Below are 144,179 nucleotides of genomic sequence, written 5' to 3'. Positions count from 1 at the left end.
ATTGAATGTCGCTGAGCGGCCCTTCGAGGCTTATGCTGTGAGTAGTGTACCATAGCGGTACGTGCCGCCCGAGCCAGCAAGCGCCAGTAGCCCGCGGTGCTGGCTCGGGCGCCGCGCGCTGGCTTCCGGCAGCGAGAGCGAGAGTGACGTGGCGTCGTGGTGATGCCCTCTCCATTCTCGCGACACCTCGCGCGCTATCGTTGCCCTTTCGCCCACTCTGCTCCGTTGAGGCGTGCTCGTGACGTGGCGTCTCACCCGGTGGCTTTTTAGGCGCCGTTTCGCTGTTACAGACTACAGACGGCGGATTTTTCGCTCAATGGGTCACTTGACGCTTTCTAATTGAAAAGAAATTCGGGCCAAGAAAGTACATATCAAAATAATATTAGAAGATTCGCGTTCCGTGTTCATAACTAAATGACTCCGATGTTTAACTAAACATTTTTTTTCAATTCTCTTACATTCACGCTCATAATATAAATATTCTCTTTCATGTAATTGTTCAGCAAAGTGGGAATGTGGCACTGAAGTCACTGTGTCGCATAGTTGGTGCGGTAAGCGTGTAGTTTCCCATATTCTAGTTACCGTGTGCTGTAATCAGTATGAGGTTTTCAAAAAACTTGACCAAGTTTAATTTTTTGATGAATTAGGGGGTTTTACGTGTCAAAACCACCTTCTGATTATGAGGCACGCTGTAGTGGAGGACTACGGAAATTTAGACCACCTGGGGTTCTTTAACGTGCACCTAAACCTAAGTACACGGGTGTTTTCGCATTTCGCCCCCACCGAAATGCGGCCGCCGTGGCAGCGATTCTATCCCGCGACATCGTGCTCAGCAGCCGAACACCATAGCCACTGAGCAACCACGGCGGGTATTGACCAAGTTTAGCGAGATAATTTATATTGTCTTTCAACACGTTTGTTAGCGCATTGCACAAATTATAGCTATGCATGTCTTCAATCCGTGACAAGCTTAATTTATTGAGTAATGGCTGCACCGAAGGGGGAGGAGGAATTATATAAATTAAGAAGGGGTTAGCAACTCGAATAACGTTTCTCCGTAGTTTTTTTTTTCGTTTTATATTCGGTGGTCCCATAGTTATGAAACTGTCAGTGGGAGTACCTAATACTATACATATCAAGTATAGTATTAATAGTACAGCTTCTCAATATTAAACATAGTTATTGTACCTTAAATCAACATACAATAATTTATGTGTGATGGAAACAACGTATTGTAAAGAAGAAATAAGATACTTTTGCTGACAATCTTTGTGTCTGTAAAGCTGTCCAGTTATTTGCACAAGCTTTTTTAGGCATCTATTCTATATGTCTGACTCAGGACATGTTCGCGTAATTATCACACCAAAGTTTAAACTGGTGTCCGAGTGCCATCACATTACCAGACTGCATCAGCTTTAGACATGGGGCAATGACCTTTCACTCTGCTTGAACAGTATGGCTTTTGCTTCGCGTGTGTTAATGACCAACCAATTTTGAATTACCCAAGTACTAATCTTTCTTAACGCGGTGTTTGCCCGGTCGAAAATTTTTGTGGTAATTTCTGAAGCTAAAAATACTCGTATCGTCAGCATAGATGACTAATTTGATCTGTTCGTCCAAAATGGTATTTAAGTACAGAATAAATAAAAATGAACTCAAGATGCTGCCCTGGAATACTACTGTGCAAATCGGGAGCAAGCCCGAATAGTTGCCGTTCTACGTACCGAAAACTATATGAGAGATAATATTGGATTGGTTGCAACAGTTCAACTCGTATTTCGTAAATTTCCAAATTGCTAATTAGTTGTTTTCGGTCTAGGTGATCAAATCCTTTTGTAAAAACACCAAATATAGCTAATACATATTTCCTATTGTCTATATTCTTTATAGTATACTCCGTCTGGTCAAGTAACGCAGATTATGTTCACCAATGTAGGCGGAAACTGTACTACGCATCGAACAGAATGTTTGCTTTAATTAAAGAATCTGAAGGTCGCATTAAAATTAATTTTTCTAAGCCCTTTGAAAAATCTGCCAGCACAGGAACCGGGCGACAATGCCCAAAATTATTGTAATTCCTCTTATAAGTATGGTCATTTTTAGACAATGTTCCCAGCTGAAGTACACATTAAATATATGCGTTATGACTGGTGCTACCACATCAATGACAAATTTCCCAGGTCTTATTTGTATCCCTTGAGTGCCTAAACTAGTAGTGTTATCCAATGCGAAAATAGTAGACTATCTCAACTGCCGTAACGGGTTTGGGAAACATGCTACTAGAACAATAGGTATTAGATTCTACATGTATCACATCGCTTATTGATGGTAGTGACAAATTGGTATATTTTGCATTCAAGGCATTCGATTAACTATGCCCACTTATAAATTCACCATTTATTGTCAGATCACTTCCACAGTTTGATAACTTAAATGGTTTAGAACGTCATTTAATTTCGTCCAGATACCTTTCATATCACGGCTGAGGGAAACAAAGCCGTTCTCGAGGTACTGGGTCTTGGCTTTCTTTAATTCTTTATTCACGTCATTGCGGTACTTCCTAAATTCTTGAAAATCTGAGGGGCCTCGAGTTTGAAGAACTTCTCATATAAACCGTTTCTTTTAGGATGGTTGTCACTAATAGGGTCTTTAAAAAATTTAAATTATTGGGTTTAACGTGCCAAAAGCACTAACAGGGTCTTGTTTATCGATGGCTTTCTGGTTTTTCTCGGAGCTCGGAAAGCCATGAAAGGGAACTACTTTGAGTACAGATGCATAACTCTTTTAAAAAACAGGTTGAACCCAATGTTAACATTGCGAATGGGTGACCATTCAGTAGGTATTATATCATGTCGGAAATAAACCAGCTGTGATGGCAGAATTTTTCGGTTCGCAGCGTTAAAGAAAGGAAACACATCAAGGCAGATGACGATTATCGTTGTGTGGCAGAAGGGGTACGCCAATTGAAGGCTGTAAACTGTTCTTAGAGTGCACTCTTAGGAACTGTGTTAAGCATACATGGCGACTACTTCTCAGCTTCAATTTCGCAGTTACAATTGTGCCCTAAAGTAAGTTATTAAAAATATTACAATTCTTACAAAATGTTACAATTTCGGTAATTAACGAATTTATCGTCAAAATTTGGCATGTTGCTAATGCCCTCCTAGCCACGTAACCAATCTACAAAGACGGCAGGAGCCTAGATGCATGTTACAGTTTCCTTAAACGTAAAGTGTTCCGCATCAGAATAAGCCCCTAGTATGCGTGCTGTCCTGTGTTGAACGTGTCGGATGATGACGTCGTTTCCGTGAAACGAAAGTCTGCGGGATACCTCGAGAAAAACCGCTTCTGCGATAAAAATTGGTCGCACCACGTGTCAACGAAGGCCGAAGGCAGCGCGCCACCTCTCTTGAAGTAGAGGAAGCTTGGAGAGGCGCGCCATCTGAATGGTGTAAGGCGGGGCCCGCGAGTTGCAATCGAAGCGTGTACGGCGCTCCTGAGGTACAGACGAGCGAATGTCCTCATTATCGTAGCTATAGGAGCAAGCCGGGAGTGGCACGCGTTTCATGAAGTACATAATTTTTGTTGTACCGAGCTGCACTCGTTACATTAGCGTTTCCGTGCCCATTTGAAAGCTCTAGATACGAAGCGTAATTAAGACGAGGATACACTTTGCAACGGATCGAGCTCTTGTTATCTTCAGTGAAAGAAGTCGAAATGCAGTGCTTCTTACTTCAGCATTTTTAAGGCACAACGCGTATCTACTAATGCGAATTGAATAAGCCGAAATTACGTTTTGTTATGGGCCGCTTTTACCAGTGCGCCCGCATGTTCATTGTGTACTATCGGATAGCCTGTCTCGGGACACCCTGTTGTACCACTTCTTGTTAGTGAAGAGCCTGTGAGAGACCCTCGACTACGAGGCCTTTACTCTAGGGCCTCTCTTCTGCATCGCCTTGGACGTAGTCCTTCGCTTCTAAGCAATTGTGGCACCACCTTCAGTTCATGCTGTCCGCAGAAGTGTGTCGAAAGGCTTCTCCGAAGAACGAGACCCTGGAATAGCTAGTTCGGATCGCGAGCAGTTGTAGAAGTATTGGAACGGTGTCCACTACCCAATCGGAGCATGCCATTAGTGTGAATGCGGCAGTCCTTGCGTGAAAGACGATGTCATCAGCGTGCGATTTTTGCTCGTCACCTGCAATAATAGGGAGAAAAGGTTATAGGCACAGCACAGCTAGTTGTACCAGTTGGTTCAGCATTACCAGAAAATGCGGGAAATGATGCCTCTAGCACTCATTGGCACATCGCTAAGCATCTTTCTTCTGTGGGAAACGATGACCACAGGCGATCTATGGTGCTCACTGAAATCATGCAAGCAGTGGATGCAGTACATTGAGCACTTGTAAGTCGCTTCGAGCTGACAGTGCGCGCAGCTTAGTAAATATAATGTGAAGAGCATTGACTAGTGACTGCAGTATGACGGCGACCTGCTGGTCTTCCTCTTGCAGTTTTTGGGGATCAGCTAAGGATTTCGACGCTGGCGTTGCGCCTTGCAAATCCGAGGTTGAACGATGCTTTGGAAGTGCAGGTCAACAATCAGCAGTTTCGCTCTCCGCAGCTTTCTTAGGCTTGTATTATTTGTCCATCGAGTAAGGTCTGCTCAATGTGGGTGGTAAAGGAGGCAGTGATGAAGGAAGTGGCACTCACATCATAGGTGCCGTAAGGGTCCTTGAGAATCGTCAGCGTCGTTTTTAAATTGTGTCGGCAACTTCTCGCTACGACGATTGTGCCCTAGCCATCTGCTTCAATATGGGCATTTTTTTTTCATGAATAAGGGGGCATTCCTTTCACGAGGCATCATGGGGCCCGCAACAGTAAAGCCACTTGAGAGTGGTGGCTTTGCAGCAGTCAGTGCTATGAGGCTTGGAGCCAAGGGTGCACGCCGTCCCATTCGCGCACGCACTACTCACGTGTCCAAGCTTCATGCATTTCGTGCACTACAGTGATCTTGGTATCAATAAACAGATCATATGCCGAAATTGGCCTAACGAGACATGTGACGGAAGCTATTCACAGTTGAAAATTATCTTCACACAACGTGTCTTGCCGATGCGAGAAATGTGAGGACCAATTTGTAGCTCAATCTGTAGCTGGCTTAATAACTATTGGCAAATTTGCGTTTGAAATGGCCTCGTCGATGTCGTAGATGACGCCAGTGTTGACCTCCTTGCCGGGTGGAACATGGGATCAGATTTGCATACCACCGAGTTTAGTGACCTGGCATAAGGTCTCTAACGCGGCCGCGTTTTAAACATCTATTTCGAGATAGAGAGAGAGAGCGCGACACAGAGGAAAAGGTAACGATGTTAACCAAAAACGTTCCAGGTTGGCTACACAACGCTTGGGGAGGGGGGGGGGGGAGAATGTATAAGCAGGGAAAGACAAGAGGAACAAAAGAATAAATAGTCAGTCACTCTGAACACACTCGCAGAGGAATGTTCGCTGACAATCACAGGCGTTCGTACAGGCCAGTCGCCTTCAAGAAGTGCAATACGCGTTTTGTGGCCTAGTGCATTCAAGAATGCTTAGGCGAAGGACCCAGGACATTTTCGTCCAATAGTGATCTGTCATCCAAGCGACTGAGTCTAGGGGCGCTGTAACACAAAGCTATTCCAATCTGTTTCTATTCCATTTTGTCACTAGCACTCCACGATAGGTCAAAAATATTTCAGGCCATCCCACGCCTGTTTGTCATGCGACATCACGAAAACTGAGAAGACACCCCCTTTAATATTACGTGTGCACACTAATTATGTATGATTACTGAACAAAAGAAAAATAATTTATTCCGATTCTATGCCCTTTCCGCCATTTTTGGTCAACATTTTTCGGGCTGTGCCCGCTCCTCCTGTCTGTCACGCCATGTCATAAAACCGTGAAAACTTATCACAGAAAATTGACCTGCACGCACTGAAGAATCATTATTACGCCGACCAAAACAGCTTCTTTTTCTGGAATAGCCAGATACTGCCCCGTTCCAAAAGGAATAAAAGATGGCTGCCAGCCGATCGCTTTGGCACTGCGTACTCTGAGCTGCCGGATAGAATGAATTTCTCTGCGTGAAATAAATAGTTCTTAGTGGCAGTATAACGTTGTCGAGCCCTTTCGGCATGTGTATCACATCACTCTGCCGAGTCTTCTTCGGTGAGGAGCCTTTTTAGCGGCATTTTAAACCTTCGGTTGCACGCCACCGCGATTTTCGACCAGCCTCCGCAAGCTAAGTAAGGGAAAGCGGGTCGATCGCAGCCGCCGGCACCACCCTCTTCAAGCGGTTAAATATTTTCAGCGCGCTGGCTCGGCCCCATCGAAATATTCTTCACTATAGCGTGCTTCTCGCCTCGTATCAACCAATTAGATAAGAAAAATTGCTCAATGTAGGCAATACTATTCGCTTTGAAAGCAAAAAAAAAAATTTGACTCCCTTTAAACGACGAGTGCGTTTGATTGGGCTTTTCATACAACGCTGCGGGTTACCTTCCGATGCTTGCATCGCTGGTTACGTAAATATGACGTCAGGAGATTGGAATAAAAATAGATTGGAATATTTTGACGTTATAGGGCACCTGTATAATGTCAAATCATTCCATTCTGATTTTATTTCAATCTCCTAACGTCAAATTTACGTAGCCGCCGACGAAAGCACCAGGGCGCGGCCCGCAGAGATGTTTCAACAGCCCAATCAAACGGCTTCCTCGTTTATAGGAGGTCACTTTTGTTTACATTGAAATCAAATGGTACTTCCTAAATTAGAAGATTTTTCTTATCTAATTGGCTGACAAGAGGTGAAGAGCGCGCAGAAATAGAGACTGTTTCAGTGGGTCCGTGCCAGCACAGTGAAAGTAGACAACCGTATGAGGAGGGCGGGGACGGCGTCAGCGATTGGTACGCCTTCTCTGGCTTAGCTTGCGGAGGCTGGTCGAAAATCGCGGTGGCGTGCAACCAAAGGTTAAAAATGCCGCTAAAAAGGCTCCTCACCGATAATAATAATAATATTTGGGGTTTTACGTGCCAAAACCACTTTCTGATTATGAGGCACGCCGTAGTGGAGGACTCCGGAAATTTCGACCACCCGGGGTTCTTTAACGTGCACCTAAATCTAAGCACACGGGTGTTTTCGCATTTCGCCCCCATCGAAATGCGGCCGCCGTGGCCGGGATTCGATCCCGCGATCTCGTGCTCAGCAGCCCAACACCATAGCCACTGAGCAACCACGGCGGGTGCTCCTCACCGAAGACGACTTGGCAGAGTAATGTGATACACATGCCGAAAGGGCCCGACAACGTTATACTGCCACGCAAAAAGTTCTATTATACGCAAATAAACCCATGCCCCAGGCAGGTTCGAGTAGCCAGTGACTGAGCATTTCGGCGGCAGCCATGTTTTATTCCTTTCGGAACGGGGCAGCCTGCGGCTATTCGGAAAAAATAGTTTTGTTCGGCATATTATTTCATTTTTAAGGAGCACACGTCACTTTGACGCAGTGAGTTATTGCGGTTTTGTGACATTGCGTGAAAGGCAGGTCAAGTGGGTGCAGCCCGAAAACTTTTGCCCAATATAGCAGGGGCTTATTCGCAAAAAGGCGTCGAATCAGAAATAACTATTTTGTTTTTGTTTGGTCCGATCATGCATAATCAGTGTGTACACGTCATATCAAATGGCGAGCTATCGCGCTTTTTGTTACGTCTTTTGACTGAGAGACGAAGTGGGGGTGGCCCGAAAATTTTTTGACCGATTGTGTAGGCCTGATTGCAGAATCGGAATAGAAAAGTTTTTAATAGCTTTAGGTTATAGCGCCCCTGCAGCCCTAGCTTGCAGAGCGCATCGTTTATCCTCGAAGGATGGGCAGCGGCGCAGGTTCCCATTGTCTCGTTGCACCTGTAAAAATTCCACCTCAAACTGTTGGCCATTCCTATTAGGAATGAATAGGTATTCGTAAATGTGACGCTCAAGAACATGCGACACAATAAAGTAGTTTTACGACGGGAGAGTCCGGGTGGCAGGCGAAGTCGCAAGTTAAGGTGGAGAGAATACAAGCGCGAGTTGGTCAAACTCGGCGAATTTCATTCTAGAAGTGGGATTTTTTTTTTCAATTCTCTTACATTCACGCTCATAATATAAATATTGTCTTTCATGTAATTGTTCAGCAAAGTGGGAATGTGGCACTGAAGTCACTGTGTCGCATAGTTGGTGCGGTAAGCGTGTAGTTTCCCATATTCTAGTTACCGTGTGCTGTAATCAGTATGAGGTTGAAGTATGAAGTATGAGGTTGAATCAGTATGAAGTGGGAAGTGGGAAGAGTGATTGAAGTTGAAGTACAGCATACGTTCTCGAGAGTGGTATAGGTACCCGCTATTTCTGATGAGCCGACCACGTAGCTTCATCTGCACTGTCATTGCCGACAATTCCACAGTGGCTCGGCAACCATTGAAATAGAATGTCGTGTCCTTTCTCGGCTGCTTGGTAATGACTATGCCTTACTTAGTATACTAGCTGGTCGTGTAACCGATAACGTAAGGCAAACTGCAAAGTTTGTAGTGCTGTTTTCAATCACAGAAAATGGCCCAGCGATTTGGTAGTTGCTGGAGCACATAACTAGCACATAAAAGAGCCGCAAGTTTTGCTGCTGGCCACGTCGTAATGTGACAAAATTTAAATTGCAAAGAGACGACGTCTGATGGAACAACCACTGCTTAAGTAGAGCTGTTGGCATTGGTGGAACCGTCTGTGTACATGTGCAGGGGGTTCTTATAGGACTTGTTCAGAAGGAGCAGAGACTGTTTCAAAGCTATCATTGACAAGTCCGCGTACTTAACAATCCCAGGAACTGAGGCACATGTAAGGTTACCGGAGATATCACAATGCAGATGTTGAGCGTTTCGCAAACTTGAAGCCATATTGTAATGAGTTATGGGTATTTAGTCACAATATTAGAGTGAAGCCTGTGTTCTCCGCACTTGGAAACAGGATAAATGGTGGGATGGTAGCCGTGAGAGGTGTTAGATGTTCACTCTTAACAGTTCAACGGTGACATGAGTGGTGACAGGGTGCTCTTGTGCAATGACAGTTGTTGCCATTGTCGAACAACGTCTTGGGAGGTTCAGACATGTCCTAAGTGATTCGGATCGTACGCTCTGTAGTGCACGAATATTGGTCTTGGATGTGTTGGGCAAGACAAGAAGACTGTTGCACGAATCCAAGAAAACGTTCTGCCTATGGCTGTAACATGGAGTGCATGGATGGTCTCCACAAGTTTCCAATTACAATTTTAAACATATTAGGATTAGAAGTTAATTTTCATGTAGGAGATACGGGGACTCCAGGTGAGATCACGATCGACAATAACCCTAAGAACCCGTGAGTATTCTCATACGTGAGTCAGTGGCCCTCAATGCACACCGGGTACAGACCGTTTTTTCGTAGGCGCCGCCATATTGTGAGCGCAGTGGCGCCGCCTATGAGCAGCGCCATACTGGCTTGGGTGAAAGCGGTCTTTCGCATGGCAGGTATACGCTCGGCGGCAGGTTCTGGCGTTTGTTTTCGCCGTCGTGCGGCCTGTTTAGTATGACGTGCGTCTTCTACGTGGTAAACGGTTCTGTGAGACGTGCTGAAGTGGTTTAAGGCGTCATGGCCGGAATTTCTGCTGGCGTTGAGGTGGACGGAACACGCAGCGTGATGTGTGCGCGCATATTCGAGTCTACAATCAGCCTCGGAGATGAATTGTGTATTTCTGAACGTTCCAGTCACTAATGTGACCTTATTGCAGCGTTATCTTCTATTTCTAAGCTGCGGTTTAGGAGCCATGAAACATACGCGACGATCGTAACAGCGTGAGTGTGGGTACCGTTCTGCTACGATAGGAGCTCTGATGTTGTACTTTGACAAGCGTTCAAACTGTTCGCTGCAGGTTACATTGCGTGACTACTTGGTTCGATGGATGAGGTTTCCGCCCCTGAATAAAATAGTTTTGGCAAGTGATAGCAGCATACCTTACAGTCTGAATTACGCTTGTCCAGCAAAGGGACTGTTTACGAACTGCGCGAGCGTCCTAAGCAGTGGTAGGTGCTGGATTACATATATCTTTTTTCTGTATACCACATGGTCCAAGCATACCGCATCAGCGGTTATATATTTATAAACATTGTGCGGCGTGACTATGCGAGGCCCTGTTGCGGCGTTAGCCCGTTTTCTCTTGCTTTTTCTAGAAAGAGGATGATAACCGAATTTCTTTTTCGGTTGTGTTCGTTCCGTTCTCTATACGACGCACTCACATGCATTACGGAAATTTTGTCCTCAAAAATAGGCATCGCATTCTTTTTATGCGATCCTTCATATATTATGGCTGTATGCAGGCCAAAAAGGCAATGCCGAAGCGCACAGCTTACATATGTACCGTGCTGGACACCAACCGCAGTGATCGCTGTGTTGAGCAGCGCCATCGGCCTCATGCAGGAGGGATAGCGTAGACATGTGGTAATTTCAAGCCTACTAGACTTGAAATGCGCGAGAACGATGCCGGTGCATCACAAATATTTGATTGCGCCTGCCGCTTAGACGTTTCGTGGTTGCCTTAGGTTGGCCGTGCACAAGCATGCGCTCTTATGCTTTATGTTTTACTCCCTACGCCAAGCGATCAGACAGTGAGCAGATTTACCATTTCATGCTGCTAATACAGACACCGGTTTTCTTTGTTGAATTAAAACCGATATAAGCAAAATAGTTCACAACACATACACACACCGCGGCTGACAATGTGCGTACACCGCGGCTGATAAAACGCGTCACATTTTCGCGCCCCTAAAAGATATTTCCGCCTATTGTAGTTACCGATGCACCGAAAGGCTTCCCTGACGACCTTGTATGAACGGACACGGCGTAAATTTCACAGAGTACGATCTAAAACATCAAGAAATTGTTCCGCAGCACGCGACAGCAATACTTTCAAGCAGCGTCGCGCCGGATCGCCCAAGCCAGAGAGGAGGAAAGGCTCTCCGCGTGCCCTATCCTCCTCGCCCGATGAAACGGTCTATAACAATCGGTTTGCGCGTAAGTGCCAATGATGTACATTTTTCAGTAGATATCGTCAGACCTTGCCGGCGAAGGTATGTCAAAGTCAGGGTCGGCACTAGATGTATTCTTGTGCGTACCTGTGGCGGTGTCACGCAGGACGACCAGATGCAGATATCATCAGCGTAGAGCGAGACATTAGCGCTTGATGGTAGCGTTTCGGCAAGCCCCACTAGCACGAGGCTGAAAAGACTCTGGCTGAACATTTCGCCTTGTGAGACAGCATGACTTTTGTCACGCCATCTTCTGTAAGAACGAACATACATCTCTTTGAGAGATAGGTCCTAACTTATCCAAAGATATTACATCCTAGTTCTACAGGCTCAAGAGCTTAGAGAACGGCTTCGTGGGTAGCATTGTCGTAGGCAACTTTTACGTCTAGAAACAGTGCAACAGAGAGACGCTTCACAGATATTTATTGTTGCACGGTTGTGCCAAGATCAATACCTCTGTCAAAACCAGCCGAAACACGACACGTCAAAAACCAGCCATAGCATCATAGTAGGTGACATAATATTCTAGGCACCATTCTATACGTGTCAGCAGCATCAACCATGTCCATGACCTTGCTGATACAACTCACAAGTGCAATCCGCCGGTAAGGTGTAAGCTCCAGCGGAGATTTTCCAGGCTTCAGTAGAGGCTCCAGGCAGCTACACTTCCCATCGCCTGTGGCTATGATGTAATACCAAGAATAATTGAAGGTATCCGGAAGACAGAATTGTGATCTTTGACCTAGGTGGCTTAAGGCTGCGTAGGTCACCACGTCGGGACCTAGTTATGACCACCGCCTACACGTAGCCAAAGCCACTTGAAGTTCTTCCACAGAGAAAAGCACTCCCATACTTTGATTTCACGCGACGGGAACATCATGTAGCGATTGGTCGACTAGCAAAACTACATCGCCAGCATCCTTAGGACAATAATTACACAGGAGGGCGTATTTCAGCAGCTCTTGAATTTAGATGCAAAAAAAGCGTATGGACCAGATGACATAGCGGCCCAGTTTCTTCAAAGATATGCTGAATGGGCGTCGCGTTACTTGACCCTCATATTTCAAAAATCATTGCAAACTCATTCTGTACCCCAAGATTGGCGCAGTGCAATAGTTGTTCCGGTGTTTAAAGGCGGCAATCGAACAATAGTGAATAATTACCGGCCTATATCTCTTACATCCATTTCTTGTAAACTTTTGGAACACATAATAGATAAGCATATCATTCGCCATTTAGAAAATAATTGTTTACTTTACCCATACCAGTATGGCTTCAGAACAGGCCTTTCCACTACCACACAACTCGTAGAGACAATTCATGATATCGCAGTGGCGATTGATGCCAGAGAGCAGATTGACGTAATCGCCATAGATTTTGCCAAGGCTTCTGACAAGGTGCCACACAAGAAGCTGATTTACAAACTGGAAATAACCGGCCTTAATGCCACTATAATAAAATGGATTAAAACATACTTAACGAATCGCAACCAGGTGGTCAGAATGGATGGTCCTGTCTCCGGCTCACTGGCAGTACTCTCGGGAGTCCCGCAGGGATCTGTCCTGGGACCGCATTTATTTTTTGTGTATATTAATGACATTTCTGCTTTGATGGAACCAGATGTACATCTTAGACTGTTCGCGGATGACTGTTCATTTTATTCTACAGTAGGAAACACGGCAGACCAACTTAAGCTTAATAACTGTCTAAAGGCGTTAAGCGGATGGTGCAACAAATGGAGTATGAAAATAAATTATTCTAAATCAACATATACAGATATTACCACACAAAAACGGGGCCGTCTTTTGTTGCCATATACTATTGGTGACAAGTGTCTGATGAATACAAGTCAGTTTAAATACCTGGGAATAACGATAACAGAATACTTATCGTGGAGTATACATATAAATAATCTTTGTTCAAAAGCATACGGGAGGTTATTTTTCTTGCGAAAGACATTGGAGGGTGCTACATGCGATGTACGACTCGCCGCATACAAAACTGTTGTAAGGCCACTTCTTGAGTACGTGTCAGAGGTATGGAGCCCTCATCAAGGTTATTTGAAGAAACAACAAGAGAAAATTCAGAGGTACGCGGTGCGCTTCATATGCTCCCGATATCGGAGGACTGATTCATTCACAGAAATGCTCCGTTTTTCTAAACTGGACCTGCTAGAAACGCGTAGACAAAAACGTCGATTGAAATTATTATTCCAAATACTCCAAGGTCAAATAAATATTAGTAAGGAAACATACATACTGGCACCTGACAAACGGAGCTCCAGAATTAACCATAACCGATCTATGCAAGCTTATACCACTCACACTAATACATTCAGGCACTCCTTCTTCCCCGACGTGATTGAAATGTGGAACAAGTTACTTATGTGTGTAGTGGAACATACTGATCTGTCCCAATTTGCACATGTTCTTTTCTTTTATATTTTTTTTCATAACTCTCTATGTAAGGACCCTCGCAAGGGGGTTGACAGTATTGTTAAATAATAATAAATAAATAATAATCAGCAACATCAAGCTCTGGATGGCTTTGCTGTAAGGCCAGTGCAGTGAAGGGACGACGCTGTCGTGAAAACGAGCGAAAAACCTAAAGGGTTCTTCATACAGGGGATAATGACTTGGGAGGGTCCAGTGATTCGCAGAATGGCTTCCATCATTGGTCCTGAAGTTTATTCAGCTGACGCTGAACTTTCTTCTGAATACCTTGGGCTTCCCCGAGATCATATATCGACTTGATGTGCCTACACCGCCTCTCGACGCGCCAACGGATCGCCCGAAGGCTCTCCAATTCTTCGTCGCAATCTGTGTGTCTTATAGATGCTGTAAAGGTACGCGTAGAAGCCTGCAGCGTTTGTGCGACTTTGTCTACAAAGGACTTGGGAGGTTCATGTCTACGCTTGGCCTTGACCTAAATACGATATGCTTGCCGGTATGCGAGCCCAAGTGAGAGAGAACTATCAAGGCCTATAATAGTCATGTACGTAGGGATATGCTCGCTGCCGTGAGTTTCAATATCTGAGAACCAGTCAACTTTGCCATTTAAACTCTGCGAGACTAATGTCAAGTCCGAGCAGCTGATGTAAGTGAATCTTCGGAGATAAATCGAGCTGCCATGGTTCCAAACTCTCAGTCAATGTACGGAAGCCAGGTGAACTAGACTCGAGCCTCTGATTTGCTCTGATTCTTCCCCAGTGTGGATGATGAGCGTTAAAGTCGCCCATGATTACCCAAGAACCAGAAGTTGTTGTGAGTATATCTTTCAGTCTGTCTATCACACTGACGTAAAGGAGACATACAGGCACATATCAGTGTAAATGACACATTTGTTTTGCAATACGGATAGACAAGTACTGATTGTCGCCGTGAGGCTGCACTATTTGGTGAACATACGTGATCTCCTTGGGAATATACAAAATAACTTGACTGCGTTGAATGCATGATGAAAAAACAAATGATTCATAACCCGCCAGTCGCACTTTCTTTGAAAAATTAGCTTCACAAAAATTGATAATGGCGAAATTGTTTGAAAAAAAGTCGCAGTTTCGCCAGAAAGGCGAAGCATTGATTGCAATAGCAAATTAGTAGACAGCTTTACGAAATAAAGATAGTAGTTTTATCTGCCGTATAAACGTGTAAAAACATTCGATTCACTTACTAACTAAATAACAAGCATGGTGCCACGCACGCATAAGCTAACAGGAACACATCGCATTTGTTGACCGCGGAAACTCGCTGTCAAAACGCTGGAATAAGGAAGCGCAGCGGAAGCAGCGAGCGAATTGACCTTCGTGCTGCCTCTCGCTTCAATGCAAATGAAGCGGCGAAAACACAGCGCACGGCGGAGATCGATTCCAAGATAGGGCCCGCGAAGCCACGTGCAGCCGTGCGATACGCAGCAGCCGCCAGAGTAGAACGCCCTCCCCCCTCTCCCGCCCCTCCGTTCCCCGGGGATTTGCGTGCGTTCTCCTCGCATTCCTCCCTTGCGCGCGCGATATTCGGCTCAGCCTCGTCGGCTCGTCGGCTCATCCTCGGACGGTTTCACTCGCACATAGAGCACACGGCGCGCGGCAACGCTGTTATCACCCTTGTACTTTCTACGGAACATCACAACGACGGCGACAGCGAAGCCAATGGCAGAAATGCGCCGGGAGTGTCCATACAATTGATATCGCAATAAAACAAAGTGCCGAAATTCTGACATCCGTGAATGCAGATCTCTGGTGTTCTATTCAATAGGGAAGCGCATTTCACTTCCTCCCGGAAAGGCGGTTGTCGATGGCAGGCAATCATCAAATTCTTACATACGTGACAGCATACCTCTGGCGTTCTATTGAATTATAGATGGGCAATTGACCTGCTTCCAGAATGGCCGAAGTGGTTGTGGAAGGCTATCCTTCATGTTACTGTAGGCCTGAAATTCTGATATCCGTGACAGCAGACCCCTGGCATTCTTTTGAAGTATGGAAGCGCGCTTGACTTGCTTCCGTAAAGGCCGGAGTGGTTGCCGATGGCAAGTAATCATGTTACTTTAGGCCCGAAATCCTCAGATCCTTGACTTCAGATCTCTGACGTTCTATTGAAGTATGGAAGTGCACTTGACTAGCTTCCGGAAAGGCTTGAGTGATTGTGGATGGCAAGCCATCCTGTTACTGCAGGCCTGGAAGTACTGCTCTAGGGTGTCCAGGGCTTGCAGTGCGCCTGTGTTGGCACAGGTGTTGGCAGGTGTTGGCAGAATATTCAGGAGTGGGTGGATATAACACTCAACAGCGACATCAGTACGGCAACGGCCGCGACGTCACTACAGCAAGTAGCACTTGGCGGTAGTCGATACTGTCGCTCCACGGAGACGGAGAAGTGTACTTGTGGTAGTGCAGGCCAAGGAGCGTCAGCAGCTCTTTTCTGAGCCTCAGCGTTTTTCTGACAATCTAGATGTAGCCTATTTGGCGCTGGGGCTGGTGGCGCCCGCGTAAAGGGGCACACTGGAGGTTAAACAACACCTTGTTCTTTCTAGTGAGCGCGCCATCAACGGGAACGTCGTCTTTTAACAGTCGTTATCGCTTCCTTCTATGACGTTATCCTTCACCATTTGGCTCCGCTTCTTCTTTATTTGTGGTCAGTTGTTTCATGAGGCATCATGATTTCCATTTCAGTATCTACATTTCAGGATAGTCGCGTTGTAAGACATTACTGTATGGGGTTCGGTGCAGCGGGGGAAGCTGGCTTGTTGTTACATACGCCACTCACGTGACCCTTTCTCAAACGCTTGTGGCATTGAAAAGGCATCGGAACATTGGCTCCAATGGCGTGGCAAAATTACCAGCCTTCACAAGTGAAGGAAGACAGTCGCCCTTGAATATTACCTTGATGCAATGGGAGTTGTAAAGTCGGCAAACTTGTAATATGGCCGTAGCATCAGTGGCTGGCTTGACCAGGACATGAAGATGCTTGTGGTATTCAGACACTTGTGGCATTAAAGATTCCTCGGAATATAGGCTCGAACGAAGACGAAAAGGACCCACTTTCACATTTGAAGGAAGACAGTCACCCTTGAAGATCACCTTAACGCAATTGAAGTTCCAATGTAGGCAAACTTCCGATATCTCTGTAGGGTCAGTAGCTGGCTGGACCAAGAACAGGAAAGTCAGCAAGTGGAATGTAAATGTCGACATCATACATGAGGTTCCTTGCCGTGTGTCGGTCCTGCGGGATGTAAGCGCAGTCTTTGATGTCCCCAAGCTCCATAAAAGTTCGCAAAAGCATGCAGTGTGGCAGGGTGGTCGATGTCCATGGCCTGAACGTTCTTCCGGGGATTGAATCAAATATCCTCTATCTCATTCGGCACGAGTTTCGAGTCATGCCGAAATGATTTGCCGATTCACGCTCCTCAGGTTGTCCGATGAATTAATGGGAACAAACAGTATAATATGGCACGGAGGACCACAACTACTCTTCATGGTGGCCGTACTTGCTGGTGAAGACGCACTGGGGATCCTCCTCTTCGCTTTACGCTTTATCATAAGGACGAAACTGTCATAGCTGGCATCGCTACTCGCCGTGTACAGTTCAGTGCTGTCGGTGCCATCATCCCGGCTGCTCCGTTTCCTTGAGGTTGACGTCGAAGGCAATGCCGTTTAGGGCTACGTACAACGGGGTCAGGATATATCATCACATGCAGGAGACCCATGATACCCAAAATACACTAAAGAATGCAAGAACTCAGAAGGCCGAATGAGAGGCGTCCTACAGAACAAAGATGTGGTCTTCCCCACCGATGGCGAAGATATTCCTTCGAGTGTTTACACTGATGTATCTTACTTAGTTAGGCATCAGCGCCTCGAAATGCATAGATACGCTTTGCCTGTTGAGTTGTCTGATGTTGCTGGTGGCGAGTACAGGCACGAAAAGGATGGCGAATTGCTGATGGGTTCGTGTCGCCCTTGCATTGGACGCATTCGAACGGGACGAGACGCTTAGCATTCTTCTCTTCACCCTGCGATTCAGCATAATCTGTCGTCGGGTTGTTTCAAAGTTGTCGTCAGGTGGTTTCCTTACAGTCAACGCAGTAGATCATGGTGTCGTCGGTGTCAGCGCTGCTGTCTTAGCCGTTTCGCTTCCTGAAGGCGGACGCCGTGGACGCTTCTGTGTCAGAAAGGCGTGCGTTGGGCTGGCCTTCCACGGGAAACAGGCTGGTGACGGTCGCCTGCAGCGAAATCTGAAAAAAAGCAAAGTAATCGGGGGCTTGAACAAACGTTAATCATCTATGGGTAACTCCTAACAGGATTTACTAACCTGAATTGAGACATTATACACGTGCAGCTTCACATGCGTTAGCCAAGGCAGATTCTGTCATTAAACTCCTCAATACACTTATTTGACAGCTCAATTAACTAGAGGCCTGCACTACATCAATTACACCATGCCAGGGTAGACCCACCTATAAACCACGTCCATTCGCAAGTTTTGTAACAGGCGCTGGTGCACGTTAAGGAACACAGAAATAAAGAGCTCACACTGAGTACTCAATTCTTACCGTACATCGTTAGCATTGCTGAGATTGAGAAAGCTAACTGACTGGTGATAGAAGCGTTCTCGGGCACCCCGAAAATGAAAGCACCGTAAGATGGTAATGTTACTAAAATAGCCATTTGCGTCCATTCTTGATCGTTTTGTAACCAGTTGAGACCACTTTAGTTGTGTTAGCTTGAACCATTGTTTTGTGTAATAGACACTTAGGCGCAGTAAGTAGCAGCGACGGCTTTCAACCTAAACAGCTCTCACCAATAACAACCTTCGATTCGGTTTCCTTCTTCCTCCCTCTTACTATATCTCTGTTTGACGACTAAGGTCCGATCAAGAAATAAATTAAGAACCTTGAGGATAACACTTCGTAAAAGAACTTGGAATACAAGTAAGCGAAAACAAATTTGCGCAGTGTCGATTAACGAGCCTAATACCATGCGTTACACGTGTTAACAAGTGGCGCCAGCAGGGCTAGTATGAACACGTTCTTTTCTTTGTCTCTCCCGCAGCCGGAGTGAAACAAGTTGGTTCCTCCGTGGTGCCTCGCTCAGCCAAAAATCAATCTCACAATACCTGACATCACGAAAAAGGCTGATCTATCATCACCAGCCCTCAAACAGCTCACGCTACTATTTCTGTACGAGAACTACCGTGATTCTACACATATCTACACTGATGGATCTATCTTGCCAAACAGCTCCGCGGCGGCAATCGTGATACCAGCGACAGTCACAACAATCAAATTTAAGACGACTAACGCGACAACGTCGACGGCAGCAGAGCTCGCAGCGATCTATAGTGCCCTTATTACATAGGTAATGAACAGCCACACAAGTGGACGATATTCTGTGATTCTAAGGCGGCAGTGCAGTCTCTACTATCACCTTTACGACGCGGACCACACGAACAGCTAATATTTCACATTACAGAGACATTACATCATTTAAGTGATGCAGGCCATAAAATAACTTTCCAATGGCTTCCAAGTCACTGCGGGATTATCGGCAATGAACGGGCCGATAAAGCTGCCCGTTCAGCCCATACGGAGGAGCACCACGCACCAATTCCACTTCCAGAACTGACGCAGCACGGTAGCTCCACCTGCTTGCTCGGCAGTATACCATGTCATATTGGAATGACCCCCTTTTAAGAAATACGCGACTGTACTCACTTGATCCAACATTAAGACTTCGAGCGCCATCACAGCTTCGCCGTGGAGACCCCACGCTTTTGCATCGACTGTGGCTGGGCGTTGCCTTTACCAAAGCCTATGCATTCCGCATAGGGATGACCGACACCCCAACTGTGACCACTGCGGCTATGAAGGATCAATTGGACATATTTTGTGCGATTGCCCGCAGTATGGTCTACAAAGGGAATGCCTTCGCCACGAACTTGACCAACTGGACGACCAACCGCTATCCGAAAAAAGAATTCTACAACATCGACGGGAGCTCACGTCACAGAAGAAGTCCGTGCAAGCGCTATTGCGCTTTTTTGCGATCTACCGGCCTTTGCGAACGCCTTTAACTGGAACGCCTTTTGTGTGTGTCTCCATTAGTGTGCGTGTTTCTTTTTTTTTCTTTTTTTTGCGTTTTCCTCTCTGTCATTTTTTTAACCCCTATCCCCCATCCCCAGTGCAGAGCAGGAAACCGGAGAATCATATCTGGTTAACCTCCCTGCCTTTCCTCTTCATTCTCTCTCTCTCTCTCTCTGTCTCTCTCTCGCCTTCAGAGATCAATCGTTTCAAGTTTTCTCGCACTTTGTCCTACATTCAGATAATTCATAGTTTTCTCGGTTGCAGGGCCAAAAGGGCCAAAAATCTCCGAAGAGAAGTCGCGCAATGTCGTCGATGACTTGGGCACCACCGAAACGACGCCGCAACTGGCCCCTGATTCGTTACTTCAGCATTTCTTCCGAGGGTCACGCTACGCGCACTGCTGCGCACAATGCTCGAGCGCCTTTCCGGCACAACAGAATCAGCCTATTGTCATTCCCAGTCTTTATCGTGCGGGCAAGCAGTTGAGAGTCTGATCTAAACACAAAATAACATGCGAAAACAGTGCCGGAAAGCCCCGTACACTCCCCCAGTCTGCCGTATAACTTGGCGGGAATCCATGCAAGTGAACCTATCACCAGCGATATCGCGCGTCTTCATAGGCGATTAATGCTCTCAACAATACGTCATTACAGCAGTTCCGCAAAGTGCGTGAATACGGTGTTGCGACAGTTGTTTGCTGCGTTCCCTCATTACACTTCGAGTATTGACTAATTGTCGGTAATGTCTCGTACGGCTTATTAGCGCCGTCCTGCAGTTCTCGATCTTCCGAACGACATGTACCATCATTATGTTAGCTTCGTAGCAACTGGGGCGGGATATGATCTCCCGTCTATAGGTGGCATAGGACAGGACCGACTCATTTCGCTCCGAAACTTTCTCGAAGCAGATGAGCACTCGGGGTCGGCTACGCGCACCTTCATGCCCTACATCACCGGAGTGAGAATAAAGGAACATCTGCCGAACAGAGAGAGAAGGGCCGCCAATGATGTGGATCCATCAGGAAATATTGGAGATCGTAAGTACCACTGATTGTTCCTTCCACTCTTGCACACGCCTTCCATAAGTACAAATAGAATTCGCTGCGAACTTATCCAAGGCGACCAGTGACTATGTGCATTATCTTAACCAGGACAGCTGTCTGCTTGCATGACGTCTTTTGTGCACCAAGAACAGCGGTTGTCATCATCATCAAATGTCCTCCACAATCCCGCCTTGCAGAGTATTCGATTGGGAGGATAAGAGTACCTCTTACAGCCCGGAAAGTGCTCTCGCGGAGGCTGGCAAGAGCACTTTTCGGGGAAAAGTGAGGAGGGAGGAAGGGCGATGGTCGCAGTCTTTTTTTGTGTGTGGACTTGTGACACCGCGAGGAAACAAATTGCGCTTGTTGTAACGTTGACGAAGGACTAGAGACTGTCTTAGCAGCTGTTTTTCTATCTGGATACAGAGTTCATTGGTTTTTTTTTGTGTCTGTGTGCTGATTGCAGTGGCCAAACGTTAGGCTATGTAGGGCCTCTTGAACTCGGACGGTATATATAGTATGTCTTTAGCCAACACTCGAAACAAACTGTGTCCAACGTTATTGCTGTAGAATAATCAGCAGAAGTGACGTCTCCTTATTGCTCTTCCGCGCCAAAAGGAGCATTCTAGAAGAGCACTTCCTTTCATTTCGCACAGGTTATCTCGCATAACCTTACAGTGTGGAGAAACTAAAAGGGCGCTGGCCCAATCCACATATGTGTTAAACTGGTAGCTTAAAAAACAATAGAGGTGGTTTTATAGTAGAAGCGCCAAACGCCTTTGGTAAAGAAATAGTGTCGTCGCCAGTCACACTATTATACATATATGGATACACCGTATGCAAGAAACCACGGCATAAAGTCGATCCTCGTCTTATATACCGATCATTTTTTCCGGACTACACCGTTTCTTCTTTTCATTTTGGTTAGAAGTAACATAGGGAAGAGGGTAGACCTATATTCCAGTTCTTAGTATAAATATATTAAGAACTAGAATATAGGTCTACCCCCAAACTTTAATTATATATATACATTGATGTCATAAGAAGCCATCAAACAAAGACAGCAAGGACAACACAGGCGGAATAACTTGTACTTAATAACTGAAATAAAGAACGGATAAATTCATAGAAATAAAAGTGGATGAAAAATCAACTTGTCGCAGGTGGGGAACGATCCCACGTCTTCGCTATACGCGTGCGATGCTTTACCAATTGAGCTACCGCGGCCCCGTTTTGGCAGTAGTTCAGTTACTGTAAGACTGAAAGAAAAGCAGCTTTCATCTTTGGCGATCGCGTTTACGTGACGGACATAGCAAACACACCTGATGGCTGGCCTTTCTTTCAGAGGCTTGCATACACCTATTAAGGATACACTAATTCAGTGTTGTTTTTTTTCGTTAGGTTGCGTTAGATTTTCCAGACGTCATTGCTCGGATATCACTACATCATAAGTAGGCACCTCTTAGGTATCAAGACAAGCACGAAGCCCGTCTAACTCTGGATAGAAGCCATAACCATGAAAAGCAAGCATGCGCTGCAGTGATATTCCTTTTTAAGGTGACAACGACCGCTTTACAAATCTTTAACATGACCATTGCGTGTCTTCTGTGCAATGTGCGCACGTAAAGGGCCGCAAATACAGGTCGGTTGTCGCCTATGTATAAGTTTGAAGTTTGCGCTTCGCACCGGGTCTCTGAAGTATATGAAGTATATATTAGTGCACACTCTTTTATAATGGAGAGTTATGAAATGGGGAAACAATATTTGGGGGCCCCAAAAAGCTTTGCGAACGCTGGATACGCAGGATATGCGAGCTTGAGAAGGGTTTTGTCACTACCTATTTGCGTCTTGCGCTTGCGGCGCCACTACGGCTAGGAAGCGAAGCTACGATAAATAATAATGTAAAAGACGACATAGGCATTGCATTCGGTGTATGTTTTTCAGTTCTTAATAAAAACTGTGAGTGTTAGTACATTACCAGTGGACAATTTATTGTGTTTAATTATGTGTGGGTATCTTATTAACCGCCATCAGCCAAAGCAACTCATCTTCGGTTGTGCAGTCGTAAACATCCCCATTTAGGTCTGTACGAGCTCTCGAATCGGCAACTGATCTGAAAGACAGCTTCAATTTAATGCTGAATCTCTATCATATGCATGAGACAAGAGAAAGCGATCGCCTACATCAGCATTTGTTTCTTACGACCGTCACTAGTTGCACAGAAAACAGATCAGAGCCCATATTCACAAGGACTTCTTACGCTAGAATTGTTCTTAAGAAAAAATTCTAGCCAATCCTGATGCTGGACATATTATTAGCCAACGTAGGCGAGCGATGGAAAAAAGAGCTAACGAACGGAAAACTTTGTGATAACGGACCCAGATTGGGTCCTACGCGAAAGCCGTCGCTTTGGTAGGTGCTGTCCTGACAATTGCCTCAAAGCTTGTGGGCCAAGCATGGGGCGCCACACACAATATATATATATATATATATATATATATATATATATATATATATATATATATATATAACACACAACACATGTACGCGAAGCCATCAGCCATCTCGGCTCGCCCATATCCTGGCACCCGCAGCAGCCGCAGCCGAACTAGAAAAGAGGCGCGCACTCGATTACGTGACTTCCAGCACTGGGTGCGCGGGAAAACAGCGCGCCTCACGTCGCCATCCTTTTCCGCTCGCCCTCGCATGCTTTCTCTCGCACCTGCAGCATACGTCCAGTGGGCCGTTCATTATCCTCACATTTATTCGGGGCAACACGGCGGCTGCAAAATTTTCATAATATCATTATAATTGCTATCGCACTTAAACGTCAACAAAAGCACCAGGTAGTCCATCCATACCCGCTATATACAAAATGTTTCAGCCAACACTTTCAAATTTTTTGAAAATTGCCTGTGGCATAGAGCGCAATTCTAGGCCATGAGTTGGTCTACTCGAAGAGGCTGATATTACGTGCCCAAGAAATTGAAATGCTTAGTCAACTAATTCATAAAAAATCACTAGTTGAGTTTTTAACTAATATCGCAATTTACAAATTCTAGCTGTTGAGATTGCAAGGCAAACCCACTTGAAAGGATTTGTGTGGATGACACCGTTTACGAGTATGCACCGTCAACCTTGCGGTAAAAAATGCCCTGTCATCCCACTCACTTTCTCAACAAAACATCGTTGTATGCACTGAAGCGCAAAAGTAACTGGAACGCCAATGCATTTTTCTCCAAAGCTCGAGAATTAATATCTCGAAAGTGGTGTCATCCTGAGAACTCGCTCCAAGTGGATCCGCCTTGCGAACTCCCCTTGTGTATACCAGGCTCTAGCGCGGACGATGTCGACGAGGTCGACTTGAAACGGTCCATTTAAACCTCGACCTTATTCTGAAGAGTCGAAAGGTGAATTCTTTGTTACTTCACGAGAGCGTGCCCCCTGAACATGTGCCAGGGCATCGTGATGAGCTGTGCGTCCAGAAGAGAAATTGCTTTTATTAAGGCTGATATTATGCAAATAATGCACTTGAATGTGCAAGGGTTTAACAGTTCGTTGCCGTAAGCAGAACTGATTAGTATAGTCCAAGCTGTAATTTCCGATGTGACGTGCTTGCAAGAAACTAAAATGAATTTATTTTCTTTATAACGTCCTTGCATTCAAATGCCTGTTTAATCAGGATTGCGATTTTTTTTCTTTTCCACCATTTAGTTTCAGAGGAGTAGGTATGATTTTAATCGTACCCTTTCGAGAGATAATTACGTCTTTTACGTCTCGTCTAGCCCTATTCATCACTGGGTGCACATAATGTGCACAGAGCTAAATTCGTCTCGGCGTGGCAACGTGGTCCGCAGGCTCGACCACGCTTACGTCCCACGTTCTTTTGTGCCTTTGTCTCCCGTTTAAACGCTCTGCACTTTCCGCCGTCTTCCGTGTGGTCTTCCGTCTTCCGTGATAACCGGTCTGTTATCCTCAAGCTGTGCCTCTCATTTTCCGTCTTGTGAATGGTGTATGTCAGCGTCAGGGTATTGCGCTCTATACGCGCGTCACTTGTTAGATCTAGACCGGACGACCAAGGCGCACTTGAAACGCATACGCACTTATACTCTTTCATTAACGAGCGCGCACTGCATCGCCGTGCTTCTGGAGAACTAGCTGCAACAACAGCAAATCTCCGCATCGCGCCGATCTCCCATCTCGACACGAGCTTGGCGGCGCTTCAACGCTTTCAGCGCCTGTTCGCTGCCTCTTCTTTAGCAGCGGCCGCGGGTTGGTGTGGGCATAACCCCTATGCTTAATCAGATTCATTACGGTACGCAAAGTACTCGTTTTTAGGCCAGCAGGAGCCGTGGACTCCGCAACTGTGAGGCGGCACCTGCTGCTGCGCTTCGTGTGCGTGATAGGCTCATGTCGCATATTGAGGCAATGGCGTGTTTGGCCATGTAAGCCAACGTGGATATCACCTCACCTTTTATGCTTAGAGAGCTGCCTCAGGTCCCTTCTCAAGCTGCCGAATCTGCACGCTTCTCCGTCACCTGAAAAAGTGAAGGTGGCGTTGCGCTCCATGAAGCATGGCTCGGCCCTCGGGCCGAATGTGTTGCCTATTGAGCTTTCACCTAGCTGCCATTTTGGAATGAAATTGGGGTTTCCTTTACCTCGATTATCCGCAGGTGCTTTCTAGATAACGTTTTCCCAGTCAGCTTTTGAAATGACGGCATTGTGCTTATGCCGAAGTGGCGAATTGATTACAAGATTTTGTTGGTCAGTATCGTTCGGCGCTTGGGGGTCTTGATGAGCTTCTTTCTTCACCGTCATCAGGCTTGTGCTCTTTGACAACGCATGACACCATAGCTCATATGCTGTCAGAGTCTGCCCGTGGTCTCCTGGTCACGTTGAACCGTGAAAGGGCATACGACCGAGCAGAATACGCGTACATATTTTGTGTCCTGATAATGTTTGGCTTTCCTCAACCTTTTGCGAAACGACTGAGGAAGGTCTACACTAACATACACAGCACCTTGTTCACTGAGGCCGGCAAAGCGCCCTCTTTGCCATTACTCGATGGGTTCCCCTGGAACCTTCACCATTCGTCCGTAGTCCTGAGCCATATTTTAATGCTTTATTTCAAGGGTTATTACCCGCCGTGGTTGCTCAGTGGCTATGGTGTTGGGTTGCTGAGCACGAGGTCGTGGGATCGAATCGCGGCCACGGCAGCCCTATTTCGATGGGGGTGAAATGTGAAAACACTCGTGTACTTAGATTTAAGTGCACGTTAAGGAACCCCAGGTGGTCGAAATTTCCGCAGTCCTCCACTACGGCGTGCCTTATAATCAGAAAGTAGTTTTTGCACGTTAAACCCCATAATTTATTTCAAGGGTTATTCATGCGTGCGAGGCCTTCAGCTCCCTGGCAGCAATGCTGCGAAAGTGAAAACTCCCACAACCGACACTACATTGTACTTCGCACTTGAGGATAGCCTATCACGCTGCCTTCGCCTCTCCATTGAGTATGGTCTCATATTGGACAAACCTCCTACTATTCCAAAATGAAGCTATTTGTTCATTACCTTACGAAACTGTAGACTGAGGCATCCTTTATATATACAACTAGGCGCATCTCATCGTATATTAGCTTTTGTAATCATTATGGCATTTCTTACTCCGTGTGGTTAGATGCGCCCGAAGATATAAAGCCGAATATTTAATATTCGCGGGAATTTGACCTTCCACTTCTTGAGCGGAGAAATTCGCGCAGTCCATCTTTCGCGGCACTACTTAGTATCTCTATAACGAAGTTCAACCACCTACCTACCTATCTACCTACCGACCTGAAGATTAAAGGCCTAACCAAATCCGTCCCATCCAATTTTAAACAAAAACTGGAATGTCCTGTATTTAAATCACTTATGGTAGATGCATGCCACGAAGGCTTTTCGTCCACACTAGAAATTCAGATCACCAAGGCTATGCAGGATGCTATGCGTTCATTTCGGCCATTGGAGAAATACACAGATTTTTATGCGGAAATACAGAGCATCCGTGCGATCCGCCGGTGATCGGAGGGACGGTACAGAGGGACTAAATCGGTTTACAACCTTAGAGAGGCCAGACGTCTTCACAAGAAAATTCAACGTCGTCTTGCAGTGCTGCGAAATCAACGCTGGAAATCCTTTTGTGAGTCTCTCGATCCGCGTAAACCTCTGTCAGTTGTCTGGAGAACAGTCCGCGGACTTCGAACAGCTCCTCAACAGCGCCGGCCATTTAAATCTCTAGCCCTCCACCAAGGACTCCTAGAAGTCAACGTAGCCGAAGATTACTGCGCAAGGATCGCGTGTCCGGCGTTCACCCATTCACCTTGGGCACCTATTCCTATTATTGTACCCCCTTGCTCCTGAGAACCTCGTATGGACGCTTCTTTCTCCCTCGAAGGACTGGAGGCCGCATTGCTGGCTGCAGACGATCTTCGTCACCAGGACCCGATGACATCACATACTCTGCGCTTTAAACCTTGGTCAAGAGGCCAGAGATGCACTTCTTGGCCTATACAACGCATCATGGCGTGACAGTCTGATCCCTACCACGTGGAAATCCAGTAGCCTTATCCCACTCCTCAAGTCTGGCAAGTCTCCACTGGAATTGTCATCTTACCATCCGATATCACTGGCCAGCTGTGTGGGCAGCAAGGTAATGGAGAGCATAATCCTTACACGGTTAGAATGGTACTTGGAATTTTACAACGTCTATCTAGAGGTAATGGCTAGCTTTCGACGCGGACGCTCGTCAATAGATAGCGTTATTGACCTTGTAACATATGTACAGCACCAGAAACATCTAAAGCGAATCACTGCGGCCTTATTCCTTGATGTTAAAGGTGCATACGACAATGTCCATCATCATGCGATTCTGGACGCCTTAGAAGCTGGAGGGATTGGTGGACACGCCTTTCGCTGGATACGCAGCTATTTGAATGAAATATATTTCTTTATTTTGACTGAAGATTGACCAACGCCGTCTAGCTATACCAGTCGTGGTGTACCGCAAGGCGGAGTACACAGCCCAACCCTGTTCGACCAGGTGCTCATTGGTCTCGCCGACTCATTACAGTAAACCGTTCAGTCTCCGTATATGCAGATGACATTTGCATATGGGCTTCAGGAGTGACACGTCTACAAGTCCACGCACGACTTCAGAAGGCTTCAACGGCCGTGTCAACACACCTAAGTAGGCAAGGCCTAGAGCTTTCTCCTGAGAAATGTGCACTCGTTGCCGTTACTCGCAAAGCGATGGCCCCGTATGCTTTGCGGATTAATGACCAAACTGTACGATACAGACGAACGCACCGCTTTCTTGGCGTCATCATTGATAAGGACTTGTCTTGGAGTCCTCACGTCTCGTACACGACAAAGTGTTTGGCCGCCATCGTGTACCTTCTTGCATATCTCGGCGGGAAGTCGTGGGGCGCAACAGTATCATCAATGTTGCAACTATATAAAGCATTGTTTTTGGGCTTCCTGCGGTACAGCTTACCTGTTTTAGGAAATACTTGCGCTACAAATATCCGCAAAACTTCAGAGTGTGCAAGCACAAGCACACAGAACTTGTCTCGGTCTCCACAAAACTACGTAATCGATTGCGACAGTGGCCATTGCCGGAGACACTCCTTTGACAGTCTATATAAATACAAATATCCTGAGAGATCATATCCGACACCTGTCTCGGATTCCCTCACACCATCTTACTTGCTTGCCAGCAAAGAGGCCACATTCAACTTTTGCCAAAAGTGTTGTAAGACATCAGTCCTACTTGCCATCAGAATTTACGCCAGCTACACGATTATCAGATCCATTGTGGTGTCTGCACCAGCCGCAAGTGCAAATGACAATTCCAGGAATCAGAAAGAAAGCTGGAGCGCCGTTGCAAGCTTTGAAACAAGCAACTTTAATACATATTCACAACGTACACAGATTTTGGCAGCATGTCTACACAGATGGTTCGGTAAAACTCAACAGCTCAGCTGCTGCAGTCATCATCACGGCAAAATCTGAAGAAATAAAATTAAAAACTTCGGGTGTGACCACATCAACGGGTGCTGAACTTGCGGCACTCCGTGCTGCCCTTGATTTCATTAATCAGGAACCACCACAACAATGGACAGTCTTTAGTGACTCCAAGGCAGCCCTTCAGTGCATACAAAGCACAATGCGCCACGGACTCAATGAACAACTAGCCTCAGAAATTCTACACATGTATCATCGCAGCCATGACCAGGGACACAACATAATCTTTAAGGGCTTCCAGGACATTGCAGCATCAGCGGGAGTGACCACGCCGATGAAGCCGCCCGATCTGCGCATGAAAGTGGTCAACGTGTTTTGATTCCGCTTTCGCGAACAGACGCTGCGGCTGGGCTGCGATTGATGTCTCATGAATGTACTTTGCCCCTGTGGGACTCGAACGTTTTCATTATGTGTCGCTTGCATTCATTGTCTCCGGATATCCGGATGCATCTATCACCTGGATTACCAGGATGTGAACAGGCCATGCTGTACCGTCTGTGGCTAGGCATTGTATTTACAAACTCATATGCCTTCCTTATTGGAATGGTCAACAACTCCACTTGCGACACATGCAGCAGCGATGAGACACTCGCACACATTATCTGCGTCTGCCCATGATATAGCGCCTAGAGACAAGTGATGTGCAGAGTACTGGAGCAGTTGGACAATCGTCCACTATCAGAACTCAAAGATTTAGGCCAGTACTCCCACAGAACATCCACGCTAAAGGCCCTACTCGCTTTATTAAGTTTCCTGCGGTTTGCGGGGCTTCACGACAGACTGTAAGAACGCCGCTGCCTACCGCTTTGTAGTGTACGCGGTTTGGTCGTGCTGGTCTCTATTTCTTTCTATCTCCCCCTTCTGCTCTATTTCTCTTTTTATCCCCCTTCACCCTACCCCCGTGCAGTGTAGCCAACCGGAACTGCCTCTGGTTAACCTCCCTGCATTTCTATGCATCCTTTTCTCTCTCTCTCTCTCAACCCCCATTACGCATTTCGTCATCTGTTCAGTCACTCCACTGTTCCATTTTCTGGTCACGTTATCTTTCCTGCTGTGTCTAGTGCAAGGTGACAAACTCCACGCGCGAGTTCTCGCGAGGTCTCGCGTGAGTTCTAACCGGGCATTCATCTTCGGCAGTTGCTGCCAAACGTGCGTCTCAACAAAGGCCCCCAGTCACTAACGTTCCAGATGTTCTATGCAACTGCCGTGGCATCTTATCACTGTGTGCAGCTGAGCTGTCCCAGAGTAGACGTGATTTCTAGTCCCATCACTGACACGACAGTGGCCTTACTGCTCCCACCAGTTTCCCCAGCGCGTGCTACTCATCACGAGGAAGGCTAACTGCGTGTTTTCTGTCTCGTTCCCTCCGCGACTTCGCGTGGCGCCTCAGGTTGGGCGTGCTTGCCACTCTTGACCGCCTGGCGCAACGGGAAATGGTCCAGTCAGCAGCATGTCCGAACTGTCACTGCACGAGACAAACCAGCATGTTCTGCGGCAAGAGGTTATTGGTAGAGCTTTCTGGAGGGCCATGAATGCAAGATTTTCCGGCCCTAGAATAAATCGTTTCATTTCTTCTGGGCATTGCTCGCGGGGCCACTTCGGGGGGCTTCTCCTTATTGCAGAAGCCTTCTTTGTGAAGCAACCACTGCGAGGTGGCTGCCGTTGGCTGCCGTTGGCTGCCGCCCTCTCTCTTTACGATCCTAGGGCGGTTGCATTTCGAGCTTCTGTCTGTTTAGTCGGAGGAGCTCTTCTTCCTCGGCGAAGAAGAATTTCTTCGACAGTGGTTCTCTCCGTTAGTGTCGGTCTCTGAAGGGCCCTTGAAACTCGGTTTTCGTCCGGCCTAGTTTTGGTAGACCGATGCTTTTCAATGTTCACTTCCATTGAACGGCATGTACAGATAACACAGTATTCATTGCTAAACAATGGTGCATGTCTGGAAATTTATGCTACATAGATTATACATATTTTAAAATCTATGTCATCCATTCTGTTCATTTATGTCACTGTGTATAAGTGAAGCGCCTCGATTGCTCTAATGCAATTCTTGTGAAGCTGCAGTACATAAGATAAGCATCTTCGTACATAATATAGGGTACAGTCAACTATAGCTGGAGTTGGGACGCTGGTGTGATTAGCGTTGTTAATCATCGAGAAACACCTAAATGCCTACTTAAAACCTCCCAGAATAGTAGACGAAGCATTTTAAAAAACCATGCACATCCCACGGGCACTATGACAGCTGGTATAAGCAAAGCTGCGGTAAGCCCGTCAAAACGAAACGACGCCTCGCAACCGCCAGCCAAGTCAGCAGAGAAACACGACACAGCACCACCAATGACCGCAGAGTCTAAACCTTCGGATGCCAAAAAAGAGCTCTCCCGCGAGAGCACGTGCACCTCAAAGCGCTGGTTGGCGTTTGCACAGGAGACAAGTGCGTGTGTGATTAAGACCGCATACTCTTCCGACCGCGAAAACGGGAGAGCGCCAACGAAAGCTGTTCGCTTTAATAAAGGAATAATGCGTTTGAAGGCGCACATTTGTTGCACTCAGAACATTTAGGTAATGCTTGTTGTTTCACTGCGTAATTCCGTAGAGAAGAGAGACTGCCAATGGCACATCTACAGGGTACAGATGGTTGTACAGAAATAACGCCTCGACTTATACGTATAGCCATACATATAAGCCGACTCGTACGTAACATATGCGCTATCTTGTGTTGGAACTATACGGCGAGGCAGCAGAATTCTGGTTATTTATTATTTGAGTGACCATCGTGAATTTCGTAAAAATAATTGACAGACATCTTAGCATAAGCCAAAGAGGATGAAGGCGGAAGCCTGCGCGCTCAAAATACATTTATTAAATAAATTGACATTCCATTCCAAGGTAATTCGAGGAATGGAACCAGCCCATTACCTTGGAAGACTGCTCTCGCAGTACTCATCCCCAAACCAGGAAAAACACCTAGCGTTGACAACTTGAGGCCCATCTCGCTTACATCCTGTGTGGGTAAGGTAGCGAGCACGCGGTCCTGAATCGACTCTCCCGATTCCTGGAGAATAACGATATTTACCCACATAGTATGATAGGATTCAGGCATGGCCTATCCACACAGGATACCATGAAACTGATTAAGCATCAAATCATAGACAATGACTCTAGCGACACTCGGGCCGTTTTGGGGCTTGATCTTGAGAAGGCCTTCGACAACCTTCTACATTCGCATATCCCTGCCTCGATAACTCGGCTCAATCTGGGTGAGATATTTTACAACTATGTTTGATCGTTCCTCTCGGATAGGAAGGCTACCCTCCGGGTGGCCGATCTCGAATCACAACCGCTGGAACTTGGCGAGAGGGGCACCCCACAGGGGTCAGTCATTTCCCCCTGTTTTTTTCAATATAGTCATGGTCGACTTAAGCAAAAAGCTTCTCGAGATTGAAGGCATCAAACACACTATCTATGTTGACGATATAACTATATGGTGAACAGAAGGCAATGACGGTCACGTTGAGGGAGCCTTAAGGACGCCAAAGACACCAGCGAAACCTATCTAAAACCCACCGGTCTCAGATGCTCCCCCTTGAAGTCGGAACTCTTACTGTATAGTCCCAAGAAACGCGATCCAAGGCAGAAGGGCTGGACATCTTTAGAAGACAGCGATATTAACCTATATAAAACAAACGGTTGCCTCATACCCAGAGTCGATTCAATCAAGGTCTTGAGTATGATCGTTGAGTCAGGGGGTACAAATGGCAAGACTATATGCAAGCTAATTCCTAAAACTGAAACTGCTGTTCGTTTAGTTCGGAGGGTATCAAATCGGTATCATGGGCTCAAGGAGGATAAACTCATTCGACTAATGCATGCCTTCGTTCTGTGCCACTTTACATACGTGGCAGCCATGCATCGATGGAAACTGGCAGGGCGGGATAAATTGAATGCACAGCTTAGGAAGATTACTAAACGGGTTCTCGGGTTACCCGTATACACTTGTACAGATTGCTTAATGCAGCTTGGCATTCATAATACTCTCGAAGAGATTGCACAGGTCCAGGAGCGCGCACAGCTAACTCGCCTCACTACAACGAAGACAGGGAGATCCATCTTGCAGGAACTCGGATATCATCCCGACAGAGTAGCGGAGGAGTTCTCTGACGTTCCTCCGTCGATTCGTGATAATATTACGGTCGCGCGCATACCTAGGAACATGCATCCCGATCATAATCGCGGTAGGAGGAGGGCAAGGGCGGCCAACCTCCTTGGGCAAATACACAGTGATCAGCGACAGGTCAGCTTTGTGGATGCCGCTTCTTGTAAGCGACGTCGGGCATTCACCATCGTCACTGTCGATGGTCGGCAAGGAATCACCAATGCTGCCTCGGTTCGGACGAGGTACTCCGAAATAGCTGAACAAATGGCTATTGCACAAGCCCTGCTGGATATCTCACGGGATTTCATCTATAGTGATTCAAGATCTGCAGTCAGAACATTTGAAAAAGGCACCGTTTCCAAACAGGCCCTCAGACTTCTTGGGGGCAAGGAAATCACGCACCACTTCATTTATTGGGTTCCCGCACATCAGGGTCAGACAAAGGGTGCTCCTCCCAACCTCAACGAGTCGGCTCACGGGGCTGCGCGTGAACTTGCCCACCGCGCTACCCTCGACCAATTGCAAGCCGACTGCTCAGAGAACAGGGACACGCCCTCCACCTACAGCGAGATTACTAAACGCTACTATCTGAGCTGTAGAACCTACTTTTTTCGTCATAAGCTCCGTCTACTACAAACGAATACGTATCCCAATCTGTCGCTTTTACATAAAATCTATCCGGATACTTACACCAACGCAACTTGCCGCGATTGTGGAGAAATAGCGACGTTAGACCACATGCTCTGGCGGTGTACCCGGTCACGCTCTATCATCGATAACTGCTCGGCCAGATGGGAGGCGGTTCTTTGCAGCCCTCTTCTGGCTGACCAACTCTGGGCTGTCCAGCAGGCACACGATGCGGCCGAGAAGCTCGGCTTTCCGGTTCCCACATGGGAACGACCCGCTTCGTGAAGACTCACGATCTGTAGGACTTCATTAAAGTTTTACCATACCATACCATTCTCATTCGACTGCGTTGTTAGGTCTTATTACTTGTTTTCTCCCATCAAAGGTCATCGGTTCAGTTTCTTAATTGTCGCTACTTTATTTAATATGGTTTAATTAACTTCACCCTAATTTGTACCAAAGGTAGTGGGTTCGACTCGCACCAGAGGTCGAGGTGCGACTCCCGCCAAAAGTCGGGGGTTCATGCGCAATAATTAACTCTATATTAATTAACTGCCTCTTAATCAAAATCTATTTACAACAAAGGTTGTGGGTTCAACTTCCACATAAGCTTTACGGTTCGACTTCCACCAAGATCGTGGGTTCAAGTGCCTGCATTAAGTATATCTAAATTAACTTTGCCCTTTTTTTTACATGATGAGCGGCATCGAAGTCTGCTGTGGAAGTAGACCACGACGAAGGCGATAGCAGGGGCACGGGCGCGAGGGACAGTATAGGAACGCTGGCATGATGAGCTGCGTCGGAGCCAGCTCTGGAAGAAGACCACGACGAAGGCGATAGCAGTGGCACGAGCGCGAGGGACAATATGGGCATGCTGGCACCATGAGTGACATCGGAGTCAGCTGTGGAAGAAGACCACGACGAAGGCGAGAGCAGTGGCACGAGAGGGAGAAGCCGTATGGGAACGCTGGCACGATGAGCGGCGTCGGAGCCAGATGTGGAAGGACACCACGACGAAGGCGAGAGCAGTGGCACGAGCGCGAGGAGCCGTATGGCAACGCTGGCACGATGAGCTGCGTCGGAGCCAGCTGTGGAAGAAGACCACGACGAAGGCGAGAGCAGTGGCACGAACGCGAGGGACAGTATGGGCATGCTGGCCCCATGAGTGACATCGGAGCCAACTGTGGAAAAAGACCACGACGAAGGCGAGAGCAGTGGCACGAGCGCGAGAAGGCGTATGGGAACGCTGGCACGATGAGCGGCGTCGGAGCCAGCTGTGGAAGGACACCACGACGAAGGCGAGAGCAGTGGCACGAGCGCGAGGGACAATATGGGCATGCTGGCACCATGAGTGACATCGGAGTCAGCTGTGGAAGAAGACCACGACGAAGGCGAGAGCAGTGGCACGAGAGGGAGAAGCCGTATGGGAACGCTGGCACGATGAGCGGCGTCGGAGCCAGATGTGGAAGGACACCACGACGAAGGCGAGAGCAGTGGCACGAGCGCGAGGAGCCGTATGGCAACGTTGGCACGATGAGCTGCGTCGGAGCCAGCTGTGGAAGAAGACCACGACGAAGGCGAGAGCAGTGGCACGAACGCGAGGGACAGTATGGGCATGCTGGCCCCATGAGTGACATTGGAGCCAGCTGTGGAAGAAGACCACGACGAAGGCGAGAGCAGTGGCACGAGCGCGAGGAGCCGTATGGGAACGCTGGCACGATGAGCTGCGTCGGAGCCAGCTGTGGAAGAAGACCACGACGAAGGCAAGAGCAGTGGCACGAGCGCGAGAAGCCGTATGGGAACGCTGGCACGATGAGCTGCGTCGGAGCCAGCTGTGGAAGAAGACCACGACGAAGGCGAGAGCAGTGGCACGAGCGCGAGTGACAGTATGGGCATACTGGCTCCATGAGTGACATCGGAGCCAGCTGTGGAAGAAGACCACGACGAAGGCGAGAGCAGTGGCACGAGAGCGAGAAGCCGTATGGGAACGCTCGCACGATGAGCTGCGTCGGAGCCAGCTGTGGAAAAAGGCCACGACAAAGGCGAGAGCAGTGGCACGAGCGCGAGTGACAGTATGGGCATGCTGGCACCATGAATGACATCGGAGCTAGCTGTGGAAGAAGACCACGACGAAGGCGAGAGCAGTGACACGTGCACGAGGGACATTATGGGAACGTTGTCACGGTGAGCGGCGTTGGAGCCAGCTGTGGAAGAAGACCACGACGAAGGCGAGAGCAGTGGCACGAGCGCGTGGGACAGTATGGGCATGCTGGCACCATGAGTGACATCGGAGCCAGCTGTGGAAAAAGACCACGACGAAGGCGAGAGCAGTGGCACGAGCGCGAGAAGGCGTATGGGAACGCTGGCACGATGAGCGGCGTCGGAGCCAGCTGTGGAAGGACACCACGACGAAGGCGAGAGCAGTGGCACGAGCGCGAGGAGCCGTATGGCAACGCTGGCACGATGAGCTGCGTCGGAGCCAGCTGTGGAAGAAGACCACGACGAAGGCGAGAGCAGTGGCACGAGCGCGTGGGACAGTATGGGCATGCTGGCACCATGAGTGACATCGGAGCCAGCTGTGGAAGAAGACTACGACGAAGGCGAGAGCAGTGGCATGAGCGCGAGAAGCCGTATGGGAACGCTGGCACGATGAGCGGCGTTGGAGCCAGCTGTGGAAGAAGACTACGACGTAGGCGAGAGCAGTGGCACGAGCGCGAGTGACAGTATGGGCATGCTGGCACCATGAGTGACATCGGAGCTAGCTGTGGAAGAAGACCACGACGAAGGCGAGAGCAGTGACACGTGCACGAGGGACATTATGGGAACGTTGTCCCGATGAGCGGCGTTGGAGCCAGCTGTGGAAGAAGACCACGACGAAGGCGAGAGCAGTGGCACGAGCGCGTGGGACAGTATGGGCATGCTGGCACCATGAGTGACATCGGAGCCAGCTGTGGAAAAAGACCACGACGAAGGCGAGAGCAGTGGCACGAGCGCGAGAAGGCGTATGGGAACGCTGGCACGATGAGCTGCGTCGGAGCCAGCTGTGGAAGGACACCACGACGAAGGCGAGAGCAGTGGCACGAGCGCGAGGAGCCGTATGGCAACGCTGGCACGATGAGCTGCGTCGGAGCCAGCTGTGGAAGAAGACCACGACGAAGGCGAGAGCAGTGGCACGAGCGCGTGGGACAGTATGGGCATGCTGGCACCATGAGTGACATCGGAGCCAGCTGTGGAAGAAGACTACGACGAAGGCGAGAGCAGTGGCACGAGCGCGAGAAGCCGTATGGGAACGCTGGCACGATGAGCGGCGTTGGAGCCAGCTGTGGAAGAAGACTACGACGTAGGCGAGAGCAGTGGCACGAGCGCGAGTGACAGTATGGGCATGCTGGCACCATGAGTGACATCGGAGCTAGCTGTGGAAGAAGACCACGACGAAGGCGAGAGCAGTGACACGTGCACGAGGGACATTATGGGAACGTTGTCACGATGAGCGGCGTTGGAGCCAGCTGTGGAAGAAGAGCACGACGAAGGCGAGCGCAGGGGCACGAGCGCGAGGGACAGTATGGGAACGCTGGCACGATGAGTGGCTTCAGAGCCAGCTGTGGAAGAAGACCATGACTAAGGCGAGAGCAGTGGCACGAGCGCCAGTGACAGTATGGGCATGCTGGCACCATGAGTGACATTGGAGCCAGCTGTGGAAGAAGAGCACGACGAAGGCGAGCGCAGGGCCACGAGCGTGAGGGACAGTATGGGCATGCTGGCACCATGAGTGACATTGGAGCCAGCTGTGGAAGAAGACCATGACTAAGGCGAGAGCAGTGGCACGAGCGCCAGTGACAGTATGGGCATGCTGGCACCATGAGTGACATTGGAGCCAGCTGTGGAAGAAGAGCACGACGAAGGCGAGCGCAGGGGCACGAGCGCGAGGGACAGTATGGGAACGCTGGCACGATGAGTAGCTTCAGAGCCAGCTGTGGAAAAAGGCCACGACAAAGGCGAGAGCAGTGGCACGAGCGCGAGTGACAGTATGGGCATGCTGGCACCATGAGTGACATCGGAGCCAGCTGTGGAAGAAGACCACGACGAAGGCGAGAGCAGTGGCACGAGCGCGAGGAGCCGTATGGGAACGCTGGCACGATGAGCGGCGTCGGAGCCAGCTGTGGAAAAAGACCACGACAAAGGCGAGAGCAGTGGCACGAGCGCGAGTGACAGTATGGGCATGCTGGCACCATGAGTGACATCGGAGCCAGCTGTGGAAGAAGACCACGACGAAGGCGAGAGCAGTGACACATGCGCGAGGGACATTATGGGAACGCTGGCATGATCAGCGGCATCGGAGTCAGCTGTGGAAGAAGACGACGACGACGAACGCGCGAGCAGTGGCACGAGCGTGTGTCTGCGCAAAGCGAGCTCACATAACTTCCTGTACTGCATGCCACGTTTTCCAGACCATCGGAGATATGAGGCACCTAAGGCTTTCCCCTTAATAGAGTTGAATGTTCCTGGCAGAGATGTTTGTTGCGTTGTAAGCCTTCGTATAAATAATTTTGTGGCTAACGTAAAAATTATTACAAAGCACCAAAATCTCTAAACTATCAGAACTTTCGTGCACATTAAGCAGAAGCTGTAAAAAATTGACAAGCAAAATCTCACTTCGTCAATAAGATTACACGAGCGAAGAAATGTTTCACTATTGCGAGTACGCGAAACTTGAAAAAGCATTTTTTAGACATTCGTACGTTCTGATATCTGATCCACAGAAACTTTAGAGGTGCCTTAGTCAACCTCAGGATAAAGTAACAAGCATCGTAAATTACAATGAAACTATTACTGACTCTTTGCTGACCTCCACAGTTTTTACCAACTATATGCAGAGTGAAACAAAGGCAACAAAGTCAGAGAAAACATCAGGAAAATTACCGGCTTTTTTTAATTGAACTGTACAAAACAATAAAATAAACTACAAATGAAAGTGGATGTAAAGACAACGTGGCGCAAGTGAGAGCCGAACCCACGATCGTCCGCATTACGCGAGCTATGCTTTACCTTTAAAATATCGCGGCCCTATCCTTATTTCCACTTTCTCGGGCATTTACAGATGGTTAGTACATTTAGCCTTAATAGTGATAGCCATTTCCCCTTACGGCATGATGGCATGTGTTGAACATTCTTTTGACGTAGGCTTCATGTGCATTATTTATTCACATCCCTAAATTTTTCACAAGTTCATTTCGTGCTAGTGATTTCAGAGTTCGAGGCATAAATATATGGGTGTCACAATTTTGTAGAGGTTAAAGTAGTCGCGCCATATGTGGGAAATTTGAGAGGCTGCATTTAGCAAGCCGTCTTTCATTAAAAGGAGGCTTAGAAATGCACCTGTTCCTGCCCTAAAACATGCAGCCCCTTGCCCCGTGGGCACCTTGTGTACTCAGCCCGCCACAGCAGTTGTAGAGTCGTCGACTTTCTGAAAGTGATCATGGGAGCGCCGGTCCGTAATTTCTTGCAAAAACCCCACGCGGACACCCTACTGGCGATGCAGGGATGAGCTACCTTCTTGTTCTCTGCGGCTGTTCCGTTTCCGGCATCACTACCCTTGTATGGGCAAGATTAATACCCTATTTCTCATGTTCTCTCTATCTGTCCATTTATTTAACCAGTGGCGCTGACAATAAAAGTGGCTGAAGTTAAGCGCAATACGTACGCGTCAATACCGACAGAAAGAATGCATACCAACGAGGTGGGCTTGTGCGCCGAATAACATTTCTTTTTCGTAGAAGGTAAACAGTAGTTCACAGCCTCGTGGGTTCCGTTTGTATACCCGGCAGTGCAAGGCCACTCCCATGAGTTGCATGTCAAGGGCTTAATTTGAAAGAGAGAGAGAGACGTATTCAGAAAGTGACACAGTTTAAGAGAACAGCCGAAGAGGAGGAGAAAATCTAATAACGCCACTATTACGTCCCCAGAAGGTGTCCGTGGCGGTCACTGAATGAACGTCTGGCCGCAGCTAGTTCGATCACCTACAAAAATTCAGTGACCATAACATACGTATGGCTCCTGTTCGTGAATACTAAAGTACGAGGCCTGCGCGCATCCGGGGGACAGTGTGTGAACAGCTGTGCGAGACTCTGTTGTGTAAGTAAAATGTGTTATATCAATCGTAAGTTTGATCTGTCCTGCTCTATGCTGCAGGTATATGCCCACAAATTCTAGAATAAAGCGCCTGGATTTTATCCAATCTCGAATATGCCTCGACTTTCTTTGATATTTACACCAAGAAAGATATTACAAGAATAGCAACCACAAAGAAGCTAAAGTTATACTTGGTAAATATGGACGTATTAATTCGTCTCCACTTTAATGAATAACAATAGCATGTCGTCGTTAGTAATTCATAGGAAAGTCAGCAACGTGTCCTTTCTTTATTACTGTTTACTGGGTAAAATTAAATTGGCATTACTTTACAGCCTGCCACAAGAAAAAACTTCTCATGAGAACGACATGTCAATAACTCCCATTTATGCGAGAGAAATTATTTTTGTTCTGGTTTGGAATTAATTAGAACCCCCGCCCCCTTAGTATATTTTACGCTAGGCGACCTCGCGGTTAAATAGGCGTCTAGTGATTGCTTCTTCTGCGTTACCCCTCCATCACAAACCTAAGTATTGGCATCTTTGCTCTAATGTTTGGCGCAGCAAGTTGAGAAAAACGGAGCGAAGACGAGCACGTGTCTTCTGTCTCCTATCCATTTTTTCTCAAGTTTCTACGCTCAACACTAGAAACGATGTTGAAAGGCCAAAATTCAACGCTTGCTAAGCATTTTTTCCGCAGTATCAGTAAGCAAATGAATACCGCAGTTATTTGTGTGAGGCCCGCACTTTATTTTTTTTTACTTTATACTGGGTGCGGGCCTTACACGAATCAATCTTTGCTACCCACTGAAGCCTCTAACTATGCCAAGACTGGTATGCAAAATAATGCAACCCCTGGCGGCCGACAGTGAACACAATTAATTATAGCCAGCAAAAATTTTTCGGACGCGTATAATGCCACAAAAATGGCCGTATAATCGGGCAGTAAGAAAAAAAATACGAACTGCGATGGTAAAATTTATTTTCTTAGAAAGTCAGCACGCACAGAAAATGTGTATACGAACTTTTTCTCAGTGTTGTTTGCTTGGAATTTCGCGACCGCCGAGACCACAGGGGCGTTTCGCGTTCACCCATCACGTAGCCCGATCTGCGTCGTGGGTCATCGTTAAATGCTGATACCGCGCCCACGACCTTCACTCCGCAGCACTGCAAGTTTAGGCTGTCCTGCTCAAAATCAGCTTAGAGCTTTATTGCTTTATGCCCACACTAAGCTTATGCCGCTCCGTCCAGTAAGCGCTCAAGAAACTTAAAGGCTCAACCAGACGTACGCGTTCCGATGCGTCCGCACACGCCGCACTGACTCGACGTCGCGTCGCGCCCGACGGAGGAAGAGGGCGCGCACCCAAACGATGCACGAGTTGCCGCGCGTAGCCGCGCGTCTTGCCGCGGCGGCGCAGTGTTGCTAGCTTGCCATGTTCAAGGCAGTCTAGCCTTCGCTTAACGGACACGTTAAGCATGTGTGTTACATATTGCAAGAAAACACAATAAAAGCGGGGAAGGCGAAGCTAACTTCACCACAGACTTCACGACGCGCGCGTGGAGCCGGAGAGATTGCTCAAACACATCACGCTAGGCATCTCGGAGACGACGAGCGCGCCACCTGTCGCTGTCATGACAAAATGCCGCACCGCCATACGCGGCGCAGCCCAGCCGATGCTGACACCTCCCATTCTAGCCACCCTACCCGGGCTTGCCTGAACGTCGCGCGATGAGTCGTTCCAGAAGTGACGTTGGCTTGCCGTGGTCATGTGAGGTGCGTCATGCTACTGACGCGAGCGGCAGCTTCCGGCGCGGGCGCGAAAAACCTAGCGGTTGTAGGTCTCGACGCCGCCGCGCGCCTACACGCGAAACAGCCTCCGCGCCTGACGCCGTACGCGCCCAGGCGTGGTGCAGCGCGTGCGGGCGCATTGGAACGCGTACGTCTGGTTGAGCCTTAAGGCTTTCGCGGTAGTTGCCGGATGATCACCTGTAGACCCACATTCCGTTTCATGCACGTGACACAGCCAGTCCGTGCCCTGCACGTGGTCTCGCGCCCGATCGCCGATGTGGTCTACTGGTACGAACATATTAAGTGCTAACCTGCTGCAACGGCTTGCCGCCCACTGCGCTCACGGTGGACGCGCCACTTCGTCGGAGTCAGCGACCAAGGTTGCGATTTGGTAGGTTTCGCATAGAATCTACCATTCTATAAACGTGTGCGGTGTACGATGACGATAATTTCAACGTCAATACTGCAACTGGCGCCATCTTGTACAGCGGCTTGCTAAAATTTCTGTTAACGTTTTCTTGCTTTCGCTCGCCAAAACACGTGCGAAGAGAAATTATCTCTGGAGGAGTGACGTGTCAGGTCCACCATCGTGACGCTGTTTCCACTACCACTGTTTCAGACGAAGCGAAAGTGCCCTCCAATGGCACAACTGTAGTGATCACTGGGTTAAGCAGTGCGCGTCTTCACAATTAAAATCTCGGTGCGTAGTCTTGTTAAGTGTGAGCCGATGCCAGCACAGATGAAATTATCCTTTTGTGTTCGCACTAGCTAGGGTTTCGCGGAGAAAAAAGCTGTAGCACAAATACCTCTGCACCTTTTTTTTATTATAATTAATTACACGCGTAGCATTCCGTGATGTTGAAGTCAGTGTGTTTCTTCCATTTATTTTAGTTTTATCGATTCTCTGCACGTTTTACGATGCCTTTTTTTGTTATTTTCTGCGTAGCTACTGATGCAATTCTGCATAGATTTTTCCAGCGGTAACTGTCATGCACGACTCTTTATGCCAGTTCATTCGGTGCCTAGCTGGGCTTCTTATGTAACGCACGTGACCTAAGTTTCCGACTAGAAAACTGGTAAACACAGGAAAATATGGCGTTGTCGGGTCGCTCACATGTGACAGTGTCCGGATGCTATTGCACGTCATAGAGCGCAGCACAAATCTCGGCCATGTTTGAGCTGTTGGGCTACCTGCTAGAGCTTCTAGCAAATGCATGCATTTTACGCACGGCTTGCAGAAAAGCAATGGGTCACACCCCCTCACAATGTGTTGTGTTTCTATGCTCACTGAAATCCTCTGTGTCATTCTCATGTCATTGTCTGTATTCTCATGTGACTAATATCTGAACTCAATTTCCCATACAGGAAACAAAATATTAAATTGCGAGAAAGAGGGCTACTCATGTCTTTCGAGGGAAGTGTGCAAAAATTACATGTTCATACCCTTTTTATTCGGCTGCACCGACGGAAAGGTGTGCTGCGAGAAGAGTAAGTTCCACTATTTCCTAATGAAACAGCTTGAATTACACCTTTTGGGAAACCCGGTGTTTGCGCGCCTATCTTTTTGATATAAAGCGGTTGAACATTCCGGCAGTAGACTAACGTTTGAGTGCTATCGCAAAAGCAAAGACAGCACAAAATCAGAATTTTATACACCCTAAGAAAATAAACACCCTCGAGGGCGGATTGAATGTCGAAACATTCCTTATGCACGCTTACCTTTATTGAAAATTTTTAAATGGGTGTACTCGTTAGAAGAAAACCCTTACGCACACTTTCATTAATTTCAGGGTGCTAAAAAGGTGCTTTGGGCAGAACATACCCCTTACAGAATTTTAGCGAGATTAGGCACTTCAACATTAAAGCTGGTAAACAGTCATACGGGTTTAAATCCCACTGGTATGCACCAAGTCATCGTTCAAGCACGTCATATAATCACAGTATGCAATGGATGTCATCCTGCTACTTCATGTACGTGGCATCCTAGGCGGTGAAGTGGATAAACGGAGCGGTTCCTCTTATTTCCTTTACTGCCTTTCGCTTTCACCACGGGCTTTCTTTAAATTGTTTAAGCTTGGTGATGTTTTATAGATCAGCTGCCAAGCATCAACGAATACCAGCGCGTCAACCAATCGTAGTTCTGCAGGCGCAAGTTCTTTTTATTTATGAGTGTTCTACGGGTTGGCGTCTGGCACCACGTGCGGAAAGGAATTTCATCGGACCATCTTCGTCGGAATGAGCCGTGACTTCTCGTGCGATGGTTGGCGTCCTGCACCACGTGCAGAGGGGACTTTTTCTCACCTGACCTTCTTCCGTCAGGCCTCGTCGAAATGAAGCGGGGCTTCCTAATTCGCCATGACCATTTCGAGTGTCTGCCCGTCTGGCGAAAGCCCCGCAGTGTACAGGCCTCTTTTGTGTATGTGTGTGCGTGTGTGGGGGGGGGGGGGTGTGCGCGCGCGAGAGAGAGAGTTTAGAGAGACCCTTTCCTCGAACAAACTACAGGAGAACTTCCGCGAACCCGCAACGCGCAGGAGAGACGGACAGGCGTCTACAATTGCAGGGGTTGCGGCACGACCTCCTCCTTGCAGCAGACTCGGTATAACCAGAGGAGGAGGGGCCCTCTTTCTGTGCCGGTCACGTGACGTCGACGGAACCAAGATACCGCCGACGATTGTAGAGAGCCTATTTAAGGGGCTCTGAAATGTACTTTTGATAACTTCATGCTCTTCTCATTTTCTTTCATCTACCTTTGAATAAACCGTGCAAGTTTCGCACTAGAAATCGTCTCGCCCTTGCTCGGTCGCCATGGTCTACCGCATGCCTGCAGCCCGCCGACAACGCAACGCTACCCAATAAGTAACGTCGGTTGAGCTTCGATAGGCAGGCGCCGCTACAACTCGGCAGCAGTACGATACGCTACCCTGGAGTACGCAACGAACTGGTGGCAGCGGTGGGATACGGAACCCTGGAGGCCCCAACTTGGACGACAACTACGAGATCGTAGCCTCTTCGTCCTGGTGACAACGTTTGGAAGGAAGGTGCCTAGATTCATGACTGCATATGGTGAGTGCACGGCTTTTCTTCACTAAGATATCACTTGGCTTTACGTATTTTTTTTTGGAAAGTAGAGTGCAGTGATTTTTCTTTCCCCGTTGACGGAAGTTTTGAGTACGTCGAGGTTCTGATAGAGTGAAGAGTTAGCAGCACTAAGGGCAGCCATGAACTTGAAGGCACTAAAGAAGCCGGAATTGTTGAGGTTGGCCAAAGAGTTGGGCCTCCAAATTGCCGAATCAAAGAGAAAGCCGGAGATCATTGAGGTGATCAAAGTGATCGGGGCAGACGACGATGAACTGAAGGAATGCCTAGAGAGCATTACGGAGGAGGAGGAAGAGCGTAAGCGCCTAGAAGAAAAGGAAGGGCGCGAGCGGGCAGCACGTTAGGCCAAAGAAGAGCGCGACCTCGAAATGAAGCGCCTAGAGATTGAGCTCCTGAAAGCTCAAAATGCTGAAAGACCTAGCACAGAGGCACGTGAAATCGAGCGCAGAATGACAGACTTGATGGCACCCTACGCAGTAGGAGGGGACATAGGTCTTTTTCTGGTACAGTTTGAGAGCACGTGTGAGAAGGCAAAATTCGCGAGAAACACGTGGCCGCAACGCTTGCTTACGTTACTGCCACGTGAGGTAGCTGATATCATTGCCCGCACGTGGAAAGCTGAAGCAGAAGTCTTCGATGAAGTCAAAGCGAATCTGCTTAAAAAGTATAGATTATCAGCAGAAACATTCAGGCGAAAATTCAGGGAGGTCGAGAAGGCCAAAAGTGAGTCATACTCAGATTTTGCATACACTTTGGAGGTAAACATGAAAGAATGGCTGAGAGAAGAGGGTGCACTCGGCGACGCCGAAAAGACAATGCAGTGGGTTGCTTTAGAACAGTTCTACCGACGGCTGCCAGAAACCATCATGTATTGGGTTCAGGATAGGCCAGGCGTAGGCACTATCTCGAGAGCGGCCGATCTCGCTGAGGAGTACGTAACTCGCCGTGCGGACGAAGGCAACGAAGCTCCTAAGAGGGAGATGAATAAATACAGACCCGACAAGCCACAGCGATGGTCAAAGTCGAGTCGGTATAAAACAATGGAAAGCTCAGATTCGGTGAAAACTAGAGACGGGGACAGCAAAGGGAAGGAGGAGTCGCCCAAACGGAGGGCAGCAAGGCAAGAAAAAAACTTTCGAGTCAAAGAAACCAATAGTTTGCTACAACTGCCAGCAAACGGGGCATATCTCCGTGGGATGCAAAAATCCCAAACTAGCGTTGACGTCACCAACTAGTAACGTAGGAAATCTTAACTTGCTAGAACCGTACATTCGAGACCTCGTGGTAAACGGCAAACGGTTAGAGTGCTTCGCGACTCGGCAGCCACAATGGACGTAGTGCACCCGTCGTACGTAGAGGAAGGCCAATTCACAGGGGAATGTGCTTCGATAAGGCAAGCCGTAGAGGCCTCCAGTGTTTGTCTCCCTGTGGCCAAGATTCGTATCGAAGGACCTTTTGGGGTACTGGACACTGAAGCTGCCATCTCGGCACATCTCCCGCCGCAGTATCCGTATTTGTTTTCTAACAAATCAGAGGATTTGCTAGGACGCTAGGGAACCGGATTTAGTGACGGAACAGTGCAAGCCCTAACACGTTCCAAGGCAAGGGAGCTCATGGCCAAGGCAGTGTATGAATGTCCAGTGGTGAAGGAAACAGGTTTGACGGAGGATTCGTCAACCAGCACCAAACAGGACAGCCCTATAGGGGATAATGCGGAAAGTGCACCAGCTAAGGAAAAGGTCAGGAAAGCAGCGGAGCCTGCTGAATGTCTCGCGAGGCAGAATGCAGAAAGTTATTGAACGTAAGCCCTGCCACAATGATCGCCGAGCAGGAAATGCGTAAGGCACAAAGCAATGCTGAGCATCACTATGACAGGACGGCTCGCACGCGACGCTTTGAAGTTGGGGAAAAGGTAATGATTTTGAAACCCTCGTTGAATAACCAACCTGAGGAGATGCCTGTCGACTTTCCAGAGTTAACAGCAGTGACGGAGGTAAAAGACATTCACGAGACCATTGACAAGTTAGTAGAACAGGCGGAGTTGAATCCCAATCAAAGGGCCGAACTGAGGGAACACGTGTTTGAATTTAAAGACGTATTTTCAGACACCCGGGAGGACCACTGCGATCGTTCACGATATCGAGTTAGCCTCATCGGACCCAGTTCGTTCGAAAGCTTATCGCGTTTCCCCTCGTCAGCGTGAAGTCATGGCCGCTGAAATAAACAAGATGTTAGAGCTAGGTGTAATCGAGCCAGGAGATAGTGATTATACCTCACCTCCTATCTTAGTTGAGGTCCCAGGAAAAGAGCCGCGGCCATGTATCGACTACCGCAGGCTCAATTTAATCACGAAGGACCAGACTTATCGAATACCGCATATCGAGTAAAGGCTTGAAAAGGTTAGCAGCGCTAATTTCATTTTTACGCTCGATTTAGTCAGAGGGTATTGGCAGGTTCCGTTGACCGAGAGGGCAAGCAGGCTTGCAGCGTTTATTTCCCCGATGGGAACCTTTCGTCCGAAAGTCTTGAGTTTTGGATTGAAGAATTCGTCATATTGCTTCTCTAGCCTTATGGACCAGGTGCTACGAGGAATGGGGGACTTTGCACTTCCCTATCTCGATGACATAGCTATCTTTTCTTCATCATGGGCGGACCATATGCAACACCTGCGAACCGTGTTGTGTCGTCTACGAAAGGCCAACTTAACTGTTAAGGCTCCCGAATGCCAATTAGGGCGCGCGGAGGTAGCTTATCTAGGTCATGAAATAGGGCAAGGTCATCGTCGGCCTTCCGAGGTTAAACTGACCGCAATAGACAACTTCCCGCAACCACGCACCAAGCGGGACATCAGACCATTCCTTGGCTTGGCAGGTTATTACCAAAGATATATCCCGCGGTATTCCGAGATAGCGAGTCCTTTAATGGATGCTCTCAGAAAAACACAACCACAAACGGTAAAGTGGGATGACGGAAAAGAAAAGGCTTTTAGTATGCTGAAGGACGCACTAACGAGTCAGCCAGTGTTGAACGCGCCCGACTACTCTAAGCCATTCATTCTTCAGTGTGATGCCAGCGACAGGGCCATGGGGGTGGTGCTCTGTCAAAAGAGAGATGACGAGAACGAACACCCTGTACTGTACGCCAGTAGAAAGCTTCCAGTTCGTGAGGGAGCATACAGTGCATCAGAAAAAGAATGCGCCTGCGTAGTATGGGCGGTGCAGAAGCTAGCTTCCTATATCGATGGTTCAAGATTCACCATTGAGACTGACCACTGTCCCCTCACGTGGCTGCAGTCCATGTCTACGAAAAACGGTCGTCTTTTGCGCTGGAGCTTGGCTCTTCAACAGTACAGCTTCGATATTCGCTACAAGAAGGGTAAGCTTAACGGCAATGCCGACGGTTTGAGTCGGTGCCCCTAGAGTAACGAAAGCCTCGTGCTCACCTGGGTTTCCGTGGCATTTGTACGTTCGTTCGTACGTTTTTCCGAAGTGTGACCGATTGTTAGTTGATTTTAATAACCACATCTTAACACTTTCAAGAAATGGCTGTTTTTAGTGTTCAGGGGAAAGGGACGCGCGTAAGGAATGGGAAAGGTGTAGCGGGTTTTCTTTTTTTTAAAGCCTGGTGTGTCTTGGAGGAGGGTGGCCTTGTGCTCACTGCTTTGTGGTTTTGGGTCCGGCACTCTTCTGGGGTGATTGCTTGCCCACGCAGGAGATGAAAAGTTGCGAGACCTGCTTGCAAGACCAATTTCACCGGACCGGACCAGGGAGAAAAGTCACAAGAGCGGCCACGGGGACTGATGACAACTCCCAGGAATCTACCAGCTACGAACTAAAGGTTCGTCACCTCTAAGGGGAATTCTGCTACTGAAACGCCGATCCCTCGCACAGCGGCTGCTGGCGCCTACGCGTCGGGATCTTCCTCCCCCGCCGGAGGTGCTGTTAGGGTTGGCGTCTGGCACCACGTGCGGAAAGTAATTTCATCCGATCATCTTCGTCGGAATGAGGCGTGACTTCTCTTGCGATGGTTGGCGTCCCGCACCACGTGCAGACAGAACTTTCTCTCACCCAACTTTCTTCCGTCAGGCCTCGTCAAAATGAAGAGTGACTTCCTAATTCGCCATGACCATTTCGAGTGTCTGCCCGTCTGGCGGAATCCCCGCAGTGTACAGGCATCTTCTGTGTGTGTGTGTGCGCGTGTGCGTGTGCGTGCGCGCGCGTGATTGTGTGTGTGTGTGTGTGTGTGTGTGTGTGTGTGTGTGTGTGTGTGTGTGTGTGTGTGTGTGTGTGTGTGTGTGTGTGTGTGTGTGTGTGCGCGCGCGTGCATGCGTGCGAGTTTGGAGAGACCCTTTCCTCGAACAAACTACAGGAGAACTTCCACGAACCCGCAACGCGCAGAAGAGACAGACAGGCGTCTAAAATTCCAGGAGGCGGGACGACCTCCACCTTGCAGCAGACTCGGTATAACCAGAGGAGGAGGGGCCCTTTTTCTGTGCCGGTCACGTGACGTCGACGGAACCAAGATACCGCCGACGATTGTAGAGAGCCTATTTAAGGGGCTCTGAAATGTACTTTTGATCACTTCATGCTCTTCTCATTTTCTTTCATCTACCTTTGAATAAACCGTGCAAGTTTCGCACTAGAAATCGTCTCGCCCTTGCTTGGTCGCCATGGTCTACCGGATGCCTGCAGCCCGCCGACAACGCCATGCTACCCAATAGGTAACGTCGCTCGAGCTTCGATAGGCAGGCGCCGCTACAACTCGGCAGCAGTACGATACGCTACCCTGGAGTACGCAACAGTGTGTAACACTGGCGTCAGTGCAATATTACACGCAGTAAGCAGCCTTCAGAGAAATTCTGCCTTGTTACATTCACTCGGCATGCAATGAAGCGTTACTCTGTAAGTGTCAATGGGCAAGCAATTGCAAACGCATGGAGACACCACTTTTTAGGGGTAATTGTCAACCGCGGCCTATCATAGAGCCCGCATGTTTCATACCTAAAGAGGAGGTTAGCGACAATAATACATCTCCTCAAATTTCTCGGTGGAAAGTTATGGGGCACATCGGTGCAGTCAATGCTTCAGCTTTATAACACCTTGTTCCTCAGTTTAGCAAGATACAGCCTCCCCGGTGCTTGGTGACTCCTGCAAAACGAACCTGCGTGTACTACAGGGACTACAAGCTCAAGCCCTGAGGATGTGTCTTTGTCTTCCAAAGTGTGCGTCTTCAGTGGCCACAATCGTCATAGCTCTAGATCCCCAATATCAACGTACTTGGCAGCCGATGCTCTCAGGGCGCATATTCGGCACGTTGCCCGACTACCTTCTCACCGTCTTGCTGCTTTATCCGCATAAAAGCCACACACAACTTTCAGTCGTATAATTGTTGCCAATCGTACCTCGTTGCCATCGAACTACATGCCTGCAGGAAGACCATCCTCACATTTATGGTGCCTGCGCAAACCTGAAATACACATCACCATCCCAGGAATCACGAAGACATGCCATCGTTAGCCCTGAAGCAGGCCACTTTAGGACCTTTACATGAGGTGCAGAGCAGCCGTGTACAGGTCTACATCGATGGCTCAACCACACCTGCAAGTTCAGCTGCCGCTGTGGTGATACCAGCAAGATCCGTCAAAATACGGCTAAAAACGTCGCATGCACAATCAACGACCGCTGCTGAACTGGTAGTCCTGCATGCGGCTCTTTATTTCATTCAGGAGGAACCACCCCATGCATGGTCAATCATCTGGGATTCCAAGGCAGCGCTACAGAGTGTACTCTCAGCACAGAGCCACATTTGATTCAGGAGGAACCACTCTATGCATGGTCAATAGTCTGTGATTCCAAGGCAGCCCTACAGAGCGTGCTTTCAGCATTGCGCCATGGATCACATGAGCAGCTCGTCGCAGAGATCAGAGAAGTCCACCATCGCATAGTTGACGAAGGACACGTAATAACATGTCAGTGGTCGCCCAGTCACTATGGCTTACATGGCAGTGATCGAGCAGACGCAGCTGCCCAATCTGCCCATGATGGCGTCAACTGTGTTGTCATTCCTCTTTCGAGAGCCGACAAAACGAAAAAACTTCCGGCACTTGCGCGTGACCTAACATTAGCTCGATGGAATTCATCCGAGTTCACAAGTGCACGCCTTCATACCCTGGACCCTAATTTACAGTTCCGTATTACGCCCGACCTTCCACGACGTAACTGTACCCTTGTAGTCCGTCTATGGATTGGAGTAGCATTTCCAAAGGCGTACTTCTTTCTTATCGGAATGGCCAACAGGCCACTTTGTGACTTCTCCGGGTGCAATGAAAGAATCGCGCAACTTCTTTGTGAGGATAGGATAGGATAGGAATAAACTTTATTTGTCCAGCAGTTGATGTTGGTGCCCGGGGCTAGGCTGCCAGTGGACCATCGCCCGAGGAAGATCTTTCGAGATCCTCGGCAACGGCCCTGGCCCGCTGGACGGCCCACTCCTGGTCTTCGGGTGCCTCGCTGAGGAGGGCGGCTTGCCATCTCTCAGCGAGGCGCCCCGCTTCAGAGGGTTCCGCTGTTGTATTCCCCCTGCCTCTTTGTCCTTGTTCCACGTGGCGTTGGCATTCCCAAAGCACATGGGCCATATCAGCCCGTTCGTGCTCGCACCACGGGCAGCCGGGCGACGGGTGCAGCGCGGGCCACAGGCGGTGCAGGTGGTAGGGGTTGGTGAAAGTGCCCGTCTGCAACCGTCTCAGGTCGACCGCCTGGGACCTGTCTAGACGCCCGTGGGGTTCTGGATATTTTCTTCTTTCTTTCCGATAGTGACCAATCACCTCTCTGTACGTTGCCGGAAACTCCCTGACATCGCAGTCGGCGTCCGCGTGATCCCCAGCTCCGTCCGCCGCGATTTGTGTTGTATTGGTAACAACAGCGGCCGCGGCAGACGGGGTGGCAGCCGCCGTCGCCGTCACTCCTCCGCTGGGGTCCCGCACAACAACGGCAGCGGCTGCCCTCTGGGTGACCACGTCGCGGCGGGTAAGCTGCCTCGCGACGAGGTGGGCGCGCTCGTTGTGGTTGGGTGGAGTGTCGTTGCGTCTTCGGCCGTTAGCAATGTTGGTGTCATAGTTGCTGTTACTGCCAAGCTCCCCGACGTGCGCAGGGAACCACTTGAGGGACTTGTTTGTAATGGTGCCGGATCCGAAGTCCCCGGCCCGGGCGTTGAGCATACGCGCCACATCCGCGGACACCCAACCTTTGATGTAATTCCGAATCGCTGATTTGGAGTCGCTGATAATCAGGCTATCCTCTGCACCTCCGTGGAGTACCGCGAGGGCTATGGCCATCTCTTCCGCTGCTTCGGCCGACGGCAGCCTTGTGAGTGCCCTCGTGTCAACCCGCAAAGAGCAGTTCTTTCAGCCACCCTGGACAGCGTGTGTGTGTGTGTGTGTACACTTTCGCACGCACGCACGCACGCACACACTCACGCACGCACACACTCACGCACGCACACACACACACAGGTGCAATGGTCTGGAGCCGACGTCAGAGGGGCTTCGTAGGAACCAAAGCCGACCCGGGTAGCGCGGCCAGGTAGCACATTGTCTTGCGTCTTGGTCGGCGCGTGGGAAGAAGCCTTCGTTAGCGTTCCCGCGGCAACTCCCCCACTCATAGCAGAAGAGGGCGGCGTTGTCGTTTTGCGCACAAAGCCTGCTTCGTCGAACTCCTTCAGTCACAAGGGCGACGAGGCTAGAGCGTAACGGTGGCGGTTTCAGCACAAAGCCTGCTTCGTCGAACGCATCCTAGCTGAAGCGACGGAGAGTGGAGGATGCGCGTATTGTTCCCGACACAAAGTCGACTTAGTCACGCCGTGGCTAGAGGTTGGCGGCGGAATTCCAAGATGAGATTGCCACCGCTGGCGTAAATGGCTGGCAAACTTGCACTGCAGCTGGTCGTTCTTAACAACGTACACAACGAGATAAACGCTATTCTAAAAGTCTCATATATCCTTGTTCTTCTTGCCTGATTGATTTCGTATAAAGGGTGTCCCAGCTAAGGGGAGCCAAGGTATTTAAATGGAGTGTGCGTGTGTGTGCGTGTGTGTGTGTGTGCGTGCGTTCGTGTGCGTGCGTGTGCGTGCATGTGCGTGTGTGTGTGTGTGCGTGTGTGCGTGTGTGTGCGTGTGTGCGTGTGTGCGTGCGTGTGCGTGTGTGTGCGTGTGTGCGCGTGTGTGTGTGTGTGTGTGTGCGTGCGTGCGTGCGTGCGTGCGTGCGCGCGCGCGCGTGCGTGTGTTGTTTTTCATTTTTTTACCCTTTTCTCTCTCTCACCTATCGCATCCCTTTGCCCTTCCCCCTGTACAGGGTAGCCAGCCAGAGATAATCTCTGGTTAACCACTCTGTCTTTCCTTTGCATTTTCTCTTTCTCTCTTTCTCTCTCTCTCTCTATCTCTCTCTCTATCTCTCTCTCTCTCTTTCTCTCTCTGTCTCTCTCTCTATGCAGTATCAGTTCAAAGAAACATACGCAGCTACATGTGCAGAAATCTGCTGCCGACAAAAACTGAGCATTTATTGCGTAGGTGACACGCCCCGGGCGTAAAGTGGGGAGAGGCAATTATTCTGTCCTCCTCTCTGCTTGCTACCTTTCAGAACTTGCTGCTAGCTTTGCTTAAATTGTTGCACCTTGATGTTGGTTTATAGATACTCTGAAGGCACACTCACACTTCTTTTCCGTCAATGCAGAAGGCCTCTCAAAATTCACGTGCATACTGGTCCTGGCTTGAGTATCTTGCACTGATTAAACAAGGCCTCATACTGCAGACATAAGAAAGAATAGGGTAGTGATAAAATGTAAAAGAAGACGTAGTGTTTATTTCAGCTAAACGCCTGTTAGGGAAAAAGGTTCAATTCCTGAAAATCCCCCATTCTTATTAGTGTATTAGTTTTTATTTATTTATTTATTTATTTATTTATTTATTTATTTATTTATTTATTTATTTATTTATTTCAAGTGCCCTCATGGCCCTGCGGGCATTAGTGAGGGGAGTGGAACAAGACATACAATAACACTGATAACAAGAAATGGAAATACATTCATGGGTCACAGCATTACATATAGCTCACTGCACTGAGTTTTACAGATTTCACAGATTTCAGCAATTGTGCACATCCATGAAAATTAAACAAGAAAAGAAAACAAGAACCAACAAGGCAAACTACCCGCCGTGGTTGCTCAGTGGCTATGGTGTTGGGCTGCTGAGCACGAGGTCGCGGGATCGAATCCCGGCGGCCGCATTTCGATGGGGGCGAAATGCGAAAACACCCGTGTACTTAGATTTAGGTGCATGATAAAGAAGCCCAGGTGGTCGAAATTTCCGGAGTCCTCCACTACGGCGTGCCTCATAATCAGAAAGTGGTTTTGGCACGTAAAACCCCATAATTTAATTTTTTAACAAGGCAAACTGGAAATCAGCAACGCAGAGTTCATGAGGCACCCCGAAACGAAGGGCACACATGTCATGAACAAGAAATGCAGACACTTTACGTTTTTTTTTTTTTTTTTAATGCTCGAGATCGTCGGCGAGTGCCACATCTGCTGGCAAGTGATTCCACTCGGATGACACAGTTGGAATGAAAGAATTTAAGCGAGTGGTAGTGTGACAAGGTGGAACGCCCACTTTGCGTGGATGTTCAATGCACGATGAAACATAGGTGGGTGGAAGGAGCAAAGCGTTTTTCAAAACAGGATTCAGATTGTAGATCTTGAAAAAAAGACAGACTCGTGAAATTTTTCTGCGCAATGAAAGTAATGGTAGCGACAAAGTGTTTTTCATTAGTATGACACTTGATGTGCGGTCATAGTTGTGGAGGATAAAACAAGCGGCACGGTTCTGAACAGCTTCCAACACCCATATAAGTGACTTAGCTTGAGGGTCCCATATCGACGCGGCGTATTAAAGCTTTGAACGAACCAGTGTTTTATAAAGGAGTTTGACTGAAATGGGTGCATTAGAAAAGTTTCTTTTTATGTAAGCAAGCATGCGGTTCGCGTTTCCAGTAATGTAGGTGATATGCTGGTTCCAGGATAAATTTGAAGTCAGATGTACACCGAGGTATTTATACGAGGTAACCAGGGCTAACGAAACATTGTTGATGCTGTAAGGCTGGTCGCGAGACACCTTGACTTGAAAAGCGCGTGGATTTGCATTTTGATGCGTTTAAAAACATTTTCCATTTAGTACACCAGTCAGTAACGCAGTTAAGATCTGCTTGCAATAAGTGGACATCATTAGTGTTTTTAATTTCACAGTATAGTATGCAATCATCTGCAAAGAGTTTGATAGGAGATTTTATATTGTTAGGCAGATAATTAATGTACACAAGGAATAACAAAGGTCTGAATACCGATCCTTGTGGTACCCCAGACGTAACCGGCATTGAAGATGACTGAAGACCGTTAACGTGGACAAACTGCGAGCGATTAGATAAAAAACGAATCCGTGCTAGAACATTCGGGTCGATATGAAGATGAGCAAGCTTATGCAACAGCAGACTATGGAACACTTTATCGAAAGCCCTGCAAAAAATCTAAGAAGATGACGTCGACCTCTGAACCTTCATTAAGAATGGAATAAATTTCATTGCTGAAAGATAATAACTGTGTTTCACTGGAAAACTGTTACCTGAAACCATGTTGTGTAGGCGTGATAAACGAAAATGATTCAAGAAAACCAGATAATTGGGAAAATATTATATGCTCCATGATTTTACAGGAAATGGAAGTTAATGATATGGGACGATAATTGAAGGGTGAATGCCTGTGGCCAGATTTATGGAGTGGAATCACTTTAGCCAGTGTCCATTCGTGCGGTATATCTCCTGTTTCAAGCGATTGCTCACATATCTTCGGTAAAAATTGCGGAGTACACTTTAGGATTCTTCATGACTTTGGTGTTAATGTTATCAGGCCAGCAAGAAGAGGAGATTTTCAAATTGTTAATTATGTTGATAATTCCGTCATAACTAAACCTGACAGGGTCCATTGGAAAGCTTATGCTACAACCATAGTCTATAATATCAGTAATGTCAGTTACGGGACTTGAAAAAGCTGCACTAAAGGTCTCATTAAGGGTCTCAGCGAAGTCAGTGCCTGAAATAGGGTATGACTAAGGGTCAACGAGGGATATAAGTGACTGCTCTCGTTTATTGACACTACTCCAATGTTTTTTTTTTTATTGCTCGTTAGAAACGTTGGCAACGTCACATTAAAGTAGTAGTGATTCGATTCCATAAGAAAGAGGACCTAAGGGGACCTTCCTAATCCATAAGAAAGGGGACGCCAAAGACTTGAAAAATTATAGACCGATCAGCTCACTGTCCATTGCCTACAAAGTATTTACTAAGATAATTGCAAATAGAATCAGGAACACCTTAGACTTCCGTCAACCAAAGGACCAGGCAGCATTCCGTAAAGGCTACTCAACAATAGGCCACATTCACACTGTCAATCAGGTGTGCGGAATATAACCAACCCTTATATAAAACTTTCATTGATTACGAGAAAGCGTTTGATTCAGTCGAAACCTCAGCAGTCATGGAGGCATTAAGGAATCAGGGTGTAGACGAGCCGTATGTAAATATACTGAAAGATATCTATAGCGGCTCCACAGCCACCGTAGTCCTCCATGAAGAAAGCAACAAAATCCCAATAAAGAAAGCCGTCGGGCAGGGAGATACGATCTCTCATATGCTATTCACAGCGTGTTTACAGGAAGTATTCAGAGACGTGGATTGGGAAGAATTGGGGATAAGAGTTAATGGAGAATACCTTAGTAACTTGCGATTCGCTGGTGGTATTGCCTTGCTTAGTAACTCAGGGGAGCAACTGCAATGCATGCTCACTGACCTGGAGAGGCAAAGCAGAAGGGTAAGTCTAAAAATTAATATGCAGAAAACTAAAGTAATGTTTAACAGTCTCGGAAGAGAACAGCAGTTTACGATAGGTAGCGCGGCACTGGAAGTGGTAAGAGAATACATCTACTTAGAACAGGTAGTGATTGCGGATCCGGATCATGAGATTGAAATATTCAGAAGAATAAGAATGGGCTGGGGTGCGTTTGGCAGGCATTCTCAGATCATGAACAGCAGCTTACCATTATCCCTCAAGAGAAAAGTGTATAACAGCTGTGTCTTACCAAGACTCACATACGGGGCAGAAACCTGGAGGCTTACGAAAAGGGTTCGACTTAAATTGAGGACGACGCAACGAGCTATGGAAAGAATAATGATAGGTGTAACATCAAGGGTTAAGAAAAGAGCAGATTGGTTGAGGGAACAAACGCGAGTTAATGACATCTTAGTTGAAATCAAGAAAACGAAATGGGCATGGGTAGGACATGTAATGAGGAGGGAGGATAACCGATGGTCATTAAGGGTTACGGACTGCATTCCAAGGAAAGGGAAGCGTAGCAGGGGACGGTGGAAAGTTAGGTGGGCGGATGAGATTAAGAAGCTTGCAGGGACAACATGGCCACAATTAGTGCTTGACTGGGGTAGTTGGAGAAATACGGTAGAGGCCTTTGTCCTGCAATGGGCGTAACCAGGATTATTATTATTATTATTATTATTATTATTATTATTATTATTATTATTATTATTATTATTATTATTATTATTATTATTATTATTATTATTCGATTCCTTCAAAGACTTCTTGTAACTGTTAACAGTTTTTGGAGTGCTGACCAGTGCTCACGCTTTCCAGAAGACTCAGCTTTGCGGAAAAGCCTCCTTTTTTGTTTGCCAGACGTTTTAATGAGCTGTTGTACCATGGATAGTGGCAGTTAGTTAAAAGCGTTTTTCGAGGAATATACAAGTCGACCGATTCGCAAAGCTAATTTCTGAAAAGTTGCCAATTGGTATTTACGGATTTTTCGTTGATGTTTGCCAGAAATTTGTCAAGGAAATCTTCAAGTGTTTTATTGATTGCAGTGTAATTTCCTTTAGCATAATCACACATTACTTTTATATTGTTATGCGACGTTCGAGCAGGGAAGTTCAACATGATATGTAATAAAGAATGATCACTTATACCTGATAAATAGGTAATATTGGAAACAGCATCAGGGGCCGTTGTTAGCAACAAGTCTAATAAATTGGATGTTGAAGATGTGACTTTCGTAGGCTGCGTTATTACCTGAGTTAAACAAAAATCGGAACAAAGATTTACAAAATTAGACGATTCTGACGAGTTGATAGTGGTATACGAAACGCTAGACCAGGTAATATTAGGGAAATTAAAATCACTAAATAAAAAAACAGGAAGATTTGGAAATTTAAGAATAATCGAACATTCTTTCACATACGTGTAAAGGGGTTATTTCTAAACACAAGAAGAAACGCTTAAGCGTGCAAATTTCCTTCGTCTGTAGGGTTAATGTAAAGGGCCGTTTACACATACTACTCGTGCCTGCAGAGCTTTGCGCAACAAATATAGACATCTACATAGTTCTCTGCACCACTGTGAGCAACACGCACGATTGAGCTCAGGAAAATGCGTGAGCAGCTTCCTTTCTTCAATGCCTTATAGCATTAGGAGTGTCAAAATGAAAAAAAAAAAGTGTATGTGTGTGAAGTGCGGAAAGCCGGTCACGTGGTCAAGGTAGAGAGGGAATGGGAGAGCTTCTAATATCGTATATGCGTGCGTGCGTGCGTGCGTGCGTGCGTGCGTGCGTGCGTGCGTGCATAAATGCGTGCGTGCGCGCGCGTGTGTTCGCAGGGTTCTCTTTCTTTTTTTTATCTGCACCAAATTTTTAAAACTCGCCTGTGGCCCTTAGCACACTTCTAAACTTTGATCTAAATTACTAGATGAAGCGGCCATTAATTCTACGAGAAATCGAAATGCGTAAATCAATAGTTACGATAATTATACGGATTAGCTTTTGAGTAATTACTTATTAATAACTAATTTCAATCTAAGAATAGTAGCGCGTGAGTTCGCAAGGCATATCTAATTAGGACGTATTCTCAGGACTCCAGTTATTAATTTTCAAAACGTCCGACGAAATGCATTGGTGTTTCAGTTACTTTTGCGCTTAAATGGATAAAACGGCGTTTTATCATAAATGTAAGCATAACAAGAGTACATTTCTGCCGCAACTTTGACGGCACCTATCTCGAAACCAGTTCGTTCCTAGTCAATATGCCTTGCAATCTCACTAGCTTCGTAGATTATACTACGCGCCGTAAAATAATTAAAAAGGATATTACGGTAAGTATGCTAATAATTCAATTAAGCATTTTGATTTCTCATAGAAGTAATGGCCACCTCATCGAGTATTTTAGATCAAGGGTTACAATTGCGCTATTTTCCATAGACAATTTTTTTTATTTGTTGCAGCTGAAAGAGAACAGCCTATGTATATCTATGCATTGAAACTGACGGTGGTCTGCTGCGGACCACCGTCAGTTGCACTTCGCTCCTCGAAGAGGCAGGACGAGTCGAGTGAGCTCCGGAACAACAATTTGCAATGTTCTGAACGCAGTTTAAATACCGCCATGTATCCGGAATCTCGAATAAGTGCCCCGTAATGCTGTCGCATTTCTCTCACATTTACCGTTAAACCGGCACTGAGTTTTTTTCTTGCTCTCATACTTGATTCTTAGAGCAGTACAGACACTCAAGACCCTCAAATCCACAGCCCACAACATAGTCCAAATGATACGTCGCGTGACGTATTGAAAAATGGGAATGTGAGATGATGATGTGTGGTGTTTTGTGGCGGGAATGTGAGAGGACGATACCCTAAGGCTCGTACAGGCCTTAGTGGTTAGTCGAATCACGTATGGCTTACCGTACCAAATCCTGAAGAGGGAGGAGGAAAAGCAGGCTAACACAATAATCCGAACCGCTTTCAAAGCTGCTCTGACCCTGCCTAAATGTACTTCAACGGAGCGCATGTTAGCTTTGGGAGTGCACAGTACTTTCGACGAACTGAGGCAAGCCACCCTGATGCGACAGAGGGAGCGCCTAAGCTTCACAAAAACTGGTAGGGCAATATTGGCTAGACTCAATATCCCAGCATACCCCACTTATCTCACAGAGCAGGCCGTACCTCTCCCTCCTTCGATGAGATCCAAAATTACAGTAGCCCCCATTCCAAAGAATATGCATCCCGAGTACAACAAAGAAAGGCGCAAAGCACGCGCACAACACATTCAATCAGTGTACTCTAATAACCATAGGTACAACACGTACTACACGGATGCAGCTCTGTATGCAGAGGCGACCGGGCAGCGCTACCAAAGGAGGTACGCCCTGGCAGTCGTGAACGCGATCAGCCAACAGCAAATTACCGCGTCGGCCACGGCGGGATCCCCCACCTCGGCCGAAATATTAGCAGTGGCGATCGCACTCGCTCACGCGGAGCGTTCGCAAAGGGACTCGGTCGTGGTCACGGACTCCCAGGAGACATGTCGCATGTTTCTCAAGGGGCACGTGACTGCGGCTAGCCTCGCGATAATCCACAAATCCTTCAACCACCATCACCGCCAACTCTGGTGCCCGGGCCACGCGGGGGTACAGGGGAACAAAAAGGCTAACGCGTTAGCTCGAGGGTTCACTAACCGAGCGACGGCGTCCTCTTCTAACCCCAACCACCCGCACTATCCCTCACAAAATTCTACCAATTTAAATGCCAAAGACATCCTTTTGCTCATCAGCGCGGAGTCCGCAGAAAATACCCGCCGCCTCACCTACAACTTAGCGGGGAAGAGGCCGCCGATTGGCGTAAAATACAAACCGGGGTATTCCCCCATTTAAAATTGCTAAACGCCATGTATCCCACTCGTCATAGGGCCAACTGTCCTTGGTGTGGTGGCATACCTACCCTAATACATATAACCTGGGAGTGTACTAAGCACCCTCATAGGCCAAATACCGGTGACACAATGGAGCAGTGGGAGGCACAGCTCGCCTGCTCCGACCTGGCAGGACAAAAGTCCTTAATTAGCCAGGTCAGGCAGGCGGCAGAGGCCAGTGGGGCCCTGAACTGAGAGGCTCCGACCACCCCTCCTTCAAATCTTTTCTATTACAATAAAGTTTCTATCTATCTACAATGCTTTCTAGGAATTCTGAGAGAAGATTTTATATTCTGCCACACCCGAAGCTCTCGAAAGAGGGCGCGATAACTTAGTTACAGATATCTACAAACCAACACTTTCCCACACGGAACGAAGTAACACCTGATTTGCCACACACTTGATGAATACGACTGCAAATTCTGACACACGACAAACACTTCGCACCACAGGGCATGCGAATGCGACCGAAACACCGACATCACCCCGCCCCACACAAGAGTAGTGGGATACGCAAATCACCAGCCTCAACCCTGATGACCAGCGTGAGCTATTGAACAGGGCACGGCGGGCGGGCAGGTCACATGGATTCTAAGATTTAGCAGGCCCCCCGCAAAGAAAGCGAGCAAATAACTTTGTCTGCTCTCATCATCATCATCTCATACTTGAGCACCGCGAAGAGACATGACCAAGGCGTGCGCCGCACCGAATTATTCGTGCAGATGCCGTCATGTTTTCTGTCATTTATTTCACGTGACAACAAACAATCACTGCTATTTTTGGACCTGGTAGTTACTTTCTTAGTGGCACCTAAATACCTAGGTACATCAAGCGTTCTATGTGTTTGTTTGCTTTTGTATTTTTCTTTCATGGCGCCAACGAGCGAAGCAGCTTAAACTGAAAGGGATGTTGGTGCTAACGAACTAATGCCTTCTATGTTTTCTTACACAGCCAGAGGCACCAGCTGCCTCACAGGAGCCGCTTACCACGGAGTATGCGTGTCCAAAACAAGCCTTGATAACTGTATCTCAAGAGAGCCCACCAGCGACTGCCCGCTTAGCCAAGTATGCTGCCGAAATTAAAGCAAGCGGAGCGCAGCGAATCGGCCGTCATTCACCGACCAGATTAAAGGAAGGTTGCACGGCACACGCCAAGCTACACAGATCTAATTGTTTTTCATTAGTGCAAAAGCAGCGGGTGCATCGATGAACAGAAAGAAAACGCTTAGTGCACTCATCCTTCAAGCCGTAGTACTTGCAGGCTTCAAAGCATTATTGTAGCTTAGCACATAGGTAATTATTTAAACATTCTTCCATACCATGGGCGGTATTCTGACCAACTTTTCGTTTTTCTTTATGCAGACTCTTGCACAAACGTACTGACGTCGGTGTTACATACATTAAGCAATGAAGGATAAAATGAACACTTTAATGACGGCACCAGAAAAGCTCTTCATTTTCGCATTTGGTGGAACTTGTCAGAAAGAAAAAAATATTGATAAGAAGCGATATTAATTTTTAGTTCAGAAATAATTGTTACGGAGATTACGGAATTTAGAAGCGTTATGATCAGACAGATGTAATCTGAAGGTAATTCTATAATCGGATAGCTCGCAGCAGGGCCGATGGGTTAGAAGCATCTGTATTTCCGTAAATACGCGCGGCGCTGATGTCACAGTGTAAACTGCGTGATGACCGATTGGAGGGTTTAAAATGAACATATACTACTACTGTGAACAAGTTTGTGATATAATGATAATATGACAGTGTCACATCAGACGGTTAATGGCTGAAGTGATGGATGCAGTATAGTTTGTGTTACACGTGATTGAAAACTGTAATTACCTGAAATAAATCTACTGGCCCTGCTTTGAATAGCCTCCAGCGTATCGAATAAATAATGATAATGAGGACACCACATGACACAAGCGAATCCAAGTTCAGGAAGAACTTAAGGTAAGTATGCTTGCTTACCGTATATTAGAAAGAGATCTACGTAGGTTACGGCGTAAGTCGCCGAATGACCTGAAAGCATTAGCACAGATAGAGATTACATGTGAGGACCAAGAAATATTAGAGCATAGGCTAACGCATAGGTACTTATATTCAGTAGTTTTAGACACCATGTTGTTACCAATTTCATGCATATAGTTAGAATTATCATGTTTACGACTACGTGTGACAACTTATCAATTCATTGCATTTCAGGTATATAACCAAATTTTACACCAACTACTAGTACGTTCAGTGTACTTACCAAAAGCTTGATGGCCATTAGAATTGTTAATTGTACAGTATATAATGTAATCATCAACAAAAATGACAGTACAAGACGATATGTTACTGGTCAAGTCGTCAATATATATGAAGAAGAGCAAAGGGCTAAGTACGCTGCCTTGCGGCACCCCAGAAGCAACGTAACAATACCATGATATATAATTGTTCATAACTGTGAACTGCTGCCGAAAAGTGAAGAAAATTACGGAGCCATGACGAGGTTAACAAGTACTAATGTTGATAGCTTTAAAATTAAGCGGCCGTGAGAAACACAGTCGAAAGCCTTAGAAACAGGCAACCAGTCTACTGGTTACTGGTTAGGCTACTGTTCACGTTATAATGCAGGTCACTAGTTCAAAAAGCTTTGTTTCACATAAAGAAAAAACTTTCCTAAATTCATGTTGATTAGTGAATACACTCTAGATGTGAGCAAATTTTAGATGCGATTGTATATTCCAGCATCTTGCAACAAATGCACGTCAAGAAAATACGGCGGTAGTTAACGGGAGAATTTTAGAGCGCAGTTGCGCCCGTTCCCGCGTCGAGCGTCGGCGTCGGCGTCGTCCCTCGACGTAACCAAGCGAACGAGCACAGCACAAGGATGAAAGAGCGTACGCGGAGTGCGGATGAAAGACGGCGATAGCGAAGAGAGCGCGAGGAGGAAGGCGGAGGAGGACGGAACGGTGAGAGCGTGAGAAGAAAAGTGTAGTGCCACACACGACGGGCTACGAGATTGAGCCAGAATAGCGCGCGTCGTCTGTATGGAAACAAAGCACTGCATAAGCAGAGGTCTGCCATCGGCAGCTGTCGTTAACCGCGCCCACGCGTCACGATTCGCGATGCAATCGCGCCACACTTCACTCCACTTGCAACGTGCTGCGCAAGACAGATTGTCCACGACTGCCAATATAGGGTGAAATGAAAACGCATATACAGTTGCGCTAAAATTTCCTATTAGGGAGTATTGTAATCGTCGGTGATTTTTTTTTTATTTCCACTTTCATGAACAGGCATTCTCTCTGCTACACTCCAGTCAGTATAAAACTAGACGTGATTGTCAAAATACGTGAATACGAGCCTTCGTTCGAAAGTGTTTTTTGTCATTGGCCGATCGCCTTCACTAATAGGATGTCCAGCATCAGAATTGGTTGGAATTTTCTAATGTGCTTGGACGCAGCAGCAAGAACAGACACCAACATCGTCCGGCCGGGCCTTCCGCTGTAGAACTCCGCGAACTTTTCGATGTAATGGCTGCGTGTTTTGCGATGCGCTTAAACATAACAGGCGGCTACGACGCCCTGGGCCATACTTTCTAATTTTATTTGCTTCATTTTCCATTCGATGTTCTCTTTGTCATGAGCACACACGAAGCCGCGCCTCCGCTATCACCGGTATCGACCACTAAGTGACATGGATGACAAATTATCTGGGGCCCAATTCACGAAGCTCTTCGTTCGTAAGTGTTCTTTGCCACTGGCCGGCCGTCTTCGCAGACGATATGTCCAGCATCACGATTGGCTGAAATTTTATTTTAATTTCTAGCGGAAGAAATATTTGTGAATACAGGTCCTGAATCGGAACAAAAGAATCCATGCAAAAGTCTACCCTAATTTATTGGCGCGCTTGGAAAAATGTCACTCTCACTCATCGCACAACGTCTATCTCTCGTGCCTTACGTCGCATCAAGCCTACACCCCCCCCCCCCCACATCTTTATATATATATATATATATATATATATATATATATATATATATATTTGGCGTAAAAGCCGAAACGTCAAAATTAAATGTTTGTTTTTGCTGGTCTACGTGCGCCTGCACATTTTCGAACTATATATATATATATATATATATATATATATATATATATATATATATATATATATATATATATATATATATATATATATATATATATATATATAGTCATATAATGAGAAGCCAACAAACACTGACACCAAATACAACATAGGGGAAATTGCATGTGCTTAATAAATGAAATAAAGTAATGATAAATTAATGGAAATTAAAGTGGATGAAAAAACAACTTGCCGCAGGTCCCACCTGCGGCAAGTTGTTTTTTCATCCACTTTAATTTCCATTAATTTATCATTACTTTATTTCATTTTTTAAGCACATGCAATTTCCCCTATGTTGTACTTGGTGTCAGTGTTTGTTGGCTTCTCATTATATGACTAATAATTATCGGGTCCCTCGGTTAACCCCCTTTCTTCGCGTTTATATATATATATATATATATATATATATATATATAGTTCGAAAATTTGCAGGCGCACGTAGACAAGCAAAAACAAACATTTAATTTCGGCGTTTGGGCTTTTACGTAAAATGGCGCTAGACGGAGAGCCGCACTTCGCAGTGCCGCATCCGCAATCAGGTAAATTCAACGAATGAAACCACCCGGTATTTCGGACTACATGACCACACTGAGATGTAGACGTAAATAGTTTTTCATAACGATTCCTTTAACTTTCCAGTGTAAAGATGTGCCGTATGGTTTTTAACTATGGAAACTAAAAAATGTAGTTAGTTTAAATAGTGAATTGATTGCTTTAGTCTTTTTGCAGTGACGTCCACCTGGGCAGATAATTGATATTTAGTAGCGTAATCTGATTAAATTTTGTAGGTTTGTTTTAGAGCGTACCAAGTAAAAAAAGCACACTATTTACGGGGAGGGTGGAGGGGTGGGCGTAAGAATGGTTAGGACGTAAGTGGAGCCCTCCCCTCGTTCGTAAAATGCTGTCGTGGTTGGCGGGTATGCATCTTCACATGCATGCAGCCATTTGAAGCCGGCCCAAAATTCCACGCTAGGTTCTGAGGTAGTAAAATGACTCCTCTCCTGTCACTTCGTTTTTCGTCCTGTCTAGCAGTCTATTTTCTCAAATTTGCTTCGTTGACCACACAATGAAGCTGTGGAAACGTCTCCACGTCTGAAGGTAGGAGAGGAGAGAGAGGGGGATATAACGAAGGCAGGGATGTCAACCAGTCAACAGTCTGGTTGGCTACCCTACGCTGGGGGAAGGGAGAATGGGAAGAAAGAGAAGGGGGGAGAGAGGGGGTAAAGAGACGTGCACAGACAGTCATTGAGCCAAAGCCGCTCGTGCAAATCAGGCGTTCTCAGAAAGCACAAAAGCGCCTTCACTGACTTCTCAGCCGAAGATCGGTGGGGATGGTTCTCTGGTACTGTCTGTTCACTCAGAGGACGATCATCTATTTTCCTCAATATTTTGGACAAATATTGTCTTTGGGCTTGAAATTGAGGACAGTGACACAATAAGTGGTCAATGTCCTCCTCGCATCCGCAAACAGCACATGCAGGACTATCGGCCATTCCAATTAGTGCTGAGTGGGCATTCGTGAAGACAACTCCAAGCCACAACCGACACAGAAGAGACGCTTCGCGTCGGTGCAGTCCAGCCGAAGATCTGCGTCGCAGTGAAGGGTTTAGTCTGCGCAGTCTGGTGCACCTTGTACGTGCACTATTCCGCTCTGCTAAGTAGAGCTTGTGTGCTAGAAGGCGAAGTTCTCTCACAGTTTCGATCCTTCAGAGAGGAATGGGAAGGCCGCGGTCTTGTTTGTTTGACTTCCGAGCTGCCTTATCTGCGTCATCATTTCCAACGATACCGCAATGACCTGGTATCCACTGAAATAAGATATCATGTCCTTTTTCTCTCAAGAGGTGGACAACTTCCACGATTACACACATGAGCTGATCGTGAGTTTCATGTCGGAGAAACAACTATATATATAGCAAGGCGGGCCTTGAATCGCAGAAGCCTTCCCGTTTTCGGGGACTTTATGCATTTATCACAAGAAGCGCGTCGCGGAGAGCCGCGAGCTCTGCAGCCGTAGACGTAGTTATATGGGAAGTCTTGAACTGCTGGGTTATTCCCATTGTTGGTATAACTACAGCGCCACCGGAACTGGTTGATGTAGTTGATCTATCTGCATATACGTGTGTGCAGTCACTGTATTTCTCGTACAAGAGGTGTAAAGTAAGTTTCTTGAGTGCTGATGCTGGCAAGTCCGACTTTTTCTGAAGTCCTGGGAGTGTAAGGTTTACTTGAGCATGGTTCACACATTATGGACGAATCGAAGGTTTTGTCGCAGGTGCGTAACCTTGCCTGAGAGAGGCATGGTGCTCGAAGACAGTTGCACTGAATGTCGTGTGGGGCCTTTCTACAGGCAGACTTGCGAGGTGGTGGATGGGGGTCCGGGCGAAGTGTCTTAGGTCCACACCATTGTTTCAATGGTAATGTGCGCTCTAATAGTCTAATCTTGAACGACTGCAATAGCTTCAGTCTTTGACGCACTCCCCGGTAGACCAAGGCATATCTTGAGCGTTTGGGCTTGGATATTTTGGATTGTATTCAGGTTAGTTCTGCAGCTGTTGGAGATGACCGGTTGACTGTACCACAGGAATACAATAAAGAGGACCCTGTACAGTTGCAGCATACATTGTATTGACACTCCCCAGGCCTTTCCTGCTAGAAACTGGAACATATGGCAAATTCCTGTCAGGCGTTTTCTCACCTAATTTTCATGAGGGGTCCAGGAGAGATTTCCGTCAATGACCACCCCTAAAAATCTCTGACTTGTGCTGTAGGAGATCAACTGTCCGTCGACAGGTACCACGTATGGAGACACTGGTTTTATGGTAAATGCCACCACTGCACACTTTTCACATGATAATGGAAGTCCTTGTTGTCGAAGGTAGGATGATGTTAAAATGGCTGCCTTCTGCAGCCACGTGCGAAGCTGCTGTCACGTCACACCCGACGTCCAAATACAGATGCCGTCGTCATAGATGGAGGGCCTAACGGTGCATGGAAGGGCGTCGGCGAGTCCAATGAGTGTTAAGGTAAAGAGCGTTGGGCTCAGTACTCCGCCCTGATGCACCCCAAGGTTACTGCAATGCTGGGAGGTTCGGCCATCCTCGGTAAGTATGAAAAAAAAATCTCTTATGTAGATCGGCCACACCTGAACGGCCACACCTGAAACGGCCACACCTGAAATCGGCCATTGCATCTGGATATACCTGGTAATGTTTCAGGTACCATTCTAGCCGTGCTAGAACCACCCTCTTCCTTAATTTTTTGGTGCAACTGGCAAGTGAAATTGGTAGGTATGATGCAATGTTTGCAGGCGACTTGCTAGGCTTGAGCAGTGGAATTGGGCGACTGGTCTTCCATTCCTGGGGAACCGTACCTCTCTGCCAAGAGCTGTTTAACAAGAGCAGGAGCAATTTCCGAGCCTCTTCACCAAGATTACATAGGGCACGGTAGGTTATACCGTCGGGTCCTGGTGAAGATGAACGCGCGCACAAGGCTATAGTGCAGCTTCGAGTTCGTCCATGCAGAAAGGACTGTCCATGCAGGGGTCGCGTGAAATCGGCGAGTGGTGGAGCGTCGATGTTCCATCGGAACTAGTTTTGCCAGCGATCCTCCTGCAGAAATCTCCAGCGGCTTCAATCTCTCTGCATTGTTGGCGAAGGGCCAAAGACTTGAAAGGGTGGCGTTGTTGAGGGGTTCCTCGGAGACCACGAACAGTTCTCCATACGTGAGACAAAGGTTTTCGTGGATCCAAAGACTCGCAGAATGACATCCATCTTTGCGATGCAAGTTCTTCCATCCAACGCTGAATTTTCTTTTGAGTTCTTCTGGCCAACCTCAAGTCGTGTACAGACTTTGTATGCCTGTATCTTCGCTCTGCTCGGTGACGAATTGCGCGAAGCTTCTCCAGTTCAACGTCGTGTTCAGTGCGTGTAGATGTTCTCTGAAGCGAATGCGTGGCAGTCTCTAGGGCATCCTTTATTGTGTGATCTAGGCTATCAAGTCAACAAGTTAGCTAACAAGGCATCACAACATCTGTCTTCGACAATTGATTTGAACACTGCTGAGGATAGGAGCCGACTACTTCAACTAGGAGATGTTTATTTCATTTCATAACATCATTTACAGCAATGAGAATAGCATGGTTACGATTGCACATATCTTAATACAACCTACAAATCTAACGTCAAGCAATGGTGAAGCTTTCACTTTGCTGTTCGAAAGAATGTTTATCGCGCTCGCTTTTGTGTGCTCCGTTAATTGTGCACTAACATGTGGTATATTGAGCGCTACACCAAAAAGACGCATCAAGGAACGCAACGCCACAATATGCTGGTAGAAAGTATTTCCAGGCTACAGTTGGTTTCACCTGAGCCTCGGTCAGTATGCATTCCTTAATTTCAAGCCTTCGTTACGGAACGCGTCTGTGCTTCATTAAAGAAACCGAACCCTCTTAGGAGAAAATCAAAGACAGAGAGTGTCAAGGCTACCTCACTCGTCACGCTATTGTTTTCACTTGTCAGTTTTGTTTTGTTTCGTTTCTTTTTCTTTTATTTTCTCCTTTTCTTTCGGTTCTGTATCCTCTTCTTTTCTTTTCGACTTCTACCGTGCTAGTAGTTAAGAACTCGACAGACGGTTTGCTGTGTCTATCCGTTCATCATGTCCGTCTTTCCGTTGCACTGTTGTCGTCAGCCGGCTATTTTCTAGAGCTCAGTTTCATCTTCAACATATAGTGAAACACCAAAAATGGAAGCTCCCCCACCATCGCCCTAACGATCGAACTAAAGCACCCGCACCAATGTGCAACTGAAAATCAGACGTACTAAACACTGGGACGCGGCCTCAGGACCCGTATTTGCAAAAAAAAAAGTTGTTATGCTAGAATCGTTCGTAAGAGCAGACGGCATGACAGGTTTCATGTTGAACATGTTAACAGAGGTGGCCGGATAATGGCAGGCGTCACTTACAAAAGAAATGCCTTGTAACTTTGAACACAGATTTTATTGGTGCGCAGGAAATCTCTGCGCAGAAGGAAATGGCATTCACTTGGAAAGTGAGAGCCTTCTTGCCACGGACGCTGTGAACTTCCCGGTGAAGTCTTGCAATTGCCATAATATAATATGCCACAAAATGAGAATGTGCAGTTATACAATCTGCATACTGCCGCCGAGGGAAGAGGTTTCAGTCAGTCTCTGTCCGCCGCCACCGCTGCTCCAAACTGACGCTTTCTTTAATTTACTGCACTTACTTCGGCAAAAAGGAAAACACGATAAATTAGGAAGACACGCGGCTGCGCAAGTCGATTGGTCGGTCGGTATATGCATAGGTCGCTTCAGGTGGCTGGCGCTGGCGGGGCTAGCCTGGCAGTCTGGGTCGGCGATTTCTCCACCCTTATCGTAGCTTTCCTCTTCTCAGAAACGTACCGTCCCGTTCACATGAGCTGCAACACAGTGCCCTTGGTAGAAGGGGTTACAAGACTGCTCGATGGCGCGGACATACGAAAATTTGGTTTACTAAATACCGATAGCTGGAACGGTGTTTAATTTTCATATTTTTCGTATGTCAGTTCCATCATGCAGTCTTGGGCCCCCTTCGAACATTGGCACCATGTTGCAGCTCATATTGAACGCGAAAGTGCAGAGTCAAAAGGAGTCACCACGTGTCCACGAGTTCAGTGTTGTGTAAAATGAGAGTAGAGTACGTGAGGTCTAGTTTCGCACGATCGTTGGTCCTTGGAGGCACACTACCTCTTGCACACACGCATGTGGCAAACCTCTTATTTGTAAGTTGTCAAAAACTTTCTTTTCACAATGAAGCAGCCGGGAGGACTACATGAAATGTAGCCATGTCACGTCACCAATTTCATTGTATTTGCGCATGATGATTTCGCCCGGTTTTGAACGCCCAAGGTAGCGGGTACGCCGATCCATTATCATCATCAGCAGCAGCAGCAGCCTACTTTAGGTTCACTGCAGGACGAAGGCCTCTCCCTGTGATCTCCAATAGCCCCTGTCCTGCGCTAACCGATTCCAGCTAGCATCCGCGAATTTCCTCATTTCATCGCACCCACCTAGTCTACTGCAGATAAGTGACAACGAATTGCCTCAGTTGTGAAGTAGTGGCTGATCGGTGCTCTCACTGCTGGTGTCGCTGAAGGCGCTTCTTTTGCACGAACGTCTCTTCGTTCATTGCCAGTGTAGTATGACGATTTATTATAAGACACTAACGTCTCACACAATCGATGTCGCACCGTCAGTACACGAACGCTGATCGCGCGCACAGCGACAGGCGCAAGAGCGTTTTCTTCGTCCTCTTCTTCACTACAATGGCCCCCGGGAGAGAAGATGAGCCATCCGGGCAACTTACGGCGTAGGTAGGATCAGGGGGCCATAGTATGGCTTAAGTCGGCTTACATAAACCGTGTCACGCCCGCGAATCCTAAGGTCGATGGCGTCACAGGTTCGACAACGTAGTTGACAGCGGAGGTACGGTCTATGACGTGGTAGGGGCCATCATAGCGTGCAAGAAGTTTGGTTGAAAGGCCAGGGCTGTGAGGTAGGACCAACAACCAAACAAGCCAACCAATCGGAAAACCTGGTGTAGGCATGCCACTGTCACGCCGCAGCTTTTGGCGACTTTGAGCTGTGGGCGTAAGGGTACGAGCGAGCTGTCTACAGTCATCTGCGTATTTGACGGCTTCCGACACTGGTATGCATTCGGAAGCGTCGGGTCGGTATGGGAGCGGCGTGTCTATAGTACACGAGGGCTCTCATCCATGTAGCAGAAAAAATGTCGAAAATCCAGTGGTAGCTTGTGTGGTCATATTATAGGCATACGTTACGAACGGCAAAACAGTGTCCCAGTTACTGTGGTGCGAGGCGACGTACATAGTCAACATGTCACCGAGTGAGCGGTTGAACCTCTCTGTCAAGCCGTTGGTTTGCGGGTGGTATACGCTGTATATATATATAGACTCGCGGTGAACGATGCTGCATGCAGCGAGAAGGGCTTGGATTACTTCGGACTGGAAGACACGCCCCCTGTCGCTGAGCAGTTCGCTTAGCGACAGGGGGCTCAGGGACAGCGACGAAGTTCCACAAGATGAAAAACGCAACTTCGCGCGCAGAGGCTGCCGGTAGTGGGGCAGTCTCGGCGTAGCGCGTCAAGTTTTCTACACCTACAATTATCCATCGGTTACCCGAGGAGCTGCATGGAAGTGGTTCATATAGGTCTATTACCACGCGATCGAAGGGCCGAGCCAGACAGGGCAGCGGCTGTAACTCACCAGGTGAGCGCTGTTGAATTTTACGCCGTTGGCGCGCCGCGCAAGCGACTACGGACTGGCACACGAAGTCATACATGCCGTGCCAGTAGAAACGCTGCCACAGCCGAGTAAACGTTTTCTGAACGCCGGCGTGACCGTTATGAGGAGCAGCATGAAAATAAGCGCATATGTCACAACGCTTGTGCCGTGGTATGAGAAGCAGCCATTTGTGACCATCAGACAAATATTTTCTACGGTAAAGGACGTTGTCGCGTACAGCAAAGTGAGCAGCTTGGCGACGAGGTGTTTGAGAAGGGGGTGTGAAGGATGGAGATCGCGGATGAAATTCAGCATAGTTGAAAGCAGGGGATGACACGCTGCTCGTCCGGCATATCAGCGACGTTGATGGATGACATGGATGCGAAGAGCGTAGACACTGAAGCCACATCACAAGGGATCGGTGATCGCGAAAGCGCGTCGGCGTCAAAGTGCTTCCTGCCCGATCGGTAGACAATGCGGATGTCATATTCTTGTAAGCGATGTGCTCATCGGCCTAGGCGACCTGACGGATCTTCTAATGAGGACAGTCAGCAAAGGGCGGGGTGGTCGGTGACAACGTCAAAAGGGCGACCATATAAGTATAGATGAAATTTGACCAGAGCCTAAGGAATGGCCAAGCAATCCTTTTCTGTTACAGAGTAGTTGGCTTCTGCATTCTTTGAGGTGCCGCTCGCAAATGCGACGACGTACTTGTCGTAGCGGTCTTTCCGTTGTGCCAGGACTGCACCAAGTCCGATGCCGCTGGCGTCCGTGTGTACCTCTGTAGGCGCGGTGGAATTGTAATATCGAAGAATAGGTGGCGAAGTAAGTAGGCGACGTAGTTGCCTGAAGGCTTCATCACACGAAGGTGACCACGCGGAGATGCCGTTGCTAGCGGTAAGCAAATTGGAGCGCTATAACGTAAAGCTAGGTTCTTATAACGTAAAACTATTCCAATCTGTTTTGATTCCAATCTCCTGTCGTCGAATTTACGTAACCACAAACGCAAGCCTCGGGCGGTAACCAGCAGCATTGTTCGAAATGTCCAATCAAATGCGCTCTTTTTTTATAGGAGGTCACTTTGTTTTTCTTTCAAAGCGAATAGCCTTGCCTAAATTGAGCAGGCTTTTTATATGTATAGAATTGCCTGAAAAGAGGCGAGGAACACGCTCAAGTAGAGAGGGGTTCGATAGGGCCGAGCCAGCACAGTGAAATTAGATAACCGTATGAAGAGGGTGGTGCCGGCGTCTGCGATTGACTCGCTTCCCCTTGCTTAGCTTGCGATGGTTGGTCAAAAATGGAGGCGGCGTGCAACGGAAGGTTAAGAATGTCGCTAAAGCAGATCCTCAGCAAAGAAAGGCCTATTTTTTGTCCACCGCAGGGCGAAGGGCTCTACTTGCGATCTCCAATTTCCCCTGTCCTGCGCGAACTGATTACGACTAGCGCCTGCAAATTTCCTAATTTCATCGCCACACCCAGTCTTCTGCCTTTCTTGACTGCGCTTCCCTTCTCTTGGCCCCCATTCTGTAACCCTAATGGTCTACCGGTTGTCTAACATGACCTGCCCAGCTTCATTTTCTGTCTCTTAATGTCAATTACAATATCGATTATCCTCAATTCTTCTCTGACATACCATCGCTTTCTTTCTGTCTCTTAAAGGGGTGGAGACATGAAAATTGCCGTTCATGCGTTCTTCAATTCAAGCGTTGCGTACTGCTTCAGGAAGCACGATACACACCGCTGGATTCATATATACCCGATAAATAATTTAATAATAGCATTATTATACCGAGCGATTTCGGTTTCGGTTTCTGGGCTCCGGGTGATAGTATGACGTCATAGGAGAGGAAACGCAACACGGCTTGGTCACGTGGGAATAAAAAAATAGTGACGTAAAACTATGCTACGTCGTCTGCTCGCGCATACGCGTGCTCTGCCAGCAGAGATAAACAACTGGCGATTCGAAGTGCATGTCGCGATTATTATAATTATTGCGAAGAGCGACAACAACGGTAAGAAAATATTGCGACTTGTGAGAGTCGGTGATTCATTCCGAAGCGCCGTAAACTTTAGCTTTGAAATGAACCGGAAAAGGCCAAGCGACGATATCGGCGGCGCCGAACGATCAGCGGCGGTGAGGCTGCCGTCAGTGCCAGAGTGACTGGCACTGAAAGACGGAGCTGTAGAATCAGATCCAAGATGTGGAGACAATAGATCATATCAGTGGATATCGGGTCATTGCGGCACTTGTGATATCAACCGTGCGAATGACGCCACCCGATCTGCCCATGATGGTGTCCATTGTATAGCACTGCAACAGTACACCACCGATGCAGTTACATAGCTTCGCTCGCTAGCACGCGAGCTTATACTGGCACAATTTACCTGACAGAATTTAGAAACACTTGTCTGCATATTTTTCGCACAGAATACAATTTTCACTTCATTAAACAGTTACCAAAAATCCTTAATGAATACATTAACACCCCTAAATTGTCTCGCAACGACCTGAAGGTGTATTTGAACTTGTAGATGTAGATGCTCATAGGTAATTAATACTTTTTGTGACAAAGTTTATTGTTTGTATACCATTTTATCACATAGAATGTTAAAATGTTGTTTGCTCTAAATAGGTCACGCACCTTTCTCTTCGTTGTCGGAAAAAACTGATATATTACTACGCCAGCGTCAATATGGCATGTAAGGGAGCCTGTCGCTGGCATGATGCGTTCGTAAGTGCGCCAATATATCCCGTCCTACATCTCTTTGTTGTTGTTGTTGTTGTTGTTGTTGTTGTTGTTGTTGTTGTTGTTGTTGTTGGCGGCGGCGGCGGCGGCGGCGGTGGTGGTGGCGGCGGCGGCGCCACCACCACCACCGCCGTGGTGGTGGTGGTGGTGGTGGTGACAGCAGAGATGATGACGATATGTTTTCAATTGCCATTTTTGTTCGTTTTCCCGTTTGTCTGCCCTTCAAGAGCACCAGCCTTTCTCGCGCTGCCACACGCTATGAGCAGTGAAGCTGTTTACGGCAGCAAGAAGAGCATTTCTAGCGTAGACTAGAAAAATAAAGTTGAATAAATAATGAATTACTTACATAGCACTGTCAGGTTATGCTGAATTGGTAAATTACACTTCTGGAACATCGAAAAGGTAAGTCCTAATGTGTGAGGAGCTTCGTAAACCGTAAAATACGCAGAAGCGAAAGACAAGGTGAAAAAGCTACCTTGATGTTGCTGCGCTAGCAGTGGCATCAAGAATTTTGATGGTACCTGCTCGGGACTAGCTAATAGTTTGTCGATAAAGAAAGAATACATTGCATTCTAACAGAACCAAACAATCAACCTAACGAGTTTTTCTTTTTAATAGCATTATGCGCACGAAGGCGCCCTCAGCACTTGAAGATACTTTAAATTCCATGACGTCATACTGACGTATCGTGCTATGAAACTGATAAGCGAGATTTTTCGGTTCTCGTAGCGACTAAGTAATATTCCAGAGGAGGAAAAAAAAAACGATGAAATAGGATGACATGACACATCGCTTCGCTATATAGTGTGTCCTGCCGTCCTCTCTTCGCTCATGTCCTTTTTTTTTTCTTTTTTTTTTGGTAGAACATCATTTAGTTCGCTTTGGGAGCAATATTTATGATAGGCAAACTTCCCTTGTATTTTATCGGCTAGAAAGTAACATTTTTTCTGCACAGGTGATTAAATACTAAGTCTTCGCAGGACAGTTTAAACTGATTCGGTGCTCTTTAATATCCTTTAAACCGACATTCAGCTACAACCAAGCACTCGCGAGAAGCTAGCCAAGGCAATGTATCAAGCAGTGGCGATAAAAGAATCCCCTGTGGTACCCCCCGAAATATACGTCTCAATTTACTCTGACTTCCTCCGATCAGGAATAAAATAAGACGTTGGGGAAAGAATTAATGAATAAGACGTAAAACATGAACATAAGTTCCCATAGCTTTCAGCTGGCTGATGATAGCTATACTTCTAGAACACAGTCGCATGCATGGTTTAGAAATGTTCGCATAAACAGCAAGTGTCGAGAAATCGCCTCTTCGGCGGTGTCCGATGTGACTCATAATGCCCAGTACACTATGTTCAGCGAGCAGCCGCTGCCGCAATCCAGCCACACGCGCTGGCAGTTTTCAATTGTGTTAAATAAACGAAATCCTAGTCTTCTGTCAACTTACTATCCATTGCCGTCACCACGCAAAATGCTGGGAGATACTATGACAAAATGGCACTGGGCGATAGGATGCTAGTTCGTTGCATACATTTTCAGACAATAGCAGACAGCCACGCGTGTCCCAGTAAGACTGATAGAGTTGATCGCATTAGTACTTTTCTTGTCCGTTTACTACTCTTTTCCTCGAGTTCCGCGGCGTCTCGTATGCCTGATGGACGCACGCGGACGAAACAGTACACGGTTGCGGAGCCGCGTGTCCTCGTCGTTCCTTGCGTCGCATTTCGTCACACCAAAGCAGCGCAGTAAACTAAAGCAGTCGTCTTACCTATACTCGCCTCTGCTGACGCCTCGCATATAGGAGCTGTAACAGTGGCCGCAGTGTCTTGGACGCGCTGATCGTACTTACGAAAGAATGGATCGGGCATATATGCTCAAACCAACCGAAAAAAAAAAACGTATATGTCGCTCCAGGCAATAGCCGCAGGTGCGGCTCCTCGAACCTGATGTGCCGAAACCTTTTAACCGTAAGCGCGTCGCTGAAGGGCCACCTGTCGTCCGGATAAGACCGCGCGTCGATCACGAAAAAAAAAATTACCGACGATTACGTTACTTCCTAATGCGAAATTTGAGCGCAGCAAATAAGCTGTTTCACCTTTTCGATAGATTGAGGCAAAGAAATCGAGCAACACATGTATGCGCTATCACAGAATTTTTTTTTTATTTTTCACACGTATTCCTTTAACAAAGACTCCACTAACAGTTCTTGACAGTCATGAAGGAAGCTTTGTGGTCGGAGAAATAGACTGATATATGTTCGACTTGGTACACCAATGCTTGATTCTCAAAGACGAGATCTATACAAGTGCCTCGCGAGGTTGTCACAGCCGTGGGACGCGTTACGAGCGAGAGGAACGGGATGTTCTCCCGCATAACTGTTAGGAAATTGCTGTTTGTCTTTATGTCAACATTAAAGTCCCCCACTACTAACATCGGTGTGGATCGATGGACGGTTAATGCGAGTTGCAGGAAGTGCACGACGTCTTTCGTGAGTGCGGTAGGGGCGAAGTAGGCAGCTACTACCAGCAAGCCGTTGGGCAACTTTGCGGCGCACAGTTCGCCAACTTCAAAGTTCGAGCCGGCGCTTTGACAACCGGAGACTCGCAGGAAGGGGTGGGAGGGGTGCGGCGTGTACACCCAGCGGCAAACGATGGGGGCAGAAGCGCGTGCAGCAAGCGGAGAACACGATAAAGGGAGGAGGGAAGAGATAGCAGCGACTGACTGATGCCGCTGACGCCGATAGTGAGTCAACCCCAGCTGCGGAGTTGGTTTCAGGGACAACGCCGCCGATGCCGACACAAACAATATGATACCCTCGCTTCCGCAGCGCTAAGAACCAGGGGGGGGGGGGGACCCTTTCCTCCTCTTTCTGCATGGCGGCGACGGTGTTCTATGCAGTCACGTTATCTTGACTCTCTAGCGGCGTCAGCGGCATCCAGCGGTATCAGTCGGTCGCTGCTAGCGCTGGGGGGATGAAAGGGGGGCGGAGCTGGTTACGAGGCCGACGACAACGCCGACGCGAAACCCAGGAACGGACGCCAAAGAGCTGCGCTCTAAAATGGCCAGGCTTAGCTTGGTTAAGCGAAGAATGCGTTGCATATTGCGCGAGTTGGGGCCCAGCTTTTCCTCCGGCTGTCATGACGTCACGTCACGTGGTTGCGCTAAAGGTCAATGGTGGCTGCCCGGCCGCGCCCAAGGGCTGAACTGAGTGATTGCAATATGCAACGCATAAAAAAAAGAAAGCGCGCGAAGCGACTGCAATGCAGCGGCACTTGACCGCGCTCGGCTCCGGCTGCCGCGCGCCACGTGCGTGCAGCGCGGACACCTTCGAAAAGCGCCGCGCGCCACTGGAGGTCGGCAAAGCGCGTCGTGAGTCGACAAGAACGCCAGCCGCGTTCATTAAGAGCCAGGAGCCCGGCTCGTAGTCACGCTCGGGTGGCGCTACGGCAGCCCACCATTGAGGTCACGTCCTTTGGGCGCGTTCTCTCGGGGACACCGCTAAGACCACGGCCGCCCCGTTATCAGCAGACCGGCTGCTGCGCACAAGGTGGGGAGACGCGCGCCGAGCAGGCCGCCGAAGACTTCGGGAGCACGCGGCGCCGCTTCGGCCCGCAGAGCACGACGGGCCCCGATTACGAGGGACGGGAGTGGGAACGGAAGCCCAGCGCGGATCGGGAAAACTCACACCGCGACACAGTGGCAGCAGTGCGGCGAAGGCAGCTCGAAAAGGAGATGACCTCGCGAATGCCTACTTCCTAAATTAGGGATATCACAATACGATAAGTGGTTTGTCAGAAAAACAATAAAGCACGTCAAATAAATCGCCATTAGGAAATACCAAGCAGCATGAAGTGACCCAAATAATTTATGAACTCAGCCAAGTATTACGTGAAGGAAGCTCGGAAATGCAACAATCGCGCTAACAACGTGAAAAAAAAAACAATAATTACTTTTAATCAATAAACTAAGGCCCTCCAGGCACTAGGAACGAAAACCACGCAGCAAGCATGTAAAAGAAGAATAACGGCCCAACGAAAGGGCCAACGATTCATTTCATCAACAAGGCAAACAATCGCACAAGAAAGAACTTAGTATTCATGGTATAATTGAGATATTTTCGTGCTACCCTTTCCCTTGCATTTGCGTGCATCTATGTAGGAAAGTACCTCGATGACAAAATGAATGACAACAACCGTATTTGTGCCATCATAAGCGTATTTAAACGTTTATGCACTTATGCGAAGCTTTGTCAACATCCACCTTTCTTCGCCCAAGTATAAGACAGTGGAGGATAGCTCTGCAGGCTTCTAAAATCTTTGTAGTTGAAACGGAACCCGCTTTGACCCAAAGGTCAGAGCCGAGACCGATATTGTACTAGATGGCAACCGACTAAGCTAAAAAAAAAACGAATCGATGGACACCGATCCCAAGAATTTCAAGACTCCGTTCTTCCTGTCAACGTGCGTGACGTTGCATCAGCATCTTCATGGTCACCATGTGTGTATAGAAAAGCGATGCGGACCAATCATCGCATCAAATAAATATTTCTCCCTATCTCTCTTTCTCTATCTCTCATTATATATATATATATATATATATATATATATATATATATATATATATATATATATATATATATATATTGAAGCAGGGGCGTTTTTCGTTCAATGAGCTACACGTAGGAACTAGGCGAATATTTTGTTTTCAACAATGTTCGCATTAACTTTCTGTAGCAAGCATTTAACCACGTACAAATAATTTTCAATTTTTCAAACACAATTTAGTTGACATTCCTTGGTTCAAACCTTGACATTCAAACCTTGGTTGACATTCTTAAACGAATAAAAAAATTGACTGTTTCTGCTTCTGAAATGCCTCTACTATGATATGTCGTCCAGGCACTTGTTATACGCCAATGTTGAATCACAGTACCGCGGTATAACGCCTATGATGCCAAATATGATGGGACGTAATCGGTGCACTGGCACGGCCACTGGATAAAAACAAAAAGAAAAAAAGGAAAATGTGCGGCCTGCCGCGTCTATCATAAATGGTGTGATCCGTCGCGGCGCAGTCAGGCGGGGATTGTTTTCTGGGATCGGCATAGACAATGCGTCAGGAAAGCGCTTGGATCGCCGTAGCCCGACGCGTCCCATCCCCGCCAGCTGGCGCCGTTCAGCCCAGCCAAACAGCTGAGAATGCAACTACGGCTGTCACGTCCGCTCCCATTGAAGCCCGCCTGACGCGACAGGCCACACCTTTTCTTTTTATATTTAATTCAGTGGCTGTGGCACTGCATCCATGCTGTCCTGGCATTACAAGTATAATAATCGCAAGCTCAAATCGCTTCGACATACACTTACGTTGCCTGCAGTAAAACGAATGATACAGAGGATGCCATAAGCCGCCATCATGATATATATATATATATATATATATATATATATATATATATATATATATATATATATATATATATTTCGGAGCTGCAGAGGTATATATATAGAGACAACCACGTACACATAGAATGGTAAGGCCGAAAATGTAATGAAGTGGTGGAAATCCAACAATGACTGAAAGGAGCATGTCATCTGTCTCATTGTTGTTCACGCTTTATGTTATGGGCATAGAAAGAGGACAAGAAAACCGTGAATTAGGGTTTTATTTATTGTACATGCGTAACGGGCAAATGGTGCAATAGAAGGTCCTCGCTCTGATGTATGCGAACGACATAGTGCTACTAGCAGACAATGCAAGATATCTACAGACACTTCCAAATACATGCGGGAACGCAGCAACAAATCTAGGCCTAAGTTTACCACAAATAAATCGGGAATTATGATATTTATTGAAGGGGCAAGTAATTATGTGGTGTCAATTCAACAGCAAGTCATGCCCATAGTAAAGCAATATAAGTACCCCGGCATATACATAAATGAAGGAAATACTTACTCAAGCACCCATCAAGATGATCTGAAAACAAAGGTGAAGCGAAATGCAGCAATAATGAAACACGGAACAATCAAGGGCCACAATAAGTAAGTATGACGTGGTGCGCGGAATCTGGAAAGAAGTAATGGTGCTAGCGCTAACGTTCGCAAATACTACTCGGTGCCTAAAATCGGACATCTCATCGGGGATGGAAGTTAATCAGAGATCGGTAGGCCGGTTGACTTTGGGAGCCCACGGGAAAAGCGCAAATGAGGCAGTGCAGGGTGGCATGTGTTCAGCGCTTTTTGAAATCACAGAAGCACAGAGCAGTTTTGAAGAAAGACTCAGAAACATGGATGAAAATAAATGGATGGCTAGAGTGTACAAGTATCTGTGCCTGAACAGCGTGGACGCAGAACGGAGGAAGAGGTCCAGAAAGTTAGCAACAAAGTACAAGGTAATTCAAGGTACAAGGTACAAGGTACAAGATATAATTCAAAGTGTAAACAGAGAACCAGGAGTCATCTAGAAGAAAGTGAAAGGAACAGCGACAGTGAATTGGATGCAAAGAATGGAAACAAAAAAAAACGTGCAGACTTAAAATAACAAGAAAGAAATTAGAAGGGAATATCTGTACGATAGCACAGAGGGGCAGTGCCTTGCTCTCTGAGGCTCGAGCCGGTTGCCTAAGGAGAGAAACATACTGGAGCAAATACTCGCAACTAGATGAGGCATGTGTATGCTGCAGCAGTAATCCGTAGAGAAATAATGAGAGACTAAAGCGAAGGAAAGACAGGGAGCTTAGCCAGTGTAAGTAACGGCTGGCTACCCTGCGCTGGGGAAAGGGATAACGGAAATAAAAGGTGAAAGAAGAAGAAAATGAACAAAAAATGAAAAAATTTCAATCAATAATCCGATGCTACAAGCTACAACTTTCAAAGTTTGTCCGGAGACCACTCAACACATCCCAATGGGATACGAAGCTATTCACCCAGTGAGACCCGTAGGTAACGGAAGCATTGGATTTAAAGTAGATGGAAGCGTCGGTCGGTCAGCCGTCGAGATAAGCAAGAGACGTCTGGAGTATTGGTGGAAAAATAGAAGGAAAGATATTGATACGAATATCTATACAGACATAAGTGGTCGTAAAAGGTAGGTAGAAATGTTTTGGGTAAGAGAAAAAAGATGCAAGAGATCTATACAAAAGTGTTAGAGAATGAAAAGCATGTATAGCATACCTGAATAACTCAAGCAGGCTAGGAGACTAATCGTCAACGCCCAGTTTCAAAGGCGATACCAATTATTCAACACAGTGCTCAATCTCAAGCAGGAATCACGGTTCTTTAGGGGTTTTATGGAACTATTACGAAAAACTGACCTATCCAGTTGTAGGAAATACAGCTCTTTTTTTTCGAACAGACATAAATCAAAAAAAAAGGAGGGGGGGGGGGGCGTAGTCTTTTACCCTCAGCGTAGTCGGCTAAGCACTAGCATGATCCAATGTGTTCCTGCTTGAGATTCAAAATGTTTTCGCTCATTACAGCGATATTGCCAAACCTGTTTTCTAATTTGTACCGGCAAAACCATGTCACTAATCATTCTCCGACATAAGTGACCTTTTAGTCGTATTAGATTAGTCCTAGTAGCACTCTTACTGATGAACAAACAAGAATGCTCTATGCATCGATAACTATAGGAGCGGTAGAAGAAACACGATTCATCCCCAATAAAAGCCGTTTATAACCAACAATATGACGTTCGTTTTCAGGAAATAAAAAAGTATATATATATATATATATATATATATATATATGTGTGTGTGTGTGTGTGTGTGTGTGTGTGTGTGTGTGTGTGTGTGTGTGTGTTTCGGAAATAGACAACGACATTATTTTTTTTTCTTTTCATGTTGTCAACAAGCGACTGCTCATCCACTTGTAAACAACCGCCAACTTGTCGTTTCTACCCAATTTGAAATGATAAAGCTGCAGTACACTTTCACGCTAGCTGCTCTTTGAACCTAAATACACGCACGCAAAGAGCGTCAGTGCGTATGCGCCAGTCCTGTTTTAAATAAATGTTGACACATGCGACCGGCACCGGCTCCTCTTGCCTCTGCGTTCATCTCGAGGAACAACACCCTCAAGGAGTAGGAAAGGAGGAGAAAAAATATTTATGGACAACACTAAGGCCCAGTAAAGAAGGCGTGATGGAAGAAGTTCGTGACACGCAGAAAGTGAAGGAGCGGGTCAGGTGCACAAATCTCGGCTGGGAGTCTGCACTTGTTTTACCGTGTGAATTCCGCAGTGCTCATTGGAATTATCTTTGAGACCAAAAAATGAGAAGTTTTTCATTATGCTATTTCTTCACTTAAACACGAAGCAACTCCCATTTCGAAGACAACTCCATTTTCTTTCATAATTCTAGAGAGCTTGTGTTCGGACTTATTCCACATTAAATTTGACAACTAGTACACTAATTTCAATGAGGGAGTCTCGACACACAGAACCCCCTATATGAGGTAGCTTAGTGCAGGGGAAAGGCAGAAGCCAGTATTTACTTGTTTTGCCAGCCGATCGTAGGAGCACAGGTATTATCAGCTCCCCCATGCTATAGTGTGGCATGATATACGAAATCGGCTGCGTCATATAGACGGCCGCGTGTCTTAGCTTCGAGGCTCTAGCCTCTAAGAGCTAGATTAGCGTGCCTTTGAGTGTCGAATTTTATTATGAATATCACGGAACCTAGGCGCTCTAGCATAATTCAACATGAAATTCAGTTCAAATACGTTTATCTCAAAGTTTGCGATACAATATGCTATACCATAATAGCGATATTTATAACGTTATATCATTTTTTGTAAATTGTGCATTACCTGATTTGCACAAGAAGTGCATGTGTCCATCAGAGTGCGTAAACCGCCTGTACGTAGCTAGCACAGCCTTTTTATTGAATTTACCGATACTCTAACTCTGAAGGTACTGCATGTACGCTAAATTTTTCACTGCGAAAGCCAAGAACAACAAACTTTGTGCTATCCTCTCAGAGACTCGCCCAGAATTGGGGTCACATAAGTAGCAGAGATTAATGTGTACATCAAATAGAGCAATATCTGAAACACAAAATGAGCTAATTCGAGAAAAACCCTTGCGTGAATTAGCAATGAGATTTGAGAGGATCAAATGTATACAACTGATGCCTTGCTGTGAAGGTGGTCACACCTGTCTTTCGCCCGTTGCTGCCAGCACGACTTCTGTGACTGCCACAAAGGCTACCTAACAAATGTGACTCTAACGTTGTAACGTTTCAATAATATAGCAGCAAATACATGTGTTCTATTCTTTATTCTAAAAAATTTGTATATTTATTGCGATGACTAATATTATGCCACAACAACCGCGGCTGAACCCACTGCAGACAGTAATGCGTTAGCATTCAATCAATATATCTACTGTCAGGATTGGGGGCTCAATACCATCGCTCGTGATCCGTTGTCAAGATTGGAGTCCGGCATGAATTAGAAGGTAGCTGGCCCGTGCCGTCGTCCAACTTATCCACGCTGAGGATGTTGATGAAGGATAGGACTGTTGCTCATCGAGAACGAGGAATGTGGGTTTATTTACAGTATTTATATCATTCTAACATAACTGCTTGAGAAAGTACATCAGTCTAACATGACTGTTGAGAGAAGGTCTCAGTCCAACATGACTGCTTAAGAAAAGTGTGTCGAGCATCCACACAACAGCGGCTTATAAGCACTCGGTTCCCCCTTGATTCCAAGGGTACGGAAAACGTTCGTCCAGTTATTTTAAACAGGCCGCCTCTCTCCGGGACGGGTTACACACACACACGCACACACGCATACACACAGGTGCGATGGTCCGGAGACGACGTCAGAGGGGCTTCGTAGGACTCGGAGCCATCCCGGGTAGCGCGTTGTCTTGCGTCTTGGTCGGTGCGTGGGAAGGAGTCTTCGTCGGCGTTCCCGCGGCAACTCCCCCACCCGTAGCAGATCAGGTCGGCGTTGTCGTGTTGCGCACAAAGCCTGCTTCGTCGAACTCCTTTAGTCACAACGGCGACGAGGCTAGAGCGTAACGGTGGCGGTTTCAGCACAAAGCCTGCTTCGTCGAACGCATCCTAGCTGAAGCGACGGAGAGTGGAGGATGCGCGTATTGTTCATGACACAAAGTCGACTTAGTCACGCCGTGGCTAGAGGTTGGCGGCGGAATTCCAAGATGAGGCTGCCACCACTGGCGTAAATGGCTGGCAAACTTGCACTGCAGCTGGCCGTTCTTAACACTACACAGCGTATTGGCACCATCGAAACAAGTTATGTACGAGGTGTGTACTGCAGCGGGATTCCTCTTTCGCGCGTCCGTAAGAACACTTGCCGCCATCTAGCGCAGCCGCCGCGAAGCTTGCGCGTGGCCTCCGAAATGCATGGCGCGCAATTGCGTGCGAACGCTGAGAAAAGCGTCATGCGACAAGAGGACTCCTCTCTAGCGCTTCTTTCTAGACACGCTGTGCCATCTAGTGGCGCTGACGAGAAGTTCGCGCGTGGGGTGCCGGTGCCTGCGAACGCTGAACATTGTTCCCTCACTTGCCTCGCACTCAGTGGCACATATTCAGTGACCCAAGTCGGCGAAAGGTTCACTGAAGAGCGACACATACCCAGTGCGTTCATGGCGCAGCTCGCTAAAGCGTTGGCATGAAAGGCGTTCATTGAAAGCGGCACACACCCAGTGTATTTGTGGCGCAGCCTGCTAAAGCGTAGGGTTGCTATCCTTAAGGAGGCTCGATTCCGCTCAGCATCGGAGAAATTCAGGGGATCTTTTCGTTGTCGTAGAGAGGCGCATTCCCAGTGGCACATACCTAGTTACCCAAGTTGGCATCAAATAGGTTCTTTGAAGACCAGCACAGACCGAGTGGCTCATGCCCTCAAAGAGTCAACGAGTTTCTTCGAACAGCGGTACCTACCCAGGAGGAGGAGGAGGAGGAGAAACATTTATTTAAAAAAATAAAAGAAAGGACAAGCAGGTGTCTTTCTGCTTGTGCGGGAGGCGCCCTTAGTCCAGGGCTCCTGCGGCTCTTGCTGTCTCCCGGGCCCGCTGCACCAGTTGCTGCTGGTTACGAGGGTCCGAACTAGTCAGCACGGCCTCCCACTGCTCGGGTGTGGGGTTGGGTATTTGCGGGGCCACCTTCACGTTGGGGCACGCCCATGTGGTATGATAAAGGGAGGCGTAATCATTACAAAAAGGACATTTGTATGAATATAGTGTAGGGTGGATTGCGTGTAGTCTGCTTAAATGTGGGTATGTATTAGTTTGTAGTTGTCTCCATGTTACGGCGTCTTCACGTGAGAGGGTCTTGTGTGGAGGTGGGTATTGTCGTCTGTTCAATCTGTGGTGTTGTAGTATGGCGTTGTATTGTAAAGGTACGGGCTCCATGGATGCGTCCGTATCCCTCTCTTGTGGCGCCCGGGTGGCATGAGCTCGGGCTACAGCGTGCGCACGCTGATTTCCACGGAGGGACTCGTGTCCTGGAGTCCACACTATTTCAACGTCCGGGAATGAGGAGGCCTGTTTGAGGAGTCGGTGGGCGATTGAAGATATTCGACCTCTCGCGTAGCTACGGCAAGCTGCCTGGGAGTCGGTAATAATTGTGATGTACTCGTTGGTCAGACTAGAGGTGATGGCCAAGGCGATGGCTGTCTCCTCCGCTACGAGGGGGCTGGCAGTGCGGACAGTCATCGAGACCACCTCTTGTAGGTTATAGTCGACAACGCTGGCCGTCATGGCTGCTTTTTGGGGGTACTGCGCGGCATCTGTGTATAGTGTGGTGGGGAGACTGCCATATCTTGTCTGTAGAGCTTTTGCGCGAGCTTGGCGACGATCGGCATGATGTTCCGGGTGCATGCTTCTGGGGATAGGGGCTACCTTGATGTGCTCTCGCAAGTTGGGGGCCAGATGGATTGCTTGTTCGTGGCCTTTGCTGTGTGTGGGGTAGCCTAGGCGCGCTAGGACTGTTCTTCCTGTTGGTGTGAGGGCTAGTCGTTCTCGTTGGCTTGTGAGGTGGGCGTCTATAATTTCTCTTATAGTATTATGCACTCCTAGGGCTTCAAGCTTGAGTGTCGCTGTTCCCGGGGGTAGGCCGAGCGCTTGCTTGTAGGCTTTCCGAAGAAGTACGTCTAATTGATCTATCTCCTTGGGAGTGAGGGGCAAGTACGGGGCAGCGTAGGCAATGCGGCTGATTATCAGGGCCTGGACGAGCTGTATTATGTCGTCTTCTTTCAGTCCGTATTGTTTGGTGGTGATACGGCTGACCATTCGCATGATCTGGAAGGTAGTCTGCTTGAGACGTTGGATGGTGTATGCGCCTCCGCCGTCCTGTTGTATGTGGAGTCCGAGAATACGGACGCGGTTTACTGTGGGTATTTCTTTGTCGACGAGGATGAGTGTGATGTTTGGTAGTTCATTGAGGTTTCTTCGGGATTTCTGTCGAACGACTAATAGTTCTGACTTCTCGGGGGAGCACCGGAGACCACTTGATTTTGCATATTGCTGGACGACGTCGGTCGTTTGTTGAAGGACGTCTTGTTTCTCTCCTTCGGAACCAGCGGTGGTCCAGATAGTGATGTCATCGGCGTATATTGCATGCCTGATTCCTGGTATTGCGTTGAGTTTGTCAGGTAATTTCATCATAGCAATATTGAAAAGGGTGGGTGATAGAACAGCACCTTGTGGGGTTCCTGTGTTGCGGGTAGGTAACGTCGGGGTTCTGAGTGAGCCAATGCCTATTGTGGCCGTGCGGTTGCTTAGAAAGGCGCGTATATAATTGTAAGTATTACGACCACAGTTCGTGAGGCTTAGGTTTGTAAGGATGGTATGGTGAGCCACATTGTCAAAAGCGCCTTTGAGATCGAGTGCTAAAATCACCCCGGTGTTGTGCGGTGAGACGTGTTCAAGGACTTGTTCCTTCAGCTGAAGAAGTATGTCGTGGGTAGAAAGGTGGGGCCGGAATCCGAACATTGTTTCGGGAAAGAGGTCGCTGGATTCTAGGTAAGGTTGAAGCCGATTGAGAATGACATGTTCCAGAAGCTTGCCTAGGCATGAAGTCAGTGAAATTGGTCTCATATTTTCTAAGCTGGAGAGTTTGCCTGGCTTCGGAATGAGTATGATGTCCGCGTGCTTCCAGTCTGCTGGTAGTGTACCCGCTTCCCAGTGATGATTAAAGAGGTCAGTAAGAGATTGAATGGTACCATCATCCAGATTGCGCAGGAGCTTGTTATTTATTTTATCCTTGCCTGGGGTGGTGTTTCGTGTAAGTGCATGGAGTGCTTGTTGCACCTCAGTGATAGTGATCGGCTTGTCGAGGTCGTAATTGTCGCTCCCGCTGTAGCTTGGAGGTAGTCCTTGTGCGGGTTCGAAATCGCCTATGTACCGCGCCCGCAACTCCTCCAGGATTTCGTCATCGGAACCCGGATGGTTGTGGAGGATACGTTGGATTGTTTGCTGGCTAATCGCCTTGCTTTGTGTGGGGTCAAGAAGATGGCGTAGCAGCGACCATGTCTTGGCCGTGCTAAGATTACCCTGCAACTTGTTGCATAGTTGTCGCCAGTTGTGACGGGTGAGCTCCCCAGCATAAAATTCCGCGGTTGCCGTGAGTTTCGCTATACGTAGTTTCAATTTACGATTATGTTTTTGGCGCTTCCATCTCCTAACAAGGCCTCGACGTGCTTCCCAGAGGTGAAGAAGGTGTGGGTCTACGGCCGGTATGTCTGTGGTGAGTGTGATCTGTTTTGAATGTCTGGCTACGTCTTGATGGAGCTCTCGTACCCACTGCTCGAGATCCGTAATACCCGTTGAGGAGTCATCCGCTCGCTCTTTGCGAAAAGCTGTCCAATCTGTGAGTGTTGTCTTTTTTATCGGGTGGCGTGCATGCGTAACGTTCATTGTGGTGGCAAGTATGCAGTGGTCACTGCCCAGAGTTTCTTCCGTGTTGTGCCAGGCTGCTTGCTGTATCCCTTTAGTGAGGGTGAGGTCAGGGCATGTATCTCGGGAGACGCTGTTTCCTAGACGTGTGGGGTATGCGGGGTCTGTGAGGATGGTGAGATGGTGCTGCTGTATGGTGCACTGGAGTGCAGTGCCTTTTGATGTGGCTGTCGTGTAGCCCCATGCCTGGTGAGCAGCGTTGAAGTCGCCTACAATCAGCAGACTATTATTTTTGGCTAAGCCAATCGCTTTAGTGATCAAGTAGTCAAACTTGGCCTGCTTCTGCTTGGGTGGGCTGTATATATTCAGTATGAAAAGGCTCTTTCAGCCTCGTTGGAGTGGCAGGATCTCAATTAGGTTATGGTCGACGTCACTGCCGTCTATTGTGTGTTGTGTGGTTGTGAGCGTTTTAGCTGTAAGTGTGGCCACGCGGCTTTCAGGCGTGGTGGTATGTGTGTTGTAGCCAGCTTGAGTTGGGTGTGTGCCTGTTTCCTGTAGTGCGATTACGCTTGGTGTCGTTTTGGAGTTACTTATGTACTGTCTCAGTGATCCTTGCTTGCGTTTGTAGCTGCGGCAATTCCATTGCCAGATTATGAGTGGATTTTCGTTCCTGTGGTTGGTTTTGCTATTCGTCCTGGCTGACGGGTGGATCGGCAGGGTGTCCCTGCTCTGCTTCCTGTTGTACTAGTGTTCTGACTTTCTTGCGTCGCTGATCTTTTGCGAGCCGCGTTTCTTCAATAACACTTGCCAGTTGCTGGATGCTTTGTTGCATTGCTAGAAGCTGCCGTTGCAGTACATCAACTTTCTCCTCGACTTGTGCGATTTCTGTCGGTTTTGCTGATTCCGCGAGAATCATGGGTTCAGAATGCTCCGAAGATGATGGCATTGAGGGTGCGGTTATTGGTGTGGAATGCTGAGTGTCAGTACGAGTCGCGTATAGTTCTGCAATCTGCGTGCGAAGTTTGTTGTTTTCTTCATGAAGGCGTTTGTTTTCTTCTCTGATTGCCTTTAGTTCAGCTAGAATTTGCAGTTGAACATCAGTATTGTGTATGGATGAAGAATTATGTGGGGTGGGTGCTGTGTGTAGACGTGATGAGAGGGTGTTGTCTTGGTGGACTGTGTGAGAGGGGAAAAGCCGTGCTGACCAGCTCACCGCTTGTGATCCCGATACAGCAGGTCCGCTGAGGTTCCGGGTCGCTCCTTGTTGGTTCCGCGAGCAGGAGCGAGACCTGGAGCGGGAACGCTTCCGTTGCTGGTCTGTGCGTGACCGAGACTTCGACCGTGAGTAGTCCCGGCGGCTGGTCCTTTGGGATGCCGAAGATGCCTTCTTCAGTCGATCAGGGCACTCCTTGGAAGCCGTAGGATGAGGCCCCTGGCATAAGGCGCACCGGGGGTGACAGGGGTGGTCCTGAGTGGGGTTCCGTGTACCGCACTGGGGGCATAGGTTTGCTTCTGGAGTTGGGCATACATCGGTCCGGTGGCCGACTTGGTGGCAGATGCGGCAGAAATGCGTGGTTGTTCGGTATGGTTTGCATCGTACTTCACCGCTGTAGTATCGCACGTAGAAGGGTACAGCCTTGCCAGTGAATGTGATCACTGCCGCAGCGGTTTGTCCGAGCATGCGGGCATGTAAGATTTCTCGGCCAGGTGCATAGAGCCCGTTAAGGAGGACTTCTGTGGGAGTTCCTGGGGGAATGCCGTGAATGACCCCTTTGACGGAGCTGTCGGGTGCCGCCACGTATGCCGTGACTGCAAATTCTCGACCGCCCAGGTGAATTGTAGTGATGTGACGAATGCTCATAGCTAGCTCTTCGTTTGGTGTGCTAGCAATAGCGATGTTTTGTACTGGGTCAATTCTTACAGTAAGGGTCCGTACGTGCTCAGTAGTGGGGTGCTGACATGCCAGCTTGATGCCTTCAGCGACCTGTGGCGTGGTCCAGGTGGCAAGGTTGAGTCCCTCACGGGGACGGATGATTACCTTGAGGTCGTTTCGAGGCAGCGGTGGGAGTCGGGGTTGTCGGTGAAACGATGGGTGTCGGGGTTGGAGGGGTGGATTGGTGGGAGTCGATGCTTTCTTCCGACCGTACTTAACAGTGAGCCAGTCTCCGCCGGCAGGTTCATCAGGAAGTGGGATTTGCGTGTGCTCGAGATGCATCTCGGTGCCATCACTGGTGGCCATTGGTGCACCGAACTGGGTCAAGGTCTTCGGCTAGACCGTACCCGTCGTTAGGCTTAGCTGGGCGGGCGCCTCTTGCAATGTTCAGAGTCCGGTAATTCGTGGAGCAAGCGACTCACAGTATAGCCTTGGGTGTCCACGTGTTCCGCTCGACGTAAGGAGTCGATTAAGGCTGGTTGTGGCGGCGCTGACGTCAATTATCCAGGGTTTAGCGATGTAAAGGCGGAACCCATGTGCGGTGCAACCGTGCGCAACCGTGCAACCGTGTCGGCGTGAAAGATTTGTTGAAGAGCGGCACGTAGGTACACATCGCCACATACTCGGTGACCCAAGTTGGTCCGAGACTTGGTTTGAAAGCTTGAAAGTCTATTTGAAAGTTTGAAGTTTATTGCACATAAATAACGCATACAATTGCATAGTACACACTTTTGGGACCAAAAAAACTTGTTAAAGGGTCCCTGTTGTTTCGAACCGTGTTCCTTCGGCACAGCAACCTGATGCGCTACCCATTAGACCACGGACTACCCAGTGACCCAGGTAGGCGGGAAAACAGATGCAAGCACACATATATAAGTAGAAACATGAAACAAAGATACATAGTCGCCGGTAAGTGCGTGAAGTTCCCTAAGGATACTAACGCGTTAAAATTTGGCGTCAACTCTGACCTATGAAGTACACTATATTTGTTGATTATACGAAAGTCCACCGCTTCACATGGGAATATTGGAAGGATTGCCTCGATCCACCACGGCAATGACAGCACGCGCAAGCTCATTATCGAGTGATGGATCGTGGTTTTTGCTAACGACACAGTCACGCAGCTTATTCAAACAGCAGTTGCATATAACTAAGGATGACAAGAGGAAGGCGGGGAGGTGAACGTGTGAGAAAAAAAAAGAAAAAAGAAAAAACGGTGAGAGGAGGGTGCCAGAAACCAAATCGCATTCTGTCAGCAGCCAACAACTGAGCTGCAGCCATTAATGTGCCAATGTGAATCTGCGCTCCACTGCGCCGACGCTGACTGACTCGCTGAGCGAACGGGTCGTTTACAGCGAACGCTCCGTTTATGCACTGCGGAACATCTACTGTTGAGCCTTGAGTCATGCCATATAATTGGGCGGCGCCGTGGGCGAGGGAGGACGGCTCTTGGCATGCTACGCGGATATGCAAACAGCTTGCGGTATAGACGAGACGAAGCTTCATTAGCGCTTCTCAGCTCGACGCTGTCAGTCGAAAGCTCCACATCGACATGCCCATCCACGCCGAGTCTATCCGCCGTGCCTACGACGACGTTAGGGACGACCACAACAGCACCTGCTGGTAAGTCCTTCTCATCATGTCGCAAAATTACGAGTTGCTGCTAACGCCAACGCACCCAATAACAAAGACAGGCGACATTAAGAACAATCAGCGGTGCATGTTTGGTGTAAATATGCCCTTTCAATGCTTCCTTTACGCATGCATATTTCACGTAAATTTGTATGGCGTAACACTTGGTGTATATATATATATATATATATATGACCGAGCTATCAGGACCGTTAGTCACAAAACACTCTGACGGTACAAATTGTTCTTGACAAGAAATTCCAGCCAATCCTGATGTTGAACATATCATTAGTGGAGGCAACCGGCCAATGGCAGATAACACTCAGGGACGAATACCTTTGTCGACTCGGCTCCTATACTCTTATGCTTGCCCATTTGTTTTTCCACAATATACGTACTTAGAGCAAAGCACTACCAACGTAACCACAAACCCGAACAACGCAGAACAAATTAAAACAAATTATAACAAGTTAGAACAGGTTTGTGCGTTTTCACGTACACCAGTGTGCGTGTTATCGACGTGATTTGATCCTGTAAGAAGTAGCTCTGTGTCGACACCATGTTGAATGACACGCAGCACTTGATCGCACATTCACGCAACGACGCATGAAACACGTCCTTGCTTGTTTCTTCGTATTGCGTTTCATCGCATGCCGTTCGTATAACCAAAAGCATTGCTAGGTACGAGAATGCGGAAGTATTGTTTCAATGAGCGTTGCAACGCCACGTTACCGCCTCATTCCGATGGCGTCTACGTGAGCGCTAGGTATGCCGCGACGTGCGTGCGCAGATGGCATTTCGCAGAAGCGGTAAAGGCAACGATAGAAAGACACAACCATGCTAACGTTTTCTTATGCTTGTGGTGCATGCTACTTGTGTTGTTACACCATTCTAGAGAAAGTCTAATGAGCAAGAACTCCTAGGCTGCAGCATGGAGTCATTGCGCATTGGGCTCATCCGGACGTTACGCATTCGTCCTCAACGTATAACGCCAGTATATCTTCAACGTGCATTCAGCGCACACTTGTTTGTACTCCAGTCTGAAAGTTGTGCGATGCTGCGAGTTCCGCACATGCCGCAGCTTTTCTTGCACGTCCGTGTGTATCTTGCTCACTGGATTCCTTGGCTCTAAACGGCTTCTTTTACTTGCGAAAGCAAGTCATACTCAGTGTTTGCACTGGTTCGTGCTGCCTCTTGTCCGATGCCGCTTTTGTGCCATAAGTTCCTTCGAGATGTGAAACCATGCATAATTTTGCTTGAAAGAGCAAGTTAAAGTTGGTGTTTGCACTAGTTTGTGAAGCCTTTTGTGTGTCATATGCCTAATCGTGTAAAAAACAAAAAGGCGGAAAAAACGCGAAGGTGTACGCCGAAATCGCGAAGACAATGCTTGTTATTCGCCGACTCCATGCAAGATGGAATCATAACAGCTTTCCGTGGCAAACCACGCCGCTGTAGGGCAATTATTGTCTGCGCCTTGCTAGAGCAAGTTAGTCAACGTGCACCTGAAGCGGCGATTCATAGCAAGTGCATGCACTGTGTATTTGCTTGTTACGCACACATCCACATCCAATACGTACTAAACAGAGCAAGATTAAAGGGAACCCACAAACAATAGACATATATATATACACTCACATCACAATAGCGCACTCGCGTAAAAACACATACACACGCACAAGCACAATCAATACAAACACTGCCCTGGCTAGCTATAATCATGGACTTAACAACCGGCTTATATAGCCGTGGTGTTCCAACCTACAATATAGTGCCGGTGGGAGCATCTCTGTTCTACGCGCACTGAAACAATAAATCTCGACAGAATTCTTGTATGTATATTCTGCTTCATTTTTTGCAAAATACCGCAGTACAGACTCACCCTCCGATTTAATGAAAGAACATGCCATCCCACCACTGCAAGCACGAAGGAAAATTCAAAGACAAAAATTTATATTTTTACTTAAGAACAATAAGCTTTCTATGAGTCTTCAACCTTATCTTACGGCCATTACTACTGGTCGTACATGGCATCATCATGATCAGTGCTCTAACTCCATACCATGCGAAAATAAACGCCTTTACGTATTTTTTTTTCCACCAAATGGAACAAGCTGCCTTGCGATGTGATTGTGACGATTGAATCTGTTGACAAATTGATTGCTTCTTATTCATAGTCCTGTTTCACACTGTATAAATGTTCTCCTGTTACTATATACAAACTGTCCCATTGTAAATTAACTATTATGTTTTGTGCTGTCACTATGGTGAATTCATATTGGGCATTGTTGAATTTTTATGCCACTCCTGCTACGGCCCACTGTGAAGGCCTGCAGGATTTGATAAATAAATAAATAAAAATAAATATTTTTGTCTAATAAGGCACCTCAAAACCACACATACCTGTTAATATGAAACCACGCGATATTGAACGCTCTTCGATTAGCGATTTTCAATCATCCGTTCAGTGCCGACAGAGCTGGTAAGCACATCCTGCTTTCGCTTCGAAGGCATATCGGATGGCGCTTCACAAAACAAGAGCTACCGTTTACTAAACGCTTATGTATTGCGTCCTTTTTGGCTTTCTGGTTCATGAAAGTTTCGCTTCTCGATTTCCCGAGGGGTTGGATTTGAGTAATTTTTTTCTCGTCCAATTTCATATACATATATATACATACATATACGCTGCGGCTATCCGCAGCGTATGGGCGAGCCGGCTCAGTGTGTACCGGCGGCCGGACGGTGGCTCCGACTTGAACTTTTCTCGCATCGAAGCTCCTGTTCGTGCTGGAGGTTTGACACTATGCTGCTCGCTTATCACCATACCATGCGCATATTCTTTCGCTTATCATACGTTACATGGGTTACGTTAGGTTTGCAGCTAGCGTGTTTCCTTTCCAGTATACCGTAATATCTTCCATCTCGGTGGACACGCACGCTTTAATCAGCGAAGACACTGAAAATAGGTGCAGGATTTTTTTCACCCACCATTAAACTAGGCTGTTTCTGCTGAAGTTGTCATAGTGTGCGTATGCATGGAGAAATACTATTTGGTATATATTTTGACGATTCATGGGATTTAACGCAGTGAAAATAAGAGGTGCCGTATAATAGTGGGTTCCAGATGAATTGACTTACCGGGGTTTTTTTACGCACATTTAAAGCTCGGTGAGCGTTTTTCCCATCGGAATGCGGCCCGCCGCGCTCTCGTATTTCCAACACGTAAGCGTGGACCGATTATTTCTGGAGTGAATCCGCTTACTGTAAGGAAACCCTCGGAAAAACAAACCAAGACACATAAACTTATGCAAGCGACACTGGGTCGTATTCAGACGACAGTGAAAGGCGCTCCTACGTGTCCTCCACGTCATTGCACATCTCACTCGCTGCACCTTACTCGCTTTGGAAGTTCAAAAAAGGGCGAAAAACGCAATTGCCTTCTTGCACATCCCCCCTCCCCACCTTTTTTTTTTGTGCTTCGTTTCTCACTTGTGTAATGTTTCTGGTACCCAGAATTTCCCTCGTCGAGAGGGATATGAGGGCGAATTCCGCAGGTTCATCAGAGTGCAAGCGTATATTACACGAAGGTGTTGTTACTTAACCCACTGTAGCAAGGCCCACTGAGCGAGTTCGCGGTTTTGTTAAAAAGATACGCGAACTGTGTCCAAACTCTCCGGCATCTGTCACCATCATGCGCGCATATGTACGCCTGCTTATACAATTATTTGTTTCGTTTTTTTATAGAATGCCTTGATATAGTGCACGCTTAGCTGTATGGCTCGTTACAATAAAAACACAAGACATATACAATCACAGATGCGTATGCACACACGTATGCCCGCAAAGAAAAAAAAGTTATAGCAGCGATTACGAATACCTCTTCCAGTAGCCGCCCCGTTGTGCAACTTAATCCCACGGTCTATCGAGCGAGCCGAGATTTCGTACTCAGCCGCTGTAATGGCGCGAAACATTAGCAGAGCCTGAAATTATGCGTGGATTTGAGCGAAATAGCTCCACTGCGGTAGGACGTCGCAAGCTAGCCAGTTCATGGATCGATAGAAAAAAAATATTTGAAAATGGCTGGCTAATATTCGCGCAGGCGCTGCAGCAGCGGTGCAAATGCCTGTCTTAGTTCTCTCTTTGTCTTTCTGTTTAATGTTTAACAAATATGTGTATATATATATATATATGTATATATATATAAATGTGTGAGTGTGTGTGAGAAGAACAAAGGAAAAGAAGAAAGGCCACTTTTTCGCCTGACTGGTTCCTTGTGCTGCAGTTTTTTTTTTTCTTGTCATCAATAAAAACTATACAACCAATACTCTCACGGCCTCGAGGCAAGGAGAAATAAATGCGAACCGAACAGGACACGAAGATATCGGCTTTTTCGTTTAATCCTGTGTATTGAATGGTTAAAGATAATTCGCCTCACGCTACCTTTCTCTCTCTCGCTCTGAATGTGCGCTCATTATTTATTTATTTTCTTTTCATTACCTTTTCCCCTTCGCCTTTTACGTTCCTGCTGCGGCTGGCTTGTGCAAAAGGAGGAGGAGGAAAGGGAAGGGCGCGCACGAGGCTCAAATCGATGCCTCTCCAAACGAGGACCGACAGCAGAGCCGGAAGAATACTTCCTTGTTGCTCGACGAAAGTGAAAATAAATTAGGACAAAGGGAGGCCGTATCTTTCGTCTGTGTGTGAAGTATATTTAATGGGAAGAAAAACGGGAGCCCGCCATTACTTTTCGCTGTCCCAGTTATCTCGATACTCGCGCTAAACAGCCGCGTTAGAAGTACTGAAAAGTGACTTTGGGGCTAAATGAAGGCCATCGTGGACGGGTCAAGGTCTTGTACTTTTCTTTTTACAGAAGGGAGCCTTCGTACGCACGCTTACGCCGCAGGGACGTACGCGGGCGTGCCTATCAATGCTCCCTATTTTCTCAGCATGACGGGGCGCTTCGCGGTGGCCGCTGGACCGCGCGTGGTGCACGATGACGGTGCAAGATAAAAATCGCGAGCTCCGCGCGGCTATGCGCACTTCGCCACGCCACGCTAGAGCATTGCTCTTGTTTTGTTATTGCTGGCGTTGAATTACACAACAAGAACCTAGATGCTTAACTCATGAGTCTAACGCATGGTGTCTTCTTCATCTCCTGGCTGAGGCTGTGCGAAAAGTGCTATATATCTCTTTTTCATGTGGTTTATTATTAGCATTAATATTATCAACAGCAACAGCATCATCATCATTATGATTATCATTCATAATGACTGCTCGGCATGTGGCAAAGAGGGAGAGAGAGAGAAGTCATAAGGGAAAGGCAGGGAGGTTCACCAGGCTGAGCCCGGTAGGCTAACCTGCACTGGGGAAGGAGGAAAGGTGATTGAAAGAGGAGAAGGAAAAAGTAAGTTGGCACTTTTCACTGTTACACAAACAAGCGTTCATCGCTGAGTCACTCACAGGCAGTCATACAGGCTGGTGCGTTTCAAGAAACGCACCACCGCATTTGTGGCCTCGCACATAGCAGTTGCACGAGGCCACGGGCCCAAGATCTTCTCCTCTGTGAAAGGACGGTCGTCTAAGTGCCCTAAAGCTTTCCGAAGGGCACTCCTCTCGTCTTCGTAGGTAGGGCAGCAGTCACACAGTAGGTGTTTGGTCGTTTCTTCGACACCAAATGTGCTGCAATTGCGACTTTCCTCCATTCCAATTAGGAATGAGTAGGCGTTTGTGAAAGAAACACCTACTCGCAGGCGGCACAATAACGTTTCTTCTCGTCGGTTAAAAACCAGGTAAATGTCGTAATCTCATATATGGGTTCATGGAATATAGGCGCCGGTTGGTGAACTCCGGTGTATTCCATTTTCTTAGAGTAATAATGAGGGCAAGACCGCTAATGTTAGAATTGAGTTTGAGTTTACTTAACCACATGGTACATGAGAAATGTGCATTTGTGGTTGGGTATAATGAGAAAAAAGCTGCATAAAAGCAGCTTGACGGGCCCCATCACGCCTAAAACAAAACAAAAACAACAAGTTCAAGCAGCAGAAAACAACGGTACATAAAAATACGTACGCATACGTGGTCTTTCACAAAAAAGGTTGAATAAAACAGTTACATAACATGAGAGCTAGATGTTTTATAATTATTGAAATAAACACATCATCCTAAGTAACACGGTTTTCGGTGAAGTACTTCGATCAGTTCTCACTTGTTAATTTCCATCTATTTGGTACGTTTGGAAGGCCGTAACGAAGAGCTCGAAATCCATAATTAGTTCGAGGACATAGCACATAGCAATTCTCTTTATGTCGAGTTAGAAGACAGGCTGTATTAGATTGCAAGCCAGCTAAGTTACGTAAGTATACATGCTGCCTCTGTGTATTTCAGATTAAAAAGCCAACAAGAGCTGGTATTCGTAGCAATAACCAACTTTCATGATTCTGAACTTGAACAATTCAGAGGCGTGCGCATTATAAGAGACACCTTGGATAGACCGTAATGCATTTTTGCAGGGAGACTAAAGTATTTAAAGATTTTTAGAGCCTGTTGACCAAACCAGATAACAATAATGTAAATTAGAAAAAAAGGACATTGTACTCTGTAGGTGAGAAGAAAAAAAGGCATTGTACAGCGCGGCACTAAAGGTGCCGCACTGCATCCGTTCTCGACAATGGTATCAATGTGTTTTCACATTCTCCATGTGCCTCACGGACAGCTTTGTGGCACTTTCATTGCCAGTTATATTGTAGTGCCCAAGTAGCCACTGAAATAAAATGTCGTGGCCTCAGTCCACCGCTTGATGGTAGCGTAATATTGTCTCTGCAACAAATTGTTCATGTGGGCTACGGCGCAGAGCTGATAAGAGTGATTGCAGGGCTACTTTTTAGTCACTAAATGTAGCCTAGTGATTTGGTAACTGTTGCTGCACATATAGCGCTGCACTACGGAAGGCAAAAAGTTCGAACCCTGTCTATGTTGTGACGTGGCTGATCTTGAACTTCTTGCAGATTGACGTCGACAGAATAACTATACAGCACCAGAGCTGCTTAGAGTCGAAGAGACATCTGTATAAATATGAACTCGATTTGAGTAGTAATCATGCAGTAGACGTACAGCGGCTTGATTCAGGGCACCAGTTGGCAAATCAGACTTCCTTCTAACTCTTGGAATGTAAAGCCACACTTGTGGCTGCCGGAGACACCACAAACGACAAGGTGATCTCGCTGCAAGAGTTAAATCGGATGGAAGAGAGAATCGGTAGAAGGCTACAATACCCCAAAAAAGGTGCCTCTGGTCTACTTTGCGAGATAGAAGCAAGGCGCTGAGGCTGTAGTCTGAAAAGGTGTCGAAGATTATTTCTAAGATGTCGTTACGACATATGTACTGATGAGATGTTCCCTGGTGATGGCAATTGTGGTGGCTGTTGAATCGCATCGCAGTACACCCAGACAACTTCTAAGCGCTTGAGCTTGCATGCTATTGAGCACTCTGAGATTTGTCCACCTGGTGTTTGAAAGCACCGGACAGCTGTAACGCAAGAAACCCATGAAGGGCACTTTGTACATTTGAAGCATAGAGCACACAGGTGATCATCGTGTTTTTCCAGTGATAGACTTGAAAAGGTGACTGAACGAGAGGAGTCTCTTCCTTACGTAGGTTACATGGGGGCTCCAGGAAAGGTCGCAGTCGAAAATGATCCCTAAGAATCGATCGGTTCTCTTGTACATTGGTCAGCGATTGACTGCAAACGCTATACTCGGACAACGTGGCGGCCGGTACTTTCTTGTGCCACCGGTGGGCACTGGTAACACTGAGATGATGCATTTTTGTGTCACATGAAGTCGAGAATCCGTTTGCTGCATCGTGACTGCATTCGGCCTCCTCAGCGATCCCCCAGCGATCACCGGTGGCGCAAGAAGCGCCGGCTGCCATGCGGTCTGAGTATCGCTGAGCACTGTACAAGAAAGGCTGTGTATCCAGCCATCGATTTTCGCGTTAGGGCGACTAATGCGTGCGTATTTTGCTGTTGAGACCCCGAGGCCTTGTCTCTCAAGATAAGCAGACGTCAGCGCTGCAGCCTGTTGTAATCTTGCGCGAACCTTCGAGCGAGTTACTCCTGAAGCCCAGATGCAAATGTGAACTACGTAAATTAGCTGATTGACCGACTGTGCCAGGAATTCTGCCAGCCCAATGAAAGCTAGGTTGGACCACTGAGCAGTGGGAGTTTGTGCATTTCCTAAAGGTGTGCGAACCACAGTCATTAGCGACTTCATCCTGTTCAGGCAACTTGTCGGTAGCAACAGATACGTTCGACGAAGGCGATGTCCGCTGCTCAAGCTCAGCAGGTGGGCGTGCATTTGGCAGTGCAGATCAGGCAACGTCATAAGCATTTTCCTAGGCTTCTTTGTCATTCATAACGTTGCGTCCGGTCTCACTCAAGCACTGCTGTTGCAAAATGCGAGATGATGACGCCGCTGGACTAGGTTGGCACTGTGGGGTAGAGAACCACTTAAAAGCTGTAAAGGTTAACTTCACATCACATCGTAATTTCATTCACACACTTTAACATTATTTAGAAGCCGGTAAAACATTTGTTGTCAATACTTCCAATGAAATAATCAATAAATAAATCCGTCTTGCCTGTTAAGATTTCTGCATTTGGGTAAAGAAAAGTAAAAAGAAATATTACCATATCGCGCCTTGCAATGCGTGAAAGAAACCAGGTTGAGGTAATACTGGTCATATATACAGCCGTGTTAGCATGACATGATGCGTATGCAGGCTTCCGTGCGCACTGACTTAGATGACACGTGTAAAAAGAGCGGAACACGGAACACGAAATCGAGACGACGACAGATACCGCGAGTTTCTGTCTTTGTGGCTCCGTGTTTAGGGCTGTGTCCACATAATGTCAGACCTATCCTTCATACTTAATACTATACTGGAGAGCACCGGACAGGATCACTGTAGTCTGGAAATGACCACTGAAACTGCAATACGTGCAATTTGTGTAAATTGGGAATAATTATCTACAGTCCTCGCTTTCCTACAAAACCCGTAATTTACAGCTTTTTAATTCAGTTCGAACAACAAAATCGACTGACGGGTTTAAACTCATAATGCACTCTGCTGCTTTTTGTGACAAATTTTGACAAGTTAAATCGAAAAGAAGGGAGGGAAATCTCTTGATCACTTCTTTTGCTGTGTATGTAACCAGCCGGAATTAGACAGGGACATGTCGCAGTGCGGAAGTGCGAACTAATGACACGTCTGAGTAGGGAAAGAAATAAAAGAAAGAAAAAGTCCGAAGGAGAACCCCTCACGTCTACGCTCGTGTTTCTAGCCTCTTATTACCATCTTCGCATATGAAGAGGTAGAATTCTGAAGAATAATCTACGACTAGCGGCCGCCTTTCCTTATCGCTCTTTTTTATTTCGTAATTCTATTTGCTTTTGTTGTTGTTTTTTTTTAATCCTTCAACATCGAGACGATGCCCGTACCACGAGCTTCGGCTTCCAATTTACGTCAGCGAAAGCAAGAATGACGAATATGCTCCTCGAGTATCAGGTTGTATTCAGAGAGAGCTTTTTGGCACGAGTGCACCCGTCGGGTTATACAAGCTCGCTTTTCGGTTTCGTGAAATTGCTGCAGCTGGCATCGTTGTGTTTTGCAACCACCTATAGGTCACTAGGCATTAGCCATGCCCCGTAGAATAAAAACAAAAAGAAAATGCTGCCATACCACTCAGCACGAGAGATGTCTCAAAAAAATCCGTACAACAAACCCTTTGTGCGGGGTTTGAGCTTTTACCATTGCCCCTCAGTCAAGGGAGAACAACCCGTGCCACAAGCGCCACTGGTGGCGCTGATCTCGCCACCTGGTGTCAATTCAACAGCAAGTCATACCCGTAGTCAAGCAACATAAATACCTCAGCGTATACATAAACGAATAAAAGGCTTACTCAAGCACCCACCAAGTAAATCTGAAAATAAAGGGGAAGTGAAATGCAGCAATAGTTAAACATAGAACACTTTAAGGTTACAATAAATATGAGGTGGTGCGTGGAATCTGTAAAGGAGTAGTGGTGCCAGTGCTAACGCTCGCAAATGCAATAATGTGCTTAAAATAGGATATATTTTCGGGGTTGGAAGTTAACCAAAAATCCGTCGGCCGGTTCGCTTTTCCCGTGGCGCCCACGGGTTAACCACAAATGAGGCAGTGCAAAGTGGCATGAGTTGGGCCTCTTTTGAAGTCAGAGAAGCGCACAGCAAAATTAGCTTTGAAGAAAGACTCGGGAACATCGATCAAATTAAATGGGTGGCTAAAGTGCACAAGTATATGTTCCTGAACAGCGTGGACACAGAATGGAGGAAGAGGTCAAGATAGTTAGCAGCAAAGTACAGGGTAGTTGAATGTGTAAAAAGACAACCAGGAGAAAGTGATAGAAGAAAGTGAGAGAAGCAGAGGCAGTGAATTGGATGCAAAGAATGGAAACCAAAAAGACCATGCAGATTTACGAGAATGACAAGAAAGAAATTAGAACCGAAAGCCTGTACGATAACACAAGGGCAGAGAAGAGAGAGAAACAAGCTTTAATGATATGCTGGAGATGTTAACGTGGCTGTTCGCCTGACATGCTACTCCAGGTGCTGGGTGATGATACGAAGGGCGGTGCCTTTCAATTTGAGGCTCAAGCTGGCTGCCTAAATGCAAGAACATACCGAAGCTAATATTCGCAACAAGATGAGGCATCTATATCCTGCAGCAAATATACGGAGACCACTCAGCACATCCTAATGGAATGCGAAGAGATTCACCCAGTGAGAACCGTAGGTAACGTACACCTCGCAGAAGCACTTACCTTAAAGTGGACGGAAGTATAAACCGGTCAGCAGTTGAGATAAGCAAGAAACGTTTAGAGTATTGGTAGAGAAAAAAACAAGAGATTGAGCCCTGTTTCAAAGGGGATGCCAATAAATTAACATCATCATCACCGAGGCAATGGGAGATACACAGGAGATGTGAATCTTCGTATGACGCGTGGGCCGATCGCTGACAAGGATACACGATGAGTAGCGGTGTTTGCAAACTGAAATTTTCTTATCGAATCAAACATGAATATTCGAGAAAAACAGCTTTCAAATATCGAATGCTATTTTTTTTCATTGCTATACAAAGTGAAATATAAAGCTCCGGCGGAGTCTTTTCAGTTAAAAAAAATATTACAGAAGCACTTAAGTCTCCTTACATGCATCGAATGGGAAAGCACTGAACGTGGGTCAACTCAATTTTCGAATTGGGCAAAGTCAATTTTTGAGGTGGGAACCACCCAAATTTTGAGGATGGACCAAGTCAATTTTGGGTGTGGACCAGATCGGTTTTGTACGTGCGTCAACTAAATTTTCGAATTGGTCATAGTCAATTTTTCGGGTGTGTGCCATGGCGTCCGTCCGACGCCTTGGCTCTTCACCGTGGGATATCGCAGTGCGAGCCGCGGCAGGTCCAGCGCCGGGAACATGACGTCATCACTTAATCACGTGGGTTTTGATACCATCGGATGTTAATGCCTGACGCTCACAGGATTTTTCGCTTCATGGGCCACATAGTTCCTTCGCATTAAAAAGCTTATTCGCATTATTTGATACATACATGTAACGCCCTTAACCACTGGACGTCCAGTCAACTGAGAAGCGTGCAAATCCTTTCAGTTATCTGCTCCGCCATGACAACGCCACTAATGAAACCAGGGAACAGAATGTCACCAGATGCACGTAGAGTATTTGTGTTTATTGAAGGAGAGAAGCAAGACACCACATCACCGCTCATTGATATAAAGGGATGCAATCACACTAAGACGCTGCCTACATCACAACCACAAAATGGTTGAGCGGCATCCTTACTGAGCGACTGGAAATGGTTGAGCAGAAGCTGCATGCTATGCTTTTGCTTAGAGACTGCCTCTGCGCGACAGCCGCTGCTGTCCCGAAACAGAAACATTCGGAAGAGTCTGCACACTGATCTTTCTGCTTCAAAACTCTAATAAGTGTCGTTATCTCTCGATTATTAATGCAGTTTATTAGCGCAAGGCCCAGATGTAGTGAAAGAACGCTAATGTCATGGTACTGGGTGGTAGATGACACATTAACTGTGAATTTCGAATGGTAGACGTAACACGGCTATGCTATGGCGATAAAAATATGCAACGAGGAAATCGTACACTAGAAGGTGTCAGTATCAGTAGTACTACCGCCTCACAAGGACCCACGCTGTTATCTCTTACATTATTTATATTCGAAATGAAACGAATATTTGACAATTTCGATTGCTGAATTCCAGAATAGAGTAGCAAAACCTACTCGATACGCATTCGAAATGTTCAACGCTCGCACACCTGTAATAATGAGTCATTATCGATGAAAGAGCAGCAGGTTCTCGACGCATTAAATGCGTTACTCTACCTCTAATTAACATAGAAACGTCATCGCAGAAACTGCTGTTAAAGGGACACTAATTAAGATTAATATTAACAGGATAACATGAGTTACAGGGTAACAGTCATGTTATCCTCTTTAGTATAATCAACATTCTTCTGCCGAAGCTATGAAAATTGTTTTTGAATAATCGCGTTTATATAGAATATACCGAAAACCGTGTGCGGAGACTTGGCGAGCCAGAATATACGCCACAACAAAAGATGCGCGAACTTTTAAGTTCGCGCACCAGATTTTTACTGTGACATCGTTGATTTTGACGCTTTCTCTTCCTGTCTATAGTTTACCGGTAAAGAAACACTTCACCTATCAATACGATGAGCAAAACGTGAACAAGGTGAATGCAGGAGCCAACGTTTCGACAAGTGGACTTTTCTTCTTCAAGAAAACCAGTCTTCCGTCTTGAATTTCCATCTCCTGTATTCCCCGTCTTTTCTCTGATTTTCACCTATCAATAGTAACTTAGTGTTTCTCATCAGCGAACCTTTAAAAAAATACCTGGCATTCCCACAAGAGTGTTTTACAGACATTTAGAGTTAGTAAATGCACCAAGTAAAAGTCAGGTTCCGCGATATATTATCCCCCTTTCTTTACCCTCTTTCTTAGGCGTGTTTTGGCACCTCTTGCCGTCAAGGAATGTTGCGTTTTAGAGAACAAAAAGAAATTGAACAAAACAGCAACTGACGATATAACGGCGCGTGCAGCATCTCCGCCTGTGGACTATACTCAAAACATTTTGTCCGCAGCGCTGATTTGGTGTCTACCTCCCCGCCATTATCTCCTCGAGCATCCTCGATGCAAAAAGCCATAGAAGCGCAGTTGCGGTTCTTGAACTTAACCGGCCTGTAATGAAACGACGAACGCAGAGTCATGTGGACCTGACACTTGCATGCATTAATTTTGTGTCTGCTCTCTTTCTTTTATCTTCATCGTTCCATAATGTAAAGTAGCCGAAAGGTTTATGAATGGTTAACCTCTTTGCCGCTTTCTTTATCATTTATTTGCACTTATTTGGGCTGTTACATTCAACTATGGTCACCTAAAGCAACGCACAGGCAATTCGCATTTACAGAGCACGACCATAGTTCAGCCACATCCACTCATCATCTCAGCACGTCGATTTGCTGTTCACTCTTGCTTTCAATTTCGTTTGATTGGGTTTTTCAAACAATGCTGCGGGTTACCGCACGATGCTTGCGTCGGCGGTTACATAAATTTAACGTCAGGAAATTGGAATAGGTTTACGTTATAGGGCCCCAGGGATCCCCAAAGCCCATCGACGAGTACGTCCGGTAGTAGGATTGAACGAAAAATGGTTTAGTTTACAATACTTACACTGGCTCCAGATATGGAATCCCACTCCTGTAGGAGCATATTAAACGTCTGAGTTCCCATCATGATATGTAAGCCTCCCCACTGCACCAAAGATCTCCGCTTTTAATCTGGCTGTATCGCTGCATGGCTGTATCGCGGCCAATCACCATCGTCGAATCATTCGCAATATACCGCCCATGATATATGGGCAGTACCTTGGGCGGCCCAAAACGGTGCGACATAGCACCGTTCTGCCGAACTCCGCCTCTGATGTTGCACCTTCGTCCCCGCATATTTAGCAATCTGGGGCTCCGAGGTCTGAGCCCTTCTCACAGTAGCATTCGACGTTGGCTCTATTCATCAATTAGTTCAGGTTGTCAGGTCCAGGTAGATGGGTCTTTTGTTGACCCGTGAACAGTCGGCGTCAACACTGCGTTCACTTCTGGATAGGCGCTGATGAATGGGTAGGGCTGCCTAGTGTTAAACGTCTAATTGATACCCTTGGCCGTGTTGAGAGGTAACAGTATGTGTATGTTTGCATATAACTGTTCTCGCGCCTACCTGAGTCACTGGTTTGTCCGTGGTCAAATAGTAAGCGCATCGGGCTGATGTGCTGAGGTAACAGGATTCGAAACCAACCATCGCACCAACTTGGGTCACTGAGTATATGCCCATGTGTACATACGTGCTGCTTTTAAACGAACCCATTTCACGCCGCCATAGGTCAAAGTAGATGCGGGACTGTGTAGGCACGGCTCTTCGAAGAAACTCTTTGACACCGACTTTGAGCACTGGGTATCCACAACTCGGTCTGTGCTGTACTCCACTCATCCTCTTTGATGCCAACTTGGGTCCCTGGGTATATGTCAGTAGGCGTGTGCCGCTCTTCTATGAACGCCTCCCCAACTTGTGTCACTGAGTTTGTGCCACTGAGTGTTCGACAAGCGAGGGAACAATTCTCAGCGTTCGCAGGCACCGGCGCGCCACGCTTCTCGTCTCGGAGGCCATGCGTGGACTTCTCGGCGGCGCCATGCACTAGACGGCGAAACATGTCCAGAAAGCAGCACGAGTGAGGAGCCTAGTTTCCGCATGACGTATCGCCATCTTTACTCTCTTTATCGTTAGTCTCTCTCACTCTGTGTCTGTATGTGTGTGTTAGTACAGTTAATTTCACCGGTATACCTTATGAAACATTCAGCCGCTGCTAGTAGAGAAGGTCACAGTAGCACTCGGCGTCGCCGGACTTGACGACACGTGTAGACATGCATAAGACCATCTTTCTTACTTATCTCTGTTTTTGCGTATTGGTATATTCCTAAGCAACAGGAACTTTACCTTAATCGCCCGACCTATATATCGTTTATCATCTTGAAATCGGGAGCGCCGCGACGAGTTTTTCAGTCAACAACTTAAATATGCGTCGCGAGTTGAGCAAGGCTTGGTGTACTACTTCATTTATGAGAGTTCCTTTCGTCGAAGCTGCTGCATTATGTACTGCTTTCACAAACGACGCGCCTACCTATTTCCCCTCTCCCCGCCCTTCCCGGGGCGTTAGAAGTAGTAAGCTGCGCGCATGTACTGACCGCGTACGTAGTCCCTCGAAAAAATAACCTTTAGGGTAACATGTTCATAACGCTAAATAAAACATGTCCATAAGGCGCTGAAAGCTTCAAGAGACGGGTATTCTGGGAGTTAGCTGGGACACCATATATATGCCGAGCGCAGATGCCGAGCACACATGCCGATTGGCGACAGAGGAGAAGACCATTTATATATATATATTCTCCTCTGTCGCCAATCGGCATGTGTGCTCGTATCTGAACGCCTTACCCGTCTGCTTCACGACCGCAGAGAAGTATCAGATAAATACCACTGGAAGAGCGCCCTAATGTCCACGAGACCGAACAGCCTAGCTCTGCTTTTACTGGTTCCGCACGCATCGCTGGCCGCAACGAATGCTGCGCACCCAAACGTCAGAAGGAGCGAATATATAGACATTCCTTTCGGGGTAGAGACCACCTCCTCTCTGGACTGTTGCGCAGGGGTACAGCGGCATGTGTGGCCGCTTCTGCAGTACTTTTGCGTGGGGGTGGGGATGGGGGAGGGGGGCTCTCACGTAGTTACAACAGTCCAGAGAGCATTATGGAAACTCTACAGCATGAGGAATCTCACTGAAACCGCATTCTCAGCCTGGCGCACCTTACCCAGGTACGAAAAGAAGAAAGAAAAACCACCTATAAATCTCGAGCGCAGCGGCTTGCGTTCGCTTGTCTTCTTGCTGCTTTTGTTCGGTTTCTTTTTCTTTAGTGATCGAGGCACTGCTCGCTCTGTGCGTTGGCACTTAAGACTGGCGCGCTCACCGGGCGCAGCCAGACAACTTAGTTCGTATTTTCGAGGTCAGCAAGGTGCAAAGAAGCAATTATGCAGTGCTACACTGGCGTGAATCATGTCGTGCGCACCCTGCGAGTCTATGTACACAGCATGTACCTCAGAATTTAAGCACTGGCGTGCTGCGAGCGAAGCACGCAGTAACCTTCCGCGTGTTCGTACGAACACACTAGCACAAGCCTCTGTGAAATAGTATGACTCGTGACGTCCGCTTTTTGAAAAAGTGTAACGCGCGCGGGACAGAGTGGTCGTAGAATCATTAAGAAACAGAGGAAAAAGCGAATAAAAAAAGGAAAGTGAAGTCGTCAAGTAGAAGTTTGTTATAAGCATAAAGAACTTAGCTTGTATAGCGGCCGATGTCAGGCACTCTATTACATTCATAAAACAGGGTACAAACTAATGTCGTAGTAGGCGTGCGCGCAGTATTCGAGCATTTTGTTCTTCCCGTTTATTAAATTAAAATAAATGGGAAGGTAAGCAACATCCGGCTATTGCAAGACACGCTTAAGAAATTTAGTCTACCCCTTTCGCCGATAGCTCGCGCACACGTACTAAACACACAAGCGCATCAACGTACTAAGCCCACACGAAAACTTGAATGCAGACAAAGCAGAAAATAGAGCGAACCAGAAACGCTTCCTCTACGCCCATGCGTTAAGTAATAGAATGCCACGCCACTGTGCGATTACAAACGTACACACGTACATGTCATATGTAATATTCTTGAAGTAATTCTGGAGAAAACACCTAACGTGTGTAGAGTTCGCCACAACGTTTACAAATGAAATAATGTTAATTAGGTTGTTATCCACAAGTAAAGCTTGTCGGGGAGTTAAAGCACATCTTTGTTTAAAGGGTTATAATCATGGAGGTATTCAGAGACCTGGATTGGGAAGAATTGAGGATAATAGTTAATGGAGAATACCTTAGTAACTTGCTATTTGCTGATGATATTGCCTTGCTTAGTAACTCAGGGGACCAATTTCAATGCATGCTCACTGACCTGGACAGGCCAAGCAGAAAGGTGGGTCTAAAAATTAATCTGCAGAAAACTAAAGTAATGTTTAACAGTCTCGGAAGAGAACAGCAGTTTACGATAGGTAGCGAGGCACTGGAAGTTGTAAGGGAATACATCTACTTAGGGCAGATAGTGACCGTGGATACGGGGATCATGAGATTGAAATAATCAGAAGAATAAGAATGGGCTGGGGTGCGTTTTGCAGGCATTCTCAGATCATGAACAGCAGGTTGCCATTATATCCCTCAAAATAAAATTGTATAACAGCTGTGCTATACCAGTACTCACCTACGGGGCAGAAACCTGGAGGCTTACGAAAAGGGTTCTACTTAAATTGAGGACGACGCAACGAGCTATGGAAAGAAGAATGATGGGTGTGACGTTAAGGGGATAAGAGGAGAGCAGATTGGATGAGGGAACAAACGCGAGTTAATGACATCTTAGTTGAAATCAAGAAAAATAAATGGGCATGGGCAGGACATATAATGAGGAGGGAAGATTACCGATGGTCATTAAGGGTTACGTACTGGATTCCAAGAGAAGGGAAACGTAGCGGGGGACGGCAGAAAGTCAGGTGGGTGGATGAGATTAAGAATTTGCACGGACAGCATGGCCACAATTAGCACATGACCGGGGTAGTTGGAGAAATATGGGAGCGTCCGTTGCCCTGCAGTGGGCGTAGCCAAACTGATGATGATAATGATGAATCATGGATCAAGCACATTGATTGCAGAAAAAGCCCGTCAGTCTAAGTGGCTCAACTTTTCACGTAAACACACTCGCTGCTGATAATATCGCGGACACTCCATAACATAGCGCTCAGAAGCCTTTGGGGCGTAACAGTAGCGACAGTGAAAGGTTTGCCTATTTCGAGCGTGGTATAAAAGTAAGATGCTTAGAAAGTTTCTTAAGACGTGCGGTTAGGTGAACAAACTAACATGTGGTTGCTGTATCGAGTATAGGCCCTATATTCTGCGGTTTTCTGTAATCACGAAAATTGGCCGTACACATTGGTCACCGTTCTGCACAATTTATGACTGGACAAGGCCTATAAACCTTGCTTTTTGCTCAAGCCCTGCAAATACAACATACACCGGTGTCCTGCTGATATTGCACACCAGTGTCTCTTGACTGTCTGTTAATTATTATGAGCCGTCCATAATGACGAAACTTACTCAAGGAAATATTGCATTTGCGGGCTCTTTCCACGAATTCCAGTGTGCGAAAGAGCTGATATTTCGCAAGATACGGGGTAGCCCGAAATGCGTCCTCATTGTAGCCATTATCTTCGAGTATTTCGGTGCAGTTCAAGAGGACTGCAATCGAACACAGATAGTGCATAGGCTCAACTGTTTCTCAGGAAGCGAGCTTACTCTTCGCGGTCGCTCAGTGGCTATGGCGTTCTGCTGCTGAGCCACAAGGTCACGGGTTCGATTTCCGGCTGCGGAGGCCACATTTTTGATGAGTGCGGCATGCAAAAGCTGCTTGTTTACTAGGTTGGGTGGATGTTTAAAAAAATGAAAAACCAGGTGGTCAAAATAAATCCGAAGCCCTGCAACATGGCGCCCCTCATAGCCCACTTTGCTGTGTCGGGTCGTTTAGCCCCACAACTTGGACTTGAAGCAACTTAACTAATAAATAATTGTTGTTTCTTAGTTTGCGGCCCTAAGTTACACTAAGTTCCATTCGTATTTTTGTTGTGCTTATTAACTGCGACAAAATGGCAAGTTTAAATACTCAAGAGCCTTTCAGTCCGAAATCGTCGAGAAAAGCGAGCACTAAAGGAATAATTGGCAGTCATTGAAGCATCCTTACGTGATCTCAATGAGAAAGCAAAATGACTTTTCTAATTATTTGGTTGCGTTCATGATACGTGGCGTCACACATTATCACGTGTCCTTCATAACTCTACCTTAATCCACTTTAATCCACCTTAATCCATCTTGCTCTAATTTGTACCAACCTTAATCCATTTTAATCCATCTTAAGCGAATGCAATCCACCTTAGTCAAGTTTACTTCACCGTCATTGACTTCACCTTAATTCACTTTACTCCACCTGAAGTCACCTTACTCTATAGCTTGTTCAAACTTAAATTCTGCATTACTGCTGACGTCATACAAGATGCTGATGACGTCACTGAGGATGATGGTTTCTCTGGTACCCCTCGTTGTGGACAGCGTACAGCTTTTCTGCCTTATGGAATATATAATGATTTCGTATTAAATTAATAGAGAATGACTTCTACCTGCCTGCACAGGCAAGCGCTACACTGAAGACTCGAGTTATGAAGAACGCATGTAGCGCTTTAGCGACTTGTAAAGCATCATCCAGCCGCATTCACAAAGCTTCTCGTTCGTAAATGCTATTTGCACTAGCGTAGCTAGTGCAAATATCACACCGGGCATGTGCCCACTACCTACCTTCTCCCCGAGAGAGAGAAAATAAAGAGAGGAAAGGCGGGGAAGTCAAACCAGACTAGAATCGGGTTTGCTACCCTACACTCGGTGTAATAACTCGCCCCCCCCCCCGCCTGGAAATTTCAGTGTTAGTATGCGACCTTCCGAATCCTCCCCCCCTTTACTCCCCCACCCCGTCCCCGGGCAAATGGGTGCATCACCCCCTAAAAAGAAAATATACATCTCTGGCTACGCAACTGGCTCTTTCTCATTGGACGGCAGCTTTCGCAATAACATATCCAGCACAAGGATTGGCTGGAATTTTCTTTTACGAATAGTTCTAGCGTAAGAGATGTTCGTGAATACGGGCACAGATGAACGTCTGGACAACTGTGCTTCTCTCGTTCTGCAGTTCGCATGCTTGACCTGACAGGGAAAATGCAGCAAGCCCCAATTTCTTGAAAGTTTCTTTGTCTTTATAAGACTGGTTTGTGTTGAACCCACTTGGTAAAGTAGCAAGGGCCGAATTCACAAAGGTTGTCATTCGTAAGTACTATTTGCCATTGGCTCGCCGCCTTCGCTTATGATTGCCTGAAAATGCTCTTACGAACAATTCTAGCGCAAATGTTTATTTTTGTATTATTTTATTTTATTTTTCTGAATACGGACTCGGAAGGTTATTAGAGGCTTTTTCTTCGGAGTTCTTGTTGCGATGAGTTCTCGGCAGTCACTCTGTGCGGTATGTCGCGCCTAATTAAAACCTGTGTGCTTGGTAGAGCATGAAACCTAAAACGAGATGCCAGCGCTGAGGATGTAACTGCTCTGTCATCCAACCTGGTTAAAAACTACAAGAAAGTGCGCAAAGCGTCTGCACAAGTGAGGTATAGTTCCACCTGACGCTGTCTATGAGCATAGTGTGTCCTGTCCATTATCCGGCCAGTTTCCATATTAGGAAAGCGTAAATGCATTCGCCAACCTTCGCTCGCCACGTATGCCTTCCATAATTACGTTAGTTCGCATGAACGTAACTGTATCAACGGGGCAAGCTATTCATGCATTTTCGACAGTAGCATGACATCGGTTCACAATCAGTATCTCTTGCGAAAGTGACACCGAGAAGGTGCCCGCTGGCAGTGACAAGCGCTGAAGCTCGCTTGAGTGGGTTGTACACACGCTGTCTGGGTCAACCATTCGCGAAACAAAAGCTGAGCGCGCGGTCGCTTAGATCAACACCGCAGGGCACGAGTTACATTACCTTCCTTGGTAGCCGTTCGGTTACTCTAGCAGACCACAGTGTACGCGTTCTCATATCGCGTGTCCTGCTCAAGTCCACTTGTGCCTCGTAATTTCGGTCGCAGTATCAAGTAGCGCTTGCTCTCTAATCGGTGCGGCTGGTTGGTTTCGAGCGGACTTTAATACATGTGCAGTCTTAAGGAGTCGTAATTATTCGACTCCTTTACCGCAGCCGTGATAGCGTGGCAAGGAACCAAGCAGCTCGTCAGCGCCCTCTAAAAAAAAAAAAAGAAAAGGCGGAGGAGCGGGTGAACGCAGATGCACTCGGTAGCCTCTCCACCCCGCTCCTCATTTTCGAAATGGTTGCTCATGCCAGTAATCTGGTTCGACAGTATACGGGTCGAGTGCTTTAATGATGTGAACAGGTCGATGCCATTAGAGAATCCCCACTGACTAACCCGTTCGCTGGCTTCCACTGTAGGGAAAAGAAAAAAGAAAAAAGACGACAGAGAGCGAGGAGCCGCAATAGCAGTCCAGTCAAACAACGTATAAAGCGGCGAGACATATAGTGCACACCAAGAAAGTGTACCGACAGTGTCTATGTGTGCGCGTAGTGCCACAGAAGACTTAGTTTCGGTCCGTGGGTATTGCCATCTGGCCTGTTAGCAAGCGACCATTTCAAAAACTTCCCGCGCATGGTAGTACGCAGCTACGTACAGGCAATGCCAAATAAATTGATCCAACTGCGCCCGAATTTGCAGTTTCTCTTTCGTAAGTGTTCCTTTCGGTTGGCCAGCCGCCTCCGCTAATAATATGTATAGCATCCGGATGGGCTAAAATGTTCTATTCCGAACAATTTGCGCGCGAGAAGCTTTTCTGAATATCGGCTCCTGGTCTTTCTTTCTTTCTTTCTTTCTTTCTTTCTTTCTTTCTTTCTTTCCTTCTTTCTTTCTTTCTTTCTTTCTTTCTTTCTTTCGTTATACCCCATCGGCTATTATTAGTACAATTAGAGAGCTGTCGTTAACAGCTCAAGAGTTGGCGGAGTTCCCCGTGCTGAAATGGTCCATAGAGACACAAAGGAGAAGTGTCCGAGCGTAGCTGTCCACGCGATGCAGGATGTACGACTATGCCGCAGGGTCCTGCTCACGTACGACGGCGGGGAGATCCGGGCCACGTCCAGGGGCGAGGACTTCGAGTCACTGAAGAAGAACCTCGTTGGTGAGCCGCTTTTTGCTTTTATCCACAAAGCACCATACAATCTACTTTTCACATCTGTCGATGTTTTTTTTTAAGTATAAAATGTCTCTAGACGACGCTAACCAGGCTCGTGTTGTGCATATGTATTTTCATTGGCATAGCCACGTGAGCGCAAGAAAAAAGGGAATTACCTGGAAATTCCTTAGCGAAGGAGTAACAGTATGTGTTATGAAGACGAGCTAGGAATGGTCTAGAAATACGAAATAAACATGCTATAGAAAGGAATCCGTTCACATATTCATAGTCTGCATCTATGGCTTAAACGGCCAAGGGTATGAGGATAACACTCGCTTCTGCTACACTAGTGGACGACTTTTCTGGGCAATGAAGTGAGAGATACGGAGCGGAGCTATACCGCGCATGCATTCGTACACAACGATGTCAAGGCGAATTTCACAACGGTTTTCATTTTTTCAAGCTTACGTAGCTCCTTTCTTTTTTTCTTTTCTTTTATATATATATATATATATATATATATATATATATATATATATATATATATATATATATATATATATATATATATATATATATATATATATATATATATATATATATATATATATAATAAAAGAAAAAAAGAAAGGAGCTACGTAAGCTTGAAAAAATGAAAACCGTTGTGAAATTCGCCTTGACATCTTTGCGTACGAATGCATGCGCGGTATAGCTCCGCTCCGTATCTCTCACTTCATTGCCCAGAAAAGTCGTCCACTAGTGTAGCAGAAGCGAGTGTTATCCTCATACCCTTGGCCGTTTAAGCCATAGATGCAGACTATGAATATGTGAACGGATATATATATATATATATATATATATATATATATATATATATATATATATATATATATATATATATATATATATATATATATATATATATCTGGTTTCTGTGTAAACGTCGCACACAATTTGTTTCGTCTGGTTCGGCAGTCATTTGTTGCAGAAATAGGTCGTCATGTCTCCTAGGAGAGTATACAGGTAGCAGGCGTGCCAGCAGGCGATAACGCAGTTCCAGAAGACGCGAACGCTATTTTGATTTTGAGGAATGCACGAAACGTGCGACGGTGTGACATATGCAAAAAGCCGAAAGGGTGGACAAAAAAAATTAAAAAGAAAACACCAATAGTATGACTAGTTACTGTACACTTCACGTTTAAATTTACGGGCAGCAGAAAATAAAATATACATGCTGCTCATTTTGCACGTTAGAAACCGTGAACGAAACTGCTTCCAGCAGCGGTAACACAAGCGCTTCAGTTTTATAGCTTTGGCTTCCGATATATTCAAGAAAAATTATCCGCGAGTATTAGGCGCGAGGACACCAGTGACGCCCTCTTCACGGACCATCCGGATGACGTGGTATGATGAATGGAACGGCGCGCACCTCACAGTGGGATTGCCGGCGTTAAAATGAAGCGCCGTGCGGGCGCCCTCCTGGACACTTTCGCGAGTGCCTTCGAAAACAAGAGAACTTGGTAGATGCCAAATGACTGGTCCTAGGCAAACTGCAAAAGCAGAACACTTCACACACGACGTATTTTTGCAAAATATAATGCGCGGCCTCTCTATGCGGTCGTCGCAATGAACTGCATCGAACTAGCTTTTCGCGTGAAGGAAGCCATCAAATATATTCGTGTTGCACGCTATCTTTAAAACATTAGGCAATGTTGTCTCAATGCAGCGTGTGCACGGATTCTCAACGAAAGGTTGCACGTGGGCGTGTACTATGTTATTGCGCGATATTTTCATTTCGTTGCGAACGGTGCCGTCATTGTCATCCTCTCTCTCTCTCTCTCTCTCTCTCTGGTTTTTTTTTGTGTGTATTAGTTGAACGGATTTCTTCAAGACCGCATGAGAAATATAACGCAATTCGGTCTCTTCGGGTGGATTCTACTGCAGCCCGTGGCGCTAACGTATGGTCACGTTTTGTTTCTTTTGCTAAAGGAACACTATAAAGATTTACACCAAATCAGTTTTGACTTTCAAAACTATGGCGTTTTTCGAAAAACGTTGATGTATAATCAAATAACTTATTGACCAGAGAGCATCGTGTTTTTCTTTTTTCTAACTGATCTTTAAAGAATACCGTGTACCTTTACGACTCTTCACGTGGATTTCCAGAAGCGGAAATACCTGGACGATAAATTACAGCGTGTTCTTGTGGCCATTCGAAGTTGCACATCGACAAGGGCGTATTTGCCCCCTGAGAAAATTATTAAAGGATCTCGGATTACCCAAATCTTGTATAGTTCAGTATATTTAAAATAGCTGCCCAATATCAGTTGCAAGTGTTTTTCAGCGGACATGCGCAGTGCACTTGACAGATTCTGAACCCATTGAACGCTACACATTGAATTTATATCACATATATATCCCACCGCACGTGTAATTCGAAGACGTGGGTTCGTATCCCATCTGCGGCCAGTTGTTTTCTTCTTCACCCAGTTTCATTTCCATTAATTTATCATTTCTTTTACATAATTAGTAAGTGCAAGGAATGTTTCCTATGTTGCCGTTGGTGTCTTCGTTTGTTGTCTCCTTATGATATGATTAATAAAAATCGAGCCCCTCGGTTCTCTTTCTTCACATCATTACATTACGAGGGTCTCGAATCCGGCAACATTGATGCCTCCAGGTAGCATGTCTGGGTTTATTGACCAGCTGCCCTCGCCCAAAAAGATCACGTACTCGTGACGCTTGCGGAATAAAGGATGTTCCATATCCGCCGCCAAGGTTTGCGAGTGGTGGAGCTGGCTAGCATTCCCAGGGTTAGTTCTAGTAGTAAAACATAAATACCCAAGAAAGTGGATGGGAAAACGGCGCCGATGTAGCTCAATTGGTAAGAGCATCGCACGCGTAATGCGAAGACGTGGGTTTGTATCCCACTTGCGGGCAGTTGTTTTTTCATCCACTTTCACTTCCATTAATTTATCATTTCGTTAATTCAGTTAGTAAGTACAAGCAATTTCCCCTTTATTGTCATTGGTGTCTGTTGGCTTTTTATTATATATGTTCAATGTACACAAGAGCAGATACATCGCATGTGCACAAGCGCCAGCGCGCGCAGTGGGAAGTTCGGTTGTTTAGGAACTTACAGCTGGTACAGGTGGGATATTAAACGAACTTAAGTTTTGAAAGTCAGTACTGCGTAAAAATCGCAAACTATGGTGTATGCTATGGTGAGATAATAGAGATTTTGGTTATAATTTCAATATATCAGAAAACGTGTTTCACTTTCTCAGAAACTGATAGACTGGACCTCTTAGGATTCCGACTATCAGTGTGTGGGCCGTAAAAAGATCTAGGTTTGACGTCCTTGAGAATAGCCTAAAATATTAAGTAACCTTAAAGAGTCAGCCCGCGTGGGAAGCAGACACACAACCATTCGGCACGTTGTCTCCCTGATGCATGTTCACAGAAAATATTTCGCACGCTAATTCCACATAGTAATCACGTCCATGAAGGCACGTTTCTCGGACCTTGCCGAGTAGTACGTCACTCGGAAGTCCACCGGACGTCTTCATTTCGATGTGGGACACGCGGATCTTTTTGGGACGTCCATGGCACTTTTGTGTTGTCTGGGAGACTGTTACATGAAGTAAGGCTAGTATTTTTATGGACAGGATAAACTGCAGCAAACATTCGCTCACTAAATAAGCGACCGGGATGTTCACTCGATGACCGCGAGCACTCGCGGTCACGACACTAGCGCAATAAGGAGTGCGATCAGCGGAGAGTGCGCGTGCTTGTCCCAAAGTTGACGTTCCGTGCTGCTGCTCCCTTCACCATTACAAATGTGTCGCGCCTCCCAAACTCAGCAGATCGCGTGACCTCCTCCAACACTGGGCGCGCGGGAAGGTAGCGCACATGAAGCCACCAGCCATCTTGGCTCATCCTCGCATGCTCACCCTCGCAACCTCTAGCACACGGCGAGCGGGCTCACCGGACTGGGCCAGGCGGGTCGTGGATGTGGGACACCACGGCGGCACCGACAGTGTCAGCGAAAATGCGTCTCGAGCGGACGTGTAATTAATATCACAATAAAAGATAGTTCCTAATTTGTTAAAGGTGTTTTCAACATGTCAACCTCTTTTCAACGTACATATATATGCGTATATAGTAAATGTGGGAAGCGAAGATCCTTGCACCATAGCCGTGCGCGTCGTTGGCGCAGAAGGCAACGAAAGCGCTACTACCGTACCGCAAGTCGAGCTGTCTCTGTGACCATTCATACACTCGATGTGCACCTTCACGCGTGAGCAGAGCCTGGTGCTCTTTCCCTTCCTTATTCCTTTCTTTCCATTCCTTTATCCGTTTCTCGCAATGCGGGGTAGCAAACCGGACTTCTGTCTGGGCCTTTGTTTTTATCCACGCTCTCCCTCTTACAGTAGATTTAGTGAACCATCCATACAGGCTCGCTACCGCACCGCTATCTGAGCAGCGGAGTTTTTTTTTTTTTATTTCGTCCAATTCGTTGTCGACAATTCATTGATGGCCACTAAGAAAATACCTGGAATGTTCTGGCTACTGAAAGATCACTCAAGACATCCATATGAATTTATAACAGATGTGCTATGTAGCATTACTGGAGCATGTGACTCGTACGAATTAAGGTTTGGCTCTTCCCATCGAAAGCCTTTTCTCAAAGAAATGGCCAGGAAGGGGATCTTTTACAGCCTTACCACTTTCCAGCTCAGACAACGAAACTATGGAAAGATCCGCCGCTCCATCGTATAAAATCACAGACGTCACGTCTATTAAAGAGCCAAAATAGACAGCTTCGGCAGGATAGGAGTAATTGCGAACCGCTACAAAGAAGAAAATGTATAAATGAAGATGTCCAGAGAAAAGCAATAAATGCTTAACACATGTACCAAATTGCCACGAACTTTCGTTTAAGCGCACGCTGAGCGCACACATCATCCCCACCCCCTCATTCTAATGGCAATAGCCATTATGCAGATCACTGCATAATGGCACGCGATGCAATGAATCGAGCCACTTTGCACTCGTGCTTCACGGAGGACTAAATTTTGGCGTTGCGAGCACTCGATCGCTATGCGCGACAGCGACAAAGCACATTTCTGGTGCAAAATTTCTTTTGTGATATATTATTCGTCACAAAAGAACTCCAAAATGCTCGTCAGTGGGAACGTCAGTTCTCTACAAATAATGTGGTGCCAGAATTGCTTACGTAAACGCATTTATCAGTGGATACGGAAGGGGGGGGGGGGGGGGGGGGGTCCTCAGCTATCGCAAGTGCATCTCGTTCCCTCTCGTTTGCTAGACAGCTTATGATGATCAATATTATCAGCCATCCAGGAATTAGGTCATCTCTTTTTATTAATCGCTAATAACTTGTAAATGTGCAGTTCCCGCTACTGTCCGAGTGGTAATCACTCCCAGCAGGCTTTTCACGACAACGAAGGAACTATCCTCTAAAATTGCTAAGACCGAGAACGGGGCTCATGTTTCCTTTAACACTGATTACGACAGGCTGATTGTCCATGCGAAAAGCAGACAAAGGATGTGAATATCGTTTTGGTGGGTATACTAACAGTTTATTTTGCACCATCCAAAAAGAAATCGGAACCTGTAGTGGCCAGTCATGGCTAACGTGCGCTGCGCTAATCGATCGCAGAACACGAGAGAGCGTTCATCTACCTCCGAATCCAGGCCGGCGACGAGATGAGCAAGCGGTCCAAGTTTGTCTTCATAACGTGGCTATCCGAGACAGTCTCGGTGCTGCAGCGAGCCCGCATCAGCAGTGACAAGGCTGCGGTCAAGGAAATAATTAAGGTGAGTCAAGAGCTTCAGAATCTATTGTTGGACTTGTTAGCTTGTCATGGCTTTCAAACGGCCCCAGAGAACGCGAACGACAAAAGGAGGAAGCAAGACGATCACAAAGTTCACTGTCATCGTCTCGATACATCCTCTTCTCCTCCGTGTTCTACGCGGAGCCGCTTGCAAGTCTACTCTCACGCAGCTTACGCACACGTGCGCAGATTTAATCTGCTGTGCTGTTTCATAAGCTATGTCCGGGTGAAGACGTTCATCAAACTTCAAATGTATTCCCAAAAGACAAGCTTGTTCCGATTAATGCTCGCAGCGATAAGGTGAAATGCGTTAAATCGAGTTGTTTTTGTTTTGTTTTGTTTTTTTAAGGAAGGGGAATGAGTGAACGAAGCGGGGGATTAAAGCATAAAAAAAAATTGTACTCAGAGCTGAAATGGCATGGTGCTTTCGTCCAACTTTACGATTGCGCGGGCAGACGAAATCCATCTGCTCCGTCTGTACTGTCCATGGTGAATACACGAACTATGGAAGATTGAATATCCAATCGATGCTGGATAGCCAACTGCCGGCAGAATGTTTGGCATAACATCGATTCCCCCACTGCAGAAGATCTGAATAATGTTTTGTGATTTATTACTATCCTTTGCCCCATCCCGCTAGGGCCACAGCGCCTGCAGTATGTTTCAAAATGCAAAAATGCATAAATAAGTAAATAAATAAATATACGGTCTGTCACAAATTAGACAAGCTTGCCTGTCGTCCTTTTTGTAGCGTCTTGGAGCTGAAATCTGGGCGGGAACAAACGCAGTGGACAGGACAGACACTCTGCGTGAGCGCGTGTCCTGTCCACTTCGTTTCTTCCTGCCCGTATTTCCGCTCAACGACACTACATAATGCACCAACTGGCCCAACAGTCTACGCTTCTGTCATTCTTTTGGTTCGCTTCTTTATAGTCACAAAACAAAAATTAATAGAATCTATGCTGTCACCACGCAGACTTGCAGAATAAATGGTTCATTTTTATTTTGCTTTACGTTATTTTGCTCCTAGAGACTGCGCGGAAGCAAAAGCGCGATGCGCAACAGCACATGTGTACAATATTAAACCGATATAGCGCAATGAGTGAATAATGTATACGCGGGTAGATGCCCCAGTAGTGGCTACGTTGAAACAGACGGTGGACGGCACTCTATGCGGCACTCGCCGTCGGACAGCCGGAGGGAGCGTGCGTGCTCGTACAACTGCGAAAGCCGACGCAAAAAGAAAAGGATTTTGTCGACATTGGTTTCGCTTAAAGCAGTATAGTTCATCTTTAATAGGGCAGGGGATATGCGAAAACTCGGCAAGGGCGCTTCTCCGGAAACAAAGTCTGACCAACAGGAGATCGCGGACGTCGCCCAAATTTTGGAAATGAAGCAGGTGCCATGGAGGAAGGAAATGAACTAGGAGGACGCATTCCCATCACGCAGCCAGCCTTCCAAAGCCAGCTCTCCATGAAGCCGTCTCTTTCTATTTTTTCTCCGTCAAAAGGTCGGCCCATCACGTGACCCTGCGCTCGGCGCACGCGGCCCGGTGTGCTTGGTTCCCCGTAGGTTCTGCCCTATGCGCACTCGTTAGGAGAGCGCTTTGCCAGCCTACTTGTGCGCCTTTTCTCCCTATATGCTTGCGCAACTTCGGTCGTTTATTGCCACGTATAAGTTCATCGTTTTTGCTGCTCAGCGCCAGAGCTGTAGCCGCACGCTGAGGTCGCACTCGTTGTATTTTCGGAGAAGCCGCGCTGAGCGCAGCTATGGCGCGCCGGCGGAAGACATGATCACGTGCTGGGCCATCTTTTTTTTTTTTCTCTCAATCGGTAAGATCATCGCATTCGTAATGCGAAGACATGGGTTCGTATCCCACCTGCGACCAGTTGTTTCTTTTTTTATCGACTTTCATTTCCACGTACATCTCATTTCTTTATTTTAATTAAGAACTGCACCACATAATTTCCCCTGTGCTCTCCTCAGTGTCATTGTTTGTTGGCTTCTCATAAGACCAATAAAAATCGAGCCCTATCTATTTCCTTCCTCCTCGTTGAAATATATATATATATATATATATATATATATATATATATATATATATACACTATTGTCTAGGATACACACACCGATGTACAATCAACATAAATAACTCGCAATAGTCACAAGCAAAAGAGACAGCGGATGTGTGTGGCTTCGAATAATTACAACCCGATTTCCAGCGAAGCTGTTTCTTTCGAACAGTTGCAACAAAAGTTTCAGTTTCCTGTAATTATATCGCATACTTTGAAAAGTTACCCGTATATGACTGTTCAGTTTAAAACCCTGCCCACATGTAACGCTTCTGAGCACTTCTCGTTGAAAATGTTCAAAAACCCAGCAATTCATCTACAAACAGGTTACTTCACCTTAACGTTTACCATGGTGCCCCCCTCCCCCCGACCAACTCAAATTCCGCTTGATTTGATATTGGTTGAGTTCACAGTTCTCCCAAGGCAGCGAAATGCATTATGTTTTGCTCGTAAAACACACTCACAAAGCTCCGAATGACTTGCACGCGCAATTTACAGCAAATGCCATAATTAGTCTCTTGTCTGTGAAGTTTCTCTACATATTGCCCATATTACACTTTTTATTTTCGCCAAATACAAGCGAAGTCCCTTGTTTAGTTCACCGAGGACATCGCTGAAACCAAGCAGGAACGTCTTATGAAGCATGAAAATATGGGGAAAATGATGAGGGCTCAATAACTACTTGCAACGCTTTTAACTGAACCAGGAATGTAAAAATTTTGTTGCACATTGCACTTACCATGACGGCCCTCCCCTTTCCACAAAATGTAAACCTGTTGTAACTTACAGCTATGTCGGGACACTTGGAAACGTAGCTGATAGCGCCATATCACACGCTTTAACACTTGAATAAGAAATTTTAACAAAGGTGGTGTTTGATCCAACCGAATTTAACTTCGCACAAAGTTCTCAAAGCGTACCCCTAATTTTCGCAAAATTTGGTCTTGGTTGCTTTTATAGGTCTGCCAGGGCAGCGGGCTCAATTCTTTCCTGCTCGTTAGACACACTCATAATACTCTAGAGTCCTTGCATATGTAATTTATTGCGAAAGTCCCAATTACCCATCCATTTCTAACTTTACCCACACATCACCCATTACGTTATCCTTAGTCACCAAACATAATGAAGCTGCCTCCTTTAGTTTAGTGATCTAGGACACCAGACGAACCTAATATATGCCACGCATCGAAAAATAAAAAGAAAAAAGATAAGGGTTCAATAATTATTCGTAATGCTTCTAAATAAGCCAGGAACGTTAAAACTACGCGATGCGTTGTATCTAAAATTCTGCCTATTCTTTCAAAGTACAAAATATCTGACAAACAGCGTTCTCTTGGAACATTTGTTATTATTATTATTATTATTATTATTATTATTATTATTATTATTATTATTATTATTATTATTATTATTATTATTATTATTTCTTTTACTTGTTTAGAACATACTGCTGCCAATCCCATAAATCCCTTATGGGATTGGCAGCAGTATGTTGCACGAAGGGCACAATGTCAAATATTAACATGATAAAGTCGTAGTAGACAAGAGAGAGAGAATGAAGAGGAAAGGCAGGGAGGTTAACCAGATATGAGTCTCCGGTTTGCTACCCTACACTGGGGATGGGGGATAGGGGTTAGAAAGATGACAGAGAGGAAAACGCAAAAAAAAATACGAACGCGCATACATGGAGACACACACACAAAAGGCGTTCCAGTTAAAGTCGTTCACACAGGCTGGTAGATCGCAAGAAGCGCAAAAGCGCTTGCACGGCCTTCTTCTGTGATGGTAGGTCCTTTCGATGTTGCAGAATTCTTTTTTCGGATAGCGGTTGGTCGTCCAGTTGGTCAAGTTCCTGGCTGAGGCATGCCCTCTGTGGACTGTACTGCGGGCAGGTGCACAAAATATGGCCAATTGATTCTTCATGGCCGCAGTGGTCACAGGTTGGGGTGTCGGTCATCCCCATGCGGAAGGCATAGGCTTTAGTAAAGGCAACGCCCAACCAAAGTCGATATAAAAGCGTGGCGTCTCTACGGCGAAGCTGTGATGGCGCTCGAAGACTTAATGTTGGATCAAGTGAGTACAGTCGCGGATTTCTTAAATGCGGCTCATTCCATTGCGACGCGGTGCACTGCCGAGCAAGTAGGCGGAGCTTCCGTGCCGCGTCAGTTCTAGAAAGAGGAATTGGGACGTGGCGCTCCTCAGTATGGGCTGAGCGGGCAGCGTGATCCACCCGTTCATTGCCGACAATCCCGCAGTGACTTGGAAGCCACTGAAAGGTTATTTCGTGGCCTGCATCACTTATATGGTGCAATGTCTCTGTAATATGGAATATTAGTTGTTCGTGTGGTCCGCGTCGTAAAGGTGACAGTAGAGACTGCAGTGCCGCCTTCGAATCGCAGAATATTGTCCATTTGTGTGGCGGTTCCTCACCAATGTGATGAAGAGCAGTAAAGAGCGCTGCGAGCTCTGCTGCCGTCGATGTTGTCGCGTGGGTCGTCTTAAATTTGATTGTTGTAGCTTTCGCTGGTATGACGATTGCCGCCGCGGAGCTGCTTGGAAGGACAGATCCATCAGTGTAAATATGCGTAGAGTCACGGTAGTTCTCGTACAAATATAGTAGCGTGAGCTGTCTAAGGGCTGGTGATGACAGATCAGCTTTTTTCGAGATACCAGGTATTGCGAGGTTGATTTTTGGCTGAGCGAGGCACCATGGAGGGATCGAAGGTCTCGCAGCCGGATTGAAACAAGCTGGCAATGATTCATCATATGCAGTTATCGTTTGGCTGAAAGATGTGTGTGGCCTGTCCGCTGGTAGAGAGGCTAAATGGTGACGAGGAGTCCTGGCTAGATGCCTTATATGGGTCCTGAGTACTTCAATTTCAATGTGGGTCTTGACAAGGTGGTCTCTAGCGGTTGCTATCGTAGCCACTGTTGAAGCACTCTGAGGCAGGCCTAGACAGATCCGGAGCACTTGACCCTGAAGACTTTGTATTGTGCGTAGATTCGTTTTGCCTGTGTTGTTTATTGCTGGCAAGCTGTATCGCAGAAATCCCAGAAAAAGCACCCTGTACAGTCGTAGTAAAAATATGAAAAAATATACAGATAACAAATAAAACATTAAGTAGCAACATCAGAGTGCGAACTATAGGGAAGGGTTAAATATGTATATCTATACATTCTAACAGTATTTACGAAAACGTTGCAGAGAGGGTTAGCCAATTGAGTGCAGTAATATCAAGTGAAGAAGGCGCGCAACAGTTAAATTTCATAATTGAGAACCCAGTAAGTAGTTTTCAAGAAGGGACAAAAAAGTGGTAGCGACAAACTATTTGTGATAGTGGGAGTTAAACCATTCCACTGCTTTATGGCTAGCGGGGAGGGGGGGGGGGGGGGGGGAGAGTGTAAAACAATCAGTTTGAAAGCGATATTCCTGTGGGGTGTACGAATGCTTAAGTCGTGTTATTCTGAGATTTATGATGGTTATGTACTTGGAGCTATTAACGTTCACTTCTTATGAATTAACTGGTGCAGTAATTTCAACCGTGCGGGTGTGGTTCGATTTTGCATTGTGAGTATTCCGGCAGTTTTTACTAGGGCACTTGGAGAATATCTAAGTGGATATTTATTGAAGATGAATCTGATTGCTTTTTTTTGTACTCCCATCAGCATGTTAATTAATTTGTTAGTCGACGGAAACCAAGCTGAGATAGCGTATTCTATGGTTGATCTCACGAGTGCAGTATAAGCTAGTAATTTAGTTTCGCGTGGAGCTTGGCGTAGGCGCCGCTTAAGAAAGAAAAGTCGACTTAGGGCTTTTGAAGTAATGTGATTAACATGGGAGTCCCATCTAAGACGTTAGTGTTAAACCGAGATACTTGAGTTCTGTGACTGTTGTTATGGGGTGATCGTTTATGGTGCAAGTGAACTCCTGTAAATGATGTTTTCTTGTTATTCGCAAAGGAACAGATTTTTTAACATTGGGAGTCATTCGCCACTGCGTACACCACGCAGACACTAATTTCAGTCCATTGTTTAGAATTACATGATTATATGGCGAAGTAATTTCTTGATACCGTATGCAATCGTCAGCGAAGAGTCTTATGTTGACGTGAATGTCAGTGGGCAACTCGTTAATGCAAACTAAAAATAGTGCAGGTGCTAGAACGTTGCCTTGAGGCAGATTAGAGGTAACCTGAGTTAGGACAGAATTCGACTGGTTGATGTGCACAAATTTTGTCCGGTTAGTTGAGTTGTCCTTCATCCATTCGCTAATGGGCCCCTTTCCGAAAGTGTGCTCAAATTTTAATATTCATTTCTAACGTTAAACGCGATCGAATGCTTTTGAAAAACCCCACCTATATATAATGTGGCGAGGAAAGCATATGTCGCCTTGAAGAAGACAAGTCCACTTGTCGAAGCGTTGGCTCTTGCTTTCACCTTGTTGTCGTTTTGCTCATCGCTTTGAAAAATCGAGGAAGATAAGATCTGTTTGGTTTTGGTTGTCTATGCCACTGGAGGTATCGCGTATTGATTCGATTAGTTGAGTGACTGCGGATGAACCTTGACGAAAACCATGCTGAACCGTGGATAAAATGCGGTTTTGCTCGAGGTAAGTGTTTATGTGTTTAAAGGTGATGTGCTCAAGTAGTTTACACACGGCGCTTAATTGTGTGAGAGATTGGCCGAAAGTTAGAAGGCTCATTTTTGTTTCTTGACTTGTGTACTGGGATAATTTTAGCGGTCTTTCAGTCATTCAGTAAAGTACATGCAGATAAATATTTTTCATAGATTAAGTTTAAATAATGAGATATTATCTCAGCAAACCTTTTAAGAAAAGCGTTTGCAATTTTGGCTGGTCCTGGACTTTTATTATTGCCTAAATTCAGTAGTAGGTTTAGCCCGTCGGCCCGTGTTACATTAAGAGGTCCAAGCAATATGTTAGAGGAAGATTTAAAGTGCGGCAGGTTATCATCACCTACTGTAAAAATAGAGTGAAAGTATTCATTTAAGTTGTTAGCTCTGGCTTTGTTTTCTTCCGGCTTAATTGCGGTACTGGGCTTAGATTTTGGCAAGAGGTGGTCCTAGAATTTATGAGGAGAGGACTGTATAAAAGTCACCAAGAGTGTTTTGAAAGTAATTATATTCAGCTGATTTTATTTTAGCCTTCATAGTGTTTATGGTTAGAGTGAGTTCTTGCTTTAAGTTTGCCTGAGCATTTTTTTTTCAAAGTTTTTTTCAGCCTTCTGGCCCTCCGTTTCGCATGGATGATGTCACGTGTAATCCAAGGATTGCGTGTGTTTCTTTTCTTTGTTCGTGTGGGCACATAGCTGTCATTACAGTAGAAAATAATAGATTTAAACCTTTGCCGGAGTACCATGCGTTCCCACTGGGAACGCTGGCTAGTTGTTTCAAAGGCGCTTAGTTCATGAAAGAGATAGTCTATACTATGCTGTTGTCGTCAGCTCTGTTGAAATCTAGAAAAGTATTGATTAGTCCTTGTGGTAAACTAGCTAGCGTCTTGAATAGGGAGAGAGCATAGGCTTATTTTATGGTCCGACATGTCATCGATCAGTGCTACGTTAGCTTTATCTACCGAAAAGTGGCTACTCAAAAATATCAAGTCAAGGATGTTAGAACTGCTTCCTTCGACACCTGTAGGTTCGTTTACAATTTGACAGAAGTTAAGTGCGAGCATCATGTGAATAAGCATATCGGAACATGCCCCTCTACTTTCTCAAGTGTTCCAGCACATGTTGGTTAGGTTGAAGGCGCCAACTAGGTCTAGCCTAGCTCCAAAAACGTGTCTGAGCACGTATGCATATTTCAATCGCATGCGTATACGATTTCGGAAGAAGGGCTACAATACACGCAGCCGACAACAATTGGGTGAGAGCTGAAAATTAGTCTTCATAAAATGGCTTCCACGCCTTCTATGTTAGCCAGTATAGTAAAAAGAATGTTCTTGTTTATAAGAATCGCTACGCCACCGCCAAGAAATATTCTGTCTTTACGTGTCATAGCATAATTTGGTGGCGTTATTTCGAAATTTTTAACATCATAAACAGTTAAAAGCGTACATGGGCGGCGACAGAGGGAAGAAAAACAGGACACAGCGCCCATCAGTTGTCATCATCATCATCAGTTATCTGCCACATTTCGGTGATTCCTACGGTGAGGTTCGATGCTGAGAAGTAGGGATTCTAGCAAAGTTCATTTTGGTAGTATGCTACGTGAATTTAGGCTGGCAAAGCTTATTTCTCGGTCAGTTGCGGAAGGCGGGGCTAATGCGCGTCTGTCTATTTTATCGTTTTTTTTTGTTTGTTTTTTTAGAACTAGACACGTCAAATTGGTTTTCAGTTAGGATTACCTTGTTGCTTTGAGCGCCCCATCGGAAAGTGTCACCATTTATGCGAAGTTTATCGAATGCAAGAGAGACTTTAGCTTCAGAGTTTTTGTATGTTTTCGCGAAGTCACAGAGCTTTTGTCTGATGCCGTGCACATGGACTGAAAAATCCTCTCCAGTCGAGAAGTTCGTCCCTTTTAGTTTGTAACAGTTTTTAAGGCATTCCCCTTATCACAGAATTCGAGTAATTTCATTATAATGGGCCTAGTTTTCCCAGCTACTGGCCATCCAAGTATGTGGAGTCGCTCTATAGTTATTGGTTGAAGCTTTAGAGTGCTCTCGACGATTCCGTCATTAATAATTCCTTCAAGTGAGGTGCTCGTTCTCACTAGCTTCCTGTGGGATGCCGTAAACAATTAGGTTGTATCGTCTTGTTCTGCTTTTTAGGTCGCCTATCTTGACTTCCAGTGAACATACTACATGCTGTAAGTGTGCGACCTGGTTAACGCAGGACGAGATCTTGCTTTCTAGAGACGTTGATTTTTCAATTTTGGCATCGATAGAATTCAAACGGTTATCTTTAATATGTTAAATGTCGTCAGCAATTTGTTGTAATTGCGTGGTTAGCTGTGCAGCGTCAGGACCAGGGTTTGTCTCGACGTCCTCAGCCAAAAGCAATATTTGTTTTAAATGCAGCGACAGGTCATGTGGAGCCGGGAAGAACAAACTAAGGCACGCCAGCACAACCAAGTAAAGACCTAAATAATAATAATAATAATAATAATAATAATAATAATAATAATAATAATAATAATAATAATGGCAACCTTTGTTTCCATCAACGGGACAGGGGAGGTAGGGGGAAATAACTGAACAGGCAGCTTGACTAGCGATTCAGCATGTTCGACGCTGGTCATTTTCACAAGCATATATACGATAAGTCGTGATTACACAATGAAATTCGACAATTACACCTGTAAGGAGTTTGCTTATACGTTTGATGGTGGTAAGACACTGAGTCTGCAACGCAATGTAGGCTATTTCTGGACGGAAATTAAATAGTCCCAGCATTTGATAATCCAACGACTTCCTTGTCCTTGTCTGTCTTCCTTATGTCCGTGGTTTTATTTGCGCTAAGCTACTACTTCAATCATGCCGTAAGGCACACCAGCCGTCGGGCGCAGCTGATTGTAATACTTTGCCCGGACGTCGCCCTCGCCCGCAGGTTAAATACAGCAAGCAGATTGTGTTTTCAAATAGGGATATAGTGGTCATGACGCAAGTAGCGCAAGCTCATCCTTGTTAGGGCGGGAACTTCCCAGCGCCAGGCCTTCTACGCAACGCGAGCGTGTATGACCGCGCGCCTTCCGCTACTGTGCGCCCCGAGGAGGCACGAAAGACAATCCTCTCTGCCCAAAAGCATTGCTTACGTGGCCACTCTATTAAGAACGAAAATTTATCTTTGTTGAACTTTCCAGCATGCAGCCGAAAGTGCCCGTGTTCAAAAGTGTGCGGGTGGGGTGGGGGGTGATGCAAACGGCATACGTCGCTGCCCCTCCACTTTTGACATTGAGGGGGACAGTCTCCCCCTACCCCCCGGTAGATAAGCCTACGAGTCAGTTATCAGTTGGGACAGTCCTCATTATCATCGATCTCGCCCTCGAAACTCCAACAAGTGTTGTTATTCGAAGAGAAACGAATATTCGGCAGTTTAGAATAGTTAGTTCTCGAATCGAATATGAATCGAATAACAAGAACTTTTCGGTTTGCTTTCAAAATTTCGAATATTTCCATGCACAGAAAGAATATACATTTTTGTTTGTAATGCATTCGCTTACTTAGGGTTCCACCATAATTTTTTTATGTTGTTGTTGTTTTGCTACAGCAATTTATTTTAATCGGATGGAGTATGTAACGCAATTCGGTTCGTTCAGATGCCTGAAGAAGCGGGCATTGCTTGCACAACAAGTCGCAATATCCAGGCGGCTAATTAGGAAGATCGCTATTTTTTAATTATTTAATGTAGCACCTAAGTTTCAAATGCAAATTAATGGTGAGCAGCAGTGACGTCAGTCACTGCTTTACGCCTGATGGTCTTGCGATTTCTGGATAAACAAACACGACTTCCCTGCAGCCAAGCCTCAATTTCACGATGGCAACATGTGCTCTAAAGTGAATAATTACCAAGTTAATTAGTAAATATTTTTATATAGACACATAGGCGTTTGGATCCCGATGTATGTAATTTCTGCCTCTTCCTGAAATGCACCTTTTTTTTTATTGATATGATATAAGGAGATGTTGGCACACAATTTAAGGCGCCGGCTACTCTTTAGCTCTTGAAAGGGTCTAGCTTACAACATACAGGGTACAGGATTACATATCAAATAACCTTTTCATAGAAACGCCAGGACTTGTCAAACAACGTTTTGACAGTAACACTATGACGTAAGAAACACATGGTACATGCACTATACAAGTCAAATGGCTCTACAGTTCTGTAGAAAAAAACTCTCAAAAATACAAATGATACTTTCACCTAATAACGCAGTGTCTAGTCAGTGGGTGGTACATACATCACATATAGTCACAGCAGAACAGTCAACATAACATAATCCACAAACACATACATATATACAGTGACATTGACATGAAAGGAATAATAAAAGCGTCAATAACGACCAACAATGCCGCTCTCTTCATGAAAAGTCTTTAGTGCTTTCAAAGTGCTCTTCTGCAAGGACGTTGTTGGCCAAGGACCCAAAAGTTTCTTTAAACTGAAAAGTCTGCGGTCTAATGTAACTAGGGTTCAACTAAGTCGGCGTCTTGGTGTGTCGTGATGTGGGCAATCTAGGAGGAGGTGATGTATATCTTTTTCTACAAATCCCCATTCACATTCGAGGGTTTCCGCACGGCCAATGCTGTGTAAGAAATGCTTTATGTAAGCAGTGCCTAGCCTTAATCGATGAATAAGGGTTTCCATATTTCTGTCTAATGACAATGAAAATTTGAATTCAATAAACGGATCAATATGATACAAATCCGAGCTCTTAGAATTCTGATCAAACCACGTATTTCCACACATTTTGAAAAACGTTGTCCACAGCGTAGTTCATTCTTTGATACTGGCAGCGGAACTTCATTATCTTTTAGGTGTGCTTGTCGAGCTGCTTCATCGGCTGCTGAGTTGCCAGGAATGTTACAATGCCCTGGTATCCACTGGAATGCTATACCTTAAAAAACGGAACAGCGCTGTCACAGACGACTTTTCTTTTTATCTGTTCGAACTAAAAAATAATAATAAGTGGCGATTTAGCGGTAAATGCGAGAGAAATGCGTTATAACATTACGTCGCGCATGAGAAACTCCGTGGTGAGTTAATTATGTCACGTTATCCCGTAGCCAGACTTTGTCCTGGAAGGACGCATCACCGTCTTAGGCCGGTGCCTGTCCCGGAATGTTCGTAGTCCTGCGTATTCTCACTCGAGGTGATTCACGCTTGAAGCACGCTCACTTGCGCATGCATCATATTTGAGCGCGCCGCTTTGCGCGTGCTTCGAGGACAATGACGTTCTGGCGTTGCAAGCACTGGGCCGCTATGCACTACACTGAAAATGTATACTTGATTGCGGCGCGAAATACATTTCGTGAAAAGGGACAGAAAAAAAGAGACAGTGAAGCGCCAAATGGCGCTTTACTGTCTTTTTCTTATTTCTATCCCTTTTCATTAAACGTATTTCGCAGCACAATCAAGTATACCTAGGAAACCCTAAGCACCAACTTGCCCAAGAAGAAGTCCTTTTGGAATTGAAAATGTAGATTTTTTCTGAGCGTGCCGCAAGATAATCCCTCGCGTAGTGAATAATTGACCTGAAGCGTTTGTCAGACGGAATGTCATTGAATGAGCTGTCTCTAGACATAATATGGTGTCCATGGTGCCAACATGTGCACATTGCGATTAACGTAAACGCGTTGTGATGTGCTTGTTAAACGAATTTATCAAAGAAAACGTTGGTATAGCGCTCAACTATCGCCTGTGCGTCTCGTGTGCCCTCAAGAATGGAAGATCTCGCTGCTATTATTATTATTATTATTATTATTATTATTATTATTATTATTATTATTATTATTATTATTATTATTATTATTATTATTATTATTATTATTATTATTATTATTAATTTATTTCAACCTAGATGTGCGCTGTGGCTATCCTGCGTTACGCCTATCCAGCAACTCATGCTGTAGAAAAGCCCGCCAGCGGTCCTTCACACACCTACCGTTTTATTTTTTTGTAAAAGCTCTGCGAGGTGACTTCGCCGCACTGTCAGAACGTGGTGCGGCCAGCTCTCTCCCAGTGCACTAATCCACTCAGCGATGCGCGGTGATGAACGTGACGCGTTCGCCGCCAGAAGGCACCGCAGCTCCTTGTCGTCAAAGGCATCACGCTGAAGCAAGCCATCGTGAAAAACGCGTAAAATTCGTTCGCGTCAAGCACGTAGGCGCGGCGTTCGCCAGACGACGGCTGTCGGCGCTGGGCGACACTGGCGGATGGGTCGTGTCACAAATCTTTGCGAGAGATCGATTGAGCCACACTGCGCAATACGACTGCAGACAAGATGACTGAAAAATATTCAGCACGGGCGCAAACACTTGCTGCCGCATTTTCATTACTTTCGTGAGTTTTCGATAACTCTAGCGTGAAATAATCAAAGTCTTCTGATCCTGGCGCGCGGTCTACCAGCCGTACAGTATTAAACTACAGCCGATGAAAATATGACAAACACTTAAAGCTCGATAAAGCCTTCATCGACCTTCGGTAAGACTATTAATCTCATTATTCACAAAGGCTGTACGTCACAATGTCATATTGTAAGCGCTGTTTATGGTCTTCATCTTTGTAGTTGTATGTAATCATTGTTATTGTAGACCTTGTAAGGACGACGTGACGGCGGCCGAAGAGACGTGCCGCCGTCCTTTGAAGGAAGAGCCGAAGGCGACGCAGCAAGCGGAGCAGCGGCTGCTGCTACCACGGGCGAAAATGAGAGCGCTTGTTTTGTTGCTCGTGGATCGGCGAGCCGATCTAGGGAAGTACGTGGCTGTGATTATGAAGCATGATGATGATGGATTGTGGTGGTGGTGGTGGTGATGATGATGATGATGATGATGAAATTTTTTATTCTTCCGCGAGCTCTTTCGGTGAAGTCCCGAATAAGAGCATTGGCTCGACCTCCGTCTCAAATCAGCTCAAAGAATAATATGAGGATAAGAATAATAACTAGGAAATAGTTGTATTTTGCCAACGTGCTCGCAGTGAAGAAGTTAGTCTATTCCAGTACTTTGATCTGGCTGTATTACATAAACGAAAAAGGGAAGGAAATAAAAATAATCGTTTGGCAAAGCGTGGTTCTAGTTGCCGAATCAGCACTAAAAATTTTGCTGCGGTAATGTCTTGGTGACCTCTGAGATGGTAGACGCACGTAGTCGATATCACGGCCGGCTCTCGAACGGCGACTAATCCTGCCTCCTCTAGGTGCTCATTAAAGTTGGGTGGGCGAGCCTTTTTCTTTTTTGGGGTGACAGCCTTAAGTGATTCATACCCCCGGTGGCCCTGAAAAAAAAAAACCGTCGTACGGTCCAATGGTACAAAAAATATCAGCAGCAGCAATGGCTCATACCCCCCTAAGCAAGCAAAAAATGCAATGGCTTATACCCCCGTAAGGCTGAAGCTACAAGCGCTCAGCAATGTGAAGCAAACAGTGCATACATTCATTGAAATCACCCATACGACAGCGTACGTTTCAATCCAATGATGAGAGGGTGCAGTGTAAAGTCCAAGAGAACCGTCGTTGGCGCGAGTCTCACACCGCTATACGAGCGCGCGAAGCCACAGCTAAGCGTCGAAAACGAGCCGAAGAAGCCGAACTGCGAAAGCAGCAACGCGACGATGCGAGGGGACGCATCACCAAGTGTGCAGCAGGCCCTCGCCTTCACGTGTTACAGAAGTGTGGCATGCTGTCGAAGTTTTTTTTTTCAGTTTTGGCAACACATCTGCCCCCTCATCTGCGCTATTTTCGTCCCATGCATTGCACTGTTTCTTCTCAGAAAATTCAGACGTTATGTTAGATTATCCTGACACTTCGTATTTAGAGTTTTTAGTTGCGCCTGCTGCAGCAAGCAAATGTTCAATACAATATCGTATTACTACTACTCGTGTCATAGTAGCCGGAAAACGATGGGCAACACCCCGCGAACGGACCACGGTGCTGCCAGGGCTCGTGACAAGGCAGTTCGCGTGCTCCAAGTGAGTACAGAGCATAAACCACAAGCGGCCGCACTGCGCTCACATTTCTGGTCTGGCCCTGTGAGCTGCAGCTCGGCTTTTTTCAAGAGAAGCATTCGAGAACAAGCTCCATCATTCGCTTGACGGCAATCCGGTCATGCCAAGATACCGGCATGCGAGAGAGAGCTTTCAATAAGCAGAAAGAAGGGATCGGCCGGAATAGCACTTCTCTGGCCTGCTCATCTGCTTGCGAGGTGTTGTATACTTCGAACGTTTTTGTAAAGCGTTAAAATTAGCGCCCCTGGCAAACGCTATATGCATATACGCGGCACAGTATACGTATAAAGCGTACACAGTTGGTCTCACCTACCTTATGCAGTAACGGCATACCGTTAACGGCTTGCGAAAACGCCGTTCACGCTGTTGATGGCTGCATTTTCACTATCATGAACGTCATGGTGGAGGGCTTCAGATTAATTTTGACCACCTGTCCGGGTTCTTTAATGTGCACCTAAATACCAACAAGTGGTCCCCCCCCCCCTCCCGCCCTTTCATACGGCTCCATTAGAAAGCGACCGCTGCGGCCTTGAATTGAGTGCGTGACCTACATAGTTAGGATAAAATGTCATAAAAAGTTATTAACTGCTTCATCTGCTAACTATTTCCATCCGTTACTGACTTAACAGGCCTTTAGTAGCAATGTTGATGCTAAATTAGTAAACTTACCTACGCGGTCCGATCCGTGGCCTGTTATTCTGTTGGACGGTGATCGTGAGGCGTTATTGTTATGACGTATCATTTATTTAGTTATGCTGAGTTAACAATTCCGCGCTGCTTTTCGGAATGCATAATTGTACACAATGGTTTCAAAAGATACAGAACCCAACAGTCTGTGCGAAACACGTGTGCGCCCACTGTTTCAGGTGGAGTTCTTGAGGTGACGGCCATAAAAAGTGATACGCAACACGTCTTTTTCCTACATTTTTTTCCCCGTTGAGCGCAATATTCAATATGCAATGCCAACCAGCCCAACAGACTACCGTCCTAAACTTTCGCCTCCTCGCGATGGAGACGTATGCAGTATGTTTTGTTTGGTCTGCTCACGTGTTATTCGGCGATCGCGTTACGAGTGGTGATCCGAAAGTTTTCGGAATCATGCATCCGTATACCTCAACGGAGAGTGGAACGCTTCTCCGCCTTTAGAAGTTACCTGTAATACGAGGAACTTAGTAAAGAAAAGGTTTCATTGGCTCAAAGTAGACCATTATGGATGCTGTTTCTAGCTATTACGGAAACTTGCGACAACGTAGAGAGGAAGCTGCTATGGAATATTCTCAAGCAGGAGGATATAGATTGCGATTTCGTTGAGCTGCGCAGGGAAATACATAGAGAACTCCGAGTACAAATCGCTCGGAAAGACAGAGGATCGATGCACAGAAATGGTAGAAATGCCCCCGCGCTAAAACAAGGATGCTTCCTATCTCCATTGTAGCTCACGTTTTACGTTAATGGAATAGACACATGATTGGAAAGACGTAAATGAGATTTTGAAAATCTTACGCACGTAACGGCCGTCTGGTACAACAGAAGGTTCTTTGGCACATAAAATCCCAGAATGATTTTTATTTTTTAGCAACTAGGGGGTTCCTGGGCTAGTGTATGCGAAAGACAGTGCTACTAGGAGACAATCCAGGGGATTTACAGGTGTTTGCGAATATGTACGATAATGAGGCGACATATCTCGGCCTTAATTTTAGCACGTAGAAATTGGGAATTGCGACCTTTTATGAAGAAATGTGTGATGAATTGGTACCAGTTCAACAGAAAGTCATAATCACAGTCAAGCAATATAAGAAGACCTCTAAAACACCCAGCAAGGACAGCTGAAGAAGAAGGTGAAATGTAACGCCATAGAAAAACATAAAGCCCTTTAGGGCTACAATAATTATGACGTGGCACGAGCAATTGAAAAGTGGCAATGGGGAAGGTGCTAACTTTCGCAAACGCCCGTTCTGTGGCATAACATAAAAGTTCTTGCCAGGGTTAGGAGATAACCAAAGGGCGGTCTGCGAATTGGCATTAGGTGCCCGCGGTAAAACCGTAAATGAATCAGTGCAGGGCGTAATTGGCTGTGCCTCTTCTGAAGTCACAGAAACGCAGATCAATATTAGTTCTGAGGAAAAAAAAAAACTAAGGAATATGTATGACAAGAAGGGGGCGGCTAAAATGTACAAATACGTGCACCTCAAGAACGTGGACACGGAATGGAGGAAGCGGTCAAGAAAGTTGGCAACCAAGTGGAGCGTAATTGGAAGTACAAGTAGGCAAGCCGGAGTTATCAAAAAGAAAGTGAGAGAAACCGAGACCGTAAATTGGTTCCAAGGAATGGAAACAAAAAGGCCATGGAGTTTTACAAAGATAGCAAACAAGAAATAGCGAAAGAAAATTTGTACAACACAAAAGGTAGCGCATTGCTTAGTGGGTCCTGAGCTGGCTGCCTGAGGACGAGAACATACAGGAACAAATTTTGCAACGGCATGAAACATGTGCATCCAGAGATTGCAGCCAGAATCGTTGGGGTTGTCCACTTTCCAGAAGCGCTGTAGTTCAAAGTTGATGGGAGCGTTAACTGGTCATAGGTAGATATCAGTAAAAGACGATATGAGTAATTGTGAAAAAAAGCAGAATAGAGATCAGGACAGGATTGTCACAGATATGAGGTAATTTTACAAGATAAAGCAGGCACAGGTAGAATTCTAGATTAAGACACAGTAACACGGAATTTGCTCACGCAGGCTAGGTGGTTATTTGTAGGACTCCAATTCAAAGGGGATGCCATTATCGATAATCATCATCACAGATTTGCCATGGCGTGAAGAAAACTTAGGTCACGTAGATTTATCTTTATCACCAGGGGAAACGTCATCTCCGCGACAAAAATACGCCGCGGTTACTCAGTGGCTATCGTGTTGGGCTGCTAAGCACTAGGTCGTGGGATCGAATCCCGGCCGCGGCGGCCACATTTCTATGGGGGGCGAAAACACCCGTGTACTTAGATTTAGGGGCACATTAAAGAACTCCAGGTGCCCCCCACTACGGCGTGCCTCATAATCAGATCGTGGTTTTGGCACGTAAAACCCCATTATGTAAACTTTAATTAACCTCCACGATAAAAAGCGGCAGCCCCATATTTCAAGAGCTAACCTTGAAACATTTGTTGGCAAAGATAGCAGCTAATATTTGTTCACATTATGTGCATTTGTAATGCTATGGTTGTGGAATTTCGCCTTGCCTATAATAGGCTGTGTGCGTATTTGTTTAATTGTTCATGTCGCTCGTGTTTTCGTGCGAACATGTGTGTTTGAGCATGCCATTTTATGTGTGAATGTGTGCGTACGCTGCTTTGATCATTTAATTCGTGCACAGATGCACACAATGTTCGTTTTTCTTCTTCAGTTGTGAGGAAACAGGGCGCAAAGCTCTCTTCAATGTGGCACATATTTTAACTCATCCGTTGGAGTTCCGCAGCAGGTCTCATATGCTGAGTCAAGGGCTTCCGAAAGATCAAGGAATGTCGGCGATGTTCATGAGTGTTTGGCGATTCATTGTGACGCTAGCATCAGTAATACCGATTAAAGAGTCTTTAGGGCGTTAATCCTCTGCATACGTTCTGTTAAGAGTGAACAAGTTGTAACTTTGGCTATCTCCAAGTGCTTGTTGGAGCACTCGGCAGCTCTCTACTCTCTTTCGCTGTCGAAAAAAAAAACTTTAGATGTATTCATCGTTCTTTCAACTCGCCTGACGGCCAATGCGAAGTAGCGTCAACATAACAATATAAAACCACACGATGTGATTGAGTGTCGCTAACTTCTCAACAAAACTTCATTATGTGTACTAGAGGTGCTCTCTGGCGGCGCAGCAGCGTAATGCACACCGACGAGGCAGAGCAGCAGAATTTCGACAAACTTTGAATCATCCCTCTAACAAAAACGGACGCAGCTGAGTACAAGCACTAGCACACGCTACTAGCTGCCGCCAAGTTTGTCCTCGTTTATGCAACTAGCATGCCGACGTAGTTACTTTAATTAACCTTATCGAGTTATAAGTTTGCGCCCTACTGAGCACGTAGAAACGTATGCGAGTCAATTACTAAGATTATGTTAGTAACTACTTCAGGGTTTCTTTAGCAAGTGCCGAATTAAGCGACTATGTATCGTCTATTATTGAGAGCTTGTCAATGACGTTTATCAGCAATATTATTATTATTATTATTATTATTATTATTATTATTATTATTATTATTATTATTATTGTTGTTGTTGTTGTTGTTGTTGTTGTTGTTGTTGTTGTTGTTGTTGTTGTTGTTGTTGTTGTTGTTGTTGTTGTTGTTGTTGTTGTTGTTGTTGTTGTTGTTGTTGTTGTTGTTGTTACTAGTATATACTGATCGGTTGCCCCTGTAATGTGCACGTCTGTGTTAAGCGTGCTTCATTCGCAAGAGCTGAGTGCCCGGCCACTTTACCCAGTAACACGTTCATCTCTCTCGTTCTCGCTCCAGAACTTCGCCGTTGAGCTCCAGGTCGGGGACCCCGGAGAGCTCACCGAGGATCACATCAAAACCACAGTGAGCAAGGCCGGAGGAACTGACTACGGCACGGCGTCTTAGACGATGGCCGCCCCACCGTTTTCTCCAAGTTACCAAGAACAACTGTCTCAAGAAGATGGGCTGCGCCCCAGTTTCACAGCTGTCAACAGGAGAAAACTGAAGAACGAACCTGAAGAAAAATTCTTCCCACAAAAAAAGAGACACCGCAGGAACGCTTGCCGAGAGGAGGAATAAACAGAATAAACTGAACCTATGATTTTTTTTTTCCTTTTCTCCGGCGAAAGGAAACGCTTCCGCTTTGTAGAATACTGAGCCTACTGCGTGTGCATAAAGAAAAAAAAGAAAAAAAGCAATCAGCAATACTCACTTGCAACATAACACTAAAAATATTGCAAGCTGAAGATTACAGGTCCCGCTCGTTCACAAAAGAAACAATGGGGAACAAGGATGCTGTTTTGCGCAGTATCTTCAGCTTCTCGAGGCCCCGCATCCTTTCTCATCAAGTTGTCTGAAACGACGCAACCAAAGTCGGAGTGTCGTTCTATAGCCATTGCGCACGCGGGCGAAAGATCGTCAAAGTATCAAAATTTTAAACACGAAACAAACCATTGATGAATTAAGAAGGAAGGCATGCGTGGTGCTCCGATTAAGAACCTTTCAGGTTATTGTACGCCGACAAAGTCAATACATAGTGCCCTTCGTTATCTCGCCTTAAAACTGATTAAATGGGTTTGGAAATATGAGGCACTGACCACCCTCAAAAAAATCGTACTTATCACCGAACACTCCTATTGGGCATTGTCAGGACTTAGTTCGGTTAAACGAAAGCGTAATTAACAACACTGCTCAGCCTTTGTTCCGGAAACGCCTCCTCAAATAAAACCAGCTTATAGAGAAAGAGTACCTGAAGAAACAAGGCTTTGGCGCAGTTCTTCCATTCAGTCGTGTCTTGTTATTATAGAGAGTCTGGTACCGACTGTCCATAAATTGAGCTTTTCACCATACAGAATTTTACTTTTAAAAAATTACCTGTTTCAGGAAACAGTGTCAGTGAATCCTGTTTTTGCCTTTTCTATATGGATCACGCAATTTAATTCTCGCTATATTTCCGCATCTTGGAGATCGTTTACTTAGCTGCCGTAATATTCACGCTTTCCAGTGCAGTTTGAAGCCCGTGAGCTCAGCGTGATGTGAATAAGTGTATTGAAACCCGCATTACCTTGATGACTATTTGTGCCGAGAAGGCTGATGAACACGTTCGTCAAAGCAGTACAAGTTGATGAAAAAGCTTTCAATTATGTTCTTTTATAGCGTCCCCTCGAAGCCATTCATCGCAGTCCGTCTCGTCAAATGGATACGTACGTACACACACCTGGTCTTTCGTATCTCGTCTATGCCCTTGTGTAGCCTCAACCGCGTCGTATGTGTCCCGTCCTTGTTGCACTCGGTTCTAGATAAGCGCTCACGCTAGCTCAAAGTAAAATTGTCGCTACTGCGGCGTCTTCGGTCGAAGCCAGGCTAGCACCCTTATTGGTACCATCACTGGGTCCCACTGCGGGGCCCCAAGGCGGGCAGCGCCGCTATGCAACCCTCGCCGTGTACGCACGCACCACACTTTTGTACAGGCCTCCCAGCCGTTCCATCGGCCGACTCAAGTACCGCTACCTGTCCGCCGCTTGCCCCTGCCTACCGGACAGCTCTCGTTTGAGGTTCGACTTCTGCAACCCTGCACTCCGTCAAGGCCGGTATGACACAGAGTCTGCTGACGATGATCCCACGATGACCTCGTCACAGGCGTCGCAGCCCGTGTGTTTCTCTTGGCGCTCAACCCTCGTCTGTACCATTCAACTGCATATGCACCATAACCGCTTCACACCTTGTGTCATCTCGTTTCGAGACTGCGTGGCCGAGCCTTAGTTCGACCGTACAACTTTGCGGTCCGATTTTCGTGTTCAATTTCTGTCGCTGCTGTACCCATTTGGTACCAAAAGAAAAAGGCTCCAGAGGCCGAATTCACAAAGCTTATCGTTCGTAAATGTTGTTTGCCATTAGTCGCCCTACTCCGCTAATAATGCCCAACATCACGATAGGCTGGCATGTGCTCTTACGAATACTTCTGGCGCAAAAACGTTCTTGTGACAACGATACTAGTTCCGATGGCTCAGCTTCGTTCCAAAGCCGCTCAGTTCCTTGAGTACGTGCCCGTCTCTGCCTGTTCCGACTACAGAAGTCTGCTGTTGGCACTCGAGGCGGGCAAAGGCGATGCCATTTTCAGCACTCGTATCTCAGTGGCATAATTAATTGTTGGGCCAGTTGGTCTTGCATTGCTGCTCAGGAAAGTTACCGCAACATAAAGATAAAGCACACGGGAAGAAAAGACAAAGACAGGCACTTGTCCTTGCCTTCCCTTCCTGCATACATGGTCTTTTTCTTGCCGCTAATTTGCCGCCTCAATACACTGAACTAAAACACATGTGACAAGGTTACTCAACCTCCAAGGCCTTGCTGCTCTAGCTGAACGCCTGTCATACACTATTCAAGTTCACCGCGACCTCATGGACATAAGTGCCTTCGTATAGATGCGAGCGCAAACCACGACGTTCAACGTTTTGTCCGCCTAGCTCGTCTGCCTGCCTCGAAGGGAATGTCTGGTGAGAGATCATCAATTGATAGAAACCCCCATATGCTATCACATTAGGTTATAAGGAATACATTGATTCATAACAGTTCTCTTAGCCGATAAGAAATAATGCGCGATGGTTTTTGCAGATACAGTTTTACAAAGAAGTGAGCGCGTCCGAGTCTCTAAAAGTTGCTTTGCGATTTGAGACAACGAATCAATCTGTGATCAGTGCCCCAAACCACTTCGTGGAGCATAGTTACTTTATCTAACTGGACCGCAGCTGAACCACCACAGCACGATAGACCACAACCGAACAAAACCGTTCCTGTTTATTTTTATTATTGATGCGAAAGCATCAGATGGTCCATTGAGCAAAAAAGACAGCGTCTGTCGTCTGGACAAGCAAAAAAACAACAACTGAATTCCCACTGGCATTGGCGTGGAATTGCCGCCACGTCGCAAGCGCGCCTCGACGGGGCAGAGCGGGTGAAAGGACACACCTGCTGCCGCCATACCGCATCAGGTGTTGCCCGAAGGGAGGGGGCATAGCGACGCCACGTCACCCTCGCTCTCGGAAGCCTGTGTTACCCGTACGTTCCTTGTCCGCACAAGCTCTCGCATCCGTTCTAATTGCGCATCGATAAGGCCAAATCAAAACGCGCCAAGCCGGCCGAGCGCCTCAACGCGCTCGCTTGCCCGCGAGGAGTTCATAACTCGAAGGACCGCTCAGCGTCGTTCAATGGTCGATTAATGCTTTCGCAATAACTCATAAGAAGTGCTTGGGTGTCCTCGGGCTTTTATTATTTATTTTTCGGTATGACGCCCTGCTGGATACTTGGGGACAAAAATAACCAGCGTGTGCACGCGATAACCGCGTGACGCTTTTCACTTTCGTGATGCATTCTTATTCCGAGACCTCTAACAGTTCTTTTTTTTTTCAGTTGAGGCCCGGATAAATTTGTCTTCGGATGCAGGAAGTATTGTGCCAAGATGAGAGGACTGACGTTGAATTCAACTAGAGCGTGCACGCACACCCATCCAGACGCACATATACACGCGTGCGTGCGTGCGTACGTGCGTGCGTAGCACACCCATGTAGCACACCCATGGTCCTCGAAGTGCAACGCGTGCCGCCTGCACCGCGTTCTTCGGTTTGATTCTCTGCAAGGCCAGTTCAGCATAAGTTCACGGTTCTCCTGCACTCGCTACTTTGGAAGTGCAGGCGTCGTGCAAGCTCTCGGTAGTGGAGGACATGGTATAAGCGCCAAATGATTCATGGTGCGCGAACGCAAATGTCTCCATTTGCGGCTATATCAGTTACTCTATATATGGCATGAGCATGTTCTGTCAGGGCACCTTAATAGACATTTGTAAAGGGCTAAATAGCCTTCCATCGTGCAGCTGTCGCTCGCAATGCGTTTTCGGACGAAAAAATAGCACCCACAGCTGCCATATTCGGTTCCCACGACGTAGTATACGACCAAAGTCGGTGCTACCGTGAGAAAAAAAAATGGGGTTTTACGTGCCACAACTACTTTCTGATTATGAGGCATGCCGTAGTGAGGGACTGTAGAAATTTTGACCACCTGGGGTTCTTTAACGTGTACCTAAATCTAAGTACACGGGTGTTTTCGCATTTAGCCCCCATCGAAATGCGGCCGCCGTGGCCGGGATTCGATCCCGCGACCTCGTGCTTACAGCGCAACACCACAGCCACTAAGCAACCACGGCGGGTGCTACAACAACAGCGATTATTGCGGTTATGAAAAGAAAATACCCTCCCTTTTGCTGCGTGCATATTTGTCAAAAAGGATTAATCATTTGTAGCAGGCGCTCATTCCTTGCTGCACTATTCAGTTTGCAAGTAGGGTGTGGTACCGGAAAGTTTTCGGGTTTGTTCTGGTTCAGACTTCTGTATATTTTCCGGCTAATTCGGTTGAGGTTCAGCTCCACAGCAAAAATATAATGGTTCGAACCGGTTTGAACCGGTTCATACGAATTCATATACGGAAAATGAAAAGTTTTTTTTTTTTTTTGACGAAGGTTTTCAGTTTTACCCGCGAAGTTATGGAGCGAAAGATAGTTTAATGTAAAACCCTTCATTTTCGCACGCCCTTTCGTGAACGTCGTCGCATATGATGATGTATCCACGGAAAAAGAAATTGCAATTCCGCCTGAAAGGCGAAGCATCGATTGCGATAGCAGATTAGTAGATAGCTGTGCGAAGTAAAAATAGTAGTTTTATCGGCGGTATAAACTTGTAAACAATCCCTTAGTGACTAAATTAACAATGATAGAATGTGTAAGCG

General features: G+C 46.5%; 1 protein-coding gene and 1 long non-coding RNA gene across 4 annotated transcripts in view; both read left to right on the top strand.

Annotated features, from left to right (window-relative positions):
• Positions 1-62,300, top strand: part of LOC135897981 (uncharacterized) — a 72,158-nt gene extending 9,858 nt beyond the window's left edge. Inside the window, exons 2-4 of one of the 2 annotated variants that reach the window (XR_010563224.1) lie at positions 20,602-20,730; positions 42,855-42,977; positions 61,378-62,300. This is a non-coding gene — a long non-coding RNA (uncharacterized lncRNA). Of the gene's footprint in view, positions 1-20,550; positions 20,731-42,854; positions 42,978-61,377 lie in introns of both variants that reach the window. The other variant, XR_010563225.2, reaches the window with a different exon arrangement.
• A 9,437-nt stretch (positions 62,301-71,737) lies between these two features.
• Positions 71,738-139,496, top strand: LOC135897982 (coactosin-like protein). Of its 2 annotated transcripts, none has more exons than XM_065426692.2 (4): positions 71,738-71,844; positions 113,989-114,091; positions 119,772-119,929; positions 139,200-139,496. In XM_065426692.2, exons 1-4 carry the CDS (start codon positions 71,767-71,769, stop codon positions 139,305-139,307), a joined length of 447 nt encoding a protein of 148 aa, XP_065282764.1. In that variant the 5' UTR covers positions 71,738-71,766; the 3' UTR covers positions 139,308-139,496. The 2 variants fall into 2 exon arrangements, with proteins under 2 accessions (XP_065282764.1, XP_065282765.1); XM_065426693.2 differs by lacking the exon at positions 71,738-71,844 and adding an exon at positions 91,874-92,027 and having other exon boundaries at positions 114,009-114,091.
• The last annotated feature ends 4,683 nt before the right edge of the window (positions 139,497-144,179 follow it).

Source organism: Dermacentor albipictus, chromosome 1 (assembly GCF_038994185.2).
Source record: "Dermacentor albipictus isolate Rhodes 1998 colony chromosome 1, USDA_Dalb.pri_finalv2, whole genome shotgun sequence".
NCBI classification, from domain to species: domain Eukaryota; kingdom Metazoa; phylum Arthropoda; class Arachnida; order Ixodida; family Ixodidae; genus Dermacentor; species Dermacentor albipictus.
This window is presented reverse-complemented; position numbering and strand designations above follow the sequence as displayed.

Bases quoted from the DNA above. Each gene is read 5' to 3' on its own strand.
- LOC135897982 (XM_065426692.2), top strand. From the start codon at position 71,767: ATGGAAGTGGTTCATATAGGTCTATTACCACGCGATCGAAGGGCCGAG. The intron at 114,092-119,771 runs GTGAGCCGCTTT...AATCGATCGCAG, and splicing joins ACTGAAGAAGAACCTCGTTG to AACACGAGAGAGCGTTCATC. The intron at 119,930-139,199 runs GTGAGTCAAGAG...TTCTCGCTCCAG, and splicing joins CGGTCAAGGAAATAATTAAG to AACTTCGCCGTTGAGCTCCA.